This window comes from Salvelinus namaycush, chromosome 10 (genome assembly GCF_016432855.1).
Source record: "Salvelinus namaycush isolate Seneca chromosome 10, SaNama_1.0, whole genome shotgun sequence".
Classification (NCBI taxonomy): domain Eukaryota; kingdom Metazoa; phylum Chordata; class Actinopteri; order Salmoniformes; family Salmonidae; genus Salvelinus; species Salvelinus namaycush.
In genome coordinates this window covers 27,312,012-27,436,669 of record NC_052316.1, presented here as the reverse complement: position 1 = coordinate 27,436,669, position 124,658 = coordinate 27,312,012, and the positions used below count along the sequence as shown (strand labels likewise).

The 124,658-nt window shown below is 44.2% G+C and overlaps 5 protein-coding genes across 11 annotated transcripts; 1 reads left to right on the top strand and 4 right to left on the bottom strand.

Annotated features, from left to right (window-relative positions):
* Positions 1 to 6,985: 6,985 nt before the first annotated feature.
* LOC120054916 (protein furry homolog-like) lies at positions 6,986 to 57,329 on the top strand. The gene is made up of 60 exons (XM_039002652.1): positions 6,986 to 7,152; positions 7,997 to 8,050; positions 9,307 to 9,446; positions 9,541 to 9,637; positions 9,941 to 10,020; positions 10,494 to 10,574; positions 10,736 to 10,904; positions 11,549 to 11,641; positions 11,941 to 12,039; positions 12,238 to 12,339; positions 16,996 to 17,099; positions 17,346 to 17,454; positions 17,574 to 17,660; positions 17,807 to 17,978; positions 18,221 to 18,353; positions 18,436 to 18,543; positions 18,707 to 18,929; positions 19,117 to 19,293; positions 19,412 to 19,498; positions 19,626 to 19,894; positions 20,256 to 20,463; positions 20,638 to 20,762; positions 20,960 to 21,017; positions 21,127 to 21,218; positions 21,356 to 21,528; positions 21,651 to 21,811; positions 21,909 to 22,019; positions 22,265 to 22,419; positions 22,534 to 22,633; positions 22,740 to 22,908; positions 23,107 to 23,372; positions 23,458 to 23,598; positions 23,697 to 23,868; positions 24,095 to 24,182; positions 24,254 to 24,366; positions 24,465 to 24,615; positions 24,703 to 24,806; positions 24,967 to 25,149; positions 25,375 to 25,576; positions 25,896 to 26,017; positions 26,219 to 26,406; positions 26,668 to 26,762; positions 26,926 to 27,542; positions 27,729 to 27,997; positions 28,225 to 28,365; positions 30,851 to 31,051; positions 31,407 to 31,568; positions 31,663 to 31,737; positions 31,883 to 32,059; positions 32,752 to 32,964; positions 35,165 to 35,335; positions 39,922 to 40,271; positions 41,743 to 41,950; positions 42,486 to 42,635; positions 48,966 to 49,064; positions 49,907 to 49,975; positions 52,359 to 52,376; positions 53,271 to 53,381; positions 54,214 to 54,407; positions 54,546 to 57,329. Exons 1-60 carry the CDS (start codon positions 7,033 to 7,035, stop codon positions 54,772 to 54,774), a joined length of 9,135 nt encoding a protein of 3,044 aa, XP_038858580.1. The 5' UTR covers positions 6,986 to 7,032; the 3' UTR covers positions 54,775 to 57,329.
* A 115-nt stretch (positions 57,330 to 57,444) lies between these two features.
* LOC120054279 (zygote arrest protein 1-like) lies at positions 57,445 to 59,400 on the bottom strand. Its single transcript, XM_039001700.1, has 3 exons — positions 58,723 to 59,400; positions 57,693 to 57,767; positions 57,445 to 57,588 (listed from the first exon to the last, which is right to left on the bottom strand). The coding sequence occupies exons 1-3, from the start codon at positions 59,398 to 59,400 to the stop codon at positions 57,445 to 57,447; spliced, it is 897 nt and encodes a 298-aa protein (XP_038857628.1).
* Positions 59,401 to 60,264: 864 nt separating this feature from the next.
* On the bottom strand, positions 60,265 to 62,599 carry LOC120054278 (sodium/bile acid cotransporter 4-like). Its single transcript, XM_039001698.1, has 3 exons — positions 62,292 to 62,599; positions 61,560 to 61,770; positions 60,265 to 60,792 (listed from the first exon to the last, which is right to left on the bottom strand). The coding sequence occupies exons 1-3, from the start codon at positions 62,531 to 62,533 to the stop codon at positions 60,265 to 60,267; spliced, it is 981 nt and encodes a 326-aa protein (XP_038857626.1). The 5' UTR covers positions 62,534 to 62,599.
* An 18,795-nt stretch (positions 62,600 to 81,394) lies between these two features.
* Positions 81,395 to 102,561, bottom strand: LOC120054915 (SLAIN motif-containing protein 2-like). Of its 4 annotated transcripts, none has more exons than XM_039002648.1 (9): positions 101,854 to 102,561; positions 98,998 to 99,140; positions 88,415 to 88,588; positions 88,071 to 88,259; positions 87,573 to 87,935; positions 87,210 to 87,359; positions 84,598 to 84,732; positions 83,245 to 83,458; positions 81,395 to 83,122 (listed from the first exon to the last, which is right to left on the bottom strand). In XM_039002648.1, the coding sequence occupies exons 1-9, from the start codon at positions 102,324 to 102,326 to the stop codon at positions 83,053 to 83,055; spliced, it is 1,911 nt and encodes a 636-aa protein (XP_038858576.1). In that variant the 5' UTR covers positions 102,327 to 102,561; the 3' UTR covers positions 81,395 to 83,052. The 4 variants fall into 4 exon arrangements, with proteins under 4 accessions (XP_038858576.1, XP_038858578.1, XP_038858577.1 ...); XM_039002650.1 differs by having other exon boundaries at positions 84,598 to 84,729; positions 101,854 to 102,326; XM_039002649.1 differs by having other exon boundaries at positions 88,071 to 88,256; positions 101,854 to 102,326.
* Positions 102,562 to 107,024: 4,463 nt separating this feature from the next.
* Positions 107,025 to 118,968, bottom strand: LOC120054914 (anaphase-promoting complex subunit 4-like). 4 transcript variants are annotated; one of them, XM_039002644.1, is made up of 29 exons: positions 118,811 to 118,968; positions 117,875 to 117,991; positions 117,654 to 117,759; positions 117,322 to 117,454; positions 117,161 to 117,235; positions 116,960 to 117,007; positions 116,811 to 116,855; positions 116,626 to 116,710; positions 116,430 to 116,537; positions 116,224 to 116,307; positions 115,988 to 116,074; positions 113,675 to 113,739; positions 113,374 to 113,416; positions 113,200 to 113,276; positions 112,939 to 113,039; positions 112,666 to 112,717; positions 112,459 to 112,514; positions 112,281 to 112,327; positions 112,105 to 112,161; positions 111,957 to 112,013; positions 111,768 to 111,861; positions 111,462 to 111,559; positions 109,080 to 109,141; positions 108,953 to 108,991; positions 108,740 to 108,841; positions 108,516 to 108,596; positions 108,151 to 108,318; positions 107,723 to 107,846; positions 107,025 to 107,554 (listed from the first exon to the last, which is right to left on the bottom strand). In XM_039002644.1, exons 2-29 carry the CDS (start codon positions 117,980 to 117,982, stop codon positions 107,339 to 107,341), a joined length of 2,418 nt encoding a protein of 805 aa, XP_038858572.1. In that variant the 5' UTR covers positions 117,983 to 117,991; positions 118,811 to 118,968; the 3' UTR covers positions 107,025 to 107,338. The 4 variants fall into 4 exon arrangements, with proteins under 4 accessions (XP_038858572.1, XP_038858573.1, XP_038858574.1 ...); XM_039002645.1 differs by having other exon boundaries at positions 116,960 to 116,986; XM_039002646.1 differs by lacking the exon at positions 116,960 to 117,007.
* Between the last annotated feature and the right edge of the window lie 5,690 nt (positions 118,969 to 124,658).

Here is a 124,658-nt window from a genome sequence, read left to right as displayed (position 1 = left end):
AGTGCCTGTACTCCATCCTATTGACCTTACTCTTCATCCAGACTACTGGAAGGTTACAGTGAGGGCCATTACTGAAGCGGTGTGTTTGCCTCAATACATCTGTTATTTTGATTATCAAGAAATAAACACATTGGAAATAGTCCGTTTTCTGGAACAGTGATGACCCTTTTGACTATGACTAAACTTTTTCTGGCTTAGTCTCATATTTATCCTAATACTTCCTCAGTATCTGTGGCCCAGTGAATTTATAATTTTAGTAACCGATTTCTGATCGATTAATTTATGTTGTGTGTTATGTTCAAGCAAAGTTAGTGGTGCTTTATTTTCGATTGCCACACTGCTACTAGCACCCTAATTGTAAACTAAACAGGGTCGGTAATTCAGTCTGCCTCAGTAGCTAGCTGCTGACTCCTTGTAAAATGATCAGTAGAAAAGCAAGCTGACCGTTGGGTAAACAGTTTTTTTCCTTTTGCCTCTCTTTCTCTAATGAATGCCCCTTCTCCCCTCTGTTCCCCCTCTCTGTGTTGGCTGCCAACTCTTCGTCATTGGACCTCTCAGTAAGAACAATGCAACTGTCACTATGCTACTCTGCCAAAACTTTTATCTCCTGCGCTCTCCTTTTTCTTTCATTCTTTTCCCCCTATATTTGATGTTCCAGCCCCCTGTGTACTCTGTCCTGCTCAGCCTGTCCTCAGCTCCTCTGCAGTCACAAGTGTTCAGCCAAAACACTCATTATAACAAGATGGTTCTGTGATCACCCTGCTAGGCACTGGCCTCAGTACAGATAACCCTGCCATCAGTCTGCTTGTTACACCAGGATTATTCATGTCCCTTTTAAACACTGAATGCTTTTTAGTAATGTTACTTTGCTTGTGTGATAAGAGTAATTGGACAGATTTACTGCAGTGTTGTATCTGATTTGTGGATTGTATTATTTGGAACTGAATGAGGGCAGTAGGCACGGATTGGAATCTGCACATGTACAGACACGTTGTTAGAAAAGTACTGTAAGTGTAAACATTTAGCTCTCATGCAGTCAAACACATTCCATTGTTCCTGGTTGTCCTGAGAGCGGAAGTGAGAGGCCTTAGGGAGGGCTCTATTTTTACTGTGTCGAGGTGGAGTCAGACTCTAACAGTTGTGTAATCCCACTGGGTGCTCTGTTTTAATTGCAGGCATGAGCTCTTCTCTCTGTCGCAGTGGGAGTTCTGGACCTTTGGTACGCTCGGCATGGAGTACATGTGGCCTGGTTCATCTCCACTCACAGAACCGTAGCTACTAGACTCTCGCTGGAGGCCTAGGCTTTCAGTAGGTACCTACAGAATCTTTAGCCCATTCATTTATCAGCTATAGAGACCAAATATTTTTTTTGCTTGATAATTTGATGAATGAAAGCATAGCTTTTGTGTGTTGCTAGAAGGTAGAGAACGATCTTGGTAATAGGTGAGTGGTTAATGGCTGTGCAGGTGCATCACATTTATTAGTCTTGCAGACACATACCACGGAGTCGTTCCTCTTTAGAACGTCCTCCTCTTAGCAAGATAACGAGGCAATCTGGGCCGGGCGTAGTTGTTTACTTGCCATCACAAGGTCGTGTTTGCATTCAGATTTGAATGGGGTGTTGAGGGATTCAGTACAGTATTAAGTAGGTATAGTGACAGGCCATGCAGCAAGTGGAAGCAGCTCTGGTGTTTGCAATGGGGTTAGTTGGGGAAATTACTTAAATCAAATAATATCCTACATTTTTGGGGGATGGTCGAGATTGTTTTTAACTTTGAATATCCTGTGCGTCTCGGGAGACACGGTGCGCTCTGCAGCAGGGCAAGCGATGGGCGGGGGCTGGTGTGTGAAAGGGAGAGAGGAAAAGGTAGGCACTGACTCGCGCTAGTAAGACAAACTTGTAAATGCCGTAGGTTATCTATCATCCCACCTGGCAGTGCCTGTCTTTACTGCATCAAATCGATGTAAAGAAGCAACCTTAGCTAGCCAGATGTTAGCTTGCCAGCTAGGCTAGTTGAGGCAATTTTTTTTTTTATGCGCTCCCCGTCCTTGCCTACAACAACTCAATTCATATTAAACAGCCTACCTGTCGGGTTGCTTGTTGTAGCCTACTTCTCATTTAGCAAACTTAATTCCGTCATTTTAATTACATTGTGCTTTGATTAGACATCTCCCACTTCACCTTGCTCCACATGGAGCCTCTGACTGTAGTGTCAACAACAAGCTCCAGGCGTGGAACCTGTGGAGGCTATAGGGAGTGTGATTTTATGGGGCACACGTCATAACTACATTCAGAACTTTGTTTTATTAAATTAATCATTTTAAATGTCATGGTGTCCTTGTGTGTAGCAATGTCAGATAATTGTATTTGAGACAAAGCCTGTTAATTGTTAAAATAGGCCTATATTTCCTCAAATGAATACTCTTGCAAGTATTCTAATACTAACGTCCGTTCGGATATTCTAATTACCATGCCCATCCCCAGAAGGGAGAGATGTTGCACGTCACAAATGACTCCCCATTGAGAGAGGGGAAAGATGGGCAGAGCAGGGCAGAGACCTGGCCAGGGAAAGGATGCCTTGCATGTTTTTCTTCACCCTGTTGTTGAGTGGAAATGCACAAACAATGTTGTTTCTAATTCCTGTGAGCCAGGCAGTCAGCAGCCCAGCTGGCCCAAGGCGAGAAGGGGAGGGAGAGAATTAGAGTGAAGGGGGGAGAGGAGGAGGAAGAGCGAGGGAGGCTGAGGCCACAGGAGAGTCATTGGCTGTAGGGAGTTGGCTATGTGACATCATCAGGGGAGAAAGGGGGTGTTGGTGGAACACGGTAAACAAAGAGGGAATGTTTGAAAGGCTCTCTGTGCTGCAGAACAACATTTTAACTACGCTCAACTGATGCGCCCCAAAATGATACCCCCATTCACCCCAACACTGTGCTGTCCCCGACTCTGAGCCCTTTTACATAAAGCACCGTGTCTGTGTTGGCCGCGGTGCCGCTGCGCTTGCTGAACCATTAGAAATGTCCAATGATGTTTGTTCTGCTAATAAGGCTGCCACCTCTAGCTCTTTGTGGCTGTTACTGTACCAGTGGACTAACTTGTGTGGCTGCTAATTAAAATAGAGAGTGGTGTAATGCTACTACTGTATAGGCAAATACCACCCAACTCTGAAACGCCAACACTTTAGTTCGGGCCTATTACGCAACCATCTGAGTTAAGCCTACGCTGTCTGTGTGTGTCTCTGTTTGTTCAGTAGGGTTTAAATGGGTGCGTTGCTGGGTGTTAACATCTTTCCTCCTCTTCTGAAAAACTCCTACATTTTTACTGCGTGCCATTTTACGCCTTGCTATTGTTTGAAGTTTTGGGAACACATTAGTGTTCCCATGGTAACAGGAAGAAACAGTAATATGTTTCCTGGGAGGAGGAAGGTCGGGGGTCAGCTGACGAGTGGCTGTCCGTCCCAGAGTCCCCTCTTTCCTGGCAGAGCAGACTGTGTCCTAGTCCAGCAGCAAACAGGCCGTTGGTCTCTTTATAAACTTCAGAATGGGAAGATTTCTTTCCCACCATCCTGTGTGTTTTCTACCAGTTTGTGTGTTAAAGGTTGTCTGTGTTGGCACAAGCTGTCCTGGTATGTCAGTGAATGTTCAGTGTAGCTCCATGTTTTATTGATGGACACAGGAGAGGATTCTGTTTTGAATGATGTGGTGGTTTGTTTTCACCTGTTTCTAGGGAAACCAACAGCACAGATCAAATGAAGGCTTAACGAATGGACACCATGGCTATATTCACTATTTAAACGTGCATGTACCAACCATCCCACATGCTCCCACATGCACACACTCCTCTCTCTTGAGGTGAGTTCCTATGCTGACCCCTTTAGGTATGTGTTACAGGAAGCTTGTGTAAATATTGAGAGCTTCTGTGCACAGATTCACCTTTCTGCATCCAGCCGAGTGCGTTTTAACTGTATATCACTTCTCTCTTTCTGCTGTGGTAGGATCAACTGAACTTAATATTCATCTTTACATAACTGTGTGTGAGTCTGAGATTATATTGTTGCTCTTAGTTTGTTTAGTGGGTTTTAGGGGTGTAGTCCAGTGAGGCCTATGCTCCATCACTTTTATCCAACTCATGGCTTGCAGTTAGTTTGGCGATTGCTAATGAAATCAAGCTACGACTACGCTAGGCATGTGTTAATGTTTTCACTGTGCACCAGCTGACATACTAGCATAGCTCCTCTCTGAGGTTGATTTTCTATCTGCTTGGATTATAGCTGACCCTGACCTCGTCATGTGAGGGTTGGTCTCTGACTAGGGCTGTGACGGTCTCCGTTATAACTGTTCGAATAGCCAAAGTGTATCTGATCTAGTGCTGACCGCATTTAGTTGACAGGTCGGTTGTTTGGTCAATAGGCTCTTGGTCGGCCGAGATTTTTTTTTTTAGTCGAGCAGTGGCAAAAATATGTAAAAAATTGATGGCACACGAGACACATGTCTGATTCACATCTGTCTGAGTGGACTAGTCCATTGCTGAGGCCGCGGGGGTGGCACACCAGTAGTACATTTACCATTTATTCCCATTATAATCTACAATGCTTGTTTGGTTGTGGTAATTTCTGTTAATACATTCAATATATTATTATTACCCTCTTACCGTTGTCATTGTTGGAGTGGACACGTTGTTTGCAGAGAGCACAACCTAGGCTACACTTGTGAGGAGCACGTTTAGTTTTATTTCATTCCATTTAGAAGATTGAAGTTTGTTTGGAGCGCTCCTGTCAATCTTGATTACGCATATAGTAGTAGGACTAGTCTACCTGGCCTCCGTGCAAATGTAGACCTATAAATGTGCCCATTTGGGGATCTGATACTATTTCTGATTGTCTTAACTCACCATCACTGTGGAGCTTCTCAAATGTTTTCTTCGCCTCAAACTGTAAGAAAACAAAGTCTGTTTTTACATCCACTGAGAGGCTACATTGAGGAACTATTGTCAATTTGAAAAACCTTCCCAGCTCTCTCCCTTTCAATTACCACTCAGCATGAAAGGGGGCGAAAATGTCATGCTCTGATCCGGTGGAAACGCCATAAAATAGGCCTACCCGATTACTTCTTATGCAAAACAGCATACAACTGTCTGTCTGTCTGCAGCTCAATGGTGAGGGGAAACTCTTGAGTACCAAGAATAAGTTATACAGTGTTGCAAGTTTGCTCAGAGGAGCTTCAGGATGGACCAAGTTATTTAACCAGGTAAGCTAGTTGAGAACAAGTTCTCATTTACAACTGCGACCTGGCCAAGATAAAGCAAAGCAGTGCGACACAAACAACACAGAGTTACACATGGAATAAACAAGCGTACAGTCAATAACACAATATGAAAAAAAAGTCTATATACAGTGTGTGCAAATGGCGTGAGGAGGTAAGGCAATAAATAAATTACAATTTAGCAAATTAACACTGGAGTGATAGATGTGCAGATGATGATGTGCAAGTAGAAATACTGGTGTGCAAAAGAGCAGAAAAGTAAATAAAAACAATATGGGGATGAGGTAGGTAGATTGGGTGAGCTATTTACAGATGGGCTATGTACAGCTGCAGCAATCGGTTAGCTGCTCAGATAGCTGATGTTTAAAGTTAGTGAGGGAGATATAAGTCTCCAACTTCAGCGATTTCTGCAATTTGTTCCAGTCATTGGCAGCAGAGAACTGGAAGGAAAGGCGGCCAAAGGAGGTGTTGGCTTTGGGGACGACCAGTGAGATATACCTGCTGGAGCGCGTGCTACCGGTGGGTGTTGTTATCGTGACCAGTGAGCTGAGATAAGGCGGCGCTTTACCTAGCATAGACTTATAGATGACCTGGAGCCAGTGGGTCTGGCGACGAATATGTAGCGAGGGTCAGCCGACGAGAGCAAACCGGTTGCATTGGTGGGTGGTATTAGGGGCTTTGGTGACAAAACGGATGGCACTGTGATAGACTGCATCCAGTTTGCTGAGTAGAGTATTGGAAGCTATTTTGTAAATGACATCGAGAATCGGTAGGATAGTCAGTTTTACGAGGGTATGTTTGGCGGCGTGAGTGAAGGAGGCTTTGTTGTGAAATAGGAAGCTGATTCTAGATTTAATTTTGGATTGGAGATGTTTAATATGAGTCTGGAAGGAGAGTTTACAGTCTAGCCAGACACCTCGGTATTTGTAGTTGTCCACGTATTCTAGGTCAGAACCGTCCAGAGTAGTGATGCTAGTCGGGCGGGCGGGTGTGGGCAGTGAACGGGTGAAATGCATGCATTTGGTTTTACTAGCGTTTAACAGCAGTTGGAGACCACGGAAGGAGTGTTGTATGGCGTTGAAGCTCGTTTGGAGTTTAGCTAACACAGTGTCCAAGCAAGGGCCAGATGTATACAGAATGGTGTCGTCTGCGTAGAGATGGATCAGAGAATCACCCTGATCATATCAATCATATGAAGAGTTTATTATATATTAAATGAAACTGTTCCAGGAAAATGTGCAAATGAAGATCATAACTGACACTCAGATCAGTAGAAATGGTTGGATAACTTGGCACTCCAAATGGAAAAGGTTTTCAACCACTGGTGTAGCCTATTACCGGTTAACTTCAGGAGTATAACAGCAGAAAATGGCCAGCAGCAGCAGGAAGGTCGGGAACATGTTTATTTCTTCTGGTTAGGCTATATTGATCTCTGGCTCCCTCTTCAGTCATTTGTGTGTTCATTTTTAATCACAGTGCTTATATCATCAGACAAGCTCAGTAGCCTACATATAGTTGATTTTATTCAAAACATAGGGTGTGTCTATATATGGAAAAATAAATACGTTTAAAAAAATTACCAATCGATTGGTCGAAAGAACAGACTACTTTCTGGTCGACCAAGATAAAAAAAAACATTGTCGGGGACAGCCCTAATCTGACCTCTGTCCTCTCTCTCTCTCCCTCTCTGCAGCCTCAGCCCCTGTCAACAGCCTGAGTAGACGCCGCGCCCCCTCCGTGGCCCCCCTGACGTGGGAGAAGCGCACCGCCGCCATGTCGAGCATCATCATCGACCCCGAGCTCAAGCCCGGGGAGTTTGTCATCAAGAGCCTGTTTGCTGAGTTTGCTGTGCTGGCTGAGAAGAAGATTGAGGTGGTGATGGCCGAACCGCTGGTGAGTTGCTGTGATCCGAGAGGCAGAGGGGACGCAAGTAAGACCAAATTCCAAATCAACCCCCAACCCTGAATCCTAGGCACTTGACTGAAATAATTGATTAGGTGTAAGCAATATTCTGACTAGTATTACCATGTGCTATTACCTTTCAGATCTACATGAAGTGCCTAGTTGTAGGGGCTAGCCCAGCGGTTGATTTGGAATGAAACACTATTAGCTCACGAGCCCTGTCCTGAGTTCCTAGGTCCTGGTTTCTACATAGCATTACTTGGCTTAAAGGCCAAAGAGGTTACAGGTTAAATGTTTCTAGTGACTGCCTGTGTTCAGTCTGTAAACAGACTTCTCCTTAAACTTAGAGGGGTGTGTGTGCACAGGCCTGTGTGGGTGTGATAAATGAGACGCATGCATTCCAGTGTGATTTCCCAGAATGGGGGGGATGTTATTTTCTTGGAATACTGAGCTTTGTTTTACACATATCAAGACTCCGTGGGAGGTACAATTCTGCTGGGAGGGTGTGTGTTTGGAAGGGGGAGTAAACATGTCATTAAACGCCACCCCTCATCCCCTTCCCTCTGGACCACTTCTCCCTCCATTCAGCTCTCCATTCATCTCTATTCATCTCCCCGAGTGCTCCCCTCTTCTGCTGCCGCCACCTCTGCCTCTCTCACCCCTTCGTTTCCTCTCCCTGGTTGGTGTTTGTCCAGTGGTCAGCTATCTCCTCTCCTGTTTCACCTGGCCCCACATCCACTGGTCAGCTGATATGAATGATGTAGGGGTCCTGTTATATGTTTCTATTGAGTACTTACTTGACTGACAGAACTGTTTCTGTCTTTCTTTCCCTCAGGAGAAACTCTTGTCCCGATCCCTCCAGAGAGGGGAAGACGCACAATTTGATCAGGTGAGTTCTAGTGTGTGTGTGTGTGTGTGCGCACATGCATTGTTATTATGTACTCTCTCACTCACCTCCAGCCATAATTGTACCTCTCATCCATACAGTAGTTGTACTCCCCAGCTTCACCCAATCAATCCCCACTCAATGACCCATCCATCCGTCCCTCATCTCTGACTGGTGCCTGCAGAACTCTGAACAATGGAGCTGCTGCAGAGTGCTTTGTTCAGCACAAAACCAATGAGGTTATGGTGCGCTATAGATCCAGCTGCCTCCATTCTGAGTGCGGTAGAACGAGCATACAGGGAGAGGGAGCAGAATCGCTGTGTCATCCTTAGCAGTGAATCAGTGTTGGGTGCTGGAGTCTGTCCGCCTGGCGCCGGGAGGGCACAGAGAGCAGTTGCATAACTCTCCCTCCCAGCATCCATCATCCAGCACCCTCAGCACACCGCACTGTCCTTCAACACACACACACACACACACACACACACACACACACACACACACACACACACACACACACACACACACACACACACACACACCATTCATTGTGTAGAAGACTACTTACTGTACCCCACTGCAGATTGACTGACAGTAAAAACTATACGCTTGACATGCATAGATTTACCTTTTGTTTGCTCTGGTGCATGTAGTTGAAGAAGAAACATATTTATTGCTAGCATTATGGCAATATACCCCTACCATTTGTAGTCTGCAAAGGGGATGTTAATAGATAATACATTCACAGTATGAGGCTGCAATTCTGATGATCAAAGTGCTGATGAGGTGTTTCTAACGGAGCCTGTTTGTTGGTCGGCCCACGTTCTGACTGTATAGCACTGCAGAGCCCTGTGCTATGGCGGCTTTAGCGCTAGCCGCTCAATAGGATAGGACCTCGCAGTGCTCGACATGTCATCAAACACTGCACTTACAATCCCAATCAATACATCCTGTTCTCTATTGTATGTCACCCAGTGATTCGGTCCCCTCCCCTCACCCCCGCTCCACTTCTTTCTAGATATTCTTCCCAATCCCTGCATCCTCTTTTCTCCTCATCTCTCCTTAAAGTGGAGCCTTTTACATCAAATATAGAACCTCAGTATGTGTGTAATATTGGTGATTAAGATGATTGTTCTGGTGAGGATTTGTTTGTATTGTTCATGTTTTTGACCTTTTATGTACATTCTCATGATGCTGGACGGATGTTTTACCTGTAAGCTGTAATAACTAGCTATTGTAATGTGTATGTGTTCTTTTCACAGTTAATAAGCTCTATGAGCTCCGTAGCGGAACACTGTTTGCCCTCCCTGCTGCGTACACTCTTTGACTGGTACCGGCGGCAGAGTGGCACTGAGGATGAGTCTTATGAGTACAGACCTCGCTCCAGCACCAAGTCCAAAGGGTACTATACTCCTCCTAATCTGCTCATCCCTATCTCCTGTCCTCCCCTCACCTCCCACAATCTGTCATAACGTTCTTTCTCTCTCTCTCTCTAGGGATGAACAGCATCGGGATAAAGACTACCTATTGGAGCGGAGGGACTTAGCCATAGATTTCATATTCTGTTTAGTTACAGTAGAAGTTTTAAAACAGGTGAGTCCTGTGTCTGGTCTGTTAGATGAGTCCTCTTCCTCAGTGTGGTAGACAGCATGCACTGTCACTGCAATGCCAGCATACCAAGGCATAGCGAGCTGTCATCCTGAACCTACAGCATCTAGACCGACCCCAGACTATCCAGATTCAAACCACTCTCTCTTAGAACAAACCTTCACTGATCTCAGGGCTTGGTTGTCCTTGGCTCCAACAGGGAGGATAATGAACGGTAGTAAAGGGAGAGAGACAGCATGACGGAAGTATTGATGTACCTAATATGATGTTTTCATGTTTACGTCACAGATTCCTCTTCACCCCGTGCCAGATACTTTAGTACATGAAGTTCTGAACCTGGCATTCAAGCACTTTAAACACAAAGAGGGGTGAGTGTAAACAAACACAAGACACACACACACACCATTTAATACACATACTATACTTTAGTCTAGCACACAATATTCCAGAGGGCTTTTGGCTCTGCAGTTGATTCACTCATTACTTTATGGGTGTTTGAATAGACTGTTTTTTATGACCAATGTATGGTCTGTCCACATATTAATGTCACTTAAAGAAAACACAATCGCCACTTGTTAGACAACTTGAGTAAACCTTCACTCAGCTGCTTCAACCCATAATGCAGCGACATGCTTGTGGTTTTAGAGAGATGGATGTTTGATCGGCCATAACTTTTATCACACTGTTTGGGATGATATTTGCTTTAATGGGTTTGTTTGTTTAGCTGCTCCTAAGCAGGTCTGATGTTTCATGGTCAGTGTCTTCATACCCCCTGTGTTAACAAATCATGAGAGCTGTTTCTCTGAGTGTGAGTGGATCATGGATGTGTTCTGATTGGCAGGTGCTCTGGCCCCAACACTGTCAATGTGCACATCATCGCAGACCTGTATGCTGAGGTCATCGGCGTGCTCACACAGTCAAAGTAAGCGTTTTCTCAGATTGTTCCAAGTTCAAGTCATCTTAACACAGTCCATATAACTCAACATGTCACTCCTTTTTACTCCTATTACTCCTAAACTATATATTAAAAAGGAGCCCGCTCCTTATGGAAGACTTAGTCAAAATGTGTGTGTGTCTCTCCAGGTTCCAGGCGGTGCGTAAGAAGTTCATCACGGAGCTGAAGGAGCTGAGGCAGAAGGAGCAGAGCCCCTACGTGGTCCAGAGCATCATCAGCCTCATCATGGGCATGAAGTTCTTCAGGGTCAAGATGTACCCCGTGGAGGACTTCGAGGCCTCCTTCCAGTTCATGCAGGTTCGTTATCCTGGGTAGAGCACACCTTGGCAAACTGTACCAAAACAAGACAATATGCATTTCTTATTGGACAAGTTCAGATAGTCCCTCCCTGTTTCAAAACCTCCTTTTTAGTGAATTTAACGCTGACGTGTCCAAGCAACAGGCGTCTATCTAGTCTATTTGATGCCCAGACTGTACAGTACTGTATATCTGATTGTCTGAGTGGCTGCGTATAGGGATTTAATGGCTCTCTGCTGAACTACACCCAGGATGGATGTTTTACTGCAGCCGTTTTGTTTGAGCTCAGCAGCTCTCTGTAGCAGAGCCTCATAAAGCCAGATGAGTAACGATCAGATAGCAGATCACTGTGCCAAGAGCACTGAACAGAGCAAGGCCTTTTCGTTAAGCTCAATACGGCAGTAAAAAGCTCACTCAATATGCTCCCCTCTTAACAAGCCCTGATTTCCCAGCATGCTGATGGAACATGTTGGGTAATCTGCCGTAGTTTATTTGTGCCACCACATTCCCTTTATGTCTGTTGGTTTCTGCCCATATGTGACAATCTGTTGCACGGTCTATTGTTTTTCCATTTGTCTATTTGGTTTGTTTACTTATTTGTCACTGTTGTCATCCATGTTGGTATGCATCTGTGTGTTCCTCAGGAGTGTGCCCAGTATTTCCTGGAGGTGAAGGATAAGGACATAAAGCATGCATTGGCTGGCCTGTTTGTTGAGATCCTCATCCCTGTTGCTGCTGTGAGTACCACCCAGACGACAACACAAAACATGGGAAAACCCCACATTGGTTATAGCTAGACAAGTTAATAGTAGGATAGAGCCTTTCTGTATAAGAGATTCCTCTGTGTTAGCTACCATAAAAAGCACCTTCGATTGGCTAATGTCATTGGATGCGTCTGAAATGGCACCTAATTCCCTATATATGGGCCCTGGTGAAAAGTAGTGCACTATTTAGGGAATAGGGTACCATTTCGGTCGCACGTATTGAATGAGCTCAGTGGTGACAGCTTCCTCCCTCGCTCCTTCCCTCCCTGCAGGCGGTGAAGAATGAAGTCAATGTGCCGTGCCTGAAGAACTTTGTGGAGATGCTCTACCAGACAACCTTTGACCTTAGCTCCAGAAAGAAGCACTCTTTGGTAACGTCTCTTTTCTCACACTATTATCTGGACCTTCCCCCCCACTTCTCTCTGCTATGTCTCGTTTCCCTCTTTTTATGACATCAACTTGTTAACTCTTAATCTCCTCACACCATCTCCCTCTTTCCCACTTCTCTCTCTTTCTCCTCTCGTTTCCTTCCCCTCTCTTCTGTGGTTGACGTGTGTTCTCTCTTTCAGGCTCTGTATCCTCTGGTGACGTGCCTGCTGTGTGTCAGTCAGAAGCTGTTCTTCCTCAATAACTGGCACATCTTCCTCACAAACTGCCTCTCTCACCTGAAGGTACACAGCACAATCACCTAAACCAGTTGCCTAGTATACTGGCCTATGAAGGAAAATGCAGACTTCCATGCCAATTTCCCATTTAATAGGACACTTAGTTTTATATTTTAAATATTTTTATATTTTATATTCCCTAATGTTTAAAAGTGGGCCATGTAATTGAGTATAATTTTATAAAGACTCTATTATGAAAATAGATTATCTACTATCCCTTAGGCAGTAGTAAGTGCAATGAGCCTCCTTTTAAAGATATTCATGTAAGATGTTTATTGCATACCAAGTTCTATCATTTATCACTGTTACTATGACTGAAACCTTACTGCTCTTTACCAGGTACGTTGTTAATTGTCATAGTGAGACGTTAGATATCCCCAGCACACCACAACTCCATGAGGTGTTTTTGGTTTAAAGGGTGTGCCTTAACGATCATATCTTCCTCCTCCCCTGTCCAACAACCCCCCGCAAACCAATCACAAACCGATCAAGCCAATCAATCATGCTCCTCTCCTGTACCATCCTCAAGCTAATTCTGCCGAGATGCACTGTGTTGCGACTGTCTCCTCGCTCCTCAATTCAAACTCTGAATTGATTCCCTTGTGGAGATTGATTCCATGGTGGAGATGTGCTATAATTCCCTTTGCTCTGTGGTGGTGATTCTTTGATGACTCTTTTGTTGAACTGACTCTATGATCACAGTCATGTGGTGATCCATTTGCTTTTGATTCCCTGTGAGAGATTTGATTCCATAGTTTTTAATTAACCCCCTAAGCCTATTTGGTGCTAATGTAAGCTCCCGTGTTTTTGTGGTGGAACCATGGTTCTGGTGGAGATTTGTTTGAGAATGTGGGGTTTAGCTCTTATTGTCCACTGGGCCATTTTAACCTGTCCTTGTTTTGATGATCAGTTCAAATGCTGTTTCAAATCCATTCAGTTTTGTGCCTTAAGGAGATCAAAACTCAATTGGTTAAAATTATACCTTTGGTACAGTGTATCAGACTAGTGATGGGATGGGTGGACCTGCTCAGATTTATGAGCCTAGTAGATTGTGTGTGTTATAGTCGTAACATACATATTTTTTTCATACCTGGTCTCCTTTCACTGTCCCTGTCCTCGCACTATCTACTTACTTTTTACTCGCTTCACCTTGGCCTGCTTTGTGTGTTTTCTCCCTTCCATGTCAATTTCACTTGCCTTCTATTGCACATCTTTCATTTCTTCACTTTCAAAAAGTATGAAATATTAGAAAATAAAGGTACATGTTGAAATGTAAACAATTTCATTTGGCCTATATTAGTCTTCATAGAACATAGATACATTTTTTAATGTGTCAATGTTACTTTTGCATTTCATACTTTGTATCTTACAATGTTTGTCATCTAATATGAGACTGATTCAAGTGGATCGAAGTCAGTTAGGAGTGAGTTAGTTTTTTTTGTCGTACTTGTCATTTTTGTGTTTCTATTATATTTTGTCGCTCTGTTCTCTTTTTAACCTGCATGTCTACCTCCCCACATCCTCACACTCAGTGTCTCCTGTCGTTTTCTCACGTTTTCACTCGCTCCAGATGCCGTCTAACAACAGCATCCGAAAGCAGATTGAGACACTGCAGGTGAGTTTGTCTGGTGTCTGTATGGTGGCATGACACCATCCAAGAGGTCATCTGACCTCGTCCTGGAGGACAGAGGGGATGCAGCTACTAAGCCAGGGGCAACGAGGCTCTGGAGTCTGATAGTCCTCTTAAAGTGGAACTTATTGAGTGAAGATTACAGAGAAAGTAGTGGTTGGACACTTGGCTATTAGCCACACATTTCTTTGAGATGCAATGTTGGCTTGTGCTTTGCTGCCTTATCTTTACTAGTGGTTTATGGCTTTGCTGTTTTGTGTGTGTGTGTGTTGTAGTAGTGGTTAGAGCATCGAGCTAGTGCATCAAGCGCACACACACATTCTCAGATACCTACCTTACTCCTTGAGGGGTTTGAAGCCAGTTACCTGGAATGGGTTGCTGGTAGATCTGAGAACTCGTTCCAAATGGATTTTGTAGTTTATTTTTGGAGACCCATAGAGTACTGCAGCATTTTGTGTGCTCTAATAGTCCTGAGTTACACCCAATTCTCTTATCATTGGTGTTGACATGCTGCTGTGTGTGGCACCCTCGCAGCTCCATGGCCCACTGATGGGTGGAAAGGTTATTGCAGTACCCTTGAAAGAATCCTTTGTATGGCTGTCAGCTGTGTTGATATTGGAGCGAATGTTGTGTGCATGGATTTGATGGGCAGCACTGTGTAATTGCACCTTTAGTCACAGATTTTTGGGAATGTTCAGCTGTACAAACATTCCCCGGAGGTTGGAACATCCCGAACTACAGCTAGCATAACATACATCACAAACTACAGCTTGTGTAACATACATCACAAACTACACCTACAGTTGAAGTGGAAGTTTACATACACCTTATTAACCAAATACATTTAAACTCAGTTTTTCACAATTCCTGATATTTAATCCTAGAAAAAATTCCCTGTCTTTGGTCAGTTAGGATCACCATTTTGAGAGAATGACTTATTTCAGCTTTTATTTCTTTCATCACATTCCCAGTGGGTCAGAAGTTTACATACACTCAATTAGTATTTGGTAGCATTGCCTTTAAATTGTTTAACTTGGGTCAAACGTTTCGGGTAGCCTTCCACAAGCTTCCCACAGTAAGTTGGGTGAATTTTGGCCCATTCCTCCTGACAGAGCTGGTGTAACTGAGTCAGGTTTGTAGGCCTCCTTGCTCGCACACGCTTTTTCAGTTCTGCTCACAAATTTTCTATAGGATTGAGGTCAGGGCTTTGTGATGGCCACTCCAATACCTTCACTTTGTTGTCCTTAACCATTTTGCCACAACTTTGGAAGTATGCTTGGGGTCATTGTCCATTTGGAAGACCCATTTGTGACCAAGCTTTAACTTCCTGACTGATGTCTTGAGATGTTGCTTCAATATATCCACATAATTTTCCTACCTCATGATGCCATCTATTTTGTGAAGTGCACCAGTCCCTCCTGCAGCAAAGCACCCCCACAACATGCTGCCACCCCCATGCTTCACGGTTGGGATGGTGTTCTTTGGCTTGCAAGCCTCCCCCTTTTTCCTCCAAACATAACAATGTTCATTATGGCCAAACAATTCTATTTTTCTTTCGTCAGACCAGAGGACATTTCTCCAAAAAGTATGATCTTTGTCCCCATGTGCAGTTGCAAACCGTAGTCTGGCTTTTTTATGGCGGTTTTGGAGCAGTGGCTTCTTCCTTGCTGAACGGCCTTTCAGGTTATGTCGATATAGGACTCGTTTTACTGTGGATATAGATGCTTTTGTACTTGTTTCCTCCAGCATCTTCACAAGGTCCTTTGCTGCTGTTCTGGGATTGATTTGCACTTTTCGCACCAAAGTACGTTCATCTCTAGGAGACAGAACGCATCTCCTTCCTGAGCGGTATGATGGCTGCGCGGTCCCATGGTGTTTATGCTTGCGTACTATTGTTTGTACAGATGAACGTGGTACCTTCAGGCGTTTAGAAATTGCTCCCAAGGATGAACCAGACTTGTGGAGTTCTACAATTATTTTTCAAGGGTCTTGGCTGATTCTTTTGATTTTACCATGATGTCAAGCAAAGAGGCACTGAGTTTGAAGGTAGGCCTTGAAATACATCCACAGGTACACCTCCAATTGACTCAAATTATGTCAATTAGCCTATCAGAAGCTTCTAAATCCATGACATAATTTTCTGGAATTTTCCAAGCTGTTAAAAGGCACAGTCAACTTAGTGTATGTAAACTTCTGGAAAGAAACCCACTGGAATTGTGATACAGTGAAATAATCTGTCTAAACAATTGTTGGAAGAATGACTTGTGTCATGCACAAAGTAGATGTCCTAACCGACTTGCCAAAACTATAGTTTGTCAACAAGAAATTTGTGGAGTGGTTGAAAAACGAGTTTTAATGACTCCAACGTAAGTGTATGTAAACTTCCATCTTCAACTGTAGCATGACATGCATCACAAACTACAGCTAGCATAACATGCGTCAAACTACAGCTAGCATAACATGCGTCATAAACTACAGCTAGCATAACATGCGTCATAAACTACAGCTAGCATAACATGCGTCATAAACTACAGCTAGCATAACATGCGTCATTAACTACAGCTAGCATAACATGCGTCATTAACTACAGCTAGCATAACATGCGTCATAAACTACAGCTAGCATAACATGCGTCATAAACTACAGCTAGCATAACATGCGTCATAAACTACAGCTAGCATAACATGCGTCATAAACTACAGCTAGCATAACATGCGTCATAAACTACAGCTAGCATAACATGCGTCATAAACTACAGCTAGCACAACATGCTGTACATTTATACATAGGCAGAGTCACTCTGGAACAAATGTATTTTTTGAGAAGCTTAAGTCATTTTAGCAATCTCATACATCAGTAGTTTATTTTAGATCTGAGGCAGACTCATCAAATCACAGCTGTGAGTCATTTATCATCACTGGGGCATCTCAAACATCTCTATAAATGAAACGGGCCGTATAAATTGCAGACTTGAATCTGTCACAGTGAGAAGACAGGTGGGTGAAGAAAGTGTTCTGTCTCTGGCCCTTTAGAACAAAGATCCCAAAATGTCCCGTGTGGCACTGGAGTCACTCTACAGACTGCTGTGGGTCTACATCATCAGGATCAAGTGTGAGAGCAACACCGTCACACAGAGGTCAGTACCAGCCCGGACAGAACAGGCTGTGGGCCCACTCCACACCATCTCAGCATGAACTGACACTGTGAAATGAAAGTCATCCAGACAGCACCTAAATCGCAATATAGAACAAAGCAAGTGCCCACATCACTCCTTTAGCAGAACCAGAACTAGAATCCCATCTACACTCAGAACTGGTCTAGTCGACAGTCTCCTCGGTGAACATCCCAGTTTAACCCTTGAATCTTCTCCTGTTTCCTGCAGCCGGCTGCTTAGCATCGTTTCAGCGCTTTTCCCCAAAGGCTCCCGTAGCGTGGTGCCCCGCGACACGCCCCTCAATATCTTCGTCAAGATCATCCAGTTTATAGCTCAGGTATGTCTAATGAGGCCATGCTGGAGTAGTGATTCCCGTATAATTCCTCTAAACAGCAGGTAGTGGCTTGTGTCTTATCTATGATTAGTGATTATTATTTGTTGTGGCTGATTTCACAGGAAAGGCTGGATTTTGCTATGAAGGAGATCATTTATGACCTCCTGTGTGTGGGCAAATCTCACAAGACATTCACCATCAATCCAGAAGTAAGAGATAGCCGAGAGACATTAATGATCAAATCATACTCTCACTGTGATTGCACTCTTCATTCTCTGAACGTCCCTTCCTGCCTCTATCCCTCTCTCTCACTCTCCTCTCTCCCTCTCACATGCTCTCTTGCTGTCTCTCTTAGAGGATGAATATTGGCCTGAGGGCCTTCCTGGTGATAGCTGACAGTCTGCAGCAGAAAGACGGGGAGCCGCCCATGCCCACCACAGGGGCCATCATGCCCTCAGGAAACACCCTGCGGATCAAGAAGATCTTCCTCGCCACCACCCTCACTGACGAGGAGGCCAAGGTCATCGGTAGGTCACCACCTCTGAGCTCCTTTCCCCTCACAACGGGCCATATCACTCCGATATGACTAGCTTTGTTGCTAACTCCAGCAATTTTACATTGATGTTGAAACTGAAATGTTGATTGTGTGCTCTCCCTGTCAAATTCATTTCTCAAATAAATACGCTTATGGCAGTGGGTCATTTTAGGGTCAAATGTGTAGTGTGAGAGTAATATATTTATATATATATATATATGTGTGTGTGTGTAGGCATGTCACTGTACTACCCATCAGTGAGGAAGGCCCTGGACAACATGCTGCGTCACCTGGACAAGGAGGTGGGGCGCTCCATGAGCATGACCAACGTTCAGATGTCCAATAAGGAACCTGAGGATATGATCACGTAAGTGCCTCTCTGACTTAAAACATATGTGACCCATAACATGAGTGTTCTTTACACGTTTGTTAACTGTGTTGTCTTGCAGGGGGGAAAGGAAGCCGAAGATTGATCTGTTCCGTACGTGTGTGGCGGCCATCCCCAGACTGATCCCAGATGGCATGAGCAGACAGGACCTGATTGAGCTGCTGGCCAAGTAAGGACCCCACTCCTTCACATGCACCACCTCTGTCTGGGATTAATTGATGAACAAAGCAATGGGGCTTTTATTTTCAGCATCACTAGGAAGGACTTCAAAAGCTGTGTATTTAAAAAGCTCTGTTTGTGATTGTTTGACCCCTGTGTCCTCTCCTCCTCAGGCTGACCATCCACATGGATGAGGAACTGCGCGGCCTGGCCTTCACCACCCTGCAGGCCCTGATGCTGGATTTCCCAGAGTGGAGGGAGGACGTGCTCTCTGGCTTTGTCTACTTCATTGTGCGTGAGGTCACTGACATTCACCCCACGCTGCTGGACAACGCCATCAAGATGCTGCTGCAGCTCATCAGCCAGTGGAGGCAGGCAGTCCAGACCAGCAACAAGGTGGGTGGAGAGTGGATAGCTATGGCATCTCTTTTTGTCCTGCTATATTTTGGTCTGCTCTGTGTGTTTTTAACTCTGTACAAGGAAAGGGTCTGGAACTCCTTGCTCTGTACTGTAGTAGTAGGTTTATTGTGTATTTTGACTTGGGTTTGTGTAAGAAAGTAACGCTGTGTGTGTGCTCCAGCAGGGCCCTGGCAGCGGGCCGTCTCTGCCCCTGGAACGCTCTCCTCCGTGGGGGGTGCTGCACGTGTTGGAGGGCCTGGCACTGGTGGTGCTGTGCAGCTGCCGCCCTGCCACCCGGAGGCTGGCTGTTAATGTCCTCAAAGAGGTCCGAGCCCTGCACACCGCTCTGGGCATCGCCAAGGTAACTACCAACTCACTGATAGACGGGGATCTAAAAGTGACAAAAAATAATGAGATGCAGTGTTTCTCAAGTAAGGTGCAAGAGACTCACATTCATGGTTTCTGTCTGTCGCTCTCAGGGAGATGAGGAGTTGGCCATAGATGTGATGGACAGACTAAGTGCCTCTGTGCTGGAGAGCTTCATCCATCTCACAGGAGCTGATCAGGTAAGAATGGCAAAGCTGTTGTTTAATACAACACACACACACACACACACACACACACACACACACACACACACACACACACACACACACACACACACACACCCTGACCCTCCCCTCTCCCCTGCAGACCAACCTGCTATACTGCCCTAGTGGTATCGACCTGCAGACGCTGGCAGAATGGAGCTCGTCTCCCATCAGCCACCAATTTGACGTGGTCAGCCCGTCGCACATCTGGGTGTTTGCCCACGTGACGCAGGGCCAGGACCCCTGGGTCATCAGTCTGTCCAGCTACCTGCGCCAGGAGCACCTGCCCAAGCACTGCCCCACCGCACTCAACTACGCCGGGATGTTCGCCTACACACGCCTGCAGCTGCTCTCTCCACAAGTGGATATCAAGTATGTCTCTAGGCCTTTCTCTGTTAATGTGGTTTTGTTTGTGTGTGTGCGCGTTACATTTGAGGTTGTTAAAAGGCACTTAGAATGGATGTGGTTGCAGTCTGCTCATTAGAGTGCTGGATGATGTCACCGTTTGGTCTATGGTGATCGTACGGTGAACACCATCACTGGAGACTCGGCGTGTGATTGTGGGTAACATCATCCTAATAGATCTAGCTCTCAGCTGTTTATGGATATGAGCCACGTGAAGACGACAGTTGCTGCCGGTCTTTTATAATGTGTGTATATGGCACACAAGGATATTATTTCAATAACTTTCTAATACCACCTGCCTGTTATTGTCTGACCTGTGCCCCTGCAGCAGCCCTATAAATGCTAAGAAGCTGAACAGCCTGAGCAGCAGTGGTGACTCGTACGTGGGCCTGTGGAGGAACTACCTGATCCTCTGTTGTAGCTCCGCCACCTCCTCCCCTAACTCCTCCTCTTCCTCCACCTCTGGTTCCATCCGCTGCTCCCCGCCTGAGACGCTGGCGTCCACGCCAGACAGCGGCTACAGCTACGACTCAAAGGTCAGAGGGCATGACCCCGCAGTGACCAACTATCCCCCCAAGAATGTATACGTTTTGCAAGGTTTTACATGGGTGCTGTCAATGATAATCCTATGCCATGTTTATTTCCTTTAGTTATAGATTTAAAAATGATTTGAGTTGTCATATCGATTTGTGACCTTTGTGTGTATCCAGATTATTGGCACTCCGTCCCCCTCGTCCCTGTTCAAACACGTTGTCCCGATGATGCGCTCTGAGAGCATGGACATCACAGAGTCTCTTGTCCTGGGGCTTGGCAGGACCAACCCCGTGGCCTTCAGGTGAGGGAGCCACCCTGTGTGTATGTGGCTGGTAGTCATGTTTTTTGTTGTTTTGAGTTGCCTGGTTGAATTTGCAAATGTTGATATTGCCTAGTTTAGGGTTATTTGGTTAGTAGGTACAGTATGTAATGGGTAAGTAAGTGTGTGTGGGCATGTATGAGTGTTTGTCCAGTAGTTTACCTTCTATTGTCTTTCAGAGAGTTGATAGAGGAACTGAACCCCATCATTAAGGAGGCTCTGGAGAGGAGACCTGAGGTGGGTGCAGCTCACTGACCCCTCGCATCTGTCATGTATCTAACATCAAAACACTGTACTACCTACAACACTCGCCCTGCTCAGTAGTAACTCTTCTCCTCTGTTGCAGAACATGAAGCGACGCAGGCGTCGTGACATCTTGAGGGTCCAGCTGGTCCGGATCTTTGAGCTGCTGGCTGATGCTGGTGTCATCAGTCAGACGTCAGTGGAAACCAGGCCAGATGCCCTAATAGAGATAGAACTACATATGGTTATAGAGTATAGTATCCTAGTAAAGAATCATGGACCTTCCATCTTTGAATTTACTGACCCCTATCGTGTACCCCCTGTGTGTGCAGGGCGAGTGGAGGTCTGGACGGGGAGAGTCACTCTCTGAACTCAGTGCTGTTGGAGTATGTGGATCTGACGAGACAGCTGCTGGAGGCTGAGAATGACAAAGACTCAGATACACTGAAGGACATCCGCTGCCATTTCAGTGCTCTGGTGGCCAACATCATTCAGAACGTCCCAGGTACCACACACACACACACACACACACACACACACACACACACACATACTACAAATTGTAAAATTCTGTATATGTGTGTGTTGTCAGTATTTGTTAGACATCTCGGTGTGTATTCCCACCAGTGCACCAGAGGAGGACTATCTTCCCTCAGCAGTCTCTAAGACACAGTCTGTTCATGTTGTTCAGCCACTGGGCCGGGCCCTTTAGCATCATGTTCACTCCACTAGACCGGTACAGTGACCGCAACATGCAGATCAACCGACACCAGTACTGTGCTCTCAAGGTACAACCAGCTGGTCACACACACTCTAAACACTATACACACTTCTGAGTCAGGACGTGGTAAATGTTTGTCTACTGTGGGTGTGTTTACTTTGTAGGCCATGTCTGCAGTGTTGTGCTGTGGTCCAGTGGCTGATAACGTTGGCCTTTCCTCTGATGGTTATCTCTACAAGTGGCTGGACAACATCCTGGACTCTCAGGACAGGAAGGTAAGAGCCCTTATACACTGCAGCCTCACTGCTGCGCTTAAACTATCCCTTTATTACCAGCTACTGTCCTTCATCTGCACTGATTTGATCGTAAAACAGTACGACTAAACTTTCACGGTTTAATTATTTAGTGGTGCGGATGAAAGAAAGGAAATGGCTTGACTCTTGAGGTGCCTCACTGAGTGCAGTGTATATTGAGGGCTTGTGCTGATGGTCCCTGATGGTGTCTTGGTCTCCCCCTGCAGGTGCACCAGTTGGGCTGTGAGGCGGTGATGCTGCTGTTGGAGCTGAACCCAGACCAGAGTAACCTGATGTTCTGGGCTGTGGACCGCTGTTACACTGGCTCACGGCGCGTGGCTGCCGGCTGCTTCAGGGCCATTGCCAATGTCTTTCACAACAGGCACGTCCAGATTAATTTATCCGATTTTATAGTGCGTGTTTGTTTTTCTGTGTATTAACTGAAATGCTGTAATCCATAATCTTCTAATGTGATTGATTATCGTATGGTCTACAGGGATTACCAGTTTGACACTGTGGTGCTGCTGAATCTGATCCTGTTCAAGGCGGCTGATTCATCCAGAGATATCTATGAGGTGGCCATGCAGCTGCTGCAGGTTCGTGTGACACATTCCTGGACACCATGTTTATTTACTGCTCTGTGTCAGCTGGTTTTAGTCCAGTATGTACTTAATGCGATTTTTCTCTGTGGTTGTTCCCCAGATCTTGGAGCCCAAGCTCTTCCGTTACGCTCATAAACTGGAGATCCAGAGAACAGATGGGATCCTGAGCCCTCCCTCCCCGCTGCCACACCTCTACTCTGTCTCCTACTACCAGCTGTCTGAGGAGCTGGCCAGGACATACCCAGAGCTCACCCTGCCCATCTTCTCAGGTCTGCATTGTTACACATCACACACTTTCACATAGTCATCTGTCTCATTAGGCTAATCTTAAATGCCATCCTGGTTCAAGTAGTCCTCTATAAGGGGAATGGTCTTTCATTTGAGATTCTGGTCTGTAGCCATATCTTTGCCATTTAGTACAGATTTGACTGTTATTGATGTGGTGACTGTGCTGTTTTCTACCCCAGAGGTGAGCCAGCGTATCCAGACAGCACACCCTGGTGGTCGCCAGGTGATGCTGCACTACCTCCTGCCCTGGATGAACAACGTGGAGCTGGTGGACTTCAAGCCATCGCCACGGCGACATGAGGAGACCCCCATCTGTGAGGATGAGGAGGACGCCCACGAGCGTGATATGATGGTCAACAGCCGCCGTTGGCTCCGAGGGGAGGGCTGGGGCTCCCCGCACGCCACCACCATGGTGCTCAACAACCTCATGTTCATGACTGCCAAGGTACGACCGCAACCTACCACACACACAAAATTTACTCTGCTGCTGATAAATGATAGTTTGAACTGTATTGCTCTTGTGTATGCAGTACGGGGATGAGTTTGCGTGGTCAGAGATAGAAAACGTGTGGACCACCCTGGCAGACAGCTGGCCAAAGAACCTGAAGATCATCCTGCACTTCCTCATCAGCATGTCAGGGGTCAACAGTGAGCCCAGCTTCCTGCCTTATGTAAGTCCAGTTTACACACACTATCCTTTCTCCCTCACACACCTCACAATTATTCAGTCATCTGAAATGTTTGTAAAAATGTGTGTGTGTTCCCTCAGGTGAAGCGGGTGGTGGTGTACCTGGGCAGGGATAAGACTATGCAGCTGCTGGAGGAGCTGATGTGTGAGCTGGACCTGACAGACCCAGTGAGCTCTGCTGTCACTCACATGGACAACCCTCCCTACTACCGCATCACCTCCAGCTACAAGATCCCCTCCGTCACCTCAGCAGGTATATATCACACTGTCCACTGTCTTCTGTACATGTACCTCCTCTATTTTATAGCCTACTGTCCTGTGATACAAAACACAGATGCTTGATGTTTCTAGGGTACTTATTCCCCCATCTACTTCCTCATGGACTTGTGGATTGTATGTATGATGTCATAACATTGTCATGTTCCTCCTAAACCTTGTTGCCATAGTTCCTAGATGCCTTTCCCCATCTCTGTCCACAGGAACCACCTCCAGCAGTAACACCATGGTGCCAGGACCGGACGCTCACCATGACAGCAGCAAGAACAAAGAGCCCAACATGGACGACAGGTATGAGATCACACACAGATACAGACCGACCGACCTGTGAGACTACAGCTGTCTCTCTCTGTTGTCTGCAGTTCCACCCATCTGGACATCTACAGTGGTCTGAACAGCAACCTGAACCGTCAGCACCACCGCCTGGAGTCTCGCTACAGCAGCAGCTCTGGAGGATCCTATGAGGAGGAGAAGGGTAAGAGACCCTCCACCCAGCCATACTACTCTACTTTCTGCTTTATACTTACACACATCCATGTTGCCACAGGTGTGATAATCCCCTGTTTTCTCCAGGTGACTCCATGCCGCTGTATGCTAACTGGCGTCTGAAGGTGATGGACCACAACCGTCCCGAGCCCCTCCCCTTTCCTCCGACAGGGGGCTGCTGGTCCCCTCTGGTGGACTACCTGCCAGAGACCAACACCCCTGGAGTACCCATTCACAGGTAACCCCTACCCCCCTCCACTTGACCTCTGACCTGTCTGTATGACCTCTTCCCTGACCCAGCTGACTCTCGTGTGGTGTATCTCAGGTGTAACATAGCTGTCATCCTACTGACTGACCTCATAGTGGACCATGGGGTCAAAGTGGAGTGGAGCGCCTACCTTCACCTCCTGCTGCACTCCATCTTCATAGGTAACTAACCTCTCACCTCTATACAGCTGGCTGATTACAACTTGAGTGATGTATACTTGTCCTTAGACACTTAATTTGCAGGCAAAACAAACTCTTCATTTGCCAGTGTTAATGTTTATGGAATAGATTTTTCATATCAGTCCTTTGTTTTTCCTACCAGGGTTTGACCACCAGCACCCTGAGGTCTACGAGCACTGCAAACGCCTACTGCTTCACCTGCTGGTCGTCCAGGGAACTAACAGCAGCGTTCAATCCCTGGCCTCTGTGCTACTGCGCAACCGAGAGTACAACGACCCCAAGGTGCTGACGGTGAAGCCACCGCCCCACGACTTCAACCTCACAGGTCAGTAACGATCTGAGTAGCTTAACTAAAGAGCAGAAATATCCCTTTGCCTAATTCTGTATTGCCCAATAAGATCAGGAGGGGGCAGCAGAGATCCATGTCCTCATTTGCTCTCCTGTCTTTACAGATCACTATGTGAAATCTCATAGTTTATTTCAAGTTTATAGTGATTCGCCAGCCATGAATCGCTGTTCTCATGTGCTTGTGTGTGTGTTACTCATGCAGGAATGTGTGACGTTGTGCCAGACTATCAGCCGTCTCCTATGACCGACTCAGGCCTGAGCTCCAGCTCCACGTCGTCCAGCATCAGCTTGGGTACAGGAGGAACCCCCCTGCCTCACCTCACCCCCACCCTAATTAACGAGGTGGACGTCATCGCCGAGCAGGATGAGAAGGTCAAGGCCCTCATCGAGTTTGTCACCTCCAGGTGAGTATCCGAGCCTGCATGCACTTAGAAATTGATGTATTCTGTTTTTACTGTATGTGGAAGTCTGTGTCATAGCTGTATATATCAGTTATTTGTCTCGTGATGTACCCTCATGACTAACTTCGTCTAATCCATGTATCTGGTCTCACGCTTGCAGCCATGTCTGAAAGGATGGGGTATTTCTCAATTGCATGTGTTTGCGTGTGCCAATACAACTTATTTTTTACATTTTGGGATGAGAATATCAGAGTTGGATGTGTTGTATGATGATAGGTCTGACTTCCCTAGTTTCCTGTCCTGATTCTGTCTTGTCCTGCAGGAAGCGGGGGCCCCTGTGGAACCATGAGGACGTGTCGCCCAAGAACCCCAACATAAAGAGTGCTGACCAGCTGTGTGTGTTCCTCAGACATGTAGTGACAGTCTTCAAACAGTCCCAGTCAGGTCAGTGTGTTTTTAATGCTGTTCTTTATCTCCTTCTACTGTACGGTCTTTCAACAACTGACTGTCCTGTCCACATTTGTTAGCACTCCACAAAAATATATTTCTATTCACCATTGTTGATTAGCATGAAATATCTCTATTCTTATGTGTCTGTAACATCTCTGAATTTTGATATTAAATATATCTGTGTTTGTTAATCAGGTTTCCAGCTGGAGCAGTTGCTGAGTGAGGTAGCGCTGCAGACTGCTCTGTCGTGCTCGTCTCGTCACTATGCAGGGCGCTCCTTCCAGATCTTCAGGGCTCTCAAACAACCCCTCACAGCCGCCACGCTCTCTGATGTCCTCTCACGTCTTGTAGAGACAGTGGGCGACCCTGGAGAGGAGGCACAGGTGAGCTACACCCCCACCTGTATCACGACAACTACCTTTAAATATGTCCTTTGGGCTATCTGCTCTATTACTGTTATCACTAACTTCTGATCTCAGATCAGAGTGTCGCAGTTTGAACAGGCACTATGCTCCAGAGGGGTAAGCCACTCTGACCTGGGATCAGTGTGGATCAGCAGATCTGTTACGAAGCAGCAGCCACTGGGTACTGCAGTATCAGGGGTCCATCTGTCTGGGTGGTTGACCTCAGCTCCTCTGTCTCAGGGCTTTGTTATCGAGCTGCTGCTGACTCTGGAGTCAGGGATTGACACTCTCGCTGACACCGTAAAGAATTATGACCTCCTCACTGCCTTGGCAAAGTAAGCACTGACCAATTCAATATCTGATATCCATGCTCGTCTTCTACGCTTTCTCTGAGTAAACACAATCGTGCATTCACACTTTCTCAACACACACATCTTTGAGACTGTCTAAAACCCAGTACTAGTGAAATAATTCAGATTGTAATTTCTTATCCTGCAGGGCTTCTGCCCACGAGCACCTGCTGGGGGCTAAGTTTGCAGCCAATAGGAAGAGCACGGGCCAGCTGAACCTGAGTAGTGGGGGTCTGTTCCACCACGGTCACTACCCCCACAGCCACGCCCGCAGCAACTCCCTCCGTGCCAGCCTCATGGGCGAACGCAAGGGCGACCGTCGCCGCAGCAACACCCTAGATATCGCCGATCGGCTGGGTGGCAGCCATGGCAACCTAGCCCGAACGCAGAGCTTGTCATCATTGCAGGAGGGTGGAGGAGGGGGTCCTGGGGGGGAGGCCATCCCTCCTGTGGACCCCACCAACCTGATGGCCACGGTGTTCTGGATAGCGGCCTCCCTCCTGGAGTCGGACTATGAGTTTGAGTACCTGCTGGCCCTGCGGCTGCTCAACAAGCTACTGGGCCAGCTGCCCCTGGAGAACGCAGACAGCAGAGAGAGGCTGGAAACAGTGCAGGCCAAGCTGAAATGGTACAGCTTCCCTGGTCTACTGCAGCTCTTCCTCAAGGGCTTCACCTCAGCCTCCACCCAGGAGCTCACCATCCACCTGCTCAACAAGCTCATCAGCGTCTCCCGCCACACACTGGTCGACCCCTCCCAGGTGGCAGGTAAGAGAGCAGGTATTGACCTTATTGCTTTTTATCTAGCACAAGTTCCTGGCTTCATGCTTGGTAAATGCCGCTAATCCTCCCTAGGACTTGCTGGGGCTTGCTTATGGGTCTAGACCTGTTTCTCTTCCTGTGTTAGCTCAGGAGATCGAGATCCTGATGTCGTCTGTTGCCATCTCCTTGTAGGTTTTCCTCTAAACATCCTGTGCCTGCTGCCTCACCTCATCCAGCACTTTGACAGCCCCACTCCGTTCTGCAAGGAGACGGCTGATAAGATAGCCAAGGTGTGTGCCGAGGAGAAGTCAGCCACCCTGTCTAACCTGGCCCACATGATGAGCCTGTACAGCACACACAGCTACTCCAGAGACTGCACCAACTGGATCAACGTGGTGTGTCGTTACCTACACGACGCCTTTGCTGAGATCACCTTCAATCTGGTCACATACCTGGCTGAGGTAAGCACTCGCAACACCAGCCTTCATAGAAGTAATGAGGAGAATCAAAGCTGCCAACTTATTTGCATAGTCAGTCCATGGCCTCTGGTTAATTTACAGTAGCTTGTTTTTGTTATTATGACAGGTCAGCAGTGTTAATTACTGATCAGCTGATAAGCAGATGTCCAACATCCAACCCATGATGGCAGTTGAGAGCCTATTACTAAACCTTCCCCTCTCACCCTCAGTTGCTGGAGAAGGGCCTACCCAGCATGCAGCAGTCCCTGCTACAGATCATCTATAGCCTGCTGAGTCACATTGACCTGTCTGCTGCGCCCATTAAACAGTTCAACCTGGAGATCATGAAGATCATCAGCAAATATGTCCAGGTGAGACCTGGTTTCTCTTTTTACAATTCAGCTCAGCACTGACGGCCTCTCATCTCTAAGAGGATTGAGAGAGAAAATAATGAATGGGAATTGGCTGATACAGAAATAAAGCTGTCTGACACAGTATGGGTGTCACGTTGCTCATTCATTTCAGCAGATGGAGCCTTTGGTGTGTGTGTGAGAAAGCCAGAATGACTCCCTCTACAGAGCACTTGAAGAATAGTATATTAAAGCAGGTCATGGATCTAAGACCATTTGGATGCAGCCAGCCAGCCAGTTAATTATGTAGCCTTTTACGAGCTCTGACCACTGGGCTCTTCAGTCGCAGCTAGCCTAACTACCACTCCTACCCTCAAACCCAGCCAGCCTAACTACCACTCCTACCAGTCCCCACCCAGCCTCAGGAAAATTCTCCACTTACCAACTACCACCGCAGTGGGTACTTTTGTACAAGTAGATTATTTCTTTAGTGTGTGTTTGAATAAAGACTTTTCAGTTTAAGGTTGCTTGTAATGGATGGCCGCCTTGTCCGAGTAGGATCCAATACAGTATCATGTGTCACTGACTAGACAATGTGTTCCTTCACATCTGTGGATAGGCTTAGAATCAGATAGTTTAAGGTGAAAGACAATACATTTCTTAAGGTAGGAAACACCTCCACGCTGATCCTCAACACAGAGCCCCCACAAGGGTGCATGCTCAGCCCCCTCCTGTACGCCCTGTTCACCCATGACTGCATGGCCACGCACGCCTCCCACTCAATCATCAAGTATGCAAACGATGCAACAGTCGTGGGCCAGATCACCAACAATGACGAGACAGCCTACAGGGAGATGGTGAGGTCCCTGGGAGAGTGGTGCCAGGAAATAACCTCTCACTCAACATCAACAAGGAGCTGATCGTGGACTTCAGGAAACAAGGAGCACGGAGCACGCCCCTATCCACATCGACGGGACCGCAGTGGAAAGTTTCAAGTTCCTCGGCGTACACATCACTGATGATCTGAAATGGTCCATCCACACAGACAGTGTGGTGAAGAAGGCGCAACAGCGCGGAATTTGGCTTGTCGCCTAAAACCCTCAAACTTTTATAGATGCACAATTGAGAGCATCCTGTTGGGCTGTATCACCGCCTGGTATGGCAACTGCACTGCCCAAAACCGCAGGGCTCTCCAGAGGGTGGTGGGGTCTGCCCAGGGGTAAACTACCTGCCCTCCAGGACACCTACAGCCCCCGATGTCACAGGAAGGCCAAAAAAGGACATCAACCACCCGAGCCACGACCTGTTTACCCCGCTATCATCCAGAAGGCGTGGTCAGTACAGGTGCATCAAAGCTGGGACCGAGAAATTGAAAAACAGCTTCCCAACTCAAGGCCATCAGACTGTTAAAATAGCCATCACTAGCTGGCTTCCACTCGGTTACATAACCCTGCACCCTAGAGGCTGCTGCCCTATATACGTAGACTTGGAATCACTGGCCACTTTAATGTTTACATAATGCTTTACTCATCTCTTATGTATATACTGTATTTTAGTCAGAGCAATGTCGGAGTGGCATTATCTAATATTTATATATTTCTTAATTCCATTCTTTTACATGTGTATGTATTGTTAGATATTACTGCACTGTTAGAGCTATAAACACAATGTTACGAATCCCTTTGGCTCTACAGTCTAGGGGGGATGGCAACATAACTCATGCAAATTATAATAGTGAAAAAGTAACAGCGAGAACAAATAACCACAGACAACTTCAAATCTACCGTCAAACACTCGGTAAAGGGTGAGCGGGAAAAGGGGCTGAGCTGGACCAAAGGAAAGAAATAATAAGTATTCAAAAACACCCCTAAGCTAGTCTACCTGCTTCAACAACAGCTAGCTAACTAACCAAAAATACAGTGTGTGGTCCGCCCAGTTCTAACTAGTGTTCTTAGACAAAGTATTCCTATGGGTAGTGTATGCTCATGGGTGATTTGTCTAGGTACCCCCTTTCCAACCATCAAACAAACAGTCAAACACCATAACAAACCAATACTCACAGCATAATGGACAAAGTGACATGTAGTTGCTAAACCAAACGAGAGATCTACAGAGAGATTGCATGACAGAGATTGAGCTCATGAGAAAACAACTGACAGGGTTTTTAAACCAAGGGAAAGGGGTTGTGATAGGGTAATGGAAACAGGAGCAGGTGTCTTCTGATTAGTGACTGATTGGTGACTGATTGGGGAATGATTATTTCCACCTGTGAGGGGAGAAGGAGAGAAAAGAAATACACACACAGGATACCTGTATCCGTAACACACAAGCATTTCACTACACCCGCAATAACATCTGCTAAATATGTCTATGTGACCAATAAAATTTGATTTAACCTTCCCTAGAACGGAGGTGTGCTTTTACCCCTTTCTAAAAGCATGAAATCCTGTCTTATTGACAATTGAACCAACGACACCTCTGTGTTTGGATCCTGTGTGTTCCCCAGAGCCCGTACTGGAAAGAGGCCCAGAACATCCTGAAGCTGGTGGTGTCTCGGTCGGCCAGCCTGGTGGTGCCAGACGAGGTGCAGCGCTCCTACAGCTCCGAGTCCTCAGGATCCCCAGAGATCGCCTTCACTCGCATCTTCAGCAACTTATCTAAAGAGCTGCCCGGCAAGACGCTGGACTTCCACTTTGACATCTCAGAGGTGAAGTCTTGCCTGCTCAATGTGTTTATAAACTCTAGTGCTTTGTTTTATGTTGTAACATGTCTTTGTATGAAACTTTATGTGCTGCTAGTTTGGCCAGGTCTCCCTTGTAAAATGTTTTTATTTCAACAAAACTAACATGGTAAAATACATGTTGAATACAATTTTTAAAACCTCTGTCCCGACTTCTGTCCTCTTGTCATCTTTTCATCCTTCGCCGATTCTTTTTTTTATCTTCTATTTTTCACTCTTTCCATTTTTCTTTCAGTCACCTTTTACCTTTAGCCCTACCTTTTTAAACAAAATTATCACATCTGTACAATCTAGATTAACTGGTGTAACCTTTAACCCCCAGACGCCCATCATAGGGCATAAGTACGGGGACCAGCGCACAGCTGCAGGGCGGAATGGGAAGCCGCAGGTCATTGCTGTGACCCGGAGCACATCCTCCACCTCTTCTGGATCCAACTCCAATGGCCTGGTGCCTGTCAGCTGGAAGAGGCCTCAACTCTCTCAGGTACTTACAGCCAATGGATATGTTACAATGAGGTTTGATATGTTTAAATGTCTTTATTTGTTTGTTAATATTTAATTGTGTCGTCTTATTTCAGAGGAGAACCAGAGAGAAGCTCATGAACGTTCTTTCTCTGTGTGGTCCCGAGTCTGGCATTCCCAAGAATCCTTCTGTAAGACACTTGGCATGTCAAACTGTGAGCGAGCATGACTAGTGATTAGTGATCTACTTCAACAGAATATATCCCAGCCATCCCTCCATGTGTTTATTGAACCCATTTATCATAACTGTTATATCTTTCTCTGTGTGTGTTTTAGGTGGTGTTCTCGTCCAACGAGGACCTGGACTCAGGTGACCAGCAGACCAGTCTGATCCCCACGGTGGAGGAGGTGGTGAGGGAGGAGGATATGCAGGGAGAAGATGCAGGAAGTGAGCAGCAGTTTGGAGTCTTCAAGGACTTTGATTTCCTGGACGTGGAGCTGGAGGATGCTGAGGTGAGGGGTGATTCACTCTACAGTAGGAGCAGCCATCTGTATACACACACTTTTTAATGTCTTGTATAGGATCATTTACAATTGTCTCTCTGCTATTACACCATCATTTCAGATCATGTTGTTGATTGGTGACAAATGTTTTCATTCAGTGTGTGTGCTGAAGTACGTCTGAGCTTGTGTCTTAACATCTGTGTGTTTGTACTGGTCTTGGTATGACTTTTCTTCCATGTTGTCCTGTAACTGTCCCTACTAGTCTTTCTAACCCACTTGTTACCTTTCCTCTTTTCCCGCCACAAGGAGTTCCAGGTACGTTTGGGCCAGAAAGAGCTTTTTAAAGCTGCCATCCTAAGTGCCCTGGTGTCCCTCTGTCAGTCATGTGATTGTTGTCACCCTGTAGAAGCACCTGTTTTGTCAGTCTAGAAACAGACAGCCAATGAAGCATGCCACAAATACTTTTTGGGGTTCATGATCAGTATAGTGTGCGCGTGAAGTGATTAGGTCAAGAAGCCTGAAAGAATAGGTGTCATCTCCTCCACTTCCCATTACTGCAGATGTCATGTGTTAGTGGCATACATGGTTGTTTCCTTGTGTTTGGTCTTGTGCTGTTGTGATTCATCCACATTTTCTCAGCTATCTCAAACTTCAGTTAGTTCTACTGGTATCTGACTGCTGTTTCCTTGGGTGTCCTACAGGGGGAGAGCATGGACAACTTCAACTGGGGTGTGCGTCGGCGCTCCCTGGACAGCATGGACAAGGGGGAGGGAGACGGGGACACGCCGTCCCTGCAGGAGTGCCAGTACACCGGGAGCACGCCCAGCCTCAACCTCACCAACCAGGAGGACACGGACGAGTCGTCTGAGGAGGAGGTACTGAGCGCTAGCCAGATTCTCAACCGCTCTGGCCTAGTAAGTCTCACCCAACACAAGGGTGGCCCTGTCCCCCGCCCGCCCCATGCTCCTCACACAGCCCACTGGCATTGTGCGTGTGTGTCCGCCCGCTCACTGAGCAGCGCTACTGCAGAGCTACTACTGTGCCCGGTATGGGCAGGGGCTAGACACTTGCTTCCGCTGTTAACGGTCACTATTTCACTCCCTGCCCCCCTTCACCCCCAATCCTAGACCTGCTACCCTAATTTTATTCCTTACCCACATACCAGTACCCCTTCCCCCATAAGATTGTTTTTTAGGTAAGTAAAGTACAGACCCAAACTTTACTACTGAAAATCAGTCCAGTTCAGGTTTCTGATGTGTTTAGGTCAGACAACTCATTCACATACACTATAAATGATATGTTTAGGTCGGACAACTCATTCACATACACTATAAATGATATGTTTAGGTCGGACAACTCATTCACATACACTATAACTGATATGTTTAGGTCGGACAACTCATTCACATACGCTATAACTGATATGTTTAGGTCGGACAACTCATTCACATACACTATAACTGATATGTTTAGGTCAGACAACTCATTCACATACACTATAACTGATATGTTTAGGTCAGACAACTTATTCACATACACTATAACTGATATGTTTAGGTCAGACAACTCATTCACATACACTATAACTGATATGTTTAGGTCAGACAACTCATTCACATACACTATAACTGATATGTTTAGGTCGGACAACTCATTCACATACACTATAACTGATATGTTTAGGTCAGACAACTCATTCACATACACTATAACTGATATGTTTAGGTCAGACAACTCATTCACATACACTATAACTGATATGTTTAGGTCAGACAACTCATTCACATACACTATAACTGATATGTTTAGGTCAGACAACTCATTCACATACACTATAACTGATATGTTTAGGTCAGACAACTCATTCACATACACTATAACTGATATGTTTAGGTCAGACAACTCATTCACATACACTATAACTGATATGTTTAGGTCAGACAACTCATTCACATACACTATAACTGATATGTTTAGGTCGGACAACTCATTCACATACACTATAACTGATATGTTTAGGTCAGACAACTCATTCACATACACTATAACTGATATGTTTAGGTCAGACAACTCATTCACATACACTATAACTGATATGTTTAGGTCAGACAACTCATTCACATACACTATAACTGATATGTTTAGGTCAGACAACTCATTCACATACACTATAACTGATATGTTTAGGTCGGACAACTCATTCACATACACTATAACTGATATGTTTAGGTCAGACAACTCATTCACATACACTATAACTGATATGTTTAGGTCAGACAACTCATTCACATACACTATAACTGGGAGATTAGCTACATAAAGATGAAACTGAAAGGAGTCCATAGCGTGACATGTCAGTGAAACGGATTTAGTCAAGTTACAACTGGCATCAAATTAACAGCATGTTCCTTTGTGAGCATGATCCCAATAACCCAAACCTCTGGCTGCCTTTCTCAAACTCCTCTTTGCTTTGCACTAAATGGCTAGTCAGCCAATCTTCCCAAGCTGTTATTCTAGAGCTGTCTATGCTCTCCTCTGCTCTTGATTGTGCTCTGTGCGAGTGAGAATGCCTCTAGTGACCCAAAGACTTGAACATGTTAATACAGAGACATATCTGTATTAACTTTTAAACAATGCTACTATGAGCATGCAGCATGTAATTTGCAGGCAGAATGATCAAATAACAAAGAGATATTGTAATGTCTGGAATATAGCATGTTTTTAGAACGTCTTATTCTAAACAAAACTAAGCAGCACACTAGCAGATATCCTGGAGATGCAGAGGACCAGATAACATGGAGATATTTGATTAGGGGGTTTCATTTTGTATTCACTATCTACGTATCGGTCAAAAGTTTGGACACACCTACTCATTCCAGGGTTTTTATTTATTTTTACATTGTAGAATAATAGTGAAGACATCAAAACTATGAAATAACACATATGGAATCATGTATTAACCAAAAAAGTGTTAAACAAATCAAAATATATTTGAGATTCTTCAAAGTAGCCACCCTTTGCCTTGACAGTTTGGTCCACTCTTGACAGATACTGTAGTTCTAAATGGAGAAGTTGAACCATGTTTTTTATTCTCTCTCCCTCCCCTCACTTCAGATGAACTGTGACTCTGCTATGGACGATGCCACATCCAATCATGTGGACTCTCTGCAGCAGTCCCAGGAGTCGTCCAGCAGTGCCCTGTCAGAGGAGACCACGGCCCTGCTGCCCCACCTGAACAGCCCTGCACTGGAGATGGACTGCTCTGACTCCATCCAGCTGCCTGAGGTGTGTTTTGTGGTGCTCCGGCTCTTTCTGGCTCCTTATTCTCCTCTTTAAACCTCGTTTTACCTCTGCAGCGCTCTGTCTCGCTCATGTTTCACACAGAGTTGGCGGCAGCCTCCTCTCTCTGTCTCCTGTAGGGAGAGAGCTGTACCTGGTGTGCAGTAGGGGGCACTCTCTCTGTTCACATCTCCCTCCATCTCTTTCTCTCCACTTGTCGTGCTGCTCTGGGTGTGTGGGCGCTGTGGTGGGCTAGCTTTTGCTCCTCTGATTGGCTGGTTTGTGGGGCTTAAATGTGTGATTGGGGGAGAGATTGTCAATGCTCACCTCAGGCCAGGCGAAACGTCACCTCTCAATTTGGAACCTGAACACTCAACTGAACTCACTGTTAAATTACTGAGCACTGGGCACCAGCGTCCTACTCTGCGTGGCAGACCCATGTGTGAGTATGAGCTAGTTAAGTCCGCTCCATTAGAGAGCATTGTGAAGCAACACAGAGACATGCATTAGATTAAACCAGTGAGCACAGTTAACCGGGTAAACCATACTAACATGCAGTCACTAACAGCTTCCATTATTATCCATTATCTACCACTACTAACCTGTGTAACCATGGTGAGGATGCACTCTTGCTCAACAAGTCTCACACAATGTATAGTTCTGTCTAGGTTTTGTATTGATAGTTTATGCTGCTCATGTTTGTCCCCGGAGACCCGATTTTGAATTGATTGTCTCATACACAGTGACACAGGACCTACTCCTGGTGATTGTCTGAACGAAACTGAGACGGGGAATGTTCAATGGGGGCCGTTCTGTGAGAAATAACACCCTGTCTTTTCCCCAGTAATGTGAATGAAGCTTCCGTATGAGCTCATTCCTGTCCCTTCTTACACCTATCATCTCAATATCAGCCCAAGGACATCTCCCCATCACAGGCCCAGGTCTTAGTGTAATGAGCCCCGGATAAAACCATTAATACTATTACTCATCCCTCCACGACGGCCCAGACGTCCACCCACTCCTAACAGTGTTCCGTAATATAGCCACCGGGACGCACTGGCAGCCTGCCACACTCTCCTTAATGCATTAGACTCTTAAATAGAGGAAAGACAATTTCAATTAGATGTTCTAGATTCCCCATGTACTCCCCACTCCTCCCCCTGTACTCCCTACTCCTCCCCCTGTACTCCCTACTCCTCCCCCTGTACTCCCTACTCCTCCCCCTGTACTCCCCACTCCTCCCCCTGTACTCCTGCACTCCTCCCCCTGTACTCCTGCACTCCTCCCCCTGTACTCCCCACTCCTCCCCCTGTACTCCCCACTCCTCCCCCTGTACTCCCCACTCCTCCCCCTGTACTCCCCACTCCTCCCCCTGTACTCCCCACTCCTCCCCCTGTACTCCCCACTCCTCCCCCTGTACTCCCCACTCCTCCCCCTGTACTCCCCACTCCTCCCCCTGTACTCCTGCACTCCTCCCCCTGTACTCCTGCACTCCTCCCCCTGTACTCCCCACTCCTCCCCCTGTACTCCCCACTCCTCCCCCTGTACTCCTGCACTCCTCCCCCTGTACTCCTGCACTCCTCCCCCTGTACTCCTGCACTCCTCCCCCTGTACTCCTGCACTCCTCCCCCTGTACTCCTGCACTCCTCCCCCTGTACTCCTGCACTCCTCCCCCTGTACTCCTGCACTCCTCCCCCTGTACTCCTGCACTCCTCCCCCTGTACTCCTGCACTCCTCCCCCTGTACTCCTGCACTCCTCCCCCTGTACTCCTGCACTCCTCCCCCTGTACTCCTGCACTCCTCCCCCTGTACTCCTGCACTCCTCCCCCTGTACTCCTGCACTCCTCCCCCTGTACTCCTGCACTCCTCCCCCTGTACTCCTGCACTCCTCCCCCTGTACTCCTGCACTCCTCCCCCTGTACTCCTGCACTCCTCCCCCTGTACTCCTGCACTCCTCCCCCTGTACTCCTGCACTCCTCCCCCTGTACTCCCCACTCCTCCCCCTGTACTCCTGCACTCCTCCCCCTGTACTCCCCACTCCTCCCCCTGTACTCCTGCACTCCTCCCCCTGTACTCCTGCACTCCTCCCCCTGTACTCCTGCACTCCTCCCCCTGTACTCCCCACTCCTCCCCCTGTACTCCTGCACTCCTCCCCCTGTACTCCTGCACTCCTCCCCCTGTACTCCTGCACTCCTCCCCCTGTACTCCCCACTCCTCCCCCTGTACTCCCCACTCCTCCCCCTGTACTCCCCACTCCTCCCCCTGTACTCCTGCACTCCTCCCCCTGTACTCCTGCACTCCTCCCCCTGTACTCCTGCACTCCTCCCCCTGTACTCCTGCACTCCTCCCCCTGTACTCCTGCACTCCTCCCCCTGTACTCCTGCACTCCTCCCCCTGTACTCCTGCACTCCTCCCCCTGTACTCCTGCACTCCTCCCCCTGTACTCCCCACTCCTCCCCCTGTACTCCTGCACTCCTCCCCCTGTACTCCTGCACTCCTCCCCCTGTACTCCTGCACTCCTCCCCCTGTACTCCTGCACTCCTCCCCCTGTACTCCTGCACTCCTCCCCCTGTACTCCTGCACTCCTCCCCCTGTACTCCCCACTCCTCCCCCTGTACTCCTGCACTCCTCCCCCTGTACTCCTGCACTCCTCCCCCTGTACTCCTGCACTCCTCCCCCTGTACTCCCCACTCCTCCCCCTGTACTCCTGCACTCCTCCCCCTGTACTCCTGCACTCCTCCCCCTGTACTCCTGCACTCCTCCCCCTGTACTCCCCACTCCTCCCCCTGTACTCCCCACTCCTCCCCCTGTACTCCCCACTCCTCCCCCTGTACTCCTGCACTCCTCCCCCTGTACTCCTGCACTCCTCCCCCTGTACTCCCCACTCCTCCCCCTGTACTCCTGCACTCCTCCCCCTGTACTCCTGCACTCCTCCCCCTGTACTCCTGCACTCCTCCCCCTGTACTCCTGCACTCCTCCCCCTGTACTCCTGCACTCCTCCCCCTGTACTCCCCACTCCTCCCCCTGTACTCCTGCACTCCTCCCCCTGTACTCCTGCACTCCTCCCCCTGTACTCCTGCACTCCTCCCCCTGTACTACCCACTCCTCCCCCTGTACTCCCCACTCCTCCCCCTGTACTCCCCACTCCTCCCCCTGTACTCCTGCACTCCTCCCCCTGTACTCCTGCACTCCTCCCCCTGTACTCCCCACTCCTCCCCCTGTACTCCCCACTCCTCCCCCTGTACTCCTGCACTCCTCCCCCTGTACTCCCCACTCCTCCCCCTGTACTCCCCACTCCTCCCCCTGTACTCCTGCACTCCTCCCCCTGTACTCCTGCACTCCTCCCCCTGTACTCCTGCACTCCTCCCCCTGTACTCCTGCACTCCTCCCCCTGTACTCCTGCACTCCTCCCCCTGTACTCCTGCACTCCTCCCCCTGTACTCCTGCACTCCTCCCCCTGTACTCCTGCACTCCTCCCCCTGTACTCCTGCACTCCTCCCCCTGTACTCCTGCACTCCTCCCCCTGTACTCCTGCACTCCTCCCCCTGTACTCCTGCACTCCTCCCCCTGTGGACGTGTCTCGCATGAACATTGTTGACTTGTTTCCTGTAATATGACTCACACCGTGGGCTAATGCAGATAACTGCCCTGTCACACAGCACAGCAGTCACTGATGTGGATTTATGTTCAACAGTTGTTTTTTTTAACATTTGACAGTTTCCAGTATTACTGTGCTTAGCAGCTGGCTGCTACGTTTCTTACAACTGTAATTTACGATTAAACAAAACCTAGTCAAAACCTTTATATTGACCAAAATGATGTTTTTTTCTCTCACAAAGTTAACCTTCTCGTGTAGTCTTTTTCTTAACTACTCTAGTCATTCATTGTGATCCATAATTCAGTAGTTTGATCCATCCAAATGGCTTGGACTGCGTCAGAGTGCAACACATCTCATCTATCTGAAGGACTTTTAGCTCTCTCAGCCTGTCGTCTGGTCACGTCAGTGTGTTATTACCCTGAGGGTCTCTCTCTTAATGGCAGGCCAGCTCCATAGATTGATATTGGCCCTTCTGTTTATTGATTTGCCTTTCTCTAGAGACACACAAACTTAGAGTATGAACTGTGAGGTGAATATCCATCTTTTAAATTATGCTGACCAAGACTCCCTCTTCTATAGTTAAGAATAATAGTGTATTCTTTAATGTTGTATATTGAGGGAGACAGTAATGTTTCTACTTCAGGCATAGATAAAGGTTAAGTAGATATTCTTAGGGAGATTCTTATAAGGGCTGTTGCTGTGGCAACCGTAAGGTCTCAATAGGAGTAATTTTGTGTGAGTAGTGTTCTAGTACAGTGGTTCTCAAACTTCTCCTCGGGGAGCACCAGCTATTCCATGCATTTGATCTATTCCCGAGCTAGCACACCTGATGTCAACTATATAGCAAGGCCTTGAATAGGTGAATCAGGTGAGCTAATTCATGGCTACAACAAAATTGTGAAACACCTGGGTGTCCCTGAGAGGTTTGAGAACCACTGTTTATACTATATTTTTTACTTGCTCCTGAACAACTCCTGCTGGCTGTGTTGTACAGGATGGGGTCAGCATGACGGCGGCAGACGAGCTGAGCAGCAGTGTGAGCACAGACACAGGGTTTGGCAGCAGTGCCCCCGCACTGCCCCCGGACCCCCCTGAGCTGTTTGACCTCACAGACTCTCAGGACCCTCATGACAACCTGGACCCAGCCCCCCCTCGCCTGCCGGCCATAGACACCCCGCCGGGGTCCCTCTGTGAGGAGGGGGACTCCCCTACGACCCTGCCCCTGCTGCCCCCCATCCCAGACAGCCCCTGTGGCTCTGTGTGTGAGGAGGACGTGACGCTGGCGCTGAAGGAGCTGGATGAACGCTGTGAGGAGGAGGAGGCAGACTTCTCTGATATGTCCAGGTAAGACTGCTTTACTCTGCTAACTTTACTCTCCAATATCAGAGGACCTGTACCAGTGGCCAAAGGTGCAGTGGTTGTGGCCTCTAGTCAGATATCAGTTTGTATGTCTTCAGGTGTATAAATGATCCATTACGTATTGGCAGGTATACATTGATCCTGTCTCTAGATTGAAATTCTGGTCACATTTGCATACCTGTTTTCAGTTCATACTTGCATGTGGACAACCATATTGACATACGGAATCTGTGGGGAGTGAGCCAGCAACTGGAGTAATGCTGGCATAAATATCTCAGGTGCCACCTACTGCTGATGTGCCCTTAAGCAAGGCACTTTACCCCCTAACCTGCTCCGGGGAATTGCTCTGTGGCTGACCCTGTGGTGCTCCCAACCTGTGTGTGTTGTGGATCTGGGTACTGTGACAGCAAATATTGTATGTATGTGCTAAAGACGCTGTGTTGGAGTCTCTGTGTGTGTGTCGGTCGGTGTTGGAGCTGCTGTAATGGGTGACCTCATCACTGGCTTTACTCCCATTTGGGCTGGGTGGGAGCTGAGGGCATCTCTCTGAAGGTGGTCCAGCTCAGGCTTCTCTTTGCCTTTTTATATACACACTCATCAAGGTGGGCAAACTCTGGTTAGAGGACACTCACAGTACAGCTACAAATCAACTCTATTCAACTAGAGATTTAGAAGCCATGCACACACTTCTTGCTTGTTCATTCAGTACACACACGTGCTTAAATTTAATGTTCCCTCTCTCCAAAACCCAAGCAGTATGATAGATCGCTAGAGGAAATGGCAGTGCTCCAAATGATCCTCCCCCGGAAAACAAAAGGGCTCTGCTGCGTGTGCGTGTGCATGATGTGCGTATGATGTGCGTGCTAGGCAGAAAGCTTAAATCAGTAGAAGGCTGTATGTTGAGCTTCCTTCGGTGCGGTTGGGGCCTTGCTCTGTGTTGCTGCGTATGTGTGTGTCAGATTCTGGGCTCAGAGCTCTGCTCTGTAGTCATGTTTGGGATGGTACGGTAGTGCAGTGTTCTAGGCAGGCTGGCAGTGAGATGCAGTGTTACCGTGCTGCAGAGAGAGGGAGGGAGAGAGAGGCGCTAGTTAAGGTGAGGATGAGGACGAAGACTGTGTCCTCCACAGCGCTCGGCAGCGCAGGTATCAGATACTTCTACTCTGTCTGCTTCATCAGGCTGTTTGGTCCCACAGGCCTGTGAGTATCTGTGTGTGTGTGTTTGTGTGTTAAGATGGTAAAGCGCCATGTGTCTGATCTGGCTCTGCAGTAGATCTCTGCTGAAACAACACTGCAGCAAAAACATCTGCAGTGAGAGGATGAGAGCGATGTATAGAGAGAGTGATGTTTTGGTTGTAGTCAGAGCTAGGGTGTGTGTGTGTGCGCTTGTGCATTCAGAATGAGGTGAATCCTGTGTGTGTGTGTCAGTAGTACTGAAACTGATCCTGTGTGTTTTCAGTCAAGATGAGGGTGATCAGGATGGTTTCCCAGAGATCCAGGCCTCTCCTCCCCCCTCGCCCTTCCTCTCTGCCATCCTTGCAGCTTTCCAGCCTGTTGCCTATGAGGACGAGGAGGATGCCTGGCGTGTCCATGTCAACCAGATGTTGTCGGACACGGATGGGTCCTCTGCTGTGTACACCTTCCATGTGTTCTCCCGACTATTTAAGGTGAGAGAGGAGGAGGAGTGGGATATATTTAGTGTATGTTTTCTGTGTTTATTTATGTTTTGTACTGTATATACACTGAGTGTACATAACATTAAGAACATCTTTCTATGACGGTCTTACCAGGTGAAAGCTATGATCCTTTATTGATTTCACTTGTTAAATCCACTTCAATCAGTGTAGGTGAAGTGGAGGAGAAATGTTAAAGAAAGATTTTTAAGCCTTGAGACAATTGTCGACATGGATTGTGTATGTCTGCCATCCAGAAGGTGAATGGGCAAGACAAAAGATTGAAGTGCCTTTGAACGGGGTTTTTCAGGCTCAACAGTTTCCTGTGTGTATCAACAATGGTCCACCCAATGCATTGGAGTCAACATGGGCCAGCATCCCTGTGGAACGCTTTCGACACCTTGTAGAGTCCATACCCCGACGAATTGAGGGCAAATGGGGTGCAAGTCAATATTAGGAAGATGTTCTTAGTGTTTTGTACACTCAGTGTATTTGCCGTGTGTGTGTTTGCTCTGTGGATTGTGTATAGAGCATGCAGAGGAAGTTTGGCGCCATCACCCACTCGTCAGTGCGTTTTCTGGGAGAGAGGCTGCAGCGAATGGGGAACCAGTTCCTCAGCTCCCTAGAGGTCATGACCTCACGCTCCCAGTGCCCCACGGTGCTGCTGGACGCTGAGACGGTGAGTCTTCCCTGCCAACCCAAAGATTACAACTTCCTTAATAATCTAAAGATTATATTGCATCATCTCTCTGGTTTCAAAAGGGAAGGATGACAAAGCTAATTGTAGCATGCTTGTTAAGATATTTTTAGCGATGGCAGTAGTTATATAATTAGTCGTGCTTGTTATGCATGCAATTTCATGTTATGCATATTGCATGATGGACAGTATAAGGGTATTTCTATAAACTAGAGTACCAGTGAGGATTTCCTGCGGTGGACAACCTATTAACAGCTGTTGAAATGTCATTGATAATATTCTGCCGGTTTTTCTGCCGTTTATCTACGTGTATAGTATACGTTAAATGTTTAACCCTTTCTCATGGTTCGTGTCTTGACAGATTTTCACAGCATTTCTATGTTAGTGGGGTCCCAAATTATTGGATACCTTGATAAAGATGAGCAAAAAATACTGTATAAAATAAATAATATGAATACTGAGTTATATTGTATGCTCAATTTAAAAAAAATAAAAAAATATAATTTATACTTATACAATTGCTTAGTGAAAGATTTTGTTTAACAAGTAATAAATAAAAACATCTCAAAGTTGGCAGTAAATATTATTGGATCCCCTGTTTTCAGCACCTTCCCCTTCCGAGGATAACAGCACTAACCATGTTAATATCCAGTTAATCTCTTTAAAAAATATATATCACAACTAGGGTTGCACATTTTGGGGAATATTCAGAGGTGGAAACATTCTGTGGGAATTAATGGAAATATATGCAAATTAAATTAATACCATTTTAAATGGAGATGTTTTTTGCATTGGATATATTTGCCATATCATATGGAGACTAAAGAATTAACCTTTTACCTTATCATAACTAGACATAATTGCAAATGATTAAATCCTTCCAATAGAAATAGAAAAAACTATTTAGTTATGAATTGAACTTTAATTAAATGAGTTGACTCTTCACATGGGATGATTTCACTGAAAAAGAAAAGGAATATTGGATGATCCCCAATGATCCATCGCACCTCCCAAAAATGTTTTCATCATCTGTAAAATGATAGTTGAGAAACTTAAGCTTTGGTTGTCTTCCTCTTAGGCTTCCATGTCTTCTCCCTGGACTTCCTCAATGTCCCTCTTGAACATCAGACTCTGAGGCCTCATCTTCACTGTCATTTTCCAACCTTGTTGAGGGTGGCTCGTTGTCAGGCTCAAAAAGCCTCAAATTTGCCCGGATGGCCACCAGTTTTTCAACCCTTGTATTGATCAGCCTGTTGCATGCTTTGGTGTGTGTGTGTGTTCCCAAACAAGGACCAGTTGCGCTCTGAGGCGGCTTAGAGTATGATGGAGGCAACGGGGGAAAGAGGGGAAAGAGGGGGAAAAAGATCCACAAAATCCCTTCCACCAGGGGGTTGATGAGATATGTTGGGACGACTGCCATATTGCATCTCCATCCCAAAGCCCTTGCATGGAAGTGTACTTCGCCAGACTGCCAAGAACCTTTCCCTCATCCAGGCCAAGGTGGCGAAACACGGCGGTGATGACACCATAGGCCTTGTTGATCTCTGCACCAGACAGGATACTCTTGCCAGCATACTTGGGGTCCAACATGTTTGCTGCGGCGTGTATAGGCTTCAGGCAGAAGTCTTCACGCTTTTTGATGCATTTCAGAACTGCAGTTTCCTCTGCTTGGAACCACAGTGAAGTGGGCAGGGCAGTACGGATTTCTTCTCTTACATCTGCAAGCAGATTCTGAACATCAGGCAGGATGGCATTGTCTCCCTCAGTCCGTGCAATGGCTAATGCTAAAGGTTTCAGTCTGCTTACCACTCTCTCCCAAAATACATCATCCAGGAAGATCCTCTTGATGGGGCTGTCCATATTGGCAGACTGTGATATGGCCATTTCTTGGTGAGACTCCTTCCCCTCCAGGAGACTGTCAAACATGATGACAACACCACACCAACGGGTGTTGCTGGACAGCTTCAATGTGATGCTCTTATTCTTCTCACTTTGCTTGGTGAGGTAGATTGCTGCTATAACTTGATGACTCTTCACATACCTAACCATTTCCTTGGCTTTCTTGTAGAGTGTATCCATTGTTTTCAGTGCCACGATGTCCTTGAGGAGCAGATTCAATGCATGAGCAGCACAGCCAAAATAGGTGTGATGTGAGGGTAGGACTCCTCCACTTTAGACCAAGCAGCCTTCATGTTTACAGCATTGTCTGTCACCAGTGCAAATAACTTATGTTGTTCAGCTCATCTGCAATGTGGAGACCGACCGGTGTGTCTGTTGTCCCTTGTGTCTGTGCTCTTGTAGAATACTAGTTGAGGGGTGGAGATGTAGTTAATTATTCCTTGCCTACGAGCATTCGACCACCCATCAGAGATGATTGCCTTCTCTGATTTGCTTGACCTTCACTTGAACTCTGCATCCAGCAAATGAGTGTATAAAGCATGTCTGGTTGGAGGGGTGTATGCTGGGCGAAGAACATTCTGAAATCTCTTCCAATACACATCGCCTGTGAGCATCAGAGGTGAACCACTTTCATACACAGCTTGAGCAAGACATTTATCAGCATTTCTGACTACATTCCTCCATTGAGTCAAAAAAACTTCTGATTCCAGGACCATGAGCTGTTGCTATCGATAAGTTGTCTGATTCATCATTTTCACCTCGACTAGAAGTAAAGGGACTTTTGTCAGCAGTTGCTTGTTGTGAGCCCTGAGGGAAATGTACACAGCTGTTCCTTCTACATTAGCTACAGTGAAATGTCTCCATACATCATATAGTGCCCGTGGCATTTTACTGTAAAGGTTAGGAAATAAATGTGAAAAAAATATATATATATTAAATTGCATGTACAAATAAATAGTTAAGCAGTTAGATTAAACAACTCCTTTGTAAGATAAATGTCTGAAAATTAAACGTGTACAGTTGAAGTTGGAAGTTTCTGACATTTAATCCTAGTAAAAATTCCCTGTCTTAGGTCAGTTAGGATTACCACTTTACTTTAAAAATGTGAAATGTCAGAATAATAGTAGAGAATGATTTATTTGAGCTTTTATTTCTTTCATCACATTCCCAGTGGGTCAGAAGTTTACATACACTCAATTACATTGTTTAACTTGGGTCAAACGTTTCGGGTAGCCTTCCACAAGCTTCCCACAATACGTTGGCTGAATTTTGGCCCATTCCTCCTGACAGAGCTGGTGTAACTGAGTCAGGTTTGTAGGCCTCCTTGCTTGCACATGCCTTTTCACTTCTGCCCACAAACTTTATATAGGATGAGGTCAGGGCTTTGTGATGGCCACTCCAATACCTTCACTTTGTTGTCCTTAACCCATTTTGCCACAACTTTGGAGGTATGCTTGGGGTCATTGTCCATCTGGAAGACCCAAGCTTTAACTTCCTGACTGATGTCTTGATGTTGCTTCAATATATCCACATAATTTTCCTACCTCATGATGCCATCTATTTTGTGAAGTGCACGAGTCCCTCTTGCAGCAAAGCACCCCCACAACATGATGCTGCCACCCCTGTGCTTCACGGTTGGGATGGTGTTCTTCGGCTTGCAAACCTCTCCCTTTTTCCTCCAAACATAACGATGGTCATTATGGCCAAACAGTTGTTATATTTTTGTTTCATCAGACCAGAGGACATTTCTCCAAAAAGTACGATCTTTGTCCCTGTTTGCAGTTGCAAACCGTAGTCTGGCTTTTTTATGGCGGTTTTGGAGCAGTGGCTTCTTCCTTGCTGAACGGCCTTTCAGGTTATGTGTATATAGATACTTTTGTACCTGTTTCCTCCTGCATCTTCACAAGGTCCTTTGCTGTTGTTCTGGGATTGATTTGCACTTTTCGCACCAAAGTACGTTCATCTCTAGGAGACAGAACGCATCTCCATCCTGAGCGGTATGACAGCTGCGTGGTCTCATAGTGTTTATGCTTGCGAACTATTGTTTGTACAGATGAACGTGGTACCTTCAGGCGTTTCGGAAATTGCTCCCAAGGATGAACCAGACTTGTGGAGGTCTACAATTTTTTTCTGTGGTCTTGGCTGATTTCTTTTGATTTTCCCATGATGTCAAGCAAAGAGGCACTAAGTTTGAAGGTAGGCCTTGAAATACATTCACAGGTACACCTCCAATAGGATAATTGACATCATTTGAGTCAATCAGAGCTTCTAAAGCCATGACATAATTTTCTGGGATTTCCCAAGCTGTTTAAAGGCACAGTCAACTTAATGTATGTAAACTTCTGACCCACTGGAATTGTAATACAGTGAATTATAAGTGAAATAATCTGTCTGTAAACAATTGTTTGAAAAATTACTTGTGTCATGCACAAAGTAGATGTCCTAACCGACTTGCCAAAACTATAGTTTGTGAACAAAAAATGTGTGGAGTGGTTGAAAAACTAGTTTTAATGACTCAAACCTAAGTGTATGTAAACTGCTGACTTCAAATGTATGGGAACAGGTGAAGTAACACTCCTCAGTTAGCAGGCTCAAGCAAGCTAAAACCCACATGTTAGCAAAAACTAACTAGCAGAAATTGTTAACAAGTTAGGAATGATTTAAACACACTTTGCTGTAGGCTACTATTCACTAGTTAACAAAAAAATAATGTATATCATATAAAATATATTCACCCCACCCAGTATTGTAATCAAAACTTACCAGAAAGCATGTAGTCCTTGGCTCAGACAGTGAAGTAGTGTGGGCTCAATAACATCTCATTAGTGTGCAAGATCTTGAGAATCAGCTGTACATGTGATGGAAGAATGCACTGTGCATGCAGAGGGTTGCAATTCCATTGAATTGGGGATAGTTTAACCAAAATATGCCACAAGACCTAGAATTGCCTTATGTGTATCCCACAAAAAAGGTTCACTGTTATAAGCTAACTTTTTAAAATAAATTTAAGCAAAATTCCCCAAATTCCAGGGCTTAACTTCCCATGGAAAAGTTCCGGGGAAATTCTGGAAATTTACCTGAAGGTTTCCGACTCTTTGCAACCCTAATCACAACACGATTGAAACATTAAGTTTCTGTAACATTTTATAAATGCCGACAGAATTTGTTCGTTCGACATTGTGATATTTTTTGGGGTCAAATTAATTATGTGAGAAATGGTGATGGAACCCCATTATGCGCAAATATTGATATAATAACCATCATATCGAAGTAAATTTGTCACGCATTTATGCTGTGTGGTCTTCCCACTACGACTCGGGAAACCATGTAGTTTATCAGGCTATAGTTGAAATAAGTTATAATGAACTTCACAGGGGTGGTGAAAGTGCCCGGTGATGAGCTTGATGCTCCTTTCCGATAAATATTAAGGGTCTTATTCTGATGACTTGATGATCAATGCTTGACTGCTGTTTACCGGCAGTTTTGTCACACACAAAAATTGTCAGAGTTGAAAATGGATGGAAACTCATTGAACTTTAGACTTTTATTCGGTACATCAAAACTTAAGTGAGTTTGGTGGAAACAACACTGGTGGGTAAATGTGCATATTTTCTTTAAGCACAATTTTTAATATTGGCATGCAAATCAGTCTGCAATTGGATGGAAACCTGGCTATTGAGCCTTTTTCTTAAATGCTTTAAAAGATTGGAGAACACATTGGAAGGGATCTTGGACCATTCTTTCATGTAGAATCTTTCCAGATCCTTAAGATCCTTCTGCGCTTATGGACTGTATTTTTCCATTTAACCAGAGATTGAGAAGGCCATTGCTAAAAGTTGGTTTTGTGGTCAATTAAAGGTGCAAATGCAGAAATCGCTCCATTTCCTGATTGCTAAAATTGTAATAGTTTGCCTAATTTCAGTTTGTGACAAAACAAGCAAGTATAGTGTAGAGAATCTTTGTACCACTGTGAAATATATTTTCAGCTGATGTATAAAACCGAAAGTAAAAGACAAACGCATAGAATTAACACACATAGAACAGATCTTCCGCTTCTTACACTTGCTTTTAATGAGAATGACAGATCTTTATCTCACAATTCTATGTGAAGTTTAAAATGGATGGAAACACATTGAACTTTCAATTTTTATACAATACACTTAAGTGAAAAATTACATTATGTGTGCGTGCACTACATCACGGACTGATTTTTCTACGCAACAAATCAGTTTGGTGGAAACACCACTGGAGTGAAAATGCACATTTTCTTTATGCAGAATTTAGAATATTCGCATGAAAATGTGACGCCAATTGTATAGAAACCTAGCTACTGTTATAAAAAAGTTTGGTCCAACTTGGAAGTTAGGTACTATATTTATTGAATGTGTGTTGTCGGGTCTGTTTGTGTCGTAGTTGGTCTCATGTGGACTGCTGGAGACTCTGAAGTTTAGTGTGCTGGAGTTGCAGGAACACCTGGACACCTACAATGGCAAGAGGGAGGCGGCCGAGGAGGTGAGCTCCATCTCATCCTCATTTACAGCTATACAGTACATACTCTCATCCCTAGCTACAGTACACTCTTACCAACTGTTTCCTGAACCCCTAGAGCACACAATCCCACATCCTTATTCCATCCAATTATGGCTAATGATCATACCACATATCTGTACTCAGACCATCCCTGCACCAGACCACTGGTTGTACTTCAATGGCCTCTCATTCCTAGCGAGGAAGGCTCAATGAGGCTCTAGATTACACATCATTTCCCCTCCAGATCAGGGAGGAAGAGGCTGAGAGAACACAACAGTGACAATCAACTGAGTCATAAGGAGGTAAATGGGTTGGGTGTCTCATCGTTAGGTCAGCCATTGTATCACAGGGAGAAGGAGTGGATTTAGCGTCCACATTGCTAGCGACATCCCCTGCTGACGGGCTAAAAATATTCCCTGGCGCTCCTAAATCAGTTAGAGGGGAGGAAGGAGAGATGGGGGAGGAAGGGGTAAAGAGGACAGATGTGTGTGTGTGAGTGTGAGTGTGAGTGTGAGTGTGAGTGTGTGAGTGTGAGTGTGAGTGTGAGTGTGTGAGTGTGAGTGTGAGTGTGAGTGTGTGAGTGTGAGCTTGGGGATGCTGGGGTGCTAATTGAATGAGACTGGTGCGGTCCCTTGAGGATTGATCTCCGCCCCGCTGCACTAGAACAGACCCTCTTTAATTCGCTAAGTACAGCGCTCTTATTAAATCTACCCCCACCCAACCCCTACACACACACAATTCAAAGAAAAGTAGACTTGCATAGACTGGTATCAATCTCATGACGTATTCACGCACTCCCTTCCTCCCTTATCTGATGCCCACAGTGGCTGGAGAACTGCAGGAAGACGTTTGGCGACAAAGATGGCAACCAACGACCCAACACTCAGGCACAGGTATGACTAACCCACACACATCTGAACACAGCATTGCTACATGTGTAGAAAAATGTGACTACAAAGTCTGTTTTGTTTTCATGTGTGTCTTTTCTAATGCAACCAAACACTCGATAAGCATGGGAACGTGCCTATTGAAACATTTTATTTGAGAAAATAGATTTATATCCCCTCATCCTCAACCAAATGTTTTAATTTCCTACAAGCTCATTGACATAATTAGAGCCTCAAAGGAGACAGTCTCTTACACATCCTTTGGCCACTGAACCCTGGTCTGTCCACTGGTCCTAAAGCCAGTATTACTTCAGCTCATCATAGTAGATGTACATTTTGTTACGTTACAGCCTTATTCTAAAATGTATTTAAAAAATGTTCCCTCATCAATCTACACACAATACCCCTAAGTGATGAAGCTAAAACAGGTTTTTAGAAATGTTTGTAAATAAAATAAAAAACAGAAATACCTTATTTACATAAGTATTCAGACTCTTTGCTATGAGACTTAACTCCGGTGCATCCTGTTTCCATTGATCATCCTTGAGATGTTTCTACAACTTGATGGGAGTCCACTTGTGGTAAATTCAATTGATTAGACATGATTTGGAAAGGCACACACTTGTCTATAGAAGGTCCTACAGTTGACAGTGCATGTCAGAGCAAAAACCAAGCTAGGAGGTCGAAGGAATTGTCCGTAGAGCTCCGAGACAGGATTGTGTCGAGGCACAGATCTGGGGAAGGGTACCAAAACATTTCTGCAGCATTGAAGGTCCCCAGGAACACAGTGGCCTCCATCATTCTTAAATGGAAGTAGTTTAGAACCACCAAGACTCTTCCTAGAGCTGGTAGCCCAGCCAAACTGAGTAATCGGGGGAGAAGGGCCTTGGTCAGGGAGGTGACCAAGAACGTGATGGTCACTCTGACAGAGCTCCAGAGTTCTTCTGTGGAGATGGGAGAACCTTCCAGAAGGACAACCATCTTTGCAGCACTCCACCAATCAGGCCTTTATGGTAGTGGCCAGACAGAAGCCACTCAGTAAAAGGCACATGACAGCTCGCTTGGAGTTTGCCAAAAGGCACCTAAAGGACTCTCAGACCATGAGAAACAAGATTCTTTGGCCTGATTAAACCAAGATTGAAATCTTTGGCCTGAATGCCAAGCGTCACGTCTGGAGGAAACCTGGCACCATACCTATGGTGGTGGCAGCATCATGCTGTGGGGATGTTTTTCAGTGACAGGGACTGGGAGACTAGTCAGGATTGAGGGAAAGATGAACGGAGAAAAGTACAGAGAGATCCTTGATGAAAACCTGCTCCAGAGCGCTCAGGACCTCAGACTGGGGCAAAGGTTCACCTTTGAACAGGACACGACCCTAAGCACACAGCGAAGATGACACAGGAGTGGCTTCGGGACAAGTCTCTGAATGTCCTTGAGTGGCCCAGCCAGAGCCCGGACTTGAACCCGATCAAACATCTCTGAAGAGACCTGAAAATAGCTGTGCAGCAACGCTCCCCATCCAACCTGACAGAGCTTGAGAGGATCTGCAGAGAAGAATGGGAGAAAATCCCCAAATACAGGTGTGCCAAGCTTGTAGCGTCATACCCAAGAAGACTCTAGGCTATAATTGCTGCAAGAAAGTACTGCGTAAAGGGTTTGAATACTTATGGAAATGTCATATTTATTTGCTAAAATATTTTGTCTTCGTTTTTGCTTTGTCATTATGGGTTATTGTTTGTAGATTGATGAGGGGGGGGAAAACAATTTAATCAATTTTAGAATAAGGCTGTAATGTAACAAATTGTGAAAAAGTCAAGGGGTCTGAATACTTTCCGAATGCACTGTAGCTGATCTGAGGTCAGCCGGGTGCCTCAACTGAGTGGTCTCCCCCTGTCCCCTGATATTGTTTAGTATTCTGACCACACTGCTGGAGGTTATAGATTTCTGCTTGCTCCCCTCCCTCTCCCCCTTTCTTTCAGGTCAGAGGACATACTTGGCTGTGAAAGAGGAGCTATTCCAGACTAAAGCTCTGTTGTACTGTGACAAGCAGAGGAGCACATACTCATTCACCGTTCTCTTCTACATCACCCCCTCCCACTTCTCCCCATTCTCTTCTCTTCAGATTCTCTGTCCCCCTTCTCTCGCTTTGTCTACATCCTTTGTTTTCTGTCTCTGTATTTCTACACTGCTTTGACTTGAACACACTGACCAGCTGATGTGAGCTGTGTTCTCTAAGAACCATTGTTGGGACTGAGCCCCCCTGACCTGAGAACAGCTCTCCTGTCAGGTCACTGTATCAGAGTTGCGATGTGAATGCTCACTAATTCTTGGTCTTTCTCTCTTCCTGTTTTGTTTGTTGTTTTTGTGACCTGCTCACCCTCTTGCTTAGCAAATGGAAAAACTAGCAGTAAGTGGTTCTCTAAGTATTCTAGACTCTAATATAATCATGATGTCCGGACAACACGCTTATCATCTCATCCCTCTCCATATGTACCTGCTGCCGTCGTCAACCAACAACGGCCTGGGCCCTCCCACTCTGACTCCACCCCTCTCTCATATAACTCGGCTACAGTCCCCATCTACCCAATACATACTGTTTATCATCGTTAATTATGCGTTATCTTTTGGCTTCGCCTTTGACTGAATCATCTTATCAACTTCTTAACCCCTCCCTCTTCGCTTCTGATTTGACAGCAGATGTAAAATCTCTCAAAATAATTGTAGTAGTTGTCTACCTGATTTGAGAGGGGATGTTGCTCTGGGTTATGGGGAGGAGAGGACAGAGAGAGAGAGCTGTGAAGCCATGTTTAGTCTACCTTCATTTTGCATGCTTTATTGCTCCATTCCCATATCTGTTCAAATTCCCATTTTTCCATCATATTTTCCTGGATTAGGAACAATGTTTGATAATTCCACATATTTGGTCAGTATATCTCTGTGCTTGGACATACTGTACCTTAACCATAGGGGGCCAGAGAGACAGGTGGTGATGGTCGGTATATAACCCAGTCCTCCATGGCTAATGATGACAGCCTGTGGTTGGTTAATAGCTGATTTAATAATGCTAGCTAGACCCTCACCTATGGCTCCGGGCCTCGTCAGGTCGTCCGGTCTCTGTAGGGACCATTGCTCCACTCCACACTGGGCCTCTTTAACCCTTTCATCTCCTCCCACTCTTGATAACCCAGGATATCCATCCGTCTGATCATGTGATCATTATGACTGCTCTGCCCAGAGGCCTGTGTGGCTGTAGTGTGTAGGTGTGTGAGAGGTGTGTTGACCGTCTCTGGTCTCTCTGTAGGAGCTGGAGCTGTGTCGCAGGCTCTATAAGCTGCACTTCCAGCTGCTGCTGCTCTTCCAGGCTTACTGTAAGCTCATCAGTCGTGTGGACACCATTAAGAGAGAAGCAGAGGTGAGGCTGGGGGGGTTTACACCCAAACACTTTACTCGACAGGGTATGGGTAGTGGAACATTAAAGGTGGGTGGTTTTAGAAGAAGCTCTGGTAATAGGAATCAGTTTAAGTCATTTATTTAGATGACAAGCCTAAAAGAAACATTGTTAAGTCACCCACTCAAGCATGCTTGGAGCCTTTCAGGTCATACCCATCATGCCGTGTGTGTGAGGTCAACACAGGGATGGAGATGGTGGGTTGTTATTTTACTTTCCCTTCCCCGAAGAGCTCTTTAATTGGGCTTCAGGTTGGTTCAGGAAAGCATGAGAGACACGGAGGCCTCCTGCATTTCTCCCATCTTCCCTGACAGGGAAACCAGCAGTGACAATGCACACGCTAAATTAAACTAATTTCTTGTACATATCACACACATGCGTTTTGGAATTTAAGATACTGTAATAGCAATAGTCGTCCTGTAAAGTCGTGAGCTGTTATTGTAAATGATTACGTACAAATGTGCACTTAAGATTGAATGTTAATGCCTCTGTATATGCTCTTTTTCTATCTCTCTCACACACAATTTTGCAGACCAGACAGACAAGCACTGACACAGTGCATGGATGTTCTGCTGAGGGGTAGCCTTGCTGTCTAGCCCTGCTGTCTTATGGCTTTAATCTCATTAAATCCCTGAATGAGATTTGACTCTTTTCTCACATGCAGAGAGAGGGTCAGCTATTCCAGTTAATCACACGTCAATACTAACTGCATTGCTGCATAGACTTTGACATGCACAAACACACTTGAGATTATCTCTGCGGTTATCTGAACTTTGGGTGTGTGTGTGTCTCCAAGGTGACCAACATGTCAGAGGAGCTGGCCATCCTGGAGAGCTGTTTGAAGCAGGCGGAGTCTGGGGTTGATGGACAGGAGGATGTGGGTGTGTCTGATGCCTCCCAGACCAGCACTGAGACGGCCATCCAATCACTGATCGAGACCCTGAGGACCAGAGACTTCGGCTCCGCCCTCACACAGGTCAAAACCTTCAGGTAAAGAAACAACATATATTGTATCCCACAGCTATTCCTCAATGTATAGACTACACAGGCTTGTCATGTGTCTAGTCTACAGTCCTGTATCTACTCTTAAACCTCAGTGCTGATGCCCTTCTCCTCCCTCTCCACTAGGTCTCTGTGGCCTAATGACATCTTTGGGAATGAGTCAGACGACGCAGTCCAGACTCTACTGCACATCTACTTCCGTCAGCAGACGCTGGGCCAGACGGGCTGCCTGGCCGTGGTGGGACCCAGCAGGGACCTGTCCCAGGCCAACGGGCGCCTCATGGAGCTCAACCTGCAGATCAGAGAGGCTCTGAGCCAGGCCCCCCAGACCACTGTGGTCAGCACTGGACTGTAAGGCACAAAGCCTGGACTTGACTGGACTAGAGCAACCCCCCCGTACCACTCACAGTTCCCATCTGCTCTGGAGGCTGGGAAGGTGTGTCGAGAGGACAGAACAGACTCCACCTATAAGGGCTAAAGGATGTGTGGGAATAACTGACTCATATTAATATATATCAAATACTTAAAGTTAATATCTGTTTTCCCAGAATAAGACAACTTGCAAAATTCAGCTGCAATAAGTCGTGGTATTATGTGACTGGTGACGACTGGCCCGGGAGTGAGGTAAGGGGGATGAGGATGCTAAACTGGAAGCGTTTTGGTGGAAATTACCTGATGGGCCTCCCATATTGGCCAGTGGCCGCCTCAGGCCCTTTCAGGAGACTGGATGGGCCTGGGGTTCAGTCAGGGAGAAGATGTGTTCTCGTAGCAGTAGAGTTGGAGCATGAGACTTAGTCAGTCCGGATGTGTGTGAGGACAGGCCGTCCCTGTCAGGATTCAGAAACAAACACACAAAGTGTTCAAAAGCATGCTTGAAAGAGAAAAGCACTGCAAGAATGTCTTTTTGACAAATGTACTATTTTTTATTAGAGCTAACATCCTAGGTTGTAAATGTAAGGATATTTAACATGTAATTGTAACCCTAGGGGAGCTGTTCCGCACAGGGACTGTAAAAAGATACATGTATCTGTTTATTGACCTGCATTGGAGACGAGCATCAGTTTCAACAGGTCTTCTAATGAAACTCACTCTGTAACCAAATAAGTAGCTGCCTATAGAGACTTTAGGCTGTGTGGTATATATTGGATATTATTGTATACACTCGTGCGCACACATGCATATAATTGCACAGAAGTGGAGACTGGCTACAACTCATTATGGAAACATTAACTTATTTTACTCTGTATATATTTTAGAAAGTGTATAGTGTAAAACCAGTATATTTTTTTCTTGTACTTCTGTGAAATGCACTGTTAATCTGAATTAGATGTATGAAGAGAGAACCCAGAGCAACTAATGACCCGCGCCGCTATTATAATCCTGTCACACAAACTTTAAACATTTCCCAGACTGGCATGCCTGGTGGGAGTCACAGTTCATGTGCTTAGGGGTCAGAGGAACTGGTTAAAGGCGCTAGCTAGTGTAGATTCTGCTTCCTGTTGGCCCAGCCATATGCATTCCTTCTCCACTGTGATCTCCATGTTGGCCCTGTACCCCAGCACAGGTCACGCTAAAAAGCGTGGGGAAATTGAGGCCCGTGTTTGTCCATATTAGCAGATCCCAGCAGTGCACAGCTGCACTGGTGGTGTGGCCCTGTGCTCTGAGGGGAAATTGCTGCCATTAAAGCTGTGCTTTTGCTTCTGAAAAGGCACTGCTTGCTGCCTGCCGAATTGCAGGACATGAACTAGATGTCTGAAAGCGTTGCAGGAAACTTGTCATGGCACATTGTAAACAATCACTGTACTCATTCCTCACAGAGAGAACTTGTCTATTGCATTTGAATGGATATATTATTTACCTGAAATAGTTGTAGAGGTACATTACTGGATAAGTTTTTCCTTTCCTTTTTTTTGTCATCTCACATACCAGCATTCTCTCTGGATAAATAAAAACCTGATCATATGAATCTGTTAAGGTTAACACCTTATTGGCAGCAAAGTTAAGCTTGAACCATGCTGCAGAGCTCTGAGCTCCAGTAACCTCACTCCTCCGCAATGGCTGGGAAGTCAGGCATAAAGAGCCTATACGCCTCTGACGTCATGTCTAGTTAGCTACCCTGGAGGCACGGCTTGTCAGTTCTCTACGACCAAAGACCATGCTTTAGTTCCAATTCAAGAGACCATTGCCTGAATTTACAACTCAGTTAATGGCAGACGTTCTACAAGCGTGCACCACTGACAGTCACATTCTGATTAACATCTGTAGCCATGAAATGCTTTAAAAGGCTGATGATGGCTCAACACAGACACCCTGGACCCACACTGCCATCTCCCACCTGGACCAGAGGAACACCTATGTTCAGGACCCTGGGACTGAATCTCCTGACAGGCCCTCCCAGGTGGTGAGGTTAGGAAATACATCCGCCATGCTGACCCTCACGACGGTGGTAGGACAAACTCCCTCAACATCAAAGGAGCTGATCGTGGACTATAGGAAAGTGTCAAGTTCACGGTCCACGTCTTCAGGAGGCTGAAAATGAGGGCATGGGCCCTCAAGTCTACAGCTTTACCATTGAGCAGCTTAGTATGGCAACTGACCGCAAGGTGCACCTCCACCCATTATTTTAAAATGAGCAGGTGTGCTTCTTACTCAATTCCCCTGCACACCGATAGCAAAGTTACTCTCTTTCCTTTGCTGGGACGGGCCTGTAAGCCTTTCACTTAGTCTACACCAGTTTACTGAGTATGTAGTCAATATTTCAAATCAGTTATCCTAGACACTGGGTGAGGGAGAAGGCCAGAGAATGTAGACTGCTGGGTATTGCCATTTTATTTAACATCAAGTAGTGTTTTCCTGCAATCTCTTTCATAATGCAAATAAAGGCAACAGAAAATAAAAATCTCAAAACTATTTGTCCACATCCCAGAGCCTCATTAAATGTGCATGAGAGCTTCTCTGTGCCGAAGGACTTAACATTGGCTGTGATGTGGGTGGGGGAGGGTGAAGGTTAATGTGCAGGTTCCTGCTAGATGATGTATTTGAAACTGAAGGTGAGGTCACAGGAGAGCCTCTTGCCCTTGCACCTGCCACACAGATCCTGTCTGTGGGGGCGTTTGGGGTCAACGTGGCGCAGGGTCACTTGGCACATGCAGCGTGCCTTGTTGCAAGTCTGTGGACACAGAGTGGACATAGATAAGTGGAGGACCCAAGTCTATAGTGTCATGGTTTGTATGTCAGTTTAACAATGTATAGTATAGATGCCTAGATTCTTACCTGACAGGTTATGTCCTCAACACGGTAGGGGTTGAAGGACTTCTGGCATGTTCTACAGAACTGCTTGAAGTAGACCTGAAAAAGACAAGACTTGATTAGAGGCACTACCAGATTAATAACATAGTACTGGGAGTGAATAGACCAGCATACTATACCTTGCTCGTTCCATGGACGCACCAAACATATGCACTCTCCCAACGCAGGTTACAGTCTCTGCAGTGATAGTACCCATACTTCTGCTCCAAAAACTGGGGATGGCATAGAGTACCACAGTAGGTGTCATAATACCTATAAAACCTAGCGGTCAAACAGGGAAATGGTTCCAATCGTTTTTCCCATAGGGGATTTTAGAAACGCTTAAAGGGCCGTGTAGACTTATCCTGGCATGACGTTTTGATAGGTGTAAATCTCTCTAGGACAATGTGACTTAATATATTCACCCCCAAAATGAAACGCTAATTAGCTGCTAATGTGGCTAGCAAAGAATTACAAATGCCATGATCTGGACAAGACCGCTGAATTGAGGGAGAGGTAAGAATATCTGGCTTATCTAATGGTTGCTAAATGTAGTAATGAATAAATTGGCTAAATTGCTTTAGAAATGTACAATTCTGAACTTGTGCAAGTTTTAAATTGACACTATACCTGTTAGCAAAGGTGTCAGTCAGCTAGAAATGACATGCAGGAGTTTGCAGGGATTTGTAGTTGTGCATGACCTCAACTTTGACGTAATTAGCATTTTCGAATTAGAAAAGAGCGACTATTGATAAATCACCTTGCCAAGAGAGATTTACATGGTTATCTAAACGTCACGCCACGGTATGCTTACGTGAAAGCATATATCTAAAATCCCCTATGGGAAAGATGAATGGTGGAAAAAAGTCCAGTTTCCATATTGTTCCATCTGAACGTTGACAACGACGTTCTACACACCGTCCACCTTTAAAATGACTCATGTCAATCTAAAAAAGTGGGTGGGTCTATGTTTCAGCCAGGTTGACAATTCTAAATGTGAGAGTATGGAGCTAACCTGAAATCTCACGCGGGCCTTGACTTTCGAACCATCCTGATTGGCTTTGACGCCCTCGGTCATAACTGATTGGTCAGTATTACTAGATTTTGTATGTGGCCAAGTATTTTCGTCTTTTGCCTTTTCTGTTTTGTCCTCAGATTTCTCACCTTCATCCATTTTCCTAATCTTAACGGTTTCAGGTGGGTCACCGGTCTGTGCTCGTCTCGACTCAACTTTGTCATATTCTAGAAAGGATGCAAGTCTCCTAGACGCGATAGGGGAGTAGACTGCCAGAGTGCGAGGGTAACGCACCCCTCCCACAGAGCTCCCTGGACTACCGGGTGTTTGGGTTTCCTCTTGTCTTCTCTTGCGCAAAGTGTCTCGCTTTCTGTCTATGAGGGTCAGTGGGCCGAGGGAACACTGCACAGAAACATCCTTCTTCGGATTGACCTGCACCGCGACGTCTTTGGTGTTTGCTTTCCGTAGCCTCGGTGTAAGATTGGGGTTTATTTGGGATAAGAGGAATTTAAGTTGCGCGCGATGGTGGTTATCAATGTACGCCTCTGTGTCGGCATAGTTGGCCAAATAATTTTTGTTTCTCCAGCCCGCACCTTTTGGTTTTGGATACCTGCCAGAGTAAGGGTTGTAAGATAAATATAAATAGTTGTCGATTGACTCATCTAAATATGTAGCCATGGTTGCTAAGCCAACTCGGGTTGTTTGGTTGACAAATTTAAATAGGTTGACGACACACGATTTCATTAATTGTAATCAGGTGTGGCAGTCCTCCTAATTGGCCTCAAAAACCAATCACTCTGAAGCCGCAAATAACATGAAACGTCACAAGATGACAGAATGTTGAAGTGTCAGTAGATTTTTTTGTTCTTATCTATTTTAATATACATTGATAAACATATACACAGTTATACATTTTACAGACAGTTTGTCATCGTACATATGGTGATATGGAGTAGTTATATTAGGCTCTGTTGAAGGATTGTACTGCATGATTTGTCTCTTCTTGAACCCGAAACCATAGGCACCAAAAGAACCAAAAACAAGTGGACTTGAACACTTGCTTTGAATGCAAAATAATAATTGACAATGTTTAGTCATGTAGATCAGATGATCATGTTAGACTTTACAAGCAAGTGAGATGATGACACCTTTGTGAAACAACGCTGTACTGCATCTGTGATGTGAGAGTGGATGAATTTAGAGATTATTTTTGATGATTTCCATTTTCACAGCCATTTTCTTTCATACACAATATGTTGAAGTAAGTTCAAATATACTAGCATTTTTTACTTCAATGAACCTTTTCATATTTTTTCATGGTCATATGGCTTATGGTTGCTTCAATTATATTTTGTAACTTTCACTCCCTCCATAATCTTGAGTGTTCTTTTCTGAGACGTACACACACTACCCTGGTAGCTGCCCTGCAGTCAAAGATTGCTGACATGACAATGATTTTTAATAGAGATGTCATAAGCAGACCTGAATGTCATTATGTTTGCACGACATCACCCACGGTGGGCTATCATTGTATCATGCACACTAAACAGGAGTCGCATCCGGACAAGGCTCTAACATGATGAGATTTGGGTCACTTGTGGTCACTGCCCCGTAAGAAGTGTCAAAGCCCATATCTTCATCTTCAAACCTATTATATCCAATATCCCCATTGTCCCCCAGTGGGTTTGTGTCTGGTTTGTGTAGAACCTCTTTCCTGTACATCCGGTAGGCCAGGATGAAGATGCCAGCCTCGGCTGCCTGGAAGAGGGCGTAGAGCAGAGGGAACATATACATGCCCCCCATCAGCTGTGGTGGGAAGGCCATCTTCAGGATGGCTGTGCAGAGCTGCACGTTCTGGCACCCGGTCTCTAGTGACACGGTCCTGCGGATGTTGGGCGGGAGATCGAAGAGGGTGGCCAGGCCGTAGCCTGCAGCGTAGCCACAGGCAGGCATCAGGACAGCCACCATGTAGACAGATGGAGGGATGGTGGCCAGCAGCTCTGGCCCCAACATGGCCCCCGTCATGATGAACAGCATCACCAGGGTCACCAGCAAAGACCACAGAGACACCTGGGAGAACATACCCCACGGGGTCAACACAGGTTTTATGACAGGCCTTCTCTTTATCCAGATTGTTTTAGGAAGGTGGGAAGGAACAATGTACTCATTTTCAGGATATTCAAACAGAACCAATATTATAAAGGACCAAGGGACCACAAGTAAGCATGGTCCACTTAAATCTATCTGATTTCATGTATCCCTTCCCCTCTGTGGATTTCTCATCCAGTTCTATGATTCTGTCACACATCTCATGCCTCTCCCTCTCCTGGCTGAGCTGCCTTTAAATAAGTTAATCTGAAGGGGAAGGGCTCTCCCTGACAGTACAGTGCATCTCTGCCTCTGATGTTACCGTTGTCTCAACAGAAAGCTAGACATAAAAAAATTGCACAATTTGCAAAATGTCACACTAGTGATGACACACAGTCAAAAGGTCCACAACTGACTATTATTAAAAATATATATATATTTTACTAGCAAAACTACCCCGTTTAATAAAAAAGATATATACTATTTGTATCTTGTATTTAATTCTTAAGGTGAGAATTAGAATCAGTAATGCAATTCTAAATTGCCCTTTCCCTTTTTAGAGTTTAGTTTTGAAATATGACGTAACACTAAGTTCATCAATAATTTCTATTAGGCAGGCCCTGCTATATAAAAAGTACTAAAGGAATGTAAAAAAATAAAAAATAAATTCAATACCACTTTGACCCAGTCAACCTGTATCCAAACCTTCTTCTATACCCCACCGTTATTTGAGACGGCCCCATAGTAACCTTTAAAACGATGTCGGCCGCCCGGTTGTAGCGGTATCGGAGCACGACCCCCAGGCCGATGGGTATGAGGGTGCTACAGAGGGTGAGGATGATCGCGCCGAACGGCATCAGGTTGACCACGGGGGTGTTGATCCAGGCGCGGCTGTATATCCACAGACACAGCGGCATCAGCACCAGTGCTAGGACCGTGGAGGAGATGGTCATGATAATGCTGGAGAGAGGAAGATGAAAGACAACATCACATTAACTTCACTTGAGTCCCCAAACGTAAAAGCAGAGTAACCAGTAGCATACACGAATAGTATTTTAGAATGGTTGACGTTTAACGAATAGGCTAGTATAGGCCTACGTGGTGGATCCTTATTTCCCCAAGCAATGGCACCATTTTCTGTATAATATATAGCGATGTGTTTAAATCAATTCAAGATGTGCTGCTAAAACAATTTGGACCATAAATCCCATCAGTATGCTGGAGATATGACCGTACGTAAAATTCCATTCGAATTCTCTTGCGTAAAATTCAACCAAAAGGCCTATGCAGAAGATCCAAGTAATAGCGTACTTAATGTGCCTAAACTTCGAGTTATAGGTATCTTGAATAAATCATTATAGATATAGTTTTCCATCTAAAAGTGGGCTATAAATTGTGATCGTTTTAGTTTAATTGCATTTTATAGTCCACATCAAAGGTGTGATAAATTAGTTTTGTTAGGTTGTGATTTCTTGAGTTACCTCAGATTCATCTCCCCGTTCACTAATAAGGACATGATGTTGGATAGGTTTCCTCCTGGACAGCAGCTACACAGTAGCACGGCCATAGCCGCCACGTCGTCGAGCGAGAATGCCAAAGCTAGCAGGAAGGCGACCAGGGGCATGATGACGAACTGACACACCAGCGCCAGCAGCACCCCGATGGGTCTGCGGATATGCTCCCCAAGCTGGCTAACGTCTACCGTACACCCTAGCCCCAGCATGGTGAAGCACAGGACAATCCCCACAAACACATTGATTCCGTGACTTAGCGGGGAATCCCAAAAGGCAACCACCAGGTGAGCGGGTTCCGTCGGCGGCAGCTTAGCCCGAAGCCCAGCAGCAAAGGCAGTACTGAGGGTGCTGGCTTTCAGAGATACCGGGTTGTTCCTTACGCGTAATCCTGCCATGGCGAGTTCCTCCGAGAAGCTTTCTGAGAGTCGGGAGAGGGTGTCATTCATGGTGAAGTTGAGGAATTCTGTTTGGCCAGCAGTTGGAACAACCGTGACCACCACGCTTGAGTTCTCCATCGCGTTAACAGTGGACAGAAGCTTTTCACAGTCGGTGTCCCACTGAAGGTGCCAGTGCGTAAACTGTGGTCCCCTAGCGGTGCATTGTCATCGCGCGCTGTCACCAATGACAGAGGACTGAACTCGAGGCTCAAGTGGTTAGAGAATGCGTTGGCATCAGGGCATTGCGTTGTGTTTTAAACACAGACCCATCTAGTGACGGTCAGGGGCCACGGATTGTCTCCCATCAGCTGACAGGGGGGAGTCTGCTCATCGTCTGTGGGGAATTCATATCAGGGTTGATGAGCTCGATCACTCGTGCAGGCTTTTATCATGAGCTCGTGCAACGGAGAAACCACATCTATTTATATTATAGGCAACTGTAGCCTGCACATGCTAATCATATTACTAAATATTTTCTTTAAAATATTTTAAGAAACAATTATTTTATCCGGTTGAAAGTCCTCATTTGGGTAATTTTAATTTCAACAATAAATCCATAATTTGAATTTTTTATTTTATTTAACCTTTATTTAACCAGGAAGGGCTCATTGAGATTTAAAATCTCTTTTTCAAGAGCGTCCTGGCCAAGATAGGCAGCACCAAGTCATTACAAAAATGACAGACAGACAACATGAAAAACTACAAGTAATCTAGTAAAAACCATTGAATTCACAAGAGTATAACAAAATCAAAAACAGCAAATTAAAAACATTAACAGGTCAGGGAATCAGCGTCAAAATCGTTCATCAGTGATTTAAAAACACCAATCGGGACAAGTTCTTCCAGTTTAAAATTATTTTGTAAGGTGTTCCAAGACGATGGCGCAGAGTACATAAAATACCTTTTACCAAATTCAGTTCGGACATTTGGAACAGTTAGCAGGATAAAGTCTAGCGAACGAAGAGAGTACTCACCACATTTCTGAACAATAAAAATGCCCAAATAAAAAGGTAGTAAACCCAAAATGGCTTTGTAAATAAAAGTATACCAGTGACTGAGCCTACGAGTGACTAGAGAAGGCCAGTCAACCCTGGTATACAAAGTGCAGTGGTGCGTAAGGGTTTTGCAGTTTAAAATAAATCTCAAAGTGCCATGGTAAAGAGTGTCAATTGATCTCAAACACTGAGCGGAAGCATTCATATATAAAATATCCCCATAGTCTAGTAAAGGCATAAATGTAGCTGATACTAGCCTCCTTCTGGCTTCAAAAGAAAAACAGGCCTTATTCCTAAAATAAAAACCCAATTTCCGCTTCAATTTTTTTGTAAGTTGTTGAATATGCAATTTAAAAGAGAGGCCGTCATCAATTAGAATTCCAAGATATTTATATGAGGTTACAACCTCAATCTCCTTGCCCTGACAGGTAGTAATAGGTGAAAGGTTCAGAGGTCTATTTCTTGCATTAGAAAACACCATTAGTTTAGTTTTGTCAGTATTGAGGAGAAGCTTCAATTGACACAAGGTATGTTGAACAGTATAAAAAGCAGTTAAATAAGTGAGACTTGTAGTTTGCTGTGACAAGCGCATAGCAGAGTAACTGTTAAAATGTTGAGGTTGAGTAGGACAACATAAAGGGAAACTGTGACGCTCTTTATATTCGTTTGTTGACTGTAAGAATGCGCGGGCACGTTTCTGTTCTTCCCTGTGTGTGCTATTTCCAGTGGCGCCCCTTCATTCATTTTAGGAAAAAAATAAAATAGAATAAGAATATATTTTTTAGGATGGGCTTGCCTGTTTTGCTTATTTTATTTTGGCATTAATACGTGTCACATATCAGTGTGCAAACAATGTAATAAAAAAAACAACAACATGTAATTGAGTTAATAAAGTCGAGTTGGTGGCGGTGGGAATGGCCAGCAGAAAATACAGAGCGTTGCGCCTGATTGGCTCATTTTTCTGTCATGATTGGCTCAGATTTCTGTCACTCATGGGACAGTATGTCACCCCATTGTCTAAGGTTAGACCTAAAAAATGTTAGCCCCTTGGGTTCTGCCATAGAGTTATATTAGAAGTGCCCATCCAAGAAGGCTCAAGGTCATTGGCCACAAATAGAATGACATCAAATCACGTTATATCTACTGTAGCTTTGATTGGACTGATCATGTCAACATCATCCTTTCAAAATCTTAGCTAGCAAGCCAGCAATAATCACCATGAATCAAGTCGACAATCTACTGGAAAATCATTTTCAATCTTTGTCATATGAAGAGAAATTAGAGATAAAACGTCTTGGTGCTCATCAGCCATTGGACAGAAACATTACACAACAAGTTGGAAATCGCAAATTCAACAATGAGTGGTTTGGAAGGCATCAGTGGCTAACTGTGAGTTTAAGACAACTGGGAACTCGGGAAAAACGAGCTAAGACTGGGACAATAAGCTTAGAACTGTCATTCAGCTCGTCATTGGAAATCCGGCGTCCGGCTTTCTCTTTGATGACTACATTTGCCCACGAATGACGGCCGCGTCAATTTCCTGTCCAAGCACATCACAACAATGTGAGTCCAAAAATGTCTTATGCTGCTTCATAAATGATGTAGGATGCCAGAAAGATATGTATACTGTAGCTAAGAAAGTAATACTAAGTGTATGTTGTGTAGTAAGCTGTTTGTAGCCCATGTGCCTCAGAGCCCTAATAATTTGGTCTATTTTCAGGTGTTGTTTGCAAACTTTTTTTGTACAGCTTTGACAGTGCTACTGAAAGTAGTGTACTGTAAGAACGGCCCATGTTCTGAATTCCGTCGCTGTACATTTCAAAAGTGCTGAACAAATAGTTATACTGACTACATCCGCCATCGCTCACTCATTGTCTTAAACGAAATTATGTATTGCCTCTTATCCGCTTGTCGTCCCCTTATGCCATAGTTTGTACATCTCAAATGTCAGTAGAAACCACATTTATTTAAGCAAGTCAGCCATATCAGCTATGTTTTTTTACAAGGCAGTAAATGAGGCTGAATGAACAGTTTCGCTGACAGACAGGGCTCCGCTGAAAGCCAGGTGTAGCAATGGTAAGGTGTTGGGACTCTGCTGTTGGGACAGCTTTATGTAGACCCTAACAGTTTTAGGGCACCGTTTGACACCGTTATAGATACAATTTATGTATTGTGTTGCGACTTTGCTGGCATGCATCCCGCAATTTTTTTTGTTGCCCCACCAAGATTTACATGCTAAAATCGCCACTGGCTATTTCTATCTTTCATGAATTGGGTTGCCCGCTTTAAAGTAATCACCATGAATCTCTGGACATGTTTATGGCGTGTGAACCTATCACTATTTCTATGGCGTTATTTCACAGATCATTCTTAATCTGACCTGTATACATAATAGCCACTTCAACGCCGGGCAGCCGGAAAACGTGTGCCGAGGAAGCATTTACCACAGCACTTTTCATTCAAGTGTGGCAGCACCACAACACTTATTTGTATTATTGTCAGAGATCCTTTGAACGCGTTGGAGGAGATGAAACAACGGAGCCTCGTTCATTTTCAGTGGCGGGGACCATTGGGCGATGTGAGCATGGACGAGGGAGCATATACAGGGCAGGACCAAAGTTGGGGATAGCTTGAACTTTTGCAATAGTGTGCAACTGCAGCCCGCAATTTGTGGCGTTCCTGCGGGAGAACAGTGCCCGACAGGCATGGGCAAAAGGCACTACCAGTGTATACTAGCTATAGCTAGCTACGGTTGTCGCTCTGCTATGGGGGGTGATATGTGCCAGAATTAAGCGTAGGCAACCCTGACACCGTGTGGCTGTCACCTACCATTGAACGTCTGAATGACATGTCATCATACCAACGCCCTACTAACGTCTGCGTGACGCCTGCGTGTCAATGCGTCGTCTGTGGACCTATTGGGGCGGTAAGCAAATTGGAGTGGGTCTAGGGTGTCAGGTAGGGTGGAGGTGATATGGTCCTTGACTAGTCTCTCAAAGCACTTCATGATGACGGGGCATAGTTTATATTTATATTAATTAAATCTCAACCATAAATGTTAGAACTGTACAGTTTTTCCCATGCAAGCCGACATTCCGAAGTAGCCACCTTGAGCTATAGTGTAGCCTACGGCTTGTGTATTTCCTGTTATCGCTATTTGCCTTGAAAATATTATGTCCAATCTATAGGTAATCTGTCTTTCCCTCAGCACCTCATGGCATGGTATGTTATCATATCTCGCTGTATACAGATCTAAATGTTGTTAGCCAATCACAGACTGTTGTTACCAGGTCCCAGTAGCCTACATCAGACAACCGATAAATCAAATCAAATTTTATTTGTCACATACACATGGTTAGCAGATGTTAATGCGAGTGTAGCGAAATGCTTGTGCTTCTAGTTCCAACCATGCAGTAATATCTAACAAGTAATCTAACAATTTCACAACTACCTTATACACACAAGTGTAAAGGAATGAATAAGAATATGTACATAAAAATATATGGATGAGCGATGGCCAAACGGCATAGGCAAGATGCAGTAGATGGTACAGTATATACATATGAGATGAGTAATGTAGGGTATGTAAATATTATATAAAGTGGCATTGTTTAAAGTGGCTAGTGATACATTTATTACATCCAATTTTTTATTATTAAAGTGGCTAGAGATTTGAGTCAGTATGTTGGCAGCAGCCACTCAATGTTAGTGATGGCTGTTTAACAGTCTGATGGCCTTGAGATAGAAGCTGTTTTTCAGCCTCTCGGTCCCAGCTTTGATGCACCTGTACTGACCTCGCTTTCTGGATGATAGCGGGGTGAACAGGCAGTGGCTCGGGTGGTTGTTGTCCTTGATGATCTTTTTGGCCTTCCTGTGACATCAGGTGGTGTAGGTGTCCTGGAGGGCAGGTAGTTTGCCCCCGGTGATGCGTTGTGCAGACCTCACTACCCTCTGGAGAGCCTTACGGTTGTGGGCGGAGCAGTTGCCGTACCAGGCGGTGATACAGCCCGACAGGATGCTCTCGATTGTGCATCTGTAAAAGTTTGTGAGTGTTTTTAATGACAAGCCAAATTTCTTCAGCCTCCTGAGGTTGAAGAGGCACTGCTGCACCTTCTTCACCACACTGTCTGTGTGTGTTGACCATTTCAGTTTGTCCGTGATGTGTACGCCGAGGAACATAAAACTTTCCATCTTCACTACTGTTCCGTTGATGTGGATAGGGGCGTGCTCCCTCTGCTGTTTCCTGAAGTCCACGATCATCTCCTTTGTTTTGTTGACATTGAGTGTTATTGAGAGGTTATTTTCATGACACCACACTCCGAGGGCCCTCATCTCCTCCCTGTAGGCCGTCTCGTCGTTGTTGGTAATCAAGCCTACCACTGTAGTGTCGTCTGCAAACTTGATGATTGAGTTGGAGGCGTGCATGGCCACACAGTCATGGGTGAACAGGGAGTACAGGAGAGGGCTGAGAACGCACCCTTGTGGGGCCCCAGTGTTGAGGATCAGCGGGGTGGAGATGTTGTTTCCTACCCTCACCACCTGGGGGCGGCCCGTCAGGAAGTTCAGGACCCAGTTGCACAGGGCGGGGTCAAGACCCAGGGTCTCGAGCTTAATGACGAGTTTGGAAGGTACTATGGTGTTAAATGCTGAGCTGTAGTCGATGGACAGCATTCTTACATAGGTATTCCTCTTGTCCAGATGGGTTAGGGCAGTGTGCAGTGTGATTGAGATTGCGTCGTCTGTGGACCTATTGGGGCGGTAAGCAAATTGGAGTGGGTCTAGGGTGTCAGGTAGGGTGGAGGTGATATGGTCCTTGACTAGTCTCTCAAAGCACTTCATGATGACGGAAGTGAGTGCTACGGGGTGATAGTCATTTATCTCAGTTACCTTAGCTTTCTTGGGAACAGGAACAATGGTGGCCCTCTTGAAGCATGTGGGAACAGCAGACTGGGATAAGGTTTGATTGAATATGTCCGTAAACACACCAGCCAGCTGGTCTGCGCATGCTCTGAGGATGCGGCTGGGGATGCCGTCTGGGCCGGGAGCCTTGTGAGGGTTAACACGTTTAAATGTTTTACTCACGTTGGCTGCAGTGAAGGAGAGCCCGCATGTTTTGGTAGTGGGCCGTGTCGGTGGCACTGTATTGTCCTCATAGCGAGCGAAGAAGTTGTTTAGTTTGTCTGGGAGCAAGACATCGTGGTCCGCAACGGGGCTGGTTTTCTTTTTGTAGTCCGTGATTGACTGTAGACCCTGCCACATACCTCTCGTGTCTGAGCCGTTGAATTGCGACTCTACTTTGTCTCTATACTGACGCTTAGCTTGTTTGCGGAGGGAATAGCTACACTGTTTTGTATTCGGTCATGTTTCCAGTCAACTTGCCCTGATTAAAAAGCAGTGGTTCGTGCTTTCAGTTTTGTGCGAATGCTGCCATCAATCCACTGTTTCTGGTTGGGGAAGGTTTTAATAGTCGCTGTGGGTACAACGTCACGATGCACTTGCTAATAAACTCGCTCACCGAATCAGCGTATTCATCAATGTTATTGTCTGACGTTATGCGGAACATATCCCAATCAACATGATCGAAGCAATCTTGAAGCATGGAATCTGATTGGTCGGACCAGCGTTGAACAGACCTGAGCACGGGCGTTTCCTGTTTTAGTTTATGTCTATAGGCTGGGAGCAACAAAATGGAGTCGTGGTCAGAGTTGTGTCCATGGCTTTCAGTCAAATAGAGGAGTTCATAGGCTTTCCCAGAGGGTCTGTGCTATTTCAGGATCTTTGGGGTGTCCGTTCCTCAATCAAGTATAAATGTAAAATGGTTAAGTTTAGTGTTAGTTAAGGTTAAGGGTCCAGGGTAGGGACGTCCCAAGGAATCCGGATAGCAGTGACCGTTCATAGAGTGAGAGACGGGCACAGTATTTGAGAGTTCGGCGGTGACACAGATATTATTATTATTATTTTTTTTATTATTATTATTTTACAAGCAGCAGACGCGATTTTCAAGTGTCTGCCCCAGATTGTCTAAGGAAACTATGAAAAGAATTACCAAGATGTTCTTGATCCAATTGAATAGTAAGTAGGCTATATTTAAGTTGTGATATCGTTAGGAAATATTTAGGTCTACTGTGTTAAGGCAAATTTGGTTTATTTTTTAAAACTTTTTCTTGATTACGAGTTGATAACGTATTGTCAAAAGCACATAGGCGATATTATTTACCGTGTCGATAGGGGAGTAGGCTAGCGTACAATAATAACGTCATTGTCACTAGGCCTACACATTCACTCTCAAACTGAATTGAATGGGGGATACATAACTACTTTTCACTGAAGAAGGAACGAGGTATGACATACAACTTCGATCGAAGACCTTAAAATCATGCCTGACAAGACCAATGAAATCATAATGGTATCCTAATATAGTGTGGATACAGGAATAGCCTATTCTACAATAATGTAACTGTATGTGCTTGTATTATTTATCTAATTGATAAATTCAATTGGAAATGTGGCTGGGTAGGCTACTTCATTCAGTGAATATTGAATGTCTTGCTACTTCATTCAATGATTATGGTATTGTACAAGGTAGATACAGGAGTAGCCTATAGTCTACAATAATAATGTAATTGAATGTGCTATAGTGTCATTTATTTCATTGATGAATTAAATTGTAAATGGGGATGGTAGGCTACCTCATTCAGTGAATACTGAATGTCTTGCTATATCTGGGAGTATGTTAATGAAGGCTTTTCAGCAAGGTCGAACTAATTTATAAATCTATCTTTCTTTTAGTCAAGAAGTGATGAGCCAGAGCAACCAATCAGTGCCACTGTTCTACCCACATTGTTCTCCTTCCACAAGCAACCACATCCTCTTCTCCTATTCAATGAATTTGCCGACACACTGAAAAGGACTGTACATACATACCTCTGTGCCCATCCCATTGCAACATTATCCATCCAAGGCCTAAAATGTGAGAAATGTTAACAAGATTCTACAGTCGTGTGTGTGTGTGTGGTGTGTGTGGTTTGTGTATAGATGGAGTTCCATGAAAAGACATGAGAAGATGGCAAAGGAGATAGTGATGGAATACCAGGCTGATGTTTGAGTACATAATTAAATGGTGTAAATTTAACAGGCTAAACTTGTTGAGCACACTCTTTGAGAAAGGGGTTCCAACAGGGTTATTTGGCTGTCACCAAAGGAGAACACTTTTTAGTTCCAGGTAGAAGTATTTTTGGTTCCATGTAGAACCCTCTGTGGAATGGAGCTGTAACAATTAACTCGTTAGGATATGCGGCACCATGAGAGTGGTTGTTTAAAGAGTTACCCGAATTAAACTCTAAAGGTCTTTAACTATCACATCCATAAAACAGTCAACATATTAATCATAACCTCATATCATAATTCTGAACAGTCGTAACCTCCTGCATCTGCAAAAAACCCAGCCTTACTTATAAGTCAGTACTACACAAATTGGTTTAATTATTTATTTACTAGCTAACTAAATGATAACACAGGATAAACATATACACGTAATACATTAGAAAAGGCAGTGGTGTAAAGTACTTAAGTAAAAATACTTTAAAGTACTACTTAAGTAGTTTTTTGGGGTATCTGTACTTTACTATTTATATTTTTGACACCTTTTACTTCGCTACATTTCTAAAGAAAATATTGTACTTTTTACTCCATAGATTTTCCCTGACAACCCAAAGTACTCGTTACATTTTGAATGCTTAGCAGGACAGGACCATTGTGAAATTCACTTAATTATTAAGAGAACACGTGGTTATCTCTACTGCCTATGGTCTGGCGGACTCATTAAACACATGCATCTTTTGTAAATAATCTCTGAGTGTTGGAGTGTGCCCCTGGCTATCTGTAAAAACATTTAACAAGAAAATGGTGCAGTCTGCTTTGCTTAATATAAGGAATTTGAAATTATTTACATTTTTATTTTTGATACTTAAGTATATTTTAGCGATTACATTTACCTTCAAAACCAAATACCTTTAGTCTTTTACTCGAGTAGTATTTCACTGGGTGACTTTCACTTTTACTTGAGTTACTTTCTATTAAGGTATCTATACTTTTACTCAAGTATGACAATTGGGTACTTTTTACACCACTGGAAACAGGTCCCTAGTGGACTGACATGATATGGCGGCTTGTTACCAAAATAAAACAGACATAATACTTTGGTACATTTAGAAACTACTCTCACAGTAATCATATACTTTGCACATGAACCCCGCCTGTTAGGAGTAAGAAACCATGAATGTATTTGTGTAAATGCCTTGGTTCTTCGTGGATTTATGTTAGAACCAGGCCTTCTTAGAAAGGGTGTTTGGGCCTTTCCGCGGCACGCTTGCAATGCTCTAATTGTCCAAAAGGGGTCCCCACCTGTCTCTTCTACTGTTGCTCCCCTCTGCCGTCGCCCGGCATCCAACGACCCGTCGTGTAGTCCTGAACAGAACTACAGAGCTCACTCTGCTTCCACTCGCTCTGGAAGTTTGATTCTTTGAAGATAGGCTAGCCAGCCGTGTCGATGGTTCCCATTGGGAGAAGAGAGTAGCGTACTACGGTGATTTGAGAAGAGTAGTAGAGTGGTCCCACTTAAGTTCACTTTTCTACACTACTGGTCAAAAGTTTTAGAACACCCACTCATTCAAGGGTTTTTATTTATTTGTACTTTTTTCTACATTGTAGAATAATAGTGAAGACATCGACACTTTGAAATAACCAATATGGAATCATGTTGTAACCAAAAAAGTGTTAAACAAATCAAAATATATTTTATATTTGAGATTCTTCAAATAGCCACCCTTTGCCTTGATGACAGCTTTGCACACTCTTGGCATTCTCTCAACCAGCTTCACCTGGAATGCTTTTCCAACACTCATGAAGGAGTTCCCACATATGCTGAGCACTTGTTGGCTGCTTTTCCTTCACTTTGCGGTCTGACTCATCCCAAACCATCTCAATTGGGTTGAGGTCAGGGGATTGTGGAGGCCAGGTCATCTGATGCAGCACTCATCACTCTCCTTCTTGGTAAAATAGCCCTTACACAGCCTGGAGGTGTGTTGGGTCATTTCCTGTTGAAAAACAAATGGTAGTCCCGCTAAGCCCAAACCAGATGGGATGGCTTATTGCGGCAGAATGCTGTGGTAGCGATGCTGGTTAAGTGTGCCTTGAATTCTAAATAAATCACAGACAGTGTCACCAGCAAAGCACCATCACACCTCCTCCTCCATGCTTCACGATGGAAAATATACATGCGGAGATCATCCGTTCACTCACACCATCGTCTCACAAAGACACGGCGGTTGGAACCAAAAATCTCCAATTTGGACTCCATACCAAGGGTCACATTTCCACCAGTCTAATGTCCATTGCTCGTGTTTCTTGGCCCAAGCAAGTCTCTTCTTCTTATTGTTGTCCTTTAGTAGTGGTTTCTTTGCAGCAATTCGACCATGAAGGCCTGATTCACACAGTCTCCTCTGAACAGTTGAAGTTATGTTACTTGAACTCTGTGAAGCATTTTATTTGGGCTGCAATTTCTGAGGCTGGTAACTCTAATGAACTTATCCTCTGCGGGAGATTTAACTTTGGGTCTTCCATTCCTGTGGCGGTCCTCATGAGAGACAGTTTCATCATAGCGCTTGATTGTTTTTGCGCCCGCACTTGAATAAACATTCAAAGTTCTTGAAATGTTCCGTATTGACTAACCTCAATTTCTTAAAGTAATGACGGACTGTCGTTTCGCTTATTTGAGCTGTTCTTGCCATTAATATGGACTTTCTCTTTTACCAAATCGAGCTATCTTCTGTATACCCCCCTACCTTGTCACAGCACAACTGATTGGCTCAAACGCATTAAGAAGGAAAGAAATTCCACGAATTAACTTTTAAGAAAGCACACCTGTTAACTTCTCTAGGGTAGGGGGCAGCATTCGGAATTTTGGATGAAAAGCATGCCCAAATTAAACTGCCTGCTTCTCGGGCCCAGAAGATATGATATGCATACAACTGGTAGATTTGGATAGAAAACACTCTAAAGTTTCCAAAACTGTTAAAATAGTGTCTGTGAGTATAACATAACTGATTTGGCAGGCGAAAACCTGAGAAAAATCCATTCAGGAAGTATTTTTTGGGGGGGGTTTTGTAGTTTTCTATTCAATGCCATTACAGTATCCATTGACTTAGGACTCAAATTGCAGTTCCTATGCCTTCCACTAGATGTCAACAGTCTTTAGAAATTGTTTCAGGCTTGTATTCTGAAAAATTAGGAAGTAAGAGCAGTCTGAATGAGTGGACCCTAAAGTGTCACAGAGCTTTTCCATGCGCGCGACCGAGAGAGTGCCTTTCTTGTTTACCTTTTATATTGACGACGTTATTGTCCGGTTGAAATATTATCGATTATTTAGGCTAAAAACAACCTGAAGATTGAATGTAAACATCGTTTGACATGTTTCTATGAACTTTACGGATACAATTTGGATTTTTTGTCTGCCTGTTTTGACTGCGTTTGAGCCTGTGGATTACTGAAGAAAACGCACAAACAAAACTGAGGTTTTTGGATATAAAGAGACTTTATCGAACAAAAGGAACATTTATTGAGTAAATTAATGTCTGCTGAGTGCAACCATATGAAGATCATCAAACGTAAGGGATTACTTTTATCTCTATTTCTGACTTGTGTAACTCTTCTACTTGGCTGGTTACTGTTTTTAATGATTTGTCTGCTGGGCTATGTTCTCAAATAATCGTACGGTATGCTTTCGCTGTAAAGCATTTTTTAAATCTGACACCGTGGTTAGATTCACAAGAAGTTAATCTTTAAACCTATGTAAAATGTTTTGTTTTCTGAATTTTTTTAATGAGTATTTCTGTACTTGAATTTGGCGCCCAGCAGTTTCACTGGCTGTTGAAGAGGTGGGACGCTAACGTCTCACGTACCCAAGAGAGGCTAATTGAAATGCATTCCAGGTGACTACCTCACGAAGGTAGTTGAGAGAATGCCAAGAGTGTGCAAAGCTTTCATCAAGGCAAGGGTGGCTATTTTGAAGATTCTCAAATATAAAATATGTTTTGATTTGTTTAACACTTTTTTGGTTACTACATGATTCCATATGTGTTATTTCATAGTTTTAATGTCTTCACTATTATTCTACAATGTAGAAAACAGTACAAATAAATAAAAACCCTTGAATGAGTAGGTGTTCTAACTTTTGACCGGTATTGTAGATACTTTACATTGGACAGCTAATCAGCTGTACCAGTGATTGGCTGGGAGGTGACTTCATCGTCTCTACCTTGTGTTGAGATTTCAGAGTTCAAACCACTTTAGACGTGATTTGGAAATTAGCTGACTTTGTGATCTGTAAGGTAAGTAACATTAATGTTATATTATATTTTACCCTGATGCATGTTTATTCATAAAAAACAGAAGATGGTAAATAACATTAATCGCAATGGTTAGCTTATGCAAATGAATATGAAAACAAAAGCTTATTAATAGGACTACATTTAGCCTAATTGGTAACAAATATAATGTGGGAAAAAGTCAGGATCCTAGTCAGGCTATTGTTTGTCAAATTCAGATTAAATATAGGTCTTGTCATGTGTATCAAATCTGTAGGCGATTGTGGGCTAAATCAATGACAAACAGCTGAAATGTTCAGGCTTCATCATGATCTGTGATCAAAACAGGCTGGGGTGTTTTCAGTTCCGTTTAGGCTAAAGTTATGTGTAAGAATGCAACTGCACTTAAAAGAATAGCCTGATTCAATGGAATTCTCCTGAATAAAAACGTTTTTATCTGTTTAGTTGTTTGGTCTATGCATAGACCCATACCGATTATATCTTTTTGGTATTTTGTGGTAGGCATAGCCTACCACTAATATTCTAAATTGCGGAGCATTTAATAAACCAACCACATTTTCCTGTGATGTTGAGGCTGAGCAAGACCTTCAATAAGCTAGTAGGCTATGCGGAAATAATCATGGAGTTAATCATTGTTATAGCCTAGATCGCTTTATATAATCTGTACCGTTGTTTTTCTAAGGCTAAGCAAACAAGGGGTAAGCATATGCTTTTTTCCCATCTCTATAACAAGGGTTAGGCCTCTATCCTCACATACCCCATCAATTCGAGCCCTGCTTTTAACCATAACACATCTCCACAGAAATGTATAGCCTAAGGATTGCATGGTGACAGTGATTGTGTTTGTTAATCTGGTGAACTGGAGAAAAACCGAGGTCAAATCATGACATCAGTGATTTTCAGGTCAGAGAAAGATGGCAGAGTTTCTGAATTAGAATTCCAAGTTGGATGACCGTAAAAAAAAAACTTGTTTCAGTTTTCTTGAACGCACTGAAGTCGAAAGTCAGAGATTGCCGAGTTCCGAGTTGTTTTGAATGCGCCACTAGAGACCTAGGCTACCTCTTATTTCTGAATAGGGCTATCTCCAACAAAGAAGCCCTAGTGTCTGTATTGATGTGAGAAATAGGCATATCTACACAGCAATGGTGGCTGGCTGCGATATCAACTAGCCTAATAATTTTTGTATTGAGGTGATAGGCCTATTTTAGCTAAATTGACAAATGACATTGATTAGATTACTTGGCAATATCATATTTTTTACAAAATCATGTACATGTAGATGTTTTTAAGGCATTCATGGTATGATCTTTCATAATAAACTTACAAGGAAACTGAAACGTGACGTGTCAGTGCCACGTTACACGAGATGAACACTACGTCTACCTAACGTACGTGTCATGTGACATGAAAATGACGTGAACGCCTCGGCAGTTTGACACCTTAGAAAAAAACTTGTTTCCATTGACAGTCCATGTTAATTCATGGCTGTATTTTATGGCACTAGGAAGACGTTAGGTGACGTGGTGAGAGGTATCAGAAGCTTCACAAGGATTAATTCTGGCACTTATCACCCCCCATACCCCGCCTCTTCTTCTTTTGTGGGGTTTATCTGTGGTTGGCATCCAATGTTATGGTGCATTACCGCCATCTACTGTAGAGTAGTGCCCCTGCCTCCCACGTATGTACTGGAGTCATAGTTTAAGAATTGGCCATAGAAGTATAAAGAGGGTGCAGGAATGGCAACATGCAGGAACACCCTGAATTGTGGGCTGCAGTTGCTCCCTTCTCAACTTTTGTTGTGCACTCCCACATTCCGTTGCTATTGAACAATCAAAACTCTCTATAGTTTCCAGCCCCTACTGGATTGACTGTTGATACTTAGGGTGGGAATGTTATTTACACTGAACAAAAATATAAACGCAACATGTGAAGTGTTGGTCCCATGTTTTATGAGCTGAAATAAAATATCCCAGAAATGTTCCATTTGCACAAAAAGCTTATTTCTCTAAAAGGTTGTGCGGAAATGTGTTATCATCCCTGTTAGTAAGCATTTCTCCTTTGCCAAGATAATCCATCAACCTGACCGGTGTGGCATATCAAGAAGCTGATTAAACAGCATGATCATAACACAGGTGCACCTTGTGCTTGGGACAATAAAAGGTCACTCTAAAATGTGCAGTTTTGTCATACAACACAGATGTCTCAAGTTTTGAAGGAGCGTGCAATTGGCATGCTGACTGCAAGAATGTCCAACGGAGCTGTTGCCAGAGAATATAATTTTTATTCCGATACCATAAACCGCCTCCAACCTCGTTTTAGATAATTTGGCAGTACGTACTGCCGACCGGCCTCACAACTGCAGATCACATGTAACTCTGAACATTTCGTCCCAAACAACATGGGAGAAATCTAACTCTTGCACTATTCTCTTGGTACTTAACCATGTCTCTGGACTTTACACATCTGAAATATGTGGCGTTAAAGACTGGTGACTGGATTGTCATTCAAGTGCTGTCTGTAAATCCAAATGTTGTAACCCCCGATCTAGGCTTGCCATTATCTTGCTGCTTCTACTGTCTGGAAATGTGCAATCTGACCCAGGTCCTGACGCCTGCCAAATTAAGTAGTTAGAGTGGCCTGAAGTTTCTGCATATGAATGTAAGAAGTTTTCTGCTGAAGCTTGATTTTGTGAATATATGCATAAAAACTGCCGACCCTGACGTTTCTGAAACCTGGCTCAAAAAATCTATTACAGACAAAAATATTGGCATAAATGGTTACAATGTTTTTCGTGCAGATGGTAAATCTAAGGGTGGTGGTGTTGCTGTGTACGTAAAAGACAAGTTCTAGGCGGTCGTTCTGACTTCTGTTACTAAACCTAAGCAATTTGAATATCTGTCTTTGAACCTTGGCTCATCTTTAAATATTGTTGTTAGACCTAGATCTGTTACTGCTGGCTCTCTGGATTGTATTTTCAAATTGTTATCACAGCATGTCAACTCTGAGTTTGTCTTGATGGGTGATCGGAATCAGGATTAACATCTAGTTCTGATCAACTCAAAATTCTATGCAATACCTATAATCTCACTCAGATTGACAACAGTGTAACTAGGTTAAATATAAAGTATTCTCTGGAATCATCTTTGATTTGATCTTAACCAATACACCTCATCATTTTAATGTTTCTGGTATTTTTGAAGTGATCACTGTGCTATTGCCTGGGTGAGAGATGGTTAAAATTCCTAAGCGATCTCCATGTGTCATTACAAAAAGAAACTGGAACTTGAATTAGCCTTTTCTTATTTCCACAATGCATTCCAGGATTTATGCAATAGGCATGCCCCTTTCAAAAAGTTCAGGATTAAGGGTAGAGAGAACCCTTGGTTTACAGATGAGTTGCTATGCTATGTGGGCTAAAGCAAGAGGGTCTGGTTCGGAGGATGATTGGATTGCTTTTAAACGTCTTTGAAATCTGGCTGTGGCTATGAACCGAAAACTAAAAGCAGACCACTACCTTAAATCTACTTCGGATAATTATAATAATCCATCCAAATTTTGGCAAGTAGTGAAAGGTTTGGAGTGCATAAAAGATGCGCAGCTTCCCGAACAATTGTTGGTATACACATATATATAGATATATATCTCAATGAGAAAAACCTGTATAAATAAAGGTTGAATAAAAATATTAAATAATAAGCTCCGGACAACGAACACAATTGCATTTTATCAATGTCAATTTGAATACACAGATCGACATGCATGACAGCATGTTCCAGTTCCCGCCAACATCCAGCAACTTCTCACAGCCACTGGAGAGGAATGGGACAACATTACACTGCATGAGGCAAATGGTGGTCACACCAGATACTGACTGGTTTTCTGATCCACGCCCATACCTTTTTTTAAAGGTATCTGTGACCAACAGATGCATATCTGTATTCCCAGTCATGTGAAATCCATATATTAGAGGCTAAGGAATTTATTTAAATTGACTGGTTTCCATATATGAACTGTAACTCAGTAAAATCTTAGAAAAATGTTGCATTTATATTTTTGTTCAGTGTATAGTGATGTATACCTGGAGGTAATCAGACCTCTTTGAAATGAAAATGGATGTAAATTCTTATTTACAATGACGGCCTACCCCGGCCAAACCCTAACCCGGACAACGCTGGGCCAATTGTGCGCCGCCCTATGGGCCTCCCAATCACGGCCGGTTGTGATACAGCCTGGAATCAAACCAGGGTCTGTAGTGACACCTCTAGCACTGAGATGCAGTGCCTGGGACCTCTGCGCCACTCGTGACGTATTTCATTACGCCGTAAGTCATCTTCACGGAGTCTTGCCCAGCTACTGAACCGACAAGTGTAGTGTTTGTAATGCAAGATGGAGAGCCTGTCTCGTCAGTGATCACATTTATTTTGGGAGATTGCAAAATGACCTTTTCATTCGAGACAGGATAAATATATTGTTTCAGGTGATAAAACATGTTTTGTTTAGTTACCTCCACTTGTTTCTCTAACTTTATTGCAAGTCTAGCTAGCTTGCACTGCAGAGCAGCTATCTAGCTAAAAGTTAGGCTAGGTTGAAGATACATTTTGTAGCTAGCGACCTCCACCTAACTATCATCAAAAACAAATGTCATTACCATCACAATAAACTTAAACGGGAGGCAGCAGTCATATAATATAATGTGCATTATTTAACATTACTATTAAAATAGTACTCAATTATAGGAATGGGTAATTGTTTACAAGTTGCTAGTTATCCCATAAAGCCATCACCATAAACCAGATTTTCATCTTCTCTGTTTTGGTAACTTCCTGTTCTTTGATGGACTCTGGATGGTCCCAAAGATATTTTGAACTAACCCAAGATAGTTCATCTGTTTCCTTTACAATGGGCACAAATGAAGCATAGTGGGCAGAACAAGCAAGGAGGTTGGCAAAGCCAAGCTAGCGAGATTCTATTGGCACGTTGTATGTATTTGCATATTTCCTCTCATATTCCCTCTGTGCGCCGCCCTATGGGACTCCCAATCATGGCCGGATGTGATGCAGCCTGGATTTGAACCAGAGAAAGCCTCTTGAGATGCAGTGACTTAGACCGCTGCTCCACTCGGGAGCCCTGTGTTCGTAACATTCTAGATTTGGGAACAGAAACATTTATTGAGATCAGGTGTTTCATCGATGAGAAAATTGGCAGAATGTTGGCCTAGTTCCACCCTCTCTCACTACCATATTTGGAGGTCAGAACGTTCTAATGGATGCTTCAGCTTTGTAGCCCATGTGACATGCATGACTGGGTTATCCCTTCTGTCTGATTGTCCTTTCCAACCAGGAAAGCTGTTATTTAGGGCCCGATTCAGACTTAGGTAATGTATGCGTTTCTTATGCACTTCTCAGTACTTGGTATTCAGACATACCTTATGCAAGGTGCGTAACAAGCTTTGCACGCTGAAAAAATGGAATAGACTGGTGAGGATGAAAATTAGCATACTCCAGCTTGCCAGCTAGTTTAGACAGGGAAAAAGCTCGAGCCTAGTCCGCATGCTCGCCCAGCTAGGCTATTTCAGGAGATGGATTGAAGTTTTTTTATGCCCTGGCGGTGAAAAGTTTGATTAAACAATTCAGAGACTGAAATAAATCACTTATATTTAAGGAGATCAAATTGAGATACAATCCTGAAATCAGCTTTAACTGTCAATAATAAAACAACGCTTAAAATGTTTGAGTGAACTCCGAATACAGAAAATGGTGAATTCATTTCCGGACACAGTAAACTCCAAGGGAACCACATGCATAAGCTAAGTCTGAATACCAACTACTGAGACGTGCTTAAGAAAGGCGTACATTTCCTACGTCTCTCGGGCCCTAAATGACAGCTTTCCAGGTTGGAGAGGACCATCTTTCCTGGCCAAATCAATCCCTAAAACCCAGACATGAGCACTTTCTCCCCAAGCCTAATGGATTGGTAGAGCAACGAGATGCCTTATGAGGACAATGGATTATTTGTTGCCACAACAGCTGATAAATCACACATCAATGAGAAAGCAGCATCTTTTACGCATATATTTATATGGTACATCAATGCAGGACGCGTCAGGAGCAGGAAATTAACTGAAACGCTATGGAAGACTTGGAACGTTGCCAGTAAAGCTCCAGTCTTTTTATGGATTGCATTTCAATGAATGCCCTGAATTGACAAGAGTTTGAATGAAATTGGCCCTATTCATCATGACACAATAGACAAGAACAGTTCAACTTTTTTTACTTGAAATGTGAGTTTACACAGGGAAACTGAATGTCATGTAGGTGGATTTAAAAAAAATCATTATGAAAAAACAAATCACACAAAATGGTGTGGCATGTCTTCGCAAAAATAGCCCAAGCGTTCCACTAAATCCAAACCTTGACATACAGAGGCACCTCGCTCTGAAAGAGTAATTAGTTATAAATATCAAGGCGCATATACTTTTTCCAAAAGCAAGTATAAATGTATTGTTGATACAATTACAAAATTACCAAAAGTATATTAGCCCAAACAAAAATGCAGACAAATTATATTGGCAAACCATGACACTGGCACGTGAGGATAAATTAACAGATAAAAAGCACATTAAAAAAAAAAAGTTAAACTTGAAAGTAATAGGCACTAGTTCATTAATTTCTGCCACACTAATACCATCCCTATGAATCTCAGCACTCCTGATTTATTTTAAAGCACAAGTGGCAATGGCCACTAACCTATTGAACTTTTCCATTATAATTTTAAGATATTAGGATCATTTATTCCATCTTGACATAACATACACTGACTATATTGTTGCAGGTTTTAAATTAACTACATCAAGCCTTTGCTGCATGCTCAGGTCTCATGGCTACAAGGGTTGGATTTGATATATTTTACTGGGATTACATATCTCTGACTATATTGTCTGGATGTTGCAACGGCATATTCATCTAATGGTGGAAAGCAATAGAATTAACTAACCAAACCAGAAGTAGATCTGGATTGAGATTGTGACTACTGCCATTGACTGGCGCAGCTCAACATCACTAGCCAGCCCTGAAACAGATGTGATAGTCGATACAGGTTAGGTCTGGGATGGGGCTTTGGCCTGTTTCTACCAGTCACCTGTGTTATCAACATAAAAACATCAACACTCAAATGTCCTGTTATGAAACCATCTAAAAATACTTTGGAGAATTAGCTTTGCAGTAAGGTTTTGATTTTTTTTAAAGAATAAAAAAATATATATATTCAAATCAATAGAAAACAAATACTGAATATGGATATTTGGAAAATGAACTTTTTAAATAATGATTTGAATAAATAATGTCAAACATTTCAATACATTCTAGTTCATTCACAAGAGGAAAAAACTATGATTTTTGACAAGACTTTGTAAAATGTTAACAATTCTTTAACATTAAGGGAACATTTTACCTGCACAGCATCATCATAGAGATCTCTGACAAAGGCATCTGTTGAGAACAGACTGCAAAAAGAGAAATGTGTACAAACACTTCTACCTGAGGGAGAGAAGCATTTTGTGAAGACTTATTGACTGATTGCTGAACAGACACACTGAGGCAGATGAGAGTGCCCTCTGGTGGCACCGGGATGCTAGAGCTCAGCTGGTTTCTTTGGCATTCTCTCTAGGATTCTGCCTCCCAGCCCTGCCTGGCCCTTTCAGATCCTCGACACACACCATGCTGCTTCAGCTGTTCAGATCATGCTCCTTATGATAGTAAGACGAAAGACGAATTTGACTTTGTCTTTGTTATAGTTTATTCCTTAATTCATGGTAAAAGTAATCTTGGTTGATAAAGTGCCGCATTGTAATGTTGGTCTGCCTCTTTGTGCTGATCAGAGGGCCACACAGTGCCCCCTGCTGACCAGGCCAGCCTCAGTAGCAACCCTCCCTCCAGTTATCTCCTTCCCTTCCGCCATTGTAGGTCCGAGGGGCAGGTAGAGACCTGAGGAAGAGAAGAACCAGAGAAACAGATTAGTTCTGTGAGGCATTAGGCAAGACTAAAAATGTCTGATACACCTGCAATCAACTGACAACTACACTTGCCTTGAAGCTGTGTGTACCTACCTGCGTACTGGCTGGGCCAGTTTGCTGCGAGGCACGGGGGTGCCGCCTACCCCCCCCCCTCCTGCACTGGGCCGGGGCAGGCCGCTGCGTGCTGGGCCCAGGGAGCGTGTGGGGGTTGAGGCTCCAGAGCCAGGGGTAGACGTGGCCTTCACAGGTTGCCTCAGCGCCAGGGGAGACGGAGTGGCCGGGGTTCGCAGCTTACTGGGAGAAGGGACTGGACGAACAGGAGACGGGTCAGTACAGTACACTATATTATGAATAGAGGATGACACTTCACTATACACACACAACAGAGATCTACATCATTCTCAGTGTTTCACCACTGAGCAATTAACAACAATGATCTGAGGCACATATGATACAAAAACAATATGTATGAGAAATAACATGTGTAGACTATTACCTAATATGCATTCAGAAGAATTCTTTAAATAATTTGATAATTGAATTTTGCATTAAATTACAAGACCCATGAAACCAAGGAAAAGGAAACAATGAATGAAGATGAGGCCTTGTATTAAGTATTTACACAGACTACAAAGAACCACTATAGTAGTTGATGTGTAGGATGGATGAGGCACATATGCCCTCCAGTGATAGGGAGGGCACAGATAATGCCACAACATTAACACATCATGAAACCACAAACACAATATATAAAAGTTGGGAGCATGATCAGTGAATACTCACTGAAATCACCTTCTTCTCCAAAGCAACAGGAAAGATGGACTAAACAAGATGAAGACAGGAGAGATTTGACTTCATTCAGAACAGCAGGAGAAAGTGCAATAGATGACATGGATGGGAAAAGATCTCTGGACTAAGAAGTCTTCTAGAGCCTATACTTTCCAATAACAGTACATCACACTAATACAAACCAATCCGCAACCATTACCAAGAAGAGTTCAGGAGGAGTGACTGCAGTGACATCAGAAACTGATATTATCTGAAACAGCCTTGAGGTCTGTGAGCCCTAAGGCATTCCAGAACCACAGGGTTTCTCAGCAGGTTCTCCCCATCACCAGTAGGGGAGATAAGAGTTATCTGTTCCAGACAAGACCCAGCAACACCATGGACACTCAAACTTTCAAGACCTCACTCCCGACCAGAAGCTGCCTACCCTGACCATCCCAGAAAACAATTACTTGGCTGGCAAATTTTCTGGCACTTTATATTTGGTCGAGTGCATGCAGGTACCTCACACAGGCAGGCACACAGCCAACCAGTCACAGTAAAACACAAAATGCTTTACGTTTGGTAAAGAATGTGGTCGTGTGTATTACTGAGGATGTGTGAGTATGTAGGAACTCTAACTCGTAAGGTGAATGATCCCAGGCACTGGCAGGCTTTTACCTCGCAGAGAAGAAGGGCTTTGGAGGTGCTGTTTGGGTTTCGGGGACTGTAAGGATCGAGGGGGAATTCCTGTTTGGGAGGAGCGAGGGGGAGTCGAGTACCGGGAGTGGAGTGGAGTGGAGGAGTGCTGGGCTACTGGGAGAAATGGAGATGACAGTTGGGAAGAGAGAGTCAGCCCTTACTCTGACCTGCTGTACTGTTATGGTTACTGGACCAGGGAAAGGAGATTAGGGTTGAGCCAGGCAGCCGAAGAGGAAGGAGGGGTGAGGCAGTTCAGCCACTGTAAAAATCCGCCAAGCCTGGCTTTGAGTGTCATTCCCAGGCAAAGGTATAATAGCAGCCTGAAACACTAGGGGGTGCTGCAGCCAGACATTCACAGTCCAGAGAGACTGCCAGGGGTAAAGTACTGCCAGTCAAGCTGGGCCAACACTAGGCCAAACCACAGCCAGTGCCTCAGCAGAAAGAGAGGGGTGGGTGAAAGGCAGCACATGCTCTGCGGTCAGATAGAGAGAGGCAGGGATAGTGATGTCAATGCACACCACAACCAGAAGAAGCCCTGAAAGGTAAAGGAGATGACCCCTATTATCAGCCAGTGTCAAGAGCGAAACAATAAAACAGTGATATAGTACAAGTCAAAAGTTTGGACACACCCACTCATTCAAGAGTTTCTTTATTTTTTACTATTTTCTACACTGTAGAATAATAGTGAAGACAAACTATGAAATGACAAGTGGAAGCATGTAGTAACCAAAAAAGTGTTAAACAAATCAAAATAGATTTTATATTTGAGATTCTTCAAAGTAGCCACCCTTTGCCTTGATGACAGCGTTGCATTCTCTCAACCAGCATCATGAGGTAGTCACCTGGAATGCATTTCAATTAACAGACGTGCCTTATTAAAAGTTAATTGGTGGAATTTCTTTCCTTCTTAATGCATTTGAGCCAATCAGTTGTGTTGTGACAAGGTAGGGGTGGTATACAGAAGATAGCCCTATTTGGTAAAAGACCTAGTCCATATTATGGCAACAGCTCAAATAAGCAAAGAGAAACAACAGTCCATCATTACTTTAAGACATGGTCAGTCAATCCGGAAAATTTCAAGAACTTTGAACGTTTCTTCAAGTGCAGTCGCAAAAAAAACATCAAGCTCTGTGATGAGCTTACTGGCTCTCATGAGGACCGCCACAGAAAAGGAAGACCCACACTTACCTCTGCTGCAGAGGATAAGTTCATTAGAGTTACCAGCCTCAGAAATTACAGACTTCAAGTAACAGACACATCTCAACATCAACTGTTCAGAGGAGACTGTGTGAATCAGGCCTTCATGGTCAAATTGCTGCAAAGAAACCACTACTAAAGGACAACAATAATAAGAAAAGACTTGCTTGGGCCAAGAAACACGAGCAATGAACATTAGAACGGTGAAAATCTGTCCTTTGGTTTGATGAGTCCAAATTTGAGATTTTTGATTCCAACCGCCGTGTCTTTGTTAGACGCAGAGTAGGTGAACGGATGATCTCCGCATGTGTGGTTCCCACCGTGATGCATGGAGGAGGAGGTGGTGTGATGGTGCTTTGCAGTGAAACAGTCTGATTTATTTAAAATTCAAGCCACACTTAACCAGCATGGCTACCACCGCATTCTGCAGCGATACGCCAACCATCTAGTTAGCGCTTAGTGGGTCTATAATTTGTTTTTCAACAGGACAATGACCCAACACACCTCCAGGCTGTGTAAGGGCTATTTGACCAATAAGGAGAGTGATGAGTGCTGCATCAGATGATCTGGCCTCCACAATCACCCGACCTCAACCCACTTGAGATGGTTTGGGATGAGTTAGAACGCAGAGTGAAGGAAAAGCAGCCAACAAGGGCTCAGCATATGTGGGAACTCCTTCAAGACGGTTGGAAAAGCATTCCAGGTGAAGCTGGTTGAGAGAATGCCAAGAGTGTGCAAAGCTGTCATCAAGGCAAAAGTTTGCTTTTTTTGTGGGATACACAAATAAAATATATTTTGATTTGTTTAACACATTATTTCATAGTTTATGTCTTCACTATTATTCTACAATGTAGAAAACATTAAAAATAAAGAAAAACCCTTGAATGAGTAGGTGTGATTAGACAGTAAGAGGTTTTAACTATGAGAATTCAGTTGGTGGCGATAACAAAATAACATTCCGTGTTTTATTCAGTTCTCTCTGCATTCTAAATCCTCACAATAATCTACTTTTAAATCTGGATTCTAATTGATTTGGATAAAAAGGAGAAGAGTGCACAGAAGGAGAAATGATTCAAATAGTGAAATTAATCAAAAGGAGAGAGAATCCCAAACCATCAAAGCCAAGACAGTACAAAGCAATAGAGGTTTAATAAGGGGGAGCCTGAGAGGGATGTATGGTGTACCCACTAACACACTGACTAGCTACAACATCACAAAACTATAACACTACACATTATTCCTTTCATAACATTACTGATGTTGAATATGCTTGAGAAACAAAAATGTTATGTCAATATACGAGAGAATAATATGAAAATGACAGACTGTCTCAGATTGCTATTACTGAGTGAACACGCGATATGATAAACATTGTATGTGTATGTAGTACTCACTGGCAGACTGACTGACTGCCTGGTGTCTGGGTGAGCCTCCGTTTGGCACTTGCAGGTTGGACTCAAAGCTCCTGCTGTTCTTGACGGGCTCTGGGCCTTGCTGGGCCACGTTGGAGCGGGTCAGGTTAGGAAGACTCCGCCTCAGCTTCTCTACAAACAACACAACGAAGGAAAACAACTGAAACCAGGACTGAACAACTACGCAATGGCCCAGAATTACACATGACCTTTGACCAGCAGTGGTCCTAATTTGAATCAGAATATATAATTTATCCTTCATAACTATGAACAAAACCGTTTCCCCTCTAGTCTCTCAATCCTCAGGAGGTAGTCCTGAGGTGTAGTGAGCCAGCGTCTCCTTACCTTCGTTTTTCACCACGTTGGTCTGCAGGTCTTGGGGGGTGTGGCTTTGCAGGGAGTGACGTGGTGCCTGCAGCCGGCTGATGATTGGCTGCGGGGAGCCTCGGCTGTGGGGGTGGCTGTACTCCAGGGAGCGTGCGGGGGAGCGGGAGCGGGGGGAGTTTCTGGGGGAGGCATGAGGGGAGTGTCTGGGGGAGGGGGAAAAGCGGTTTGAGGGGATGTGGAAGGTGGGGTGTACAGCCTCCTCATCGTCCTCTAGACTGTGGGCATCCAGCTCCTGGTCACTGAAGGTGCTGCGTCTCAGAGAGTGGCAGGACGAACCAGAGCTCCGTCTGGACGCTGTGGCAGCATAGTCCTGCCTAAGACCTGGAAAAACACACAGACGGTTAGACATACACCACTTGTGTGTACTGAGAAAGACAGTATAAACACACAGCATCTCTGACTGGTGGGTAAATGTTTTTCCCGGACAAACAGACAGAGTTAGAAGATGGTACGTACTCTCCTCCTGCATGCGAGCTAGGATTTGTACATCAGTGACATCGTTGAGCTTGTATGTGGTGGAGGATCCTACAGAGTCCTCGTCCATCTCTGAGGTGCTCAGCTCACTGTCTATTGAAGACTGAGGGCTGACCGCCGGGGGGTTCCTTTCTCTCTCTACTGAGCCACCACACTGCTGCTGGTGAGCTGCTGGGACACACACATTAGGTGTTCATACTGGTCCAACACACACACACCTGTAGGTCTAAACCAAGCTGTCAACTAAAGTTTGTTTTAACATAAAGAACAAGAGAGGGCTACGGAAGGAGAGTTAAAGACAGGCTTTACATGCCAGTGTACAGTACCCTGGTTGACGGGGGGCATCAGCTGCTGTCTGACGATGGGCACCCTGCTGGGGGTGGAGGAGGGGGAGTTGAAGCCACTGCTGTAGGGGCCGTTAGCTGTGTTTGTGCAGTATGGGCTTCCGTAGTTCACATGGGGACTGTAGGGACTTCCATACAGGCTCCTACGCTTGTTTGCTGTGGAGAAAATTCAAATCTAAGTTTATTGGTCAAGTACACCAATTTTCAGGTGTTATGGCTGGTGCTGAAAAATGCTTATGTTACTAGCACCAACAGTGCATTAGAATGTCTCACAAATACACTGCTCAAAAAAATAAAGGGAACACTTAAACAACACAATGTAACTCCAAGTCAATCACACTTCTGTGAAATCAAACTCTCCAATTAGGAAGCAACACTGATTGACAATAAATTTCAAATGCTGTTGTGCAAATAGAATAGACAAAAGGTGGAAATTATAGGCAAGTAGCAAGACACCCCCAAAAAAGGAGTGATTCTGCAGGTGGTGACCACAGACAACTTCTCAGTTCCTATGCTTCCTGGCTGATGTTTTGGTCACTTTTGAATGCTGGCGGTGCTCTCACTCTGGTGGTAGCATGAGACGGAGTCTACAACCCACACAAGTGGCTCAGGTAGTGCAGTTCATCCAGGATGGCACATCAATGCGAGCTGTGGCAAAAAGGTTTGCTGTGTCTGTCATCGTAGTGTCCAGAGCATGGAGGCGCTACCAGGAGACAGGCCAGTACATCAGGAGACGTGGAGGAGGCCGTAGGAGGGCAACAACCCAGCAGCAGGACCGCTACCTCCGCCTTTGTGCCAGGAGGTGCACTGCCAGAGCCCTGCAAAATGACCTCCAGCAGGCCACAAATGTGCATGTGTCTGCTCAAACGGTCAGAAACAGACTCCATGAGGGTGGTATGAGGGCCCGACGTCCACAGGTGGGGGTTGTGCTTACAGCCCAGCACCGTGCAGGACGTTTGGCATTTGCCAGAGAACACCAAGATTGGCAAATTCGCCACTGGCGCCCTGTGCTCTTCACAGATGAAAGCAGGTTCACACTGAGCACATGAGCACATGTGACAGACGTGACAGAGTCTGGAGACGCCGTGGAGAACGTTCTGCTGCCTGCAACATCCTCCAGCATGACCGGTTTGGCGATGGGTCAGTCATGGTGTGGGGTGGCATTTCTTTGTGGGGCCGCACAGCCCTCCATGTGCTCGCCAGAGGTAGCCTGACTGCCATTAGGTACCGAGATGAGATCCTCAGACCCCTTGTGAGACCATATGCTGACACATGCACATTTGTGGCCTGCTGGAGGTCATTTTGCAGGGCTCTGGCAGTGCACCTCCTTGCACAAAGGCGGAGGTAGCGGTCCTGCTGCTGGGTTGTTGCCCTCCTACGGCCTCCTCCACGTCTCCTGATGTACTGGCCTGTCTCCTGGTAGCGCCTCCATGCTCTGGACACTACGCTGACAGACACAGCAAACCTTTTTGCCACAGCTCGCATTGATGTGCCATCCTGGATGAACTGCACTATCTGAGCCACTTGTGTGGGTTGTAGACTCCGTCTCATGCTACCACTAGAGTGAGAGCACCGCCAGCATTCAAAAGTGACCAAAACATCAGCCAGGAAGCATAGGAACTGAGAAGTGGTCTGTGGTCACCACCTGCAGAATCACTCCTTTTTTGGGGGTGTCTTGCTAATTGCCTATAATTTCCACCTTTTGTCTATTCCATTTGCACAACAGCATGTGAAATTTATTGTCAATCAGTGTTGCTTCCTAAGTGCACAGTTTGATTTCATAGAAGTGTGATTGACTTGGAGTTACATTGTGTTGTTTAAGTGTTCCCTTTATTTTTTTGAGCAGTGTACAATACCAATCATACATAAATAAGAATTGCCATAAACATACTGTGATAAAGCCTATATCTTCATCACATAAGGGACTGTTGTACAGCCATCAAGCTACATCGTAATAACCAGTCATTCACATGGGAAGTCATTGCAGGTTGCCCCCTCACAAGCTGCATTATACCAACCACTGACACACAGTAATGTACACAGTCACACACATGTTCTCTCTGAGTCCTCTCCTCTGTAGTGTGTTGACAGTGGTGCACATTCTAGAGTCACATAAAACACATGGCAGGCGTGGGCGTCTTTATGACGGACTGGAGAAAGAGCTAACAATACGGTCTATTCACTCAGTAGTACACAGTGATATCTATCCAGCTCTCCACAGAGACTCTATACAACCAGTCAGTTAGTCAGTCCCAGGGAGGCAGACTCACCATGGACCCTCCCTTAGCTGAGTCATTAGACCAGGCCTGGCTGGCTAGCTGCTCTGACAGAGACACAACACATTAGCCAATAGCCATTACTGTTGACTGTTGTACTGCAGCCCCACTCGGCTCAGCCCGCAGTGCTGCATACACTCCAATCTCCAGGGCCACTCGTTTGCTCATCACTCTCTCTCCCTTCTTCCCCTGTCTAGATGTGTTTACACAGCTGGGTGGTGACTGGAAAGTAGCCTTTAATGATCAACTCGCTCTACTTTCTGTTTGAGTTTATTTTTACAGGGACAGTGCACATTAATCAACGTTTCAGTAAAAGTGCCGGTTTTAGCCAGCCGGCTAATTTTCAATCACAGTCCCTGGACAGGTTATTAAAAACACTTACAATACAGACAAACAATGAGCAGTGAGCACATGCAGCGCAACATAGAACAAGCAACACATTCTCTCCCTCTCTCTCACCCTCTCTCTCAAAATAACATGTCCACTCAACTCACTCACTTCCTTAGAGATCAGCCACTGAGGAATACTAGGATCACAACAACATGCAACTACCACAGAACCACCTGCACACGTAGGCCTTAACCAGGGACACAAGTACTCTTCTGCAGACTTACACACTTCTTGATCACTTTGTCCTCTGTGGATTCGCAGATAAGCTCATGATAAGTGTCTAACATATCTAAAACAGTGACCTCAGAGACAAACGTGTCTGTAGTTCAGATTATGTCCAAACTCCTAGAGCTGATAGAGCTAGTTATAGCTGAGATATGTTGTGTTATGGGATGATCAGCAGTATACCTATAGGCCTACAGGATATAGGTCCTCACACTCCGAGAGAGCTGATAGGGATCTAACACAGTGAGCTACCAGCCTCTGAGTTGCACCTCCATGGGTCTGTGTCATCTGTGACCCAGAACACAACCCCTGGCAACGCATTGTTGAGGTCAACCTCTGGTGGTCCCAATGGGGAGATTACTGCAGTTACAAACCACAAGGAAAGGACAGAGTTTCAGAGGGTGCATTCAGAGCTGTTCCACATGTATCCAATGGTGCCAGGCTAGCCAGGGGTGAATGAGTTAAGGGCTAGGAGGTGATTAGATGGAACAGTAAATCAGTAGGAGTAACAGACAGTCAGACTGCTGGCTCCATCTCAGCAGGGATCTGCAGCACTGGGACAAATTAAAATAGTGTTGTCCTAAAACACTGTACTAAAACAAACCATGCTAAAAAAAAAAAAATTACATCCCAGAAACCTAAATAATGGTTAACATTTATATACATATCATACAGAGGTGCTTACTCAACATTTAACACTTGCTCCCTCCATCCTAAAACCATCCCATAACACTACGAAGTTGAGGAAATGCAGGAAAGCTATTCAGGAGTAGGGTTGCAAAGGGTCAAACTTTCCGGTAAATTTCCAGAATTTTTCCATGGGAATTTTGCTTAAATTAATCCATAAAAAGTTTGCTTTTTTTGTGGGATACACGTAAGGCAATTCTAGGTCTTGTGGCATATTTTGGTTAAACGATCCCCAATTCAATGGAATTGCAACCCTCTGCATGCACAGTGCATTCTTCCATCACATGTACAGATGATTCTCAGACACTAATGAGATGCTATTGAGTCCACACTACTACACTGTCTGAGCCAAGGACTACATGCTTTCTGGTAAGTTTTGATTACAATACTGGGTGGGGTGAATACATTTTATATGACATTTGTTAACTAGTAAATAGTAGCCTACAGCGAAGTGTGTTTAAATCATTTCTAACTTGTTAACTATTTCTGCTAGTTAGTTTTTGCTACCATGTCGGTTTTAACTTGCTTGACCCTGCTAACTGAGGAGTGTTAATTCACCTGTTTCCATACATGTTTCATTTTAAAACATTTATCTTAAAAGGAGTTGTTCAATCTAACTACTTAACTATTTATCTGCACATGGAATTGTGTGTGTATATATATTATTTTTTTTACACATTTATTTCCTAATTTTACAGGAAAATGCCACGGGCACTATCTGATGTGTGAAGACATTTCACTGCAGCGAATGTAGAAGGAAAAGCTGTGTACATTTGCAAATACTGTGCCAAATCATACACTACCGTTCAAAACCTTGGGGTCACTTAAATGTCCTTGTTTTTGAAAGAAAAGCACATTTTTTGTCCATTTAAAATAACATCAAATTGATCAGAAATACAGTGTAGACATTGTTAATGTTGTAAATGACTATTGTACTACTATGTTCTTCGCTCAGCATACACCCCTCCAACCAGACATGCTTTATCTACTCATTTGCTGGATGCAGAGTTCAACAGAGTTCAAGTGAAGGTCAAGCAAATCATAGAGAAAGCAGACTGTATTGCAATTATCTCTGATGGGTGGTCGAATGTTTGTGGGCAAGGAATAATTAACTACATCTCCACCCCTCAACCAGTATTCTACAAGACCACAGACACAAGGGACAACAGACACACCGGTCTCCACATTGCAGATGAGCTGAAGGCAGTCATCAATGACCTTGGACCACAGAAGGTATTTGCACTGGTGACAAACAATGCTGCGAACATGAAGGCTGCTTGGTCTAAAGTGGAGGAGTCCTACCCTCACATCATACCCATTGGCTGTGCTGCTCATGCATTGAATCTGCTCCTCAAGGACATCATGGCACTGAAAACAATGGATACACTCTACAAGAGACCCAAGGAAATGGTTAGGTATGTGAAGGGTCATCAAGTTATAGCAGCAATCTATCTCACCAAGCAAAGTGAGAAGAATAAGAGCACCACATTGAAGCTGCCCAGCAACACCCGTTGGGGAGGGGAAGGAGTGTCTCCAAAAAATGGCCATATCACAGTCTGCCGATATGGACCGCATCATCAACAGGATCCTCCTGGATGATGTATTTTGGGAGAGAGTGGTAAGCAGCCTGAAACCTATAGCAGTAGCCATTGCATGGATTGACGGAGACAATGCCATCCTGTCTGATGTTCAGACTCTGCTTGCAGATGTAAGAGAATAAATCCGTACTGCCCTGCCCACTTCACTGTGGTTCCAAGCAGAGGAAACTGCAGTTCTGAAATACATCATAAAGCGTGAAGACTTCTGCCTGAAGCACATGCATACCGCAGCGTACATGTTGTACCACAAGTATGCTGGCAAGAGCATTCTGTCTGTTGCAGAGATCAACAAGGCCTATGGTGTCATCACCGCCGTGTCTCGCTACCTTGGCCTGGATGAGGGAAAGGTTCTTGGCAGTCTGGCGAAGTACACTTCCATGCAAGGGCTTTGGGATGGAGATGCAATATGGCAGTCGTGCCAACATATCTCATCAGCCCCCTGGTGGAAGGAACTTTGTGGATCTGAGGCTCTATCCCCTGTTGCCTCCATCATACTCTAAATCCCACCAACATCAGCCACCTCAGAGCGCAACTGGTCCTTGTTTGGGAACACACACACACACACACACACACACACACACCAAAGCACACAACAGGCTGACCAATACAAGGGTTGACCAATTGGTGGCCATCCGGGCAAATCTGAGGCTTTTTAAAATCCTCAACAAGGTTGGAAAGTGACAGTGAAGATGAGGCCTCAGAGTCTGATGATCAAGGAGGAGGATATTGAGAAGGTACAGGGAGAAGACATGGAAGCCTGAGAGGAAGACAACCAAAGCTTTAGTTTCTAGACTGTCATTTTACATAAGTATGTTGAAAACATTTTTGGGAGATGCGTTGGATCATTAAATATTCCCTTTCTTTTGTTGAAATCATCCTATGTGAAGAGTCAACTCATTTAATTAAAGTTAATTTTACATTTCTATTGGAAGGATTTAATCATTTGCAATTATGTCTACTTATGATAAGGTAAAAGGTTTATGTTTATGTCTCCATATGATATGGTAAATATATCCAATGCAAAAAACATCTACATTTAAATGGTATTAATATTAATTCCCATATATTCCCACAAAGTTTCCATCTCTGAATATTCCCCAAAATGTGCAACCCTATTCAGGTGTATAACCACTAGTGATGGGGTGGGGGGAAATCGCTAGTTACATATCGGGATATTATTTTTGACGATATATCGTATAGGTTTGACAATATCACAATATTATTTTTGCGCTAGTTAGCTGTACTTGCACCAAAACTCTATTTTTCCTTCATAGATTGTTCTTGATCTTTTTAAATAGGGAGCCAATTTGTTTTCAGCACTTTCATTTCCCTGACTGGTCAAAACACATTTTCTCATGGCTCTCCCTTGTCCCTCTGCAATAGACACATGGTGGGTAACATGTTTGGAACATTGAATAGCAATTGGTACCTAAGTATCGTGAGGTCCCTGGCAATTCCCAGCCCTAATAACCACTATTTCCATTCATTTTTAGCCAAGAGACTAGCAGTAATAAAAGCTCTTCCACTGGAATTAGCTTAGACAGTATAAAGTCTGTAACCAACAGAACATTTTTTTGTTTGGTCTAATTAAACAGCTAAGCTAGACAAAGAAAATGTAAACAATACTTTGCATTGAAGCCTCCTTAAAGTGAAAAAGAAAAGGTTCTTGAGACGGACTGGGACAGCTATACTACATGGCTAAAGGTAGGTGGACAACCATTCAAATTAGTGGATTTGGCTATTTCAGCCACACCTGTTGCTGGCAGGTGTATAAAATCGAGCACACACCCATGCAATCTCCATAGAGAAACATTGGCAGTAGAATGACCCGTACTGAATAGCTCAGTGACTTTCAATGTGGCATCATAGTGATGCCACCTTTCCAACAAGTCAGTTCGTCAAATTTCTGCCCTGCTACATCTGCCCCGGTCAACTGTTATTGTGAAGTGGAAACATATAGGAGCAACAACGGCTCAGCCGCGAAGTGGTAGGACACACATGGTCACAGAACAGGACTGCCGAGAGCTGAAGTGCGTAGCGCAAATTGTCTGTCCTCAGTTGCAACACTCACTACCGAGTTCCAAACTGCCTCAGGAAGCAAGGGCAGCACAATAACTGTTAGTTGGGAGCTTCATGAAATGGGTTTCCATGGCCGAGCAGCCGCACACAAGACTAAGATCACCATGTGCAATGCCAAGCGTCGGTTGGAGTGGTGTAAAGCTCGTCGCCTTTGGACTCTCGAGCAGTGGAAACACGTTCTCTGCAGTGATGGAGCATGCTTTACCATCTGGCCGTCCAAAGGACTAATCTGGGTTTGGCGGATGCCAGGAGAATGCTACCTGCCCGAATGCAGTGCCAACTGTAAAGTTTGGTGGAGGGGCTGTTTTTCATGGTTCAGGCTAGGTCCCTTAGTTCCAGTGAAGGGAAATCTTAACACTACAGCATATAATGACATTATAGACGATTCTGTGCTTCCAACACTTTGTGGCAACAGTTTGGGGAAGGCCCTTTCCTGTTTCAGCATGACAATGCCCCCTTGCACAAAGCAAGGTCCATACAGAAATGGTTTGTCGAGATTGGTGTGGAAGAACTTGACCGGCCTGCGCAGAGCCCCAACCACATCCCCATCGAACGCCTTTGGGATGAATTGGAAAGGCAACTGCGAGCGAGGCCTAATCGCCCAACATCAGTGCCGACCTCACTAATGCTCTTGTGGCTGAATGGAAGCAAGTCCCCGCAGCAATGTTACAACACCTAGAGGAAAGCCTTCCTAGAAGAGTGGAGGCTGTTACAGCAGCAAAGGGGAGAATCAACTCCATATTAATGCCCATGATTTTGGAATGTTCGAAGAGCAGGTGTCCACATAGTGTAGCTCTTAGCATTTCACATGAGGAGCAGGCAACATAATTGTGTGGCTCAGGGAGAGAAAGGAAAAACAAAAATCAGGGGAGAGATTAACAAGTGAAAGAACGTGACCTAGAGAAGGCGGGGATATCCAATCCATGATAATTTAAGTACTGAAACTGTAACTACATGTTAGGGCGAGCATGGCTGGATAGGCCAGCTATCAGCCTGGGGTTAGGGACTGACTTTCTGCTGTAGAGAAGAACTGGATGGAATCTGTGGACAGTTTTCAAAGCACAGTTCTACATGGGCTACATTCTGAATATAGCCCAGCATTACAGGTCTGGTACTAGCAGTATAGTCCCTTTCTGGGCCATGCTTCCAGTTGTATAATGTTATAACAATGGCCAGAATCTAGTTTTGCAGAATTTCACAGGGACATTGAAGGCTCAAACCTCTGAAAGGATTTTCCAGAAAGCATTGAATATAATCTTATGATGTGGTCCAAATCTACGATCAACCTGTGTATTACATTAGTCATGAGCCAGACGCGATGCCCTGCTCGGTAAAATTCCTTCACCAGAACAAACACAATCCTCACACGACGCCATGGTAAAGAGAGTGTGGTAGAAAGGAGCCAGCAGCCATAAAGGGTGTCACTGAGGAGCCCACAACAGTACAACCACACAAGATGCATAGTACACGCCTAGGCCCGCTCTGCTTGTCATGTGGTTGACGTGCAGTCATGTCTGACAGCTGTCTACCGCTTCTTCCCACAGGTATAGGCAGATCGAACCCAGTCACCAGGTGGGTGAACCCTTGTTAAAGGTAGAAAACGACATTGCGACGAGCAGCACTGCAGAGAATGAGATGAGTTTGGTGCAAGACTTCGCTCTCACACAGTATCTGCGCATGTGCACAGGTTTGCTTCACGCTGTTCGCAGCATGGTAGCCAGGGCACCAAAACAGCGGAGAAGTTGAGCCTTGCGGCACATCATGTGCTCGCTAACAGATCATGTGACTTGTATCTGCTCTGTGATTGGACAACAAAGACAGCAAGACCCATGGTTAGTGTAGGTTGTGGTGCTCTTTGAAACAGAAACTGACGGCAAAAACAGGATTTCTCAACACAGAAGTTGAAACATGCATAACTAATGGAAACTACTTCAACGTACAAGTCGTTTTGCAATCTCAGCAGTAATATCACCATGAGTTACAAGGATTGAGAATCCACTTCCGGAACCCCTAGGTGCAGCCCTATAGCCTGCACTACTGTTTTCTGCTGGTTAACGCACACCTAAATAATAATGTATCAACCAGTTGATCTGTAGAACTTCCCTTTGTCCTTAGAGTGAGGTAGAGATGATGGGGGGGGGGGGGTTGGGGGGGGGGGGGGGCACGGCAGTGACTGAAGCATTAGGTCATGTCCATATTTTATGGATGACATAATCCTCTCCTAACCTAGTATGATGATATCACCACCACCCATTCTAACCCTCCCTCCCTCCATTGCTTCTGTGAATAGTAATACCCATTTAGTATGTTGTCACCCACCAGAGCCTCAGAGTCTCTTCTGATATAGTCTGAATTTAACTTCAGTATACGATGCACATAAATCCACAGGAAGGGATGTGAGGAGAACTGGTCAGGTGTTGACTCTGGATGACAGGACAGATACCCCATGAGGATGCTGTCCGTCCGCCCGCCTAGGGGTATGTGACTGGAGTGTTGCTAGGGCTGTAACGATTATGGAATTTTGAGAAATGATTATTTGTCATAACTCAAATTTTCGTTGAATATTTTTTTTAGCTTGTAATGCATCTTTGTAAATTAACTAGGACATAATGAATACAAAACAGTTTTGGTGACCCCTGTGACCGCTGACAACTTTTGGAAATTAAGCTTCTCCTCCCGACCGTGCTGTTCTTTCTGCTCATACAATGATTACCAACTTTACCCACATCATGTAAAAATGAAAAACTGCTATTGGGTAAACTACATCTACTTGAATATGAAGTTGAATACGATATTTGTGCCAGCCTTAGGTGTTGCGTAACTACTATTGCCACCTGATCAGTGATCATTACTCAGAACACACAGGTTTAGGGATAGCGATCGTCAGCAAAATGTTGCTCAATACAATATGGGTGTTACATGAGCATACCTCCAAAAATGTAACCTATCTCACTTAGATAGCCTTGGTGTCCTGATTGAAGGGATTGTCTATCATTATCCCATAGGGCAGCGCACAATTGGCCCAGGGTCGTCCGTTTTAGGGTGTTATTAACTGACTTGCCTAGTTAAATAAAAGGTTAAATAAATAAAATTTCTCATAATACGCAGAGGGAAACAGAAAGACACACACTCATACAGGCCTTGATAATGCAGAAAACACTTCCATACAGCACATATGCCTACTACAAAACAAACGCATATTTGTCCTAGATGTGTGTATGCTTGTGTGGAAAAGAGGAGATAGAGAGGGAAGATGAGAGGGGAGAGGAACTAGGAAGGAAAAGAGAGTAGAGAAGCATGGTGACAGTACCTGACATGGTGACGTCTAGTCTGTGGATGAGGGAGCGCTTGGCTGACTCCATGTCAGGACTGGGATTGTCCAGAGCCTGGCGACACCACACAATGGGACTCAAGGCTTTCTGCAGTGGGCTGTTGAGCTTCGCCTCATACAGCCTGAAGGAACACAACACATTAATTTAACACACAGACATCAATGGACATCGCACACAAAATACAAGACATCCTCTTATCTAATATATGATGGTTGATGATATAGGTTTGGTGAGTGTTATAACCTGCTTAGGCCTATATCTTATCACAGCTGCTATGGCTGATACTTATGCCTTATACTTTGACAGAGAAAGTGCCTCTACCAGGAAGAGGAATCTGAGTCAGCAACTGTGAGCTCTGTCTCAGCCACAGAGAAAAGCACTCAGATAACCACTGGACACAAACACCAAGGCCTACTATTAGAAAGATGTAGGCCTAGTCTACATATTTAGTACATTCTTTAGGCAACTAAAAGTATGCCACAGAGGTTTTCACCATAACATTTAAAGAATCAAAGTTCAACCAGATTTATAGGCCCAATATGCCCTACTATAGTCATTAGGCCTAAATAATGCTGTGGATCCACATGGCTATGCTTTTACATAGTGCTTATAAGCTTAATTATCCTGTAAACGTGCATGGATGGATCATCCTAACTGTATTTTAGAATCAAACCCTAAAAGCAGGATGATGCTGTGCGGTTGTCAAACCGTTGCAAATCCAGTCTAATGCTGATTCAGGGATTATGGGAGTCAGTCTATGACCAGGACTGGCAAGCCCTCAGTTAGTAGTACTATGGGTAATCCTGTGTTTGTGTTAATCACCAGCCAGAGGAGAGGTGTGTGTGGGGATTGGGTTAGCGTGGCAATAGGGAACTGGTACAGAGAGGTCTTAGTAAACTTCTAGGTCCTTCTTACTCATCCAAATATAGAAAATATAGTTTCTTGAACTGTAGTCAAAGACATTTCTGTATCCAATGCATTCACATAGCAAACTCACACACTGAGCCAGGCTTGGGAAAGGCTCTTTTGCTCTGATCATGTGTTTAGGGGTTACCAGGGCCCATTCACGATTACTATCCAGACCAGTGGAGGCTGCTGAGGGTTGGAATGAATGGCTCATAATAATGGCTGGAATGGAGTAAATGGAATGGTATCAAAAACATGGTTTTCATGTCTTTGATACCATTCCTTTCCCTCCATTCCAGATATTATTATGAGTTGTCCTCCCCTCAGCAGTCTCTACTGATCCAGACAGTCTGACCATCATTAGTGACTTTCCTTTCTATAGATGGACTCCTCTGATCCTTGACCTAAAGCACAACCCATTACCATCAAGAGGCCCATTATATGCCAATAAATAACATTCCTGAAACCGTACCATGGCAGACAAGGGCCTATCTCTCAGAGAATGAGAGGAAGAGAGAGCTGGGCACTGACTGTCCTCCTTATAGGCTAAAGCTTACTATGTCTCTAATAACAAAACTACATCTCATTTATAAACAGGGCTTTTTTCACATCAGCTCTACAGTGAGGTCTCATCTCCCTGTAACTCTCTAAAACCGTTTGAGGGATTTCCTCAAGTTGGGATCAGCAGTGAGATTTGTGCAGCCTCACAAATCCAATCAAACATCTCCAGTTTCAAGAAATAGGCTACACTTCTAAAAGTGAATCTGTGTAAGGCCCTTACCCTATAACCCACAAATGCACAACAAACAGTACATGATCCTGAAATTCAGTGTGGTGGTTGAAACTGTGGCTGGGCTTGGCTGTCAAAACAATTTGGATACATTTACATTTTTACATTTTAAGTCATTTAGCAGACGCTCTTATCCAGAGCGACTTACAAGTACATACATTCATCGTTTTTTTTTTTCTTCTTTTTTTGTACTGGCCCCCCGTGGGAATCGAACCCACAACCCTGGCGTTGCAAGCGCCATGCTCTACCAACTGAGCCACTGAGCCACACGGGGCCCTATAACATTGTCAAAATCACATAGGGTCTAGTAGGCAATTACTTTCTCTCAACCTCTTTTCATACAATTATGGCTGGTGTGTGTCATTATTGGGAATCCTTCTAACAAAGAAGGTAACCATGGTTGTGGCTCTTGCACTTTCCCCATAGGCTTTGGCTGGGTAAACAACTTTCAATTTTACTGTGCACACTGCTCTCTTCCCACTACCATGACAGTTGTCTAACATATGTCACCAAAATAGTGCAACTGGCCAACATATGAACTGAACTTCCCTTATGCTGAAGACACTATATACTGTAGACTTAACGGATGACTACTAGTTTTTGTGGGTGCTAATTTGACAATAAACAAGACAGCTAAAATGCAAATGTTATGATTAAGGCCTAATAATAAAGGGCTGTGATTAATTAAAGTACAGGAGCAACAACCACAGAACAATGAATGCCAAGTTCCACTAATATAATATTGAAGAGTATGTAACGTGACAAGTGCAGGGGGTGGTTTGACAGTTCCCACATGTGATCCCCTCGCTCACTAATCAACAATGAACGACAGACAATCTGTCTGCAGTGTGTGTGATGACCTCAGTGTCTGTGGCCGGCTATTATTGTATTGAGAACATGACCATGCGGTACATTCCTATGCAGCAATTTCAGCGAGGATTATTTCCCTCCCAGGCGGTTGTCATCGTATATAGCTAATGTTTGGAACAGCTGCGCTCGGCTTTTGAGGTGTCACATATATGGGCGCACAGGTACACTGGTTGACTGGTAGCCAAATGCATTAGGGCGTGCTGTTGTGTTCTCGCACACCCTCAAACTACTTGAATTACAGATGGTGTAATCGTGTTGTATCACTCACCAGCTGTCTTGATCTTCGTTAAGACAATCCATGTCTTCGAGATCGAGGATTTCTACTTCATCCAATATAGAAGTTTCCCCCTCATCCATAAAACCCAGTGTTTCCCCTGCGTCAGTAAAATAGGAATTGGTGCCAGTGAAAGAGGTGGCAGCCGATGCCCCCTCGCCCTCATATGCTCTCCTGAAACTGATGCCATCATATGACAGTCTGGGGCTCAAACAACGGGAGTTTTCCAAAAGCCCTCCATAGCCCGTTCCGCCGAACCCCACCCCAGGGAAGCCGGCCAGCCCCGCCGCTGAGGCGGCTGATAAGCGAGAGTCGTATCCTGCACTATGGGGTCTATGGTTCCCTGACACTGCTCCAGACGAAGACCGACTACGGAGCTGCTCGTTTTGTTGTTCGAGTTTCTTTACCAAGTCCTGTAGCTTCCGCACCTCCAAGTCCGCGTTGATGTTTGAGTTGATATCCTCCATAGCTAACGTTGGTTAGCGCCACCACCAGCACACAAAATAAAAATGCCGCTGCTGCTGTGGTTTCCTCTTTTTCGCTGGTGGTCACGATATGTTAGTCACTCTAAGCAATATTTAGGTGTTTACTGAAGACACTTTGGTGTTCAAATAAGTTATTGGGCTCATCGTCGTCATCTTCTCCAAATATTCATACACATAGGCAGGGTTGAGGCCATTTTCGCTGTTCCCGTCGCCAACTATGAAAGACCAACAGGCAAGGCTAGGCTACGTCATCACGTGAAACATCGGTAACGAGCACGTAACAAAGCTCGGGTTTACAGTATCGATAATGCCACACACTGTGCTGAATGGAAAGTATTGTGTGAGCTAAAATACAGCACAATGAAAGTATGGTGGTTTCAGCTAACTGCTGCTAAGGATCAGCTAACTTCTGCTAACACGTTGCTTATCAAGGATCTAGAATTCAGTTTTACTTTGCTCTCCAGAACCCAAGGCATTAAGGCATTCTGCCTTATCCCAAGGGTTCTCAACTAGAAGCACTGCTTACCGGTGGGACCATGTGAACTCCAATCCCCGACGCTCGTTTCAATAATCATTGCTTGCTATACGGTTTTCGAAAACATATGGTACTTATCTTTCATATCAGTGAGAATTCAAATAAAAAAGATACCGTATGTAACAGGTTTGCACAGCTATGTCTCCAGCCGACCAACAACACTACATTAGTCCCTTCCTCTACTCCCTGTTTACCCACGACTGCTCGGCCAAGCAACGACTCCAACACCATCATTAAGTTTGTTGACGACATGTAGGCCTGATCATCGACAATGATGAGACAGCCTATAGGGAGGAGGTCAGAGACCTGGCAGTATGGTGCCAGGACAACAGCCTCTCCCTCAATGTGAGCAAGACAAAGGAGATGATCGTGGACTACAGGAAAAGGAGAGCCGAACGAGACTTTCAAGTTCCTTGGTGTCCACATCACAAACAAACTATCATGGTCCAAACATACCAAGAAAGTTGTGAAGAGTGCACAACAACGCCTTTTCCCCTCCGAGACTGAAAAGACTTGGCATGGGTCCCCAGATCCTGAAAAAGTTCTGCAGATGCACCATCGAGAGCATCCTGACTGGTTGCATCACCACCTGGTATGGCAACTGCTCGGCATCTGACCGTAAGGAGCTACAGAGGGTGGTGCTTACAGCCCAGTACATCACTGGGACCAAACTTCCTGCCATCCAGGACCTAAATACTAGGAGGTGTCAGGCCCAAAATATTGTCAAAAACTCCAGTCACTCAAGCCATAGACTGTTCACTCTGCTACCGTATGGCAAGCAGTACCGGAGCGCCAAGTCTAGGTCCAAAAGGCTCCTTAACACCTTCTACCCCCAAGTCATAAGACTGCTGAACAATTAATCAAATGAATACCCGGACTATTTGCATTGACAAACCCCCCCTCCCCCTCCCTTGTTTTTACACTGCTGCTACTCGCTGTTTATTATCTATGCATAGTCACTTTACCCCTACCGACATGTACAAATTACCTCGACTAACCTGTACCCCTTGGGTTCCCAAGTGGTGCAGAGGTCTTAAGGCACTGCATCTCAGTGCAAGAGGCATCACTACAGTCCCTGGTTCGATTCCAGGCTGTATCACATCTGGCTGTGATTGGGAGTCCCGCAGGGCACAATTGGCCCAGGGTCATCCAGGGTAGGCTGTCATTGTAAATAATAATTTGTTCTTAACTGACTTGCCTAGTTATATAAAGGAAAACTAAAAAAAAACTGACTTGGTACCCCCTGCATATAGCCTTGTTACTTTTTTATTTATTTAGTAAATCTTTTCTTAACTCTATTTTCTTAAAACTGCTGGTTAAGGGCTTATAAGTAAGCATTTCACAGTACAGTTGTAGCTGTTGTATTTGGCGCATGTGACATAACATTTGACTTCCTCCCCAGTTACGTCACCTGATTAGACTACCATCACCCCATTACTTTTAATTAATAAATTACTTTTAATTTAATAAATAAAATAAATGTAATAAATATTACAGATCATCTGGCTGTATATACAGCAGAGCTGATGGCCATACTGTTGGCCTTGCAGTGGGTGGAGGAAGTCAAGCCAAAAAGAGTAGTTATTGCTTTGATCCATGTGCAGTGTTGATGAGTCTCCAATCCTTTAGGTCACGTAGCAGACAAGACCTGCTTTATGAGGTGCTACAAACCCATGGCAGGATTAGACAGATGGGTATACAGATAACATGTACTTGGGCCCCAGCCCATGTGGAGGGGAACAAGGAAGTTGATGTACTGGCTAAACAAGCACTTAGTAGTGGGGATGTTGATGTTGTAGTTTCAATGAGCAAGGCAGAGGCAAAAAGCCTGACATGGACAGTGATGGTGCAGAGATGGCAGGAGCAGTGGAATAGAGATACTAAGGGCAGGCATTTATTTCAAGTACAGAGGAAAGTTGGGGAGGATGGCAAGGGACATAAGAGGCTATTTTTTACAAGATTAAGGGTGAGACACAGCCAGTTGAATAAGACCTTAAATGTGATAGGAAAACATCCAACTGGAAAGTGTGATTATTTCCAGGAAACAGAGACCGTGGAGCATGTATTGATACAGTGTGGGCAGTATCAGAGGGAAAAAGAGAGGCTGAGATCTAGTATGAGGAAGGGGATACAGGAATTTTGTTTAAAGAGTATGTTGAGTAGAACATCATCAGATATAGTGTCAAATATTTTGTTATCTTCTTTAAGAGCAACGGAGCTGGCAGGTAGGATTTAGTTTCTCCGTCTCTGGCCCACACTCCAATACAGTAGGTGGAGGTAATGCACCATAGCGTTGGATGCCAACCACTGATAAACCCCACAGAAGAAGAATGGACTAAATGTAACTTTGCCCACATAGATAGGTGTGGTCTAGTCTACAGTCGTGGCCAAAGGTTTTGAGAATGACACATATTAATTTTCACAAAGTTTGCTGCTTCAGTGTCTTTAGATATTTTTGTCAGATGGAATATGGAATACTGAAGTATAATTACAAGCATTTCTTAAGTGTCAAAGGCTTTTATTGACAATTACATGAAGTTGATGCAAAGAGTCAATATTTGCAGTGTTGACCCTTCTTTTTCAAGACCTCTACAATCCACCCTGGCATGCTGTCAATTAACTTCTGGGCCACATCCTGACTGATGGCAGCCCATTGTTACATAATCAATGCTTGGAATTTGTGGGTTTTTGTTTGTCCACCTGCCTCTTGAGGATTGACCACAGTTCTCAATGGGATTAAGGTCTGGGGAGTTTCCTGGCCATGGACCCAAAATATCAATGTTTTGTTCCCCGAGCCACTTAGTTATCACTTTTGCCTTATGGCAAGGGGCTCCATCATGCTGGAAAAGGCATTGTTCGTCACCAAACTGTTCCTGGGTGGTTGGGAGAAGTTGCTCTCGGAGGATGTGTTGGTACCATTCTTTATTCATGGCTGTGTTCTTAGGCAAAATTGTGAGTGAGCCCACTCCCTTGGTTGAAAAGCAACCCCACACATGAATGGTCTCAGGATGTTTTACTGTTGGCATGACACAGGACTGATGGTAGCGTTGACCTTGTCTTCTCCGGGCAAGCTTTTTTCCGGATTCCCCAAACAATCGGAAAGGGGATTCATCAGAGAAAATGACTTTATCCCAGTCCTCAGCAGTCCAATCCCTGTACCTTTTGCAGAATATCAGTCTGTCCCTGATGTTTTTCCTAGAGAGAAGTGTCTCCTTTGCTGCCCTTCTTGACACCAGGCCATCCTCCAAAAGTCTTTGCCTCACTGTGCATGCAAATGCACTCACACATGCCAGCTGCCATTCTTGACCAAGTTCTGTACTGGTGGTGCCCCGATCCAGCAAGCTGAATCAACTTTAGGAGACGGTCCTGGCGCTTGCTGGACTTTCTTGGGCGCCCTGAAGCCTTCTTCACAACAATTGAACTGCTCTCCTTGAAGTTCTTGATGATCCGATAAATGGTTGATTTAGGGGCAATCTTACTGGCAGCAATATCCTTGCCTGTGAAGCCCTTTTTGTGCAAAGCAATGATGACGGCACATGTTTCCTTGCAGGTAACCATGGTTGACAGAGGAAGAACAATGATTCCAAGCACCACCCTCCTTTTGAAGCTTCCAGTCTGTTATTCGAACTCAATCAGCATGACAGAGTGATCTCCAGCCTTGTCCTTGTCAACACTCACACCTGTGTTAACGAGAGAATCACTGACATGATGTCAGCTGGTCCTTTTGTGGCAGGGCTGAAATGCAGTGGAAATGTTTTTTGGGGATTCAGTTCATTTGCATGGCAAAGAGGGATTTTGCAATTAATTGCAATTCATCTGATCACTCTTCATAACATTCTGGAGTATATGCAAATTGCCATCATACAAACTGAGGCAGCAAACTTTGGAAATTAATATTTGTGTCATTCTCAAAACTTTTGGCCCCGACTGTAGTACCTCCCAATGCAGTCTGTACTGTAATCTAGGAATTTGTGTTAATCTCTCATCTTAAAATACTACAGTTATGACTGAAGCATTGGTTGATCAAAACAGAATTCTTAACTCTTATCTGTGAGGATCAGATTCAAGTTACATTATCTATCTACACTTGCCTTACAGACATAGGGAACAACCAAATGAAAACATAAACCAGAAGGCTGTTTTCTTATCAAAACATGTATTTATTTCTTACTTTATCAGGGATAAAAGTGCTGGGAGGGGGACGTCGGCTTTGCAATGGTGGCATTAATTATGAATACTGCAAAAGTACAGGGTGGGAGGGGGGTGTTAAATTGTTATTCTGGCCTAGATAAGGTACGCGTTCAGCAGGACGCTACGTTTTAGAACGTTCAAATAGAAATAGCCTATGTAGAAGAAACATGCCTCACATGTAGAATAAGGAATCATATCAGCTCAATTCATGGAATTTCTATCTGCAACGTTCAAGAACATTTGGTAACTGAACGTGGCCAAGGTGTTGCTATGAGAGCTCCAGTGCTTCCCCAGACTCTAGTTGCTCCTTAGCCCTTTGTCCGCCTCCCTCAGTCTCCCTTCCCTCCGCCTCCCCCTGGATGGCCGGTGTCTCCTCCAGGCCGTCCTGGTCAGAGCTGGCGTTCTGCGACTCAGGCCGCTCTTCATCCTCCTCATCTTCCACGTCCATCTCATACACACGGACGTGCCGCAGGTTGGAGCTCAGCTGAGAGGGAGAAAAGACAGAGGGACCTCAGACAGAGATTCTGAACCATTTCTCAACCACTGTTAGACCAAACTGTTTTGGTGTTCAATACATGGTCATTGAGGTGCATAGCTGCTTAGTGAAGCCAGATAAAACCTTTGTAAGGGAATCCCCTTCCCATTATCTTACCACACAGGCCACTTTCCGGATCCCATTCACAGCCACAAACTGGGCCTTCATGTTCTCCAAGTCTCGCCACTGGTTCTCTAGCACCAGCCCTTTGACAGGGATGGCGCCGCTCTGCTGGTCCAACCTGAGAATACAGATACTACAGGTGACCCATGGTGACTACTACAGTGGAGATAACTAAAGTAGACATAGCAAATACCTACAGTAAATCTCTAGCTTAGAACAGGTGAATTACAGGTTAGGGTTATAGTTGATGTTTACTTGCACTGGAGGTACAAGTCTTGAGTTACAGTTTGTAATCAGGTAGATCATAATTGAGGGTTTGAGGTTGAGTTGTAGGTTACAGTTACGAGTAGATCACTATTTGGGTTTAGGAATATAGGACTAGGTTTGCATGTTGGGGAGACAGGTGTTTCAATCACACACACCTAAGACTGGGGTCCCAGTTGAACTCCTCCTCACAGCTGAGGGCAGAGCCAAGAGGGAGCTGGGCAAGGACACGCCCCCTGTTCTCCTCTTCTGATGCTCGCAGCACCACTGTCAATGTCTCGTCATCATAGAAACGAGCATCCTGGCAACTGTACACACAGTCAGAACTGAAACATAGACATGCAACAAAAAAACATGGTTCTATAACAATTATTATCACTAATAGAAACGCACAGGGAATCCATTGCAGATCATCATAAGAGCAAAGTAATATGCAATGCATGAGCCCATCATTTGCCTGTATAGTAGAGGTTGAGGTAATTGAGTGGATTCTAGGAAAGAGAGGAAGACAAGAGGCACTCACCTGGCCCCCACAGCATCATCATCAATACTGTGACTGAGAACATTACTCAGATCTATCGCCATGAGACCATTGGGAACAGGCCTGTGACAGACATAAAAAGATAAACAAATCAGACAAACAAAAAAAGCACATGCTCAGTCATAAACATTGGGCTATTTGGGGATCAACGACAGAGCAAATCTGGATTGAACCAGATTAAAATAGGGCGCAGTGTTGTATTGTACCTGAATGGGTCAGTAAACTTCCGCAGTAGATAAAGCTTGCAGGGTGAAATCTCTGGCATGCAGAACACTCCATAGTGCATATTGGTCTTCTTATCATTGTACCTGGTCATCAATAAAAAATGTACATCAATGTTAACATAATAACAACCTTGGTAATATACATTATCTACATTACCATTATGAACAGAGTGTTTGTGTTTTTTTGCTACTTACAATGATGGAAGTTCAAAAAGCCTTGGAGTGTTTTCTGAGCTGCAAAGACAAACAATAAAATGAAACAAATAAACATAACTATTTAACAATTTGTGGTATTGTGAAGAGTAGATGAATATGTCCTTACCTCTCTGGCACAGTGTAGAGGGGCAGACAAACAGCCTGTTTCACAGACTTTCCAATGACCTCCTACAAACAGAGAACAAATCAGTATCACCACAACTAGTGTCATGTCACGACTCGACTCAAATTCATATGCCTTCGTTTGGATTCATCTCTCAAGTCATGGAAAAATCATTGAATTAGAAAGATAAATGTTTCATGAACCTGCAACATGCAAACAGTGTTCCTTGGGTATGTGGCGATCACAGGAGGCCGCTGAGGGGAGGACGGATCATAATAATGGCCGGAACAGAGCAAATGGAACGGCATCAAACACCTGGAAACTATGAGTTTAATGTACAGTTGTTGAAGTCGGAAGATTACATACATAAACTCGTTTTTCAACCACTTCACAAATTTCTTGTTAACAAACTATAGTTTTGGCAAGTGAGTTAAGACATCTACTTTGTGCATGACACAAGTCATTTTTCCAATTGTTTACAGATTATTTCACGTATAACTCACTGTATCACAATCCCAGTGGATCAGAAGTTTACATACACTAAGTTGACTGTGCCTTTAAACAGCTTGGAAAATTCCAGAAAATGATGTCATGGCTTTAGAAGCCTCTGATAGGCTAATTGACATAATTTGAGTCAATTGGAGGTGTACCTGTGAATGTATTTCAAGGCCTACCTTCAAACTCAGTGCCTCTTTGCTTGACATCATGGGAAAATCAAAAGAAATCAGCCGTGAACTCCACAAGTCTGGTTCATCCTTGGTAGCAATTTCCAAATGCCTGAAGGTACCACGTTCATCTGTACAAACAATAGTACGCAAGTATAAACACCATGGGACCACGCAGCCGTCATACCACTCAGGAAGGAGACGCGTTCTGTCTCCTAGAGATGAATATACTTTGTTGCGAAAAGTGCAAATCAATCCCAGAACAACAGCAAAGGACCTTGTGAAGATGCTGGAGGAAACGGGTACTAAAGTATCTATATCCACAGTAAAATGAGTCCTATATCGACATAACCTGAAAGGCCGCACAGCAAGGAAGAAACCACTGCTCCAAAACCGCCATAAAAAAGCCAGACTACGGTTTGCAACTGCACATGGGGACAAAGATCGTACTTTTTGGAGAAATGTCCTCAGGTCTGATGAAACAAAAATAGAACTGTTTGGCCATAATGACCATTATGTTTGGAGGAAAAAGGGGGAGTCTTGCAAGCCAAAGAACACCATCCCAACCGTGAAGCATGGGGGTGGCAGCATCATGTTGTGGGGGTGCTTTGCTGCAGGAGGGACTGGTGCACTTCACAAAATAAATGGCATCATGAGGAAGGAAAATTTGGTGGATATATTGAAGCAACATCAAGACATCAGTCAGGAAGTTAAAGCTTGGTCGCAAATGGGTCTTACAAATGGACAATGACCCCAAGCATACTTCCAAAGTTATGGCAAAATGGCTTAAGGACAACAAAGTAAAGGAATTGGAGTGGCCATCACAAAGCCCTGACCTCAATCCTATAAAAAAATGTGTGGGCAGAACTGAAAAAGCGTGTGCGAGCAAGGAGGCCTACAAACCTGACTCAGTTACACCAGCCCTGTCATGAGGAATGGGCCAAAATTCACCCAACTTATTGTGGGAAGGTTGTGGAAGGCTTACCCTAAACATTTGACCCAAGTTAAACAATTTAAAGGCAATGCTACCAAATACTAATTTAGTGTATGTAAACTTCTGACCCAATGGGAATGTTATGAAAGAAATTAAAGCTGAAATAAATCATTCTCTCTACTATTATTCTGACATTTCACATTTATAAAATAAAGTGGTGATCCTAACTGACCTAAGACAGGATGTCAGGAATTGTGAAAAACTGAGTTTAAATGTATTTGGCTAAGGTGTATGTAAACTTCCGACTTCAACTGGTACCATTGCACTTATTCTGCTTCAGTCATTACCACGAGCAGCTCCTCCCCAATTAAGGTGCCACCAACCTCCTGTGGTGGCGATGTGTAGCTTGTTACTGCAGTGAAATCCTATTACCAGCGGAAAACAAAATAAAAGTTGGGAAGGAGGATAGAGAAGTGATGGACAAGGTAACTAAAAGTGTGGGAGACAGAGGTGGGAGAGAGGGATAGAATGCAATATGAAAACTCTATTGCGGAGAGTTAGTCAGATTTATATCTGCCTGGAACTCCTGGCAGAAGGCTTATGACTGCATGACTCAGCAGATTCTGAGCCAAATTTCACACGGCAGTGTGGGCCAAATTACTTTCTTATTTATAAGAAAAACTTTGGCAATGTACTTCTTATGCCAGGGACCAAATTAAGTAGTGTACACTTCAGTACTAAAGGCAAATGAAATTGGGTTTCACTGTGTATGCGTTTTAGACTTACAGCAGGTTTCTGTAGACACAACTCAATCACCCCCTCCATCATCCTCTTCACAAAGTGTAGGGACTTCTGAGAGTATGAAGGGAAGAGGAGCGGGCTCTCTGGATAAACCAATCAATTAGGTACAATGTCAGTTCAGTAAGTCAGTCACAACAATAGAGAAATACAATGGCAAACCAATCTTCCACCATCTAATTAAAACATGATGGATAACCACACACTATATTTAACAAAAATATATATTTGACCTTTATTTAACTAGGCACTTCCTGCATAGTTGTCTCTTCTGAGATAAAGGTTATAGTTCACCTTTTAAGTGTGTGCTCTCCTGCAGAAACTTCATCCATTGGTTCCCCTTGGTGTTGGGCGGAGACACTAGATCCTCATCCTCATCCTTCAAGTACTGCAAAAAAAAAAAGGACATAAAGTGTGTCATTGTACACCGATCACACACACATACTAAAATATACACACAGACAGACTACGCTTGTCCCTCACCTGACCGACCCGCTCCACATTAAAGTACTTCCCTTTCCGGTCAAACAGCTCTTCGTTCTGTCCGAGCAGAGGAGAGGGCATGTAATTGGCTAGTTTGTGAAAAGCTGTGGAATTAAGTGCTATTATATTTATCCAACATATATCTTACCTCACTGAAGTGCTCAGACAGGAAGTCCGCCACAAAGGCAATGTCCTTCTGGGTCATCTGAGGTCAATGGGATAGATTGACATACCAATGGATGAGAAAATAATACACATTGAACCGTTTATCACACTACTTCGATCAACTCTTCCTCTGTCTCACATTCACAACCTGAATCTCACCTTATTGAGTTCTGGAGGGACGTGTTCCTCTGACATTCTTAGCATAGCTGCAGGGAAATAAATATGTATTAAAACACTTGCATTTAATAATCAATGATATTTTAAATATACAAAAATGTTCCATCAGTCACTAAAAGGTGGTATATACCTCAAGCTCCCAAAAAAGGTGAGGTCTTACCTACATACAGCCACCGGAAAAAGGCTTTGAAGTTCTTCATGCTCTTGTCAATCACTCTGAGTAAGAGAGACAGTGAGGAATGAGATGAGGGGGAGAGGTTAAACAAGCACCAGGGTTGAAGTCAACTCCATTTAAAATTAGTGATAATGTGTTATTAAAATAACGAAATACTAATCTAATAGCATATCAATAAGCATGAAAACTCACTGTAGAAGTTCGTTGGCTTTCAAAGTGAATGAACCCACAGCTGTAATGGCATCTATAACAAAACAGAAATATTCACATAACTTTAATTTGATAAAATCCTGCAAGCAGCTTAGAAAACTCATTTTGAACAAATGTTCTAGTCATGCAAATTACTAATGAGTGTCAGCCCTGATCTCATCACAGACAAATTAATTGCACAATTACATCCACTTTAATCTTGTATTTATCAGTAAAGATATCAGTCATGGTTTATGCAGGATCTAAGCACTGTACCTTCTATAGCTGCTGAGTCCAGGCCTAGTGGCTGGAACTTCTGTTTCCATAGAGACATCCCCTTCACCTCACTGAGGTGGTACAACAGAGCCTCTGAACCACTGGAGAAAGGAGAGGAAAAGAAGGGATGAGGATTGGTACCAAAGATTGTGATACCATCATGATGCAATTTCTTGACATTTGCATTGTATGGTCCCGAAAAAGGGCATTATGGGTCACAATAAGTGAAGAGATAATTATTCATGCAAGTTGAGTTGCTACCTCTGCAGGTGGCTGATCACCAGCTTCTGAATGCTGGAGTAAGAGGTTTCTATAGACTGGCCCAGCTTCTTCAGCCCCTATGAAACACAAACAAATTACATCAGTCTTACAAAGCTACAAAATGACCACACACAATCATACTCAATCTTTGAACAACTTTATTATTCAGCTCACCTTGACGGTCAGCTGATTCATGAGGAGAGCCTGTAGTTCAGGGCTGGTCAAAAATAGAGAATTCGGTTAAATTAAAAAAACTTTTTACATCTCTAAATCAGTATTTTCCATATCAGATGAGGTTTATTTCCTGTAGTGCCACCTACAGGACACTTTGAAGTACTACATCTCAAATGAAAGGCCTGTTGAACATGTTTTTGCATTAGTGCTCACAACTACATGCACTATTACTTATTAGAAAGCATGTTGTGGAGGACGTGGTAGCGTACAAGGGTCATTGGATCATAGTAACGGTTCTCACCTTGACTGTCCCCATAGTAGAAGCTCCAGAAACTCATCCTGGACTTGTGTGCTGGTGTTCTTCTCCTAAAAATAGGAATTGGTTCAGATCATGTCTTTTAGGTGTTATGTCATTATTGGAAAACAGGCTGGAGGCAGACTGAACGGGGCTCGGTTTCCTGATAGAACTTAGGCTTACGAGTGTTTTACATGATGCATCTTTCCTACAACGGCCGAAGATGTAATGCGTTTCCCGAAAGACCACGCAGAGAGAACCTTTGCTAAGTGCATCGTTGAGGCATGTGTCGATACTGATATGATCTAAAGAAAGGCAGCGCTGCTCTGGGATCAGCGTTTTCCTTTCAAATATTTCCTTAACATTAAAATGATTCCACAATACTGATGATGGTTCAGCCCCTATGAGATATTATGACCTATGGCTACAAATATTGAGGAGGCTTATTCTAATGTTTACCCTATAATAATAATAATGCACTAAATCTTTGGCACATCAAGGCACACGTTACACATCATGAAATATATTGAGGCAAAAATGACAGACAGTAGCTTACAATTAGCAAAATAGAACGATTGAATGAAATGTATTTCTAGATCATTGACATACAGTTGAAGTCAAAAGTTTACATACACTTAGGTTGGAGTCATTAAAACTAGTTTTTCAACCACTCCACAAATTTCTTGTTAACAAACTATAGTTTTGGCAAGTCAGTTAGGACATCTACTTCGTGCATGACACAAGTAATTTTCCAACAATTGTTTACAGACAGATTATTTCACTTATAACTCACTGTATCACAATCCCAGTGGATCAGAAGTTTACATACAGTAAGTTGACTGTGCCTTTAAACAGCTTGGAAAATTCCAGAAAATGATGTCATGGCTTTAGAAGCCTCTGATAGGCTAATTGACATCATTTGAAAGAAATCAGCCAAGACCTCCACAAGTCTGGTTCATCCTTGGGAGCAATTTCCGAACGCCTGAAGGTACCACGTTCATCTGTACAAACAATAGTATGCAAGTATAAGCACCATGGGACCACGTAGCCGTCATGCCTTTCAGGAAGGAGACACATTCTGTCTCCTAGAGATGAATGTACATTGTTGCGAAAAGTGCAAATCAATCCCAGAACAACAGCAAAGGACCTTGTGAAGATGCTGGAGGAAACGGGTACAAAAGTATCTATATCCACAGTAAAACGAGTCCTATATCGACATAACCTGAAAGGCCGCTCAGCAAGGAAGAAACCACTGCTCCAAAACCGCCATAAAAAAGCCAGACTACGGTTTGCAACTGCACATGGGGACAAAGATAGTACTTTTTGGAGAAATGTAACAAAAATGGAACTGTTTGGCCATAATGACCATCATTACATTTGGAGGAAAAAGGGGGAGGCTTGCAAGCCAAAGAACACCATCCCAACCGTGAAGCACAGGGGTGGCAGCATCATGTTGTGGGGGTGCTTTGCTGCAGGAGGGACTGTTGCACTTCACAAAATAGATGGCATCATGAGGTAGGAAAATGATGTGGATATATTGAAGCAACATCTCAAGACATCAGTCAGGAAGTTAAAGCTTGATCGCAAATGGGTCTTACAAATGGACAATGACCCCAAGCATACTTCCAAAGTTGTGGCAAAATGGCTTAAGGACAACAAAGTAAAGGTATTAGAGTGGCCATCACAAAGTACTGATCTCAATCTTATAGAACATTTGTGGGCAGAACTGAAAAAGCGTGTGCGAGCAAGGAGGCCTACACACCTGACTCAGTTACACCAGCTCTGTCAGGAGGAATGGGTCAAAATTCACCCAACTTATTGTGGGAGGCTTGTGGAAGGCTCCCCAAAACATTTGACCCAAGTTAAAACATTTAAAGGCAATGCTACCAAATACTAATTGAGTGTATGTAAACTTCTGACCCACTGGGAATGTGATGAAAGAAATAAAAGCTGAAATAAAATCACTCTCAACTATTATTCTGACATTTCACATTCTTAAAATAAAGTGGTGATCCTAACTGACCTAAGACAGGGAATTTCTACTGGGATTAAATGTCAGGAATTGTGAAAAACAGTTTAAATGTATTTGGCTAAGGTGTATGTAAACTTCAACTGTATATAGGGCTATAGCCTATGCTGTATGTCTTTTAGTGCATACCTTTTCAAGTGCAACTTTAGTAACGATGGTATTGGGGAACGGCTCGGAGATTCTAACGATGCTCCTACAAAGATTCTAACGATGCTCCTACAAAGATTCTAACGATGAACTAAGCCTTAAGATGCTTTTGGGAAACCGGGCCCTAAACAGTGACCACTGACCTGTACGAACTTAGTGAGCCGAAGGTCCATCTGCATGAGGATATCCTCCCAAGCCTCACACATACAGGTGAGAGAGAGACGCAGGTACTGAAGGAACGATACAGAGAGACAGAATAAGTTGGAGAGAGAAAGACCAATGGCCAGACTAGTCTGATGAATGCCCTCAAATATCACCATGGAAATATGAACTATGAGGAGACTTCTAGTCATATTAGTTACATAAGGAGGGCACTGACCTGCAGTAGAGTGGAGATATGGGTGAACTTGCGTGCCATCCTGGTGACCTCAGGGAGACAGTCGGACAGCAGCCCTGTGTCGAGCTGGATGAGAAAACAAACATACACAGTGAAAGACCTCAAATAAGCGAAGAATATAGAAGATGACAGTCAAGATGGGTAAGAAACATGCTTCATTTCACTTAAATGTGGGCATAACGGATTACCTGGATGTAGCAGATCTCTGGGTCATTGTCAGCTGACCTGATCTCTGTGATGATAGACAGGGACTTCAGGTCACTGGACAGACACAGGCTGCTACACGTCCCAGGAACCTGACGAAAATAATCTGCTGGTTACATCATAGTCACTGCAGAGAGTGGGTGACTGAACCAGTGCATAAGTGTGTGAGTGAAATCTTACCCCCGGTAAAGTGGCAATCTTATACATCCCATAGGCATACAGCTCCACAAAGCCGGAACCTCCACCAAGAACCAGGATGTTTAGTCTGCAGACAATTGACGATGTGGAACTATTTGTATGTGTACATGAGATTGTGCGTTAACAAAATGTTCAATAATAAAGCATGTGAAACCTTCAGCACACACCTCACTTCTCCTAACAGGTTCAGGATCTCGTCTGACTTCTCCTCACTACGAGAGAGGGTTGGTTATGAAGAAACATGTATTCTAATGCAGACAGATTGTCTGAAATATCATTTAAATGAATCATTGTTGCTGAAGATATATAAACATACCTGAATATCTTTGATGTAGTACTGTAGCTAAGAATAAACAAAACTTTCCTTTAGGTGGGGAGGGGGGGGGGGGCAGATGGCACAAAACAAGCAAAATGCTGTACTCTAACACAAGAACCAAGAGTTTTCCTAAATGTATTTTACTTGAATAAATGTCAAATGGCTGATGTGTTGTCGGTGACCTTATACAGACATGTTTACCTCTTGGGAAGAGTTGGCAACTTGGGAAGAAAAAGGTTTGACTCATCTTCAGAGGTGTAGAATGAGTTGAGGACACTGAAAGACAGAGGTTTATATTTGACTATGCAGTTCACACACCCTCAAATAGAAGTCTAGTGTAGCCACACATCCCCTCTACAGACCTGCTCTCCTCTAGCACCTCCATCCAGTGCATGCAGGACACAGGGTTCTCCAATGGAAACAAGTGAAGAATCTCTGCCTTCTCTGCATCACACAGCACCACCAGTTTAGTGTCCCCAAGGCTAAAGGCCAGGACTGAACACAGCACAGAGGACATACATTAGATAGGCAGTGAAACAAATGCAGAGGCTGACACACTGTGCTGTAGTAAATATGTTGTGTTCAGTGTACGAAGGTTTATTGTTGTAACATTGGTAAAGTAACGTAACTATGCAATGCTTCCAATATGATTAGTAATTTAAGATAATCAGGTCCATCTCTTGCCATCTCTTACTTTTGCCATCAGGTCTCCAAGCAACCGCAGTGATCTCCTTTCCCGTATTCTCATTGGGTGGCAAGCTCCAAACACGCTGGAAATTGGCAAGGCGATGCAGTAGCAGCTACAACACAAACATCGATTGACACAGAGATGAATGAAATTACTCCCAATATAAGCAAATGTGATCTGGCATTAATCTGGGTATGAAACATATGGGGGTGTGTTTCTTTCCCTACCTCGCCAGCAGTGTTAGCGAGGGCAATAAGATCCCTCTTTGGAGACCATGCCATACACAGAACAGGGTTGGGGAGCTGCTTCTCCCCCACTTGACGAAATGCAGGCATTTCTGTGGGCTGAAAATAGAACACAGAAGCATTAACAAGGGAATAAGTGGCAGTCAGTTTTGCTATACTTGTCAGTGAAGAAGTAGCTAAATTGACAGTGGCTGAGTGAGTTTGGGAATAATCTAAATAATCTATAATAGCCCAGACCAGGCAGGCAGTGACACCTATCCAATAACCTTGTACCCAGACTAATTGCAAATATTATGATAACTAACCCATTTTATCTGTGCTAATTGTGCATATGCGGAAGTGTTTGGTGAAAAAGATTACCTGTTGTGTATTCATTATTCGTGTTTCCGTAACAAAACGTTTCGTCTGTTGCAAACGTTTAACGTTTACTATAGGAACCAAAACGGTAACAAACGGAACAAAACGGTGATGGACCTAGCTGCAGTTGTTCAATAGAAACTCTCGTTTTCGTTGCAAAATGTTTTTCGTTTGGAGTAAACTGTTTCCGTTGCAAAACCGACTAATGAATAGACCACAGGTAATCTCGTTCACCAAACACTTTCGCATATGCGCAATTAGCACAAATGAAATGGGTTAGTTATCATAATGAATACACCTCTGTCCTATCTGATGCTAAATAAAAATACAAGACACCTTTATCAGTTCGCTAGCTAGCTAGCTTGCATGCTATACTATCTAACGTTAGTGCAAAGAGGCAACATTGTAATAATTATAAAAATGTTAGCTAGTTAGTTGACGCTAGATTTATCAAAAATAAAAAATGGGTTGTAAAAGTTCACTTGTCAATAGCTACTAACTAGCTAGTCAACTTGCTAACAACTGCGAGGTAAAAATAAATAGCCAGTTATGGTATCTTACTGTGCTGGGATGTCTGAGGACCAACTATGTTACTGTTACTGTTACTTTGAAACTAGAAATAAACAATACGCTTATGTTTACTTCTTTGCAGGATACTGTTAGTGTGATCTAACTAGCTAGCTTCATATTCGCCACGGCCAGCGCCACTGAATAAAGTCTTACGCAATCATGTTCAAGTCTGAATAGCCAATGAAATTGACGCAACGGGGACCCCGAAAGGACAAACTGAACTACTGTGCTGCTGCAGTGCAAAGATCGCTTCTCCATATCTGTCTGGCTCACTGATCAGGCTGCTACATAGAGGCTGCTACATAGAGACTGTGGCCTCTTGGATGATTGGGACACCAACCCACCTAGAGTTTAGTACAGGGGTGGCAAATACTTTTGGCTTGAGTGACACATTGGGATAAAAAAAATTGAGTGCAGGGCCGCACAGACCAATTTGTTTGTAAAAAGCAATTTGCGGGCCAGAAAAGGGGCAGTTATTTAAAACGTGTAGGTCAATTATAACTTCAACATACTTTCTATCTAGTTTAAGAAGTTGAAAAGTGGCCATTAGTGTTTTTTAACTCAAAATATAAAATAGTTTTACTCAAACCTACGGGGGCCCGATTGAATGGGCTCGCAAGGTTCGGAAGGTTGTATGTTTTTTTCCACTCCTGGTCTAGAAGTTAATCATTTAATGGGTGAGGTAAAAAATATATATATATAAAAATAAGAAGAAATCTGAAATAAGTGATAAATGGCAATAAGCGTTAACTGACAGGATGTAAGGTCTATCAACTCTAGCTGAAAGGATGATCAGATTTGAAAAGCTCCGTTTCTATTCTTGCCAGACCATGAGCGAGGCTATTCGAAGTCACCACCAATTAATGCAGTTATTTTTAAATGATACCCTCAACAAGGCACACTTAAGCTATTTCCATATATGAGTTGGATAGTGTGAGTGCATGGGGCTTTGGAAAGATGAGTGGGGGGTTGGTTCTGGGGCAGTGAATGAAGGGTCAGTGCTGAAGGATAGTCAATGGTAAAGTGTTGTTGGGGTCAGTTGCTTGGCAGTGTGTGTGTGTGTGTGTGTGTGTGTGTGTGTGTGTGTGTGTGTGTGTGTGTGTGTGTGTGTGTGTGTGTGTGTGTGTGTGTGTGTGTGCGTGCGTGCGTGCGTGCGTGCGTGCGTGCGTGCGTGCGTGCGTGCGTGCGTGCGTGCGTGCGTGCGTGCGTGCGTGCGTGCGTGCGTGCGTGCGTGTGTGTGTGAGGGGGGTTGATGGTTTGAGAGAGCAGTCCAATGGAAATTCCTCCCTGCCCTGTCACTAGCACTTAACTGTAATCAGTAGATAGTTGGAGAACCGGAATAGCTCTGCGCTGTTAGGATCAACCGTCTGCGATATCGGCCCACAAATAGACCAAGTGAGGCTGCAGAGTCAGAATGTGTCTGTGCCCTTTTAACCCAACCATGAGATGCGTCAGCCATCAACTTTTCCAAGCGAAGTGGATAAATCGAGCTCAAGCAGAGAACTGGGTTACTACCAGTCACTCAGGGTATACAATTCCGAGGCATCATTGAGATACAGCCTGCAGAGAGATGCCAGAGAGTATTTCAAGGCAACTGGAGAGGATGGGGGCTCAGAGAATGATGAACTTTGACCATAAGTTACCCTGGTCCCCAACCTCCATTGTGCAAAAAAACGCTCATACACGGAAGAGTCTATACTAATAACACTGAAGGGTCTATAATAATAACACTGAAGAGTCTATAATAATAACACTGAAGAGTCTATAATAATAACACTGAAGAGTCTATAATAATAACACTGAAGAGTCTATAATAATAACACTGAAGAGGCTATAATAATAACACTGAAGAGTCTATACTAATAACACTGAAGAGTCTATACTAATAACACTGAAGAGGCTATAATAATAACACTGAAGAGTCTATACTAATAACACTGAAGAGTCTATACTTATAACACTGAAGAGTCTATACTAATAACACTGAAGAGTCTATACTAATAACTCTGAAGAGTCTATAATAATAACACTGAAGAGGCTATAATAATAACACTGAAGGGTCTATACTAATAACACTGAAGAGTCTATACTAATAACACTGAAGAGGCTATAATAATAACACTGAAGAGTCTATACTAATAACACTGAAGAGTCTATACTTATAACACTGAAGAGTCTATAATAATAACACTGAAGAGTCTATACTAATAACACTGAAGAGTCTATACTTATAACACTGAAGAGTCTATACTAATAACACTGAAGAGTCTATACTAATAACACTGAAGAGTCTATACTTATAACACTGAAGAGTCTATACTAATAACACTGAAGAGTCTATACTAATAACTCTGAAGAGTCTATAATAATAACACTGAAGAGGCTATAATAATAACACTGAAGAGTCTATACTAATAACACTGAAGAGTCTATACTTATAACACTGAAGAGTCTATAATAATAACACTGAAGAGTCTATACTAATAACACTGAAGAGTCTATACTTATAACACTGAAGAGTCTATACTAATAACACTGAAGAGTCTATACTAATAACACTGAAGAGTCTATACTTATAACACTGAAGAGTCTATACTAATAACACTGAAGAGTCTATACTAATAACTCTGAAGAGTCTATAATAATAACACTGAAGAGGCTATAATAATAACACTGAAGAGTCTATACTAATAGCACTGAAGAGTCTATACTAATAACACTGAAGAGTCTCTACTACTAACACTGAAGAGTCTCTACTAATAACACTGAAGAGTCTAGTATACTAATAGCACTGAAGAGTCTAGTATACTAATAACACTGAAGAGTCTAGTATACTAATAACAGCTTGTTCAGAGGCTCAGAGGCAGAACCCGGGTCGAGGAGTGATCTCAACTGGCCACAGTAGAGCAGAGTTACAGTTCAGAGAGAAGGGTGATGTCAAGCTTTGATCCAAGATCAGCATCAGTTCCTAATGCAGCCTGTGACTGAGAGAGCCTGAACTTCCTCCTCCACCATATTTATCCCACTGGGCACATACTGGTTGAATCAACATTGTATCCAAGTCATTTCAATTAAATTACATTGAACCAATGTGGAATAGACATTGAATTGACACCTGTGCCCAGTGGGATGGTACTGACAGATGCATGTATTCTGTAGGTAGCAGAGTACACACATTTTTCATGTATTTATTGTCATCCGTAGAAAACATTGCACCCCTGTCATTTTCTCAAATACCCCACACCTCTCTCTCTCTCTCTCTCTCTCTCTCTCTCTCTCTCTCTCTCTCTCTCTCTCTCTCTCTCTCTCTCTCTCTCTCCCTCTCTCTCTCTCTCTCTCTCTCTCTCACTCTCTCTCTCACTCTCACTCTCTCTTCTTCTCTCTCTCACCAGCATTCTGGCTGTGAAATCTGAGCCCGGGGCCAAATATAGCCAGACACAGTGAGCGGTCAGATGCTGGGACAGATGGGACAGCAGGCCACACTGGAGGAACCACTCAAGTAGACCTCGACCTGCTCACAGTGCCCGCACTCACTGCCTGACCAAAAAAGCTACTCTGCTGGGAAAATACGCTTCTGTCTATTCTCACAGACATTTAATCTTAACAGCAAACTGGAACTACTAGACTGGGACAATACCTTTGGACAAAGACTTGAAGGTAAGGCTGTACTTTCTCTTCTCTTGTTGACATTATTAGTGGAATGTCCTGGAGGCGCTGTTGTTTCCTTTGTTTTATATTGAAATGCTACTTACAGCCTATCAGCAATCAAGAGATCCTTCGAATTGTGGATATTAGAAAAACGCTTAGAAAAATCTGTTGATATCAATTTACTGTCAGTGTATGTGAGGATATTCACTTTTGCATTTGAGATCAGGTTAGTGTCAGGGCTGCAGAAAATATATATTTTCACAAGATATTAAAGTTATATTAAAGTACATTACAATGGATGTACTAAGTACATAGTTATTGAACAGTGATAGCAGAAATTACGTACTCTGTTCTATTCTGTAATTGACGGCATTGGTGACAATGACCATTGACAGTAGTCATTGACCTTTTGTCAATTAGTTTTAATATTTTTTAATATTCCCCATTCATATTTCATCAATGTTGTATAGTTAATGCATTTTTTCACATGGAAAATAACAGCCTCTGAAGAGAATATTATCCCTTGTGCCTGACTGTGTATACATATGTGTGTATGCATGTGTGTGTCTTGTGTGAGCTCATGTATGTGTTATACTGCAGTGTGTTTAAAGGGCCCTTATTGAGGGTGGGGTTGTGCTGCTGCTGTGAAACATAGCCCAAAGGGATTCAAAATAACAACACCTGGTCTCCTGGACGCCATAGAAGGTAGAATGTCACACTCGTATATGTACAGTATACCATACTGACACACAAACACACTCACTTCTATACAGAGTGACTATTGCAAGTACGGTTTCATTCACACGCTCCATCCTCTACATTATAGTCATGGAGCTCACATGTACAGTAGCCTACTGTACACACCTATGTTCCCAAGCACATTCTACATATGCATATAGATGCTTCTACTTTCATCTGATGTGTGTTCCAGACCACCTGTTTAGGAAGTGACAGAGCTATGCTTGAGCTATTGACCACTGTCAGTGGAGAGTTTCATAAATGTGTGGTATGACCAAAACAAACACAATCCTGCTGTGAAGGTGCGCACACGTGGGTATGTGTGTTTGTATGGCTGCCGCTGTAGTTTATCTAGTCTTTTGCAGTGTATGGACAGTACAACTCTAATTATCATGGTTAAAACTTTAATTATTTTATACTTGTAGTGAATTGTTGCAGAGACAGAGAAAGAGGGAAAGAGAGAGAGAAGAATAAGGAAGCGAGAGGAGAGTGAGGGAAATAGACGATTAGAGAGAGGAAGGGATGGTGACAAATACCAGTCATGCACACTTTGACCTCCCGAAAGCCTTTGTTAATACCAACCAGCTAAGCCCAAAGAATGCCAGCCTAAATCATCCTCAACTGTAGGTTGTTGAGGGAGGGTGTGTTGCTGTTCACTGTGAGGTCTGTTTTTATTTATTCAGATGACTATGTGTATGTTGTTTATAATTAGTGTCTGGCTATATCTACTGTGTTAACTGAATGTCATATTTGTGTGTGTGTGTTTCAGGATGCAGGACGGGAGCTGGAATCAGTCCCTCCCCCTCTCTCTGCTTATGAAGGATGGGGGCAGGGTTCTAGAGGGAGACGGAGGGGTGTTCTCAGAGACGTCGTCTGATGGGGATCTGTACCTGGACTCTATGGCGGATATGGACGCCGGAGTTGGGGACTTTTCAGATCTTACCGCCTTCCTCAGCCAAGACGAGATCAACCGCAGCCTGGACCTGGCTCGGGAGGCCTTCAGTGATGCAGAAGACCGGGGAGTCCCTGTCTCCCCTATTCCCAGAACCCAGGAGCCGGCTCTCTACTTCCCCTCCCCCACCCCCTTCAACACCACAGAATACCTGACCAAAAGCCCCAGCTTCCCCCACCAAACCAAAGCCCACTCCCCAGATGACAGCCACAAAGTCACCTCCAGCCAGAGTTTCCACCTCAGCAGGCCCATACAGGCCACATGCGAAGCCATGGCCTTGCCTGAGAAGTTTGTCTGCCACAAGAACATCACCCCAGTCTACAAGCAGGACAAGCCCCGACTGGTCCACGAGGGCTTGGAGCTGAATGAACGGGCTGCCTCCGCCACTGAGTTCTGTAGCCGTGCTGCCACCTTCATCGAGGAGTTGTCCTCCATCTTTAAAGGCTCCGCCCGGCCGGAGCACATGGGGGAGGAAGACTCCTCCTCTCCCGACAGCGGGTA

Coding starts and splice junctions, on each gene's coding strand:
- LOC120054916 (XM_039002652.1), top strand. CDS start 7,033: ATGTCGAGCATCATCATCGACCCCGAGCTCAAGCCCGGGGAGTTTGTC. Junction 20,464..20,637: donor GCTACAGCTACGACTCAAAG/GTCAGAGGGCAT, acceptor GTGTGTATCCAG/ATTATTGGCACTCCGTCCCC. Junction 21,219..21,355: donor GCTGGTGTCATCAGTCAGAC/GTCAGTGGAAAC, acceptor CTGTGTGTGCAG/GGCGAGTGGAGGTCTGGACG.
- LOC120054279 (XM_039001700.1), bottom strand. CDS start 59,400: ATGGCTACATATTTAGATGAGTCAATCGACAACTATTTATATTTATCT. Junction 57,768..58,722: donor AGGCCCGCGTGAGATTTCAG/GTTAGCTCCATA, acceptor TGTCTTTTTCAG/GTCTACTTCAAGCAGTTCTG. Junction 57,589..57,692: donor TTGAGGACATAACCTGTCAG/GTAAGAATCTAG, acceptor CTGTGTCCACAG/ACTTGCAACAAGGCACGCTG.
- LOC120054278 (XM_039001698.1), bottom strand. CDS start 62,533: ATGCTGGGGCTAGGGTGTACGGTAGACGTTAGCCAGCTTGGGGAGCAT. Junction 61,771..62,291: donor AACGGGGAGATGAATCTGAG/GTAACTCAAGAA, acceptor TCCTCTCTCCAG/CATTATCATGACCATCTCCT. Junction 60,793..61,559: donor CGGCCGACATCGTTTTAAAG/GTTACTATGGGG, acceptor ATGTTCTCCCAG/GTGTCTCTGTGGTCTTTGCT.
- LOC120054915 (XM_039002648.1), bottom strand. CDS start 102,326: ATGGAGGATATCAACTCAAACATCAACGCGGACTTGGAGGTGCGGAAG. Junction 99,141..101,853: donor AACGAAGATCAAGACAGCTG/GTGAGTGATACA, acceptor GTGTTCCTTCAG/GCTGTATGAGGCGAAGCTCA. Junction 83,459..84,597: donor AAGCCCTTCTTCTCTGCGAG/GTAAAAGCCTGC, acceptor CTGTTCGTCCAG/TCCCTTCTCCCAGTAAGCTG.
- LOC120054914 (XM_039002644.1), bottom strand. CDS start 117,982: ATGCCTGCATTTCGTCAAGTGGGGGAGAAGCAGCTCCCCAACCCTGTT. Junction 113,277..113,373: donor TGAATCAGCTGACCGTCAAG/GTGAGCTGAATA, acceptor TGTGTTTCATAG/GGGCTGAAGAAGCTGGGCCA. Junction 112,328..112,458: donor TTTCCGGTGGCTGTATGTAG/GTAAGACCTCAC, acceptor ATTTCCCTGCAG/CTATGCTAAGAATGTCAGAG.